Raw genomic sequence first — 144,179 nt, 5'->3', positions numbered from 1 at the left:
GATTACCCTCGGTACTTCTACATTTTTCGTTACCAGTTTAAATTTGTTACTTTGGTACGTCGGGTAATCTCTCCGGCTTCGATCAAATCTCAAATTGGGATGCAACAGCTCTTCATGAATCGTTGGGTGTTCTATTATTGGATGAATCATAAATTGTACGTAGGCATTAACATATTCTTGTTGCGGATAATAATATGGTATGTGTTGATCATTATGATATTGTTATTCTTGTTGTTGTTCCTGTTCAGGTTCTGATTCATATTGTGGCTCATATTGCATTTCTGGCTGTGGTTCGTTTTTAGGTTGTTTGGATGATGATTCACCGCTAGATTCGGTATATTTCTGCAAAACACATTAAACACAAAATTTGTGCATCCAAATATACATTAGTGTTAGCAAAATAACAACTTGAAACAATTACAATGACATGTTTAATCCATATTAAACTCATGCTCATTTTAATATTTTTATCAATTCTAAACTTTTTCAAATAAGCATATATGAAGATGTTTACAAAGTTTATAAGCATTCTACTCAAATAACATGTCAAAATAATCATTACTAGCAATTGAACAAGTTTCAAATGGCATATATATCAAATTAATCAAGTTCATGAATTTTAGACTTGAAAAGTCCACTTTAATTCTCAAAAATCATGTTTAGGGTCAAAGTTAGGATCATTTAGCTACCTAAACATGTTACACTACTTAATTTAGCAATAATTCATGACAAAAATCGGTCATAACTTGTTTATATCAAAAAGCCCCAAATTGCTCAAGAACACAAATCCTTGATTTCCCAAATTTTGAAGTTTTTGGCTTCAAATCGTGTTAAATAGCATCAATCTAGGTTATACATGCATAATATACTAATAATTAACTCTAATTACACTAGAAATTAACAAAATCAAATTAGGTAAAATTTAGCTCAAGAACACTAAAATTCAAGTTTAAAGAGTTTTAGGGGTGAAATCTTTACCTTTTTGCTTCTCCATCTGAAGAAAGACATGATTATAGCGGATTATTGTGAGACATTTGGTTGATTTTGGTTGAAAAATGAAGATTTTTGGTGATTATGTGTGTGTATGCTCGTGTATGTGTGTATGAATTGTGGGAGAAACAGAGCAGTCGACTGGGTTATGTTTATGTCCAGGATTTTAGGGTCATGCGACCGCATGATTTTGAAGAGGAAACCCCATGCGATCGCATGGGGTCTGATTCCTTTTTTTTTTTTTTTTTAAAAACCTTTAACTAATAAAACATAAATTAATAAATTTTAAAAAATTTGTTTCTTTTAAGAATGAGGGCGTTTCAGATCGTTGTCCTAGTCCGTCTCTCGACAAAATTTTAAAATTTGTCACTTTTTAAGCGTCCTTTTAAAAGCAAAGATTTTGGTTTTTTTTTTTAATGTTTTTGGCGTACTTTAGATCAATAAGATTAAAAATAATGATAACAAAATTTCTCATCCCGCCCTCGGGTAAAGCAATTTCGGTTCAACGACCTAATCTTCAACTCACGACGAATTTTAAATATCAAATTTTTAACTTAATGAAATAAAGTAAATTTTTGTTTTTAAATTCACACCAAACTTAAATTTAAAATGCATAAAATTAAAAATTCATATTAATATTATTAATATTTTTATATATTAATTTTACAAACTTATATTAAAAATATTAATTTTTAAAATATTTAAAAACTTAAATATATTGGTTTTAGAAATTTACAAAAATAATTTACTATTAATTTAAAATCAAGGTAAAAATTAAAATTAAAAATCTTTTTTATCTTTTATCCCACTTTAATCAATCGAATATTATCAAAAATATACGCCCCTCTTTTGGGTAAAGTAATTTCTGCTATTTTACCTAGTTTTACTCCTGACGAATTTCTAAAATATTTTTGGATTGATTGATTAGAGATATTTATACCTTAAGAATAAACGGAAAATTTCGCAGTGATATAATAAATTTTTGTATGATATCAATAATTTCGGTTTCGCATACCTAATTTTATTGAATACCAATTTAATACTTTATAGCGAACGATTCAGCGTTTATTATCAAAAGGTTAAAAGCAATAAAATAAAATAAAAAATGTACATACTTACCTGTGAGATAGAATTCTCAGAGACCTGCTTTAGCTGACTCATAGGAGAGTCGTGTGATTTGGTTTTCAATAGCTACATAAGCGTAACCTCGATTCTTCAATAACTTTTCTTCTAAACATATAAACGGTCCTTCTCTGCATAGAGTAACAAATTCGGTATTTGAATATGTTTGATTGTTTGAACATTTACCTTCGTGTGACCATTTTCCGCATTTATGACATCTTTTAAGGTGTCGTGCTCTTCTTTTTGTTGCAGATTTTGATTTTCCTTTACTAAAATGTGTCTTATGATGATCTTTCCTGAGTTCTTTCCTCACTTCGTCCATTTTTCCTCTTAAGAATGATACCAGTTCACTCGGGAGGATGTTATTATTACGTTTAGTAATCATAGCGTGTAGTAGTAGACCATGGTTCAGATCAAAGGAATTCTTCATCTCGTAAAACCTAAAAAAATAAAAATTCAGAATGGAGGGAGAAGACTAGTTCTTTAGGGTCTGCTAGGGAAAGACCATTCGGATTCCATTCTCGAAAACTACACGAAAACATAATATCTAACTCTAACAGAAATATATATTATCTTAAAAGACTTGATTCTCTCCATACTTAGTTAGCTGTGGTGTTGAAATTGTGATTAACTTCATTGTCAACTTCCATTGGACCATGTATGTAATGTTTAACTCTCTGACCATTAACTTTAAATTCAATCCCATTTAAATTTATCAATTCTATTGTTCCGTATGGGAAAACTCTTTTGACTATGAATGGTCCAGACCATCTTGATTTCAATTTTCCAGGAAATAGCTTGAATCGTGAATTGAAAAGAAGAACTCGGTCTCCTTCTTTAAATTCTTTTGAACTTCTGATTCTTTTATCATACCATTTCTTCGTTCTTTCCTTATATATTAATGAATTTTCGTATGCTTCATGTCTTAATTCTTCTAATTCGTTTAATTGACTTAACCGTAGACGTCCAGCTTCATGTAAATCAAGATTACACATCTTCAAAGCCCAAAATGCTTTGTGTTCAATTTCTACTGGAAGGTGACATGCTTTTCATAAACGAGTTTAAAAGGTGTGGTACCAATTGGAGTTTTGTAGGCTGTTCTAAAAGCCCAGAGTGCATACTCCAATTTCATAGACCATTCCTTTGGATTTGATCATACGGTTTTCTCTAGAATACGTTTTAAAGCTCGGTTGGTATTTTCAACTTGTCCACTTATTTGTGGATGATAAGCAGTGGAGATTTTATGAGTTACTCCATATCTTTTGAGAACTTTCTCAAGTTGATTATTACAAAAATGAGTACCCCGATCACTTATTAAAGCTTTCGGTATTCCGAACCTAGCAAAAAGACATTTTAAGAAGTTGACTACAACTCGTGCATCGTTAGTCGGGAGAGCTTGTGCTTCCGCCCATTTAGATACATAATCAATGGCAACGAGAATGTAGAGATTATTATAAGATTTTGGAAATGGACCCATAAAGTCAATACCCCAAACGTCAAATACTTCACATACTTGAATGACATTTTGTGGCATTTCATCACGTTGACTTATTTTTTCGGCCCTTTGACAAGCATCACAGGATTTACAAAGAAGGTGTGCGTCTTTGAAAATTGTAGGCCAATAGAATCCAGCATCGTAGACTTTTCTTGCTGTGAGTTGAGGCCCATAATGCCCTCCTGTTGGTCCTGTGTGACAATGGTTTAAGATTTGACTGGCTTCATCCCCGAATACACATCAACGTATTATTCCATCGGGACAACTTTTAAACAAATGTGGATCTTCCCAGAAATAGTGTTTTATATCACTAAAGAATTTCTTTCGTTTTTGGTACGACAACCCTTTTTCAAGGAATCCACATACTAAGTAGTTTGCATAGTCTGCAAACCATGTAATTTCATTATAATCGATTCTCAATAGATATTCATCAGGAAAGTAGTCTTGTATGGCTGATTCATTTAGAACTTCTAATTCAGGATTTTCAAGACGAGAAAGATGATCAGCGGCGAGATTTTCTGCTCCCTTTTTGTCTCAGATTTCAATATCAAACTCTTGTAAGAGTAAGATCCAACGGATTAATCGTGGTTTGGTATCTTGTTTCGAAAATAAGTATCTAAGAGCAGAATGGTCGGTATAGACCACCGTTTTAGCTAGAACTAGATATGAACAAAATTTGTCAAAAGCAAAGACAATAGCAAAGAGTTCTTTTTTCGTAGTTGTGTAATCGTTTGTGCTCCTTGTAACGTCTTACTAGCATAATAAATAGGTTGAAATCGTTTTTCAATCCTTTGTCCTAAAACGGCTCCCATTGCAAAATAACTTGCATCGCACATGAGTTCAAATGGTAGATTCCAATTTGGAGTTATCATGATCGGCGCATTAGTGAGTTTTTCTTTAATAACATTAAAAGATTTGATGCATTCATCTGAAAAGATGAATGGAGCATCCTTTTCTAGGAGTTTATTCATAGGAGTGGCAATTTTAGAAAAATCTTTTATGAAACGTCGGTAAAAACCGGCATGACCTAGAAAACTCCTAACTCCTCTAACATTGGTGGGATGTGGAAGTTTAGCAATTACATCTACTTTATCTCTATCCATTTCAATTCCTTCTTTTGAAATTTTATGACCAAGAACAATGCCTTCTCTAACCATGAAATGGCATTTCTCCCAATTAAGTACTAGATTTGATTGTTCGCATCTAATAAGCATTCGTTCAAGATTAACTAGACATGATTCAAAAGTATCACCAAAGACAGAGAAGTCATCCATGAAAACTTCCATGCATTCTTCTATCATGTCGTGAAAAATCGCCACCATGCACCTTTGAAAGGTTGCAGGGGCGTTGCAAAGTCCAAATGGCATGCGTTTGTAAGCAAAAGTACCATAAGGGCACGTGAATGTGGTTTTCTCTTGGTCCTCGGGTGCTATTGGAATTTGAAAGTATCCGGAAAAACCGTCAAGAAAACAATAGTAACTATTCCCGGCTAATCTTTCCAACATTTGATCAATGAAAGGTAAGGGAAAGTGATCTTTTCTGGTGGCGTCATTTAATTTTCTATAATCAATAAAACTCGCCATCCTTTTACAGTCCTAGTAGGAATAAGCTCATTTTTTTCATTTGTGATGACAGTCGTGCCACCCTTCTTAGTTACGCATTGAACTGGGCTTACCCATGGACTATCAGAAATTGGATAAATTAAACCTGCATCTAGTAGTTTAATAATTTCTTTCTTAACAACATCTTGCATATTTGGATTTAGTCTTCGTTGGCGTTGCACATACGTTTTATGACCTTCTTCCATAAGAATTTTATGTGTGCAATACGACAAACTTATGCCTTTAATATCATGAATCTTCCATGCAATAGCTGGTTTATGAGCTTTTAGCACATAAATGAGTTGAGATTTTTCATTTTCAGTAAGAGAAGACGATATTATTACAGGTAATTCAGATTCACCATGTAAATAAGCATATTCCAAATGGTTTGGAAGTGGCTTTAACTCTAATGTCGGTGGTTCTTCTATCGATGATTTGTATCGATATCAGTCTTCCTCTTTTAGCATTTGAAGTTCTTCTGTTGTTGGTTCGTATTCATTAGCCATAAGTGTAGCTAATATTTCAGCTTCATCAATTGGTTCAGTTCCTTCTCCTAAAGAACATTCTCCTGTTCCTTGTAATTCTGAAAATTCTTCTAACAATTCTGCATGTGAATCTATAGTTTGAATGTAATAACATGCATCATCTGCAGATTACGGTTGTTGCATGGCTCTATCAACAGAAAAGGTAACACTCTCGTCCTCTATACTTAGGGTCAGTTTCTTACCGAACACGTCTATTATTGCTTTAGCCGTGTTTAAGAATGGTCTTCCTAATATGAGAGGAACTCGAGAATCTTCTTCCATGTCCAGAATAACAAAATCTACTGGAAATACTAAAGTACCAACTTTAACTATCATGTTCTCCATTATCCCTCTAGGATATTTTACTGATCGATCAGCTAGTTGTATGCTTATTCTTGTTGGTTTCAATTCTTCAAGGTCTAATTTAGCGTATAGTGAATACGACATTAAATTTATACTAGCACCTAAGTCTGCCAGTGCTTCTATTGAACTAAGACTACCCAGAAAACATGGAGTTCTGAAAGTTCCTGGATCTGATAATTTTTCTGGTATCTTATTCAACAGCACTGCAGAACAATTAGCATTCATAGTAACAGCCGAGAGTTCTTCCATTTTCTTTCTATTTGTGATTAGATCTTTCAGAAATTTAGCATATCTAGGCATTCCTAAAATCACATCAATGAAAGGAAGATTTACATTTATTTGTTTAAACATATCCAAGAATTTGGATTGCTCGGCTTCAAGTCTTTCTTTTCTCATTTTACTCGGGTAAGGAAGCGGTGGTTGGTATGGTTTAACATAAGGTTTTACCTTAACTGTGTTCTCTTCATTAACCTTTTCAATTACCGGTTCTGTTTCCTTCTCTTGTTCAGGCTGTGGTGCCTGTGTAGTAGGAATAGAATCATCAGAAATTACAGGTATTTCAGGTGGTTTAAGTGTAATACCACTTCTTGTGGTAATGGCTTTAGCTGTTTCATTTCTAGGGTTAGCATTTGTATCACTAGGTAGACTTCTCGGTTTTCTTTCACCTATCAACCTTGCTAGGTTGCTCACTTCTTGTTCCAAATTTTGAATAGAGGCTTGTTGATTTCTAAATGTTTGAGCATTTTGTTCATTGGTTTGTTTCTGAGATGTGAAAAACTACGTTTGAGATTCAACTAGCTTCGATATCATATCTTCTAAATTTGGCTTTTTATCATCGGTTTGCGGTGGTTTATTTGGAAAAATAGGTCTTTGATGATTGTAAGTATTGTTAGATACTTTTTGATTGCTAGGACCTTGTTGGTTGTTGTATGGAATATTTCGGTTATAATTCTGATTTTGATTGTAGATTGCTCTTGGCGGTTGATAATTATTCTGATAATTATTTTCAGGCCTTTGGTTTACGTATGAAACATTCTGTCTTTGTTCCATTGTTTGTTCAATACTGAGACAATCTTTTGACGTGGTCCTCCACACTGCTCACAACTAATTCGTATAGCCTGAATATCTTTAGTCATCTTTTCCATTCGTCTCTCGACAGCATCTATCTTTGCAGAAATGGAATCAAAGTCATGGCTAGAATCGGCTCTAGCTGCTTTTAGATGATCTAACGATATCTTTTTTTTGATGCCACTCATGTGAGTGGGAAGCAGTGTTATCAATAATTTTGTAAGCTTCAGTTGCGGTTTTCTTCATAATGGAACCACCAGCTGCTATATCGATGTCTTTTCTTGTAGTATGTCGCATCCTTGGTAGAATATTTGTACTATTTGATAAGTGTCTAAACCATGTTGCGGACATCCTCTCAATAACTTTCCAAATCTTGTCCACGCCTCATATAAAGTTTCATTTGGCTTTTGCGTGAACATAACAATTTCTCCTTGAAGTCTCACTGCTTTAGATGCCGGAAAGAATTGTTTAAGAAAATTTTCAACTAAAACATCCCATGTAGGTAACGATTCTAACCAATCTTTGTCTTCTCCCTTTAAAGTCCAGGGAAATAACATGAAATATATCTGTTCATCCTCCACTTCTCGAATTTTAAATAGAGTACAGATCCTATTAAAGGTTCGAAGATGTTCATTTGGATCTTCCTTCGGTGCACCACAAAATTGGCATTGATTTGTTACCATGTGTAGTATTTGTCCTTTGATTTCATAATCTGGAGCATTAATGTCTGGTTGAGTAATTGCATGACCTTGGCCAGTGCGTTTAGCTGTCATTCGGTCTTCCATACTTAGAGGTTCCAGATTTTCCATGATTGAATTTGTTGAATCTGAATCACTAGAGGATTATGATTTAATGGTTTCTTCCTCGACAATCTCTGGATGAGTGATTTGTGGTTCAGGAGGAATGATTAGTGGTTCAGGATCTCTGAATTGTCCCTGAATATCCTCCGGATTCTCAATTGTGAGGTCGGGTTCAAAAAATGGATTATCGGAAATTTGAATTGGAGTACTTGGTCGACTAGATGACGACTCTAAAGAAAAATCAACGGCGACAATATTGGCTAGACATCTTGATCGAGTTACAGGTGGTGAACGTATGAAAGGTGGTGAACGTTTTGCTCGGTGCATTCACTGAATATCCTATTAGTTATAAAAGATAAAAAATTATATAAGTTATCAAATTAATAAACTTTTCTGATTTTTCCCACGTTTCGAATAGCCAATAGATGCAGCAGGTAGCCAGGACTCTTTAAATCGGAAGCCGACAACTCGCCACTAACAAATCCAACTATTACTACGAACCAGAAAATTTTGGATGTCTATCAATTTAACCGCTTAAAATAATTTTTTGTTTTGAAATTTTAGAGATAAAAATCTATGTCTTAAAAACTATAGTGTCGAGAAATAAGAAAGAAAAAGAGTGCGTCGAAAAATGTCGAAAAATAAATGGTCGAAAAATAATCGTCGAAAAATAAGAAAATTGCAGCGTCGAAACTTAAAAGTCTAAAAACTAAAAATTAAAACTTACGTCTAAAGGTATTAAAGCTTAAAAGGAATTCTATATCCAAAAAGGCAATAACTTAAAAAGTACCAAAATTTTAAATACTAAAGCAATAAGTGACGTCGTAAAATTCTAAAACGCCTAAGTCTTAATCTAAAGAAAAAGCACTTAAGGGATTTTACGGCAAAGCCTAAAAATTTAGAAATAAAAATAACTACGGCAAATACTAAATTTCGAACGAAAAATATACAAATTACGAATTAAACGATAAAAATTCAAATTATAACTAAAATGATAAAAAATACAAATTTTATAAAAATATTATTTTTATAAAAGTATTAATTTTTAAAACTAATTAAAACTAATTAAAACTTAAAAATACAAAAGTAAATAAACTAAAACTAATTAATATAAAATAAACCATAATCTTAATTAATTAATAATAATAATTAATAACCTAACCCTAATCGTGAGTCTAAGGTTTCAGACCTGTCACCTCACTCCATGCGATCGCATGGATTGCAGGTTAAATAATCATGCGATCGCATGACTCCGGATACCAGGCCTGAATAGTTGGGCTGCTACAGTGTCGGCCCAGATTATGTTTTACTTTATCTTTTTTTTAATTAATATAAAATATTTATATAAAATAAATAAAAACTTATACTTTAAAAACTAAAATAAAAAAATAGAAATACTTTATAATTTTATATATTTTAAACAAACTCTTAAAAATATAATTATTTTGTTTTTTCTTTTTATATTTTTTTATTTTTAAAATTTAAAACGTATTTTTACCAAAAAGAAATTAAAACTTAATAAAAATATTTTTTTATATAGCGTTTCGCTTCGGTGTTTAAGAGTCCCCGGCAGCGGTGCCAAAAATACTTGATGTTATGCGAGGCGTCTACAAAATAGTTATATTTTATTGCGAAATACTATTAAATACGATACAATTTTACGCAAGTTATTTATTTATTTATTGAGTGGATATACCTAAACCTTGCTACAACACTTATAGGCAGTGTACCTAATCGTACAGTAGTGTAGTTTTTACTATGTCCGGTTCATTCCACAGGGAGCTAGCCAAGTTAACGCTATATTTTTAAGACTATATTTGTATGTATGTATGTATGTGTGTGTGTGTGTGTGTATATATATATATATATATATATATATATATATATATATATATATATATATATATATATATATATAAAAGTAGTAGTATTATTATTATAAAAGGGGGGTTTTTACCGTTTAATGACCGGTTTGTCGATTTTATGTCTTAAGTCGCAGTTACAACCTAATGTAAAATATTAAAAAAATAAATATAACTTAATTTAAAGCGTAAAGTAAATAACGATAATAAAAGTGCATTAATTTAAAGTGCGATAAATAAAATTACGATAAATAAAATTGTGGTAATTAAAAATTACGATAATTAAAAATGCAATAAGATATAAAATAAAGGAATTATGCTTATTTAAACTTCCGTAATCATGATGTTCGGCGTGTTGATTTTAGTTTATTACCATGGGTTAATTGTTCTTTGTCCTGGATTATTCGATATTTCCATACGGTTTTGTCCATAATAGTCCATCAGTCATAAATATAAAGTGCGAGAGTCTTCGTCAAATTATCCTTATACCCGAAGTCAAATATTCCAACTAATTGGGGATTCGAACTGTAACAAGGTCTTAATACTTTGTTTACAATTATGCTAAGTGTCCTTGTACATAATCCACCCCTGTCTTAATGAGTCTATTTACTATTAATCCATTCCCGTGTCCAGTAAAATGAACGATAATTCGTATTTATAGATATCCCGCCCACCGTACCCGATTAAGCGTATGTGGTTATATATAGATACGTCAAATTGTAATCTTTATATTAATTAACGAGGTATCGTTTAGTTAATATAAAGCCCATTAATAGCCCATAGTCCAATTTTCACAAGTGTCGTTCTTTTGTCCAAACTCCAATTATGGTACAAAGCCCAATTACCCCGTCTTTAATATTTAGCCCAACATCACGATTATTTCGGCTTAAATAAGCATAATAATAACTTAGATACGAGACATTAATTTAAAAAGGTTGAACATAACTTAAAATGATTAATAATAGCGTAGCGTTACACGGACAGAATTTCGACTTACACACTTACAACATTCGCCACTATAACTTTATTATTATTAAACTTAAATTAAAATTAAAATTATAAAATATAAATATAAATATATCGTAGAGAGTGAGAGATTGAATATTGTGTATATTTTTCGTCGAGCAAATTGGCTATTTATAGGACCTGGCCCAACTTTCTGGCTCATGCGATCGCATGAGATTACTTCTTCCAGGCCATGCGATCGCATGGCCAGCTGGATCAGACCACATTCTCTTGTTTTCTAGTTTGCCTACGATTTTTAATATATAATATAATATATATATATATAATTTTAAGAATTAATTATATATTATACATGTGCATAGTTGACTTGTAATTTTTAGTCCGTTGCGTCGCGCGTTGAGAGTTGACTCTGGTCCTGGTTCCAGATTTTCGAACGTCCTTGCGTACAATTTAATATCTTGTACTTTGCATTTTGCGGTTCGTACTCTTGTAACTTTTAGACGTTTCTCATCAATAAATTGAACCACTTTGATTGTACTTTATACTTTTTAGCTTTTTGGTCATTTGCGTCTTCAAATCGTCGAATCTGTCTTTTGTCTTCACCTATTATTATTTAAATGAATATCACTTGTAAATAGAACAATTGCAACTAAAAGCTTGTCTTTCTTGAGGGATAATGCTATAAAATATATGTTCGTTTTTAGCATTATCATGGACCTTTTGAGATTATTGAGAGAGTTGGACCCGTGGCTTATCGTTTGAAATTGACACAAGAACTCAGTGCTGTTCACGATGTTTTTCATGTATCAAATTTAAAGAAGTGTTTGGCTGAAGCCGATGAGACCATTCCTCTTGAGGAGTTGCATGTTTATAAGCAACTTCATTTTATTGAGGAACCTGTTGAAATTATGGACCGAGAGGTTAAGACTCTCAAGCAGAGCAGAATTCCTATTGTTCGGGTTAGATGGAACGTCAGACCCGGTCCCGAATTCACTTGGGTGCGTGAAGATCAAATGTAGTAGAAGTACCCGCATTTGTTCCCAAATGCTGAGTCAACCCCTACACCTGCTTAAATTTTGGGATGAAATTTCTGTAACCGGAAGGTACTGTAACGACCCTACTTTTTCCGTTATCTTTTACCGTTAATTATTTAACGACCTTTAACAGTTATTCGTGCCACGTCATTTCTATGACCTATATTATTATTTTAGTAATAATATATTAATGATTATGCGTTAAATGAATATTTGTATTCATATTTTAAATCGTACGTTTCTACGTGTCGTAGATTTCTATCCGGCGAATTTTTTTGGTTTTCAGGCCAACGGTCGAGCTTTTGGGATTTTTAAATCCTAATTATTTTAAATATGATATTTTAATGTCATATCTTTATATATAGTATTTATATATATTTTTCGTCGCGTATTTGTTATCTCTCTGAATTTTCAATCGCGTAGTCGTGTTTTCGCGTTTAGGGCTTCGAGCGGGCATTCGGGCCACAAGTAAATTTTATTTAATCAAAATTGGACCATGAGGGGCCCACCCCATGACCCCATCGGCTGAACCTAGGGAGGGAGTATACTCCCGTGCTTCTCATTTTTGTTAATCTCATTTTTCACTTCACAAAACACTTAAACCTAATACTTAATATTTTGCTCACTTTTTCTCTCTTCCTCCCTCCCATTTGTCGTCGCCATACCACACCCCAACATCATCATCATCAATTAAAAATCTTGCTTGGATCATCAAATCATATACATAATAGGATTCTACACGTTCTCCTCTACGCATTCATACCATTTGATTCTTGATTAGGGTATAAATCCTAACCCTAAATTTTCAATTTTTCTTATATTTTTCTGTTTTTGAATTATATATTAGTAGTATGATGATTATATGTTGTTGTATTGTTGATTGTATGCGTAGAAATGCTCAATTATATATGTTTTCGGTTTGATTGTTTTGGGATAGCAGTTTGATTGTTGTTTTCTGGAAATATAACTGATATAAAAGTGAGATTAAAGTGTCTATATGAGTTCCTCTCATCATGACATTAATTTTAGACTCCGGATTCATGTTATTTCGATTTCCGGAACATAAGTTATGATTAAAATGGTGTTATATTGAGATTAAAATATAAAAATGAATTGAACCAGGTGTGGTCTGACTTTGTGACCATTTTTAAAGTCTTTAGGGTGTACTAGTGTGTTAGGATTGATGATGGGATGAACTTTCATGTTCGGGTCATCGAAATCCGAGCCACGGATCACCCGTTGTAACTAAAACACGTTTTTGAGCGGATTAAAGATCCAAACTGATTAAGGGCTGTAATTTACGACTTGGTGAGTGTTCTTGGGATGTTCTTGAGCACATTAAGGTGTCAGGTGGGTTGGTTAGGCGAAGATATATATAAGGCTCGCCGAAAACTGATTCCCGGGGCTCAAGTTATGACCCGATGAACTTTTAATTAAAACTTATGGTTATTAATTGTGACTTATGATATAAATAATGAATTTCATTATTAATAAATTACTTATGATATAAAAAGTAATTAATTTAATTTAAGACTTATGATATATATTTATTATATCATTTATTAATTAATTATGATTTAATTAAACATTTAATTAAACTTATGATTAATAATACTTTTATTATTAATGAAAAATACTTATGATAAGTATTAAACTTATATTATGAGATTATTATAATAAGACTTATAATAAGGATTAATTAATTATTTAATTATTATAAGGCTTAGTTATTATTTAATTATAATTTAATTATTAAATACTTATGATTTAATGATTATAATTAGAAACTTATGATATAATTAATAATTCATTATTAATTAATAATACTTATGATATGATTTAAAATTTATTGTTAATTAATAATACTTATATTATGATTAATATTTAATTAATTAATTAAATACTTATGTTATATTAATTATATCATTTAAACTTATGTTAACTTTAATAATTCAATTTAATTTAATTAAACTTCTGTTATGACATAATTATACATATATGACTTTAATTAACGTTATAACCTATATTACTATTATAACTTATACTTTTAATATTAACGTTGACTATGTTTGACCAAGGTTGACTTTTGAGTTGACTTTCAGTTGACTTTGACTTTTAGTTGACTTTTGTTGACTTTCAAATTAAGAAAACTTTCCTAACTTATATACTTTCCTAAAATAGCAACTTTCTAAATAAGGAAAATTTCTAAATTTGGAAACTTTCCAAAAATCGAAACTTTCCTAAAATAGAAACTTTCCTAAAATAGAAAGTGTGTGTCTGTACGCTGTTCCGATCAAACCGTATATATATATATATATATATATATATATATATATATATATATATATATATATATATATATATATATATATATATATATATATATATATATATATATATATATGTGACATAAGTTAGTTATTTATATCGATCTGCTTTATTTATAGGTCGGCGTTGTGATCATTCTTGATCACTTTACTTCGTTTGCTGTTCGCTTAATTGTGTGGTTACTTCGTTTGCTATTAAAGTGAGTTATAGTCCCATTTTTACATACTTTTCAAAGAATATTTTTGGGATGTGATTACATGCATTTTGTTTTACGTTTAGACACAAGTGGCAATTGAATTTAAATTATTCGTTATGAGTTGAACAAAAATATTCCCTAGTCTGGTAACTGTACTCACTGATTTCTACTGGTGTACGCGAATCCTACGGATAGATTTATCGGGTTAGACAACCCCATTTCGAGCTAGTCGCGCTAGCAATTTATAATCGGAATGTTTAGTACTTCGTATTTAGTTGAAGATACACTTGTTCAGTGTATATATTTATTGTGTTTGGCAAGGGTAAATAATGGGTTAAGTGGTTACCAGGTGGCTCATTGATAATGGAATAATGTTTTATGTTTTCTAACATTTTAAATCTTGTGGTCTAAAGTTTATTCAATTATTTAAACCTATAATTAACTCAACATTTTTGTTGACAGTTTCCTCGCATGTTTTCACAGGTACTTGAGTTATTTGGTTGCTTCCGCTTTGTTAGAAGAGTCTGCATGCATTTGGGCAGATTTTATTAAACAATTATGAAACTTTGAACTTGCATTCTATTTTTGAATAATTTAAACTTGTGGGTTTTGTTGACAATGTTTTAATGTCAACTTTGGTATTTAATATGTTGGGTTTGTTAAACTACATATTTTGTTAAATTTCCTTTTTGGGAAACTTTTTGAATAAAAGAATGCAATGTTGTTTATTTAATTCATTTAAGTCCGATCAAGCTGTGGGACTAAGTGACGGAGCCGTTAAGTGTTTTGACGGGGCCATCACAGATAGTTTGTAGTAAATATGCATAGGATGGCACTGAATAAGTACAGAGTTGATCTCGAATTCATGAACCTTAATATGCTTTTCTTAAAAAAAATGCCCAAGACGGGACTCGAACCCGTGACCTCTCGCTCACCCGTTAACACCCTCAACCATCCTTCTATTTCTGTCTTTCTGAAATTATACTAACTTAATATATATTTAACCCGTATTATTGTTATTCTCTTCTTCTTCCTCCTTCTCATCAAATCAATCGACCGAAGTAAACAATAACAGCTAGATTATTTGTTTGATGTAATATACGTATTTGAAACATAAACAATTAAATTTGGGTGTTTAAAGTATTATAACAGAAAAAATAAAAAATAAAGTTGTTGCTCGCTGTCGAGTAAAAAGAAAATAATAATAATAATTATATTAATAATAATAAGAACATTATTAATGATAAAAATAATAAAAATAATGATAATAATATTAATATGACAATATTAATAATAATAACAATGATAATTTTACTTATAATTAATAATAATGAAAATAATCATTATAACATGTTAATAATACTAATAATATCATTAAAAATAGATGATATTTTTATAGTAATACTTATTTTAATAATAATATTAATGTTAATAATAGAAATCATAATTTTATGACTAATTATAATATTGATGATAACAATAATACTAGTAATAATAACATAACAATTTAAATCTATCACATTTCATTATATTGAAAATAATAATATAACTAATACTGATATTAATATTAATATGAATATTAATAATGGTAATAATATAACAACTATATTATCTTGTATATGATTTTTCATATTTAATTATAATTAAATCGTATTTTAAATTATATTTCAATATTATATATATATATATATATATATATATATATATATATATATATATATATATATATATATATATATATATATATATATTGAATATTTATTAATTACATTATGTTAATATTTCATATATATATATATATATATATATATATATATATATATATATATATATATATATATATATTTATATTTAAGTAATTAAAATTATTTGTTCGTGAATCGTCGGAATCATATAAAAGTTAGGCTTAAATTTAGTCGGAAATTTTCGGGTTGTCATAGTACCTACCCGTTAAAAGAAATTTCGTCCCGAAATTTAGTTGTTGCCATCGGTCAGCGTTGTTCGTAAATTGATGAGGATATTTTCATTTTATTTGGTCTTCACGTTCCAAGGTATGCTTGGGGCCTTGCGTGAATTCCAACGGATAGCATATTGTTTTATTTCAAGCGTTTAAATCTTACGATCCATAAATTCTACGAAGTGCATTTTATTATTAATGCAAAGGTAATTCAAGGGAATAACACGAGTGTCATTGATTAAGTTTTCTTAGAAGAGATGATGACGCTAAACAAGCATTTCAGTACATTGGATACATGAAATGTGTTATGAATAATATTGAGTTCATTTAAACCTTGAGTGTTTATGACCTAATATTACAGCAGACAAAATACAGAGGAGTTCATGAAAATCATAGTCATGAAATTTGATAGACATCATCATTATTTACAACAAGAACCTTTTAATGATGAATATGAGTTGAAAAATAGAGTTTTATTACCTTTGAATAGTATGGATAAAACAATTCGATTATAGGATGAGTATAAACGAAGCTATTGTAAAAGATTGAAAAGAGGAAATTAAATGTTCGCCTTAACTTTTGACGTAGTCACGATTGATTTACGGAATTCAAGGAATCAAAGGAAATCTTCGTAATCTATAAGATTTGATTCTCCGATAATTTAGGAAGTTAGGATTTCTTTGATTAAATGCGGTGAATTGCCTTGATTGTCATGTCTGGAATTTCGCTATAAATTAGCTTCTTCCGTTTCATTATCTTCACCACTTCTATACTTTCTTCCTCAATTCATACTTCCAAAAGATTTGTTAATATGCTTAATCCCGTATTGATCTTTGTTATTATATTGACCATATAGACAGTCATTCTTCTTTTTCATATACCACCAGAGGAATCTGTTTACTTCTACTATTACCTTGGGGTTATAGTGTTTTTAATTCTCCCGTGTCTTTATGTTGCCATACACATTGATATACACAGTTTGTAATTTCTGTGTTGTTATCGGGCTTTATATTTTCCTTTATATTTAGGAGCTCCATGCTTTTGTTTTTCCTTCCCGAATTCAAGTCAAGCGAATAATGGTCCAGAATTCGTAGGTATGGAGTTTTGAATGGTCATAATATACAAAGCAGAAAGGAAAGGTAATAGCACGATTTGATTTGTCAAATTATCAGAATATCCGAAAAAGACCGAATCATCAAGAAAATATTTTCTTGATATGTTTAGAGGTTAAAAAGAATGAAAGAGTTATGTAACATGGTTCATGATGCGGGTATCATCTGTGAACATTTATCATGTTCCATTAGAAACTCAACATGACTTACTGTAATATAATCACAATGGCCCGACGTCATTATATTATACTAACTCATGCTTCAATTCCCAACACTACTTCAAATCATTCATAATTTAAACTTGAATGTTACCGAATATAGAAACTTAAACAGTTTCCTTTATGATGTAATTAAGATAGCGCAAAGCGATAATTAATTGCGGACAAGAATCGTTATGAAGATATTTTCAGAAATATCGAGGATATTTATAACGAAGGATACGATGATATCTTAGAATTTCTAATATCGAAGGATAATGATGGAAATTCTTCTGTAAAGATTTAGAATGCGTAAAAAGATCTTCTGTGATTTCCTTCAGAAATCGAATCATCTAGATTCTTTGGTTATAGGTTTAGTCCTTGGGATTTGTCCACAGCTTCCTTCATGTTTTGCTCAATCCGTTTCTCAATACTATATTTTCTTTTGAGCTTTTCCAACACACAATTCTTTACTATCAAGCTTATGGTCATTAAGACCATCTACAGCTTTTGCTGCTTCATCAGCATTATTAGGGTTAACGAATCTGAATCGTTGGTTATAGTTCTAAGGTGTTTTTAAGGATTTTCAATTTGATCGTTGAATGCAGGATGTAACCTGTCAACGGAGCTAACGGTTGACGAAGAAATGTTGTAAATTTCAATAGTAATGAATGATAATTTCGGTGGTTTGATGTGATAATTCATCACAGAATACGAATGAATATAATTCATGAGAATTAGAATTGAAGAATTTACAATGTAACATATTAATGTGAGATATAAATATTTCTCGGGTATTACCTACCCGTTAAAATATTTTCACAATTAACAATTTGTACAAAAGAGTTTTAATTACAGTCTTTATGAAAATATACATACATATAGATTTTCTTTAAATATAATATAGATTTAATGAGTTAATATAATATTAAACTCATTTGATTTACGGTTGGAACGAGGATAAATAATCTCCAAAAACTTTAGAGATTACATAATCATCGCGGAATATTACTTTAATGAAGTTATGAATCAATACTTCATTGTTCATTGTTATTGATATACCTCGGTATATGATGTTGATGCTCGTGGAATTCTTGTGAAATTTGCAAGGCACGAATGATATTTTCTAGAAAGTTTCGAGTACATAAAAAATGGAAGTATACAATCAAACATGTATTTGAATAATACACTTGGTTTATTATGAAATGGAGTTTATTGTGTTGAAGCAGTGATTAACGATTGTTAAGTCATTAACGAAGGATGTATATCATAGCATATTAGTGATATGAATTAACCAAGTAGTACATACTAGTTAAGATTCACATGTAATAGCTTAGTACTAAAAGATTTATTATTGTTCCAAATCATATATATATAAAGTATACATATATAATTCTTCAGGAAGAATGAGTCAATACATCTTAACTCATTATTACTAATATTCATTGATATCTATGGGGCGTATAATGTTGATGTTTGAGGTACCGAGTGTGATGTGGGATGCGGATGTTGTTGTTGGTACTGGTGCTGTTGGTGGTGATGCTGATGGTGCTTACAGTGCTTGTGGTGTTGGTGATGTTAGTAGTACTGATGGTGGTGTTGCTGCTGTTGATACTGGTGGTACTGTTGGTGCTGCTGATGCTCTTAGATTTTGCACCATATTCTCCAGAGCCACTATTCGAGCGCGAAGCTCGTTGACTTCCTTTATTACACCGGGATAATTGGCGGTTCGGACAAGGGGATGAATAAGATCTAGAATTCTAGATATTATATATTCGTGATGGGATATCCTGGAAATGAGGTTGAAAATGGTGTTCCGGATTGGTTCGCCGGTAAGTGCTTCAGGTTCTTCACTAATAGGGAAATGTGGTGGGTGAAAAGGATCACCTTCTTCACTTCTCCATTGATTAAGTCGGCTATGAACCCATCCCCAATTCATCCAGAAAATATGATGACTGATTGGTTCGTTCGTTCAGGTTACGCTGCCTGTGGAGCTCGAGGAGTTCGAGGAATTAAGTGAGAAATCCATCATATGTGATTGGAATTAGGGTTTTTGATACGAGTGGGTCTTGAATATCGAATGATATATCCGTCTCCTTGAATACATATATGTAGCAAAAAGATTTCTGTAATTTACGTAGAAAAATTTAGAAAAAGTGTTAGACAAAGTCTATTGGGATAAGATATGATAAGATATGATGTGTCTATACTCCACTTATGTAATAATGGAGGTATGACGTGTCAAGATAATAAAATGATCTGATAATCTTTTTATTAAAGACTTTCAATTCGTAATGGCCTATTCAGGTCTAGGGGCTTGAGCTATAGGATCCTTTAAATTGGTATTCCAAACCCTTCCATTCTAGAGTTTCGTAGACGCCATCCGTCAAGAAAGTTCAATGATCAAAAATAACGAGAAAGTAAAGATTTTGAAGTAATGAATATGAATAGTAGAGATTTCAAGAATCATGGATAACAGTTCATGTAATACATATGTAATACGCAAACCATGATAGATGACAAAGGAATGTCGAGAATTTCAGAAATCATGGTGTCGCATTTAAATGTGGTGGCGGAATTGGATAGTACTTAGGAGAGAGAGCAGAGTTCTTAGATTAGCTCGGCATTCTAAGGAAGATTAAAGAATTTAATAAGCATAGTTTCTAAGGTATAGTGTAGCATTTATCAATTAAAGGCAACAGTTAAAGGCACTATGGTCAAGGAAATTTGTAGTCCTACATTGCTAAGGTACCTAATTGTATAAGGCACACTTAAAATGAAATCCTGGTTCTCTACAACAAAACTGCTCTGATACCAATCTGTCACACCCTCAAATAGGGCCTGGGGTATTTGTGACTAATTATATTAAATCACAGTTGTATAAACGAGAACGACTCTATTTGAGACGTTTTATTGAGTTTTGCAGCGGAAGATAAATAGATTACATTGTATTTAGAGCATTAAATGTTTTTAAATGAATTGGTAAGTAATGCATGAAGACTCCAAGCATGGCAAGAAATCATCATCAAAGCAGCAGATATACAGCGGAAGCAATATTTAAGTACCTGAGAATAAACATGCTTAAAAAGTCAACACGAGGTTGAGTGAGGTCATAGGTTTGTCATAAATAATGATTTCAGTAATAGATATAGACCACATGATTTTTGTTTATAAAAGTAGATCTTGCAGGGATCTAAAAGTAGTGCCAAGTTTGTGATATTTAGACTAAACAGTTTCAAAGTTTGCCCCATGACAAGTTGTACTGTCCTTGTCGGTTTGAATCATTATTAAGTAATACAATGACTTGGTCAAATGTATCAGGGACGTTACTTCCGATAGGCCTACCCCCAATAATTAAGAATGCGTTATGTAAAAGCAATTAAAAATATCACAGTGGGGACTTGCAGGACATAGCCAGATATAGCACAGTTTAATAGTTGGTACTTGTGTCTAACGTGTAAAACAGTTATAAAAGTTGCGCATGTATTCTCAGCCCAAAAATATATATAAAAAGGGAGCTATGAAAACTCACGATACGATACGATAGTTTGTAGTAAATATGCATAGGATGGCACTGAACAAGTACAGAGTTGATCTCGGATTCACGAACCTTAATATGCTTTTCTTAAAAAAATGCCCAAGACGGGACTCAAACCCGTGACCTCTCGCTTACCCGCTAACACCCTCAACCATCCTTCTATTTCTGTTTTTCTGAAATTGTACTAACATAATATATATTTAACCCGTATTATTGTTATTCTCTTCTTCTTCCTCCTTCTCATCAAATCAATCGACTGGAGTAAACCATAACAGCTAGATTATTTGTTTGATGTAATACACGTATTTGAAACATAAACAATTAAATTTGGGTGTTTGAAGTATTATAACAGAAAAAAATAAAAAATAAAAAAAAAGTTGTTGCTCGCTGTCGAGTAAAAAGAAATTTTTTTTATTGATTTTGATTTTTGAGATCGTTTTAGACTAAGATCATAACACGAAATACTTTGTAATTCACTCATAGAAACTATCTCAAACATCAATTGAACCAACAACTGCAACATGATTTCAAATTTCGAGATGAACATAAAATTTGACTTTTTGTAAAATATCTTTGACTCGAAAATTAAAGCTTGATATAATGAATTGGAAGCAAAGATTTGGCAGAAAGATCGTTTAGAGGATTCCTAACAACACTGCATTTTTAGATTTTGAAAACGATTCGATATCGAGCTTTTGTAAAATTGAATTAAGAACAGAGGTATACGAGCTCTATATTTAAAAAAATCAATTTAATTCACTAAAATTTTTTTTGTTGTAATTGATAATTGATAGTGTGTGATTGCCATCGATTTATAATAGATTTAGTCAACAAGAGCAGGAACTAAAAAAATAAAAGCTCGTTCATAAAAATAAAAAATTTATCACGATGGCTAAAGAAATAAAAAAATAGCAGATCATGATCTAATATAAAAATAAAAGCAGATATGATTTAATTAAAATAATTAAAAAGCAGAAAAAAATTACATGATTAGTTCATTGTTTTTTACTTTTAATTTATTTGATATTAATAATTATTATTAATACTAATAATAATAATAATAATAATAATAATAATAATAATAATAATAATAATAATAATAATAATATTTTTAATAATAAAAATACTAATACTAATAATAATAGAATTGATAATAAAAGTAATATTAATAATAATAATAATTATTATTATTATATTAATAATAATAATAATATTATTAATGATAAAAATAATAAAAATAATGATAATAATATTAATATGACAATATTAATAATAATAATAACAAAGATAATTTTACTTATAATTAATAATAATGAAAATAATCATTATAACATGTTAATAATACTAATAATATCATTAATAATAAATGATATTTTTATAGTAATACTTATTTTAATAATAATATCAATGTTAATAATAGAAATCATAATTTTATGACTAATTATAATATTGATGATAACAATAATACTAGTAATAATAATATAACAATTTAAATGGATCACATTTCGTTATATTGCAAATAATAATATAACTAATACTGATATTAATATTAATATGAATATTAATAATAGAAATAATATAACAACTATATTATCTTGTATATGATTTTTCATATTTGATTATAATTAAATCGTATTTTAAATTATATTTCAAGTTAGTATATATATATATATATATATATATATATATATATATATATATATATATATATATATAAGTAATTAAAATTATTTGTTCGTGAATCGTCGAAATCATATAAAAGTTATGTTTAAATTTAGTCAAAAATTTTCGGGTTGTCATATAATTTTTATCTAATAATTTTTATTATTTTTACTATCACTATCGTTATAAGTATTATCATTAAGAAATGTCATTGTTATTAGTATTATATCATTATTATCATTAAAGCTATTATTAATATTATCATTATTATTATTATTATTATTATTATTATTATTATTATTATTATTATTATTATTATTATTATTATTATTATTATTATTATTATTAGTATTATCATTAATATTATTTTTATACTTATTAATATCATTATCATTAAAAACTAATATTAGTATCACCTAATTATTATGATTGCTATTATTATCATTATTATGAATGCGATATAAAAGAGGATTAAAAGCTATTAAAAAAATAGATTAGGAAATAATGAGTATAAGTATCATGATGAAATTTAAAATATCGTAAGATATTGATTTAGATAAAAATATCATTTTCATTATTTTTTTTATCATTATTATTATTAAAAGATTCACTAATGTCAAAACTATCACTTTTATTAAAATTATCATTTTTAATAGAAATATAATTGTTATTATAAAATATCATTTTTATTATCATTTTAGTATTATTATTAATAAAAATTATCATTTTGAATAGAATTATTATTTTTACAAAATATTATTATTATTACAGCTAATATTAAAAAGTATCGTTATTATTAAGATTATCATAAGTAGAATTATCATTTTATCATAATTAATATCATTTTTAATAAATATAAATATTGTTATTATTATTATAAGCAGAATAATAAGAATTATAATTACAAAATAATACCACTTTCACTCATTATTATTATTATCAATATTATTTTATCAAATAGAGATGTGATACACAGATAGTTTTACCACACGTAATATAATTACATTAATAATACATACCACTATATTTTTATGATATTATGTGAAACTTATAAATTTTATTACTTAAGATATATAAAAGTATATTTTTATTATATAAACTTAGAATTATTAATAAATGATTTATATTATTTACTTTAATAAAAACCTGTTAAATGTATTTAAATATACAAAACGACTATATTTAAGTTATATAATAATCATGTATAGATTTTAGAAATTATTTTGGATCAGGTTGACTTTTGTTGACTTTTGCATATTAGTCTCGAGCATTAGGATTGTGATACACTACGGTTTAACCTAAATTGTTAGACAGATATTGACCAACATATAAATATATATAATTAATATAGGTTCGTGAATCCGAGGCCAATATTGCACTTGTTCAATGCCGTCATATGTATTTTTACTACGAAATACAGTATTATGAGTTTCATTTGCTCCCTTTTTAAATTCTTTTGCAATATATATTTTTGGGACTGAGAATACATGCGTTGCTTTTATAAATGTTTTACGAAATAGACAAAATTAATCGAAACTACATTCTATGGTTGGATTATCGAATCGAATATGCCCCTTTTTAGCTTGGTAGCCTAAGAATTGGTGTTTATTATAATTGACACCAATTGACGCGAATACTAAAGATTGATCTATCGGGCCCAACGAGTCCCATCCGGGTTACAGATGCTTTAGTACTTCGAATTTATCATGTCCGATGAGAGTCCCGGAATGATGGGGATATTCTATATGCATCTTGTTAAGGTCGGTTACTAGGTGTTCACCATATGAATGAATTTTAATTCGCGGGTTACGCGTGTTATTATGTACTCGGGTTACGTGTACAATTAAATATCTGAAATCTTGTGGTCTATTAAAATGATGAAAATGAATGATTATGATAAACTAATGAACTCACCAACCTTTTGGTTGACACTTGAAAGCATGTTTATTCTCAGGTATTAAAGAAATCTTCCGCTGTGCATTTGCTCATTTTAAAGATATTACTTGGAGTCAGTCATGGCATATTTCAAAAGACGGTGCATTCAAGTCGTTGAATTCAATAAGGATTATTATTAAGTAAATGACAGATTAGGTCATTTATAGTTTGGATATTATGAAATGGTATGCGTACCTGTCAACTTTAGAGGAAATGAAACTTTGTCTTTTAAAACGAATGCAATGTTTGTAAAATGTATCATATAGAGGTCAAATACCTCGCAATGTAACCATATGTTATTGTATTCGTCCTTATGGATCAGTACGGGTCGTCACAGTGTAAAATCTAGTATATAATTTATCTCTGGAAAATACCAGCTTAAAAGATTACTACACACTAACGGGCAGTGTACCCGATCGTGCAATAGTATAAAGTTGGTAATTCCTAAATCGTTTCAAGGACAGTTTAAATGTGAGAATTAAGATTGCAACTAATAAAAATAAACTAAGTTAATCTATGAAAATTGAAAGTACGAGATAATTTGTTTTGTGGCTATTTAACGATTAGCCAAATCAAGGATAGATCAAAAGTAAAAGACAATATTTTTGTATTTTTAAGTTTATAGAAAATAAATGTAGACTCAACGTAAAGTAAAGATATTTGATTTCAGTAGATAAAAGAATGTTCGCCTAGATCTCCTATTCGCAGTGTCGGATGATTTGTTATTAAGCACTAGTTCTATTTATCAATACATGCAACTACAGAGTCGGTTTACCCAGAGTTCTCTTTTAGCAAACACGTCAAACTAGGATTTATTGGCTTAGGGTTCCCTTTCACCAAAGACCTCTTTTGTTTGTGACTTAGTAATTAACTAATTATAAGATTAAGATTCAATTGGTTACGCTTTCTCTCCACACAATTCACCCCTATTTTGTTCAATCTATGTTACCCGGTTTACCCCCTTGGTCCAGTAAGCACCCAATTGGTTAAGACAAATCAATTGGAAATTTATTCACTAAATTGAAACAGGGTTTCCTTTGTTCAAACAAGATCACTAATCAAGCCTAGTGACAATAATCAAATCCCATAAGAATGGTTCTTAATCAAAACTCATAATTATCATGCATTAATCAAATTAAACGTTAAAGTATCATCCAAACACATACAAATATTCAATGTAGACAAATATTAAACTGCTTAGCCAACAATCATGGCTAAAACCAAAATCACAATTAAAATAATAGAAGAATTCATTGTTTGAAACAAAGAGATAAACCTAATTAATGATTGAATATTAAACGATGAATGAATCGAAGTACGTTCCCGTAATGATTGAAGCGTTAGAATGATCTTGGGATTCCCCAAAAATCACCTTTTTCGTCCAAAAGCTGCTGCAAATTGTCTGGGAATAATATATGATAATTAGAGTAAAAATACTTGCTTTAAATAGTAAAATTATGAAGCCGACTGAAGGTGGAGCGTTGCTCCATATGTTGAGCGGCACTTCGTATAACTAAAATCTGATCTGTTAATCTGAAAAACCCTCGACCTCAATTTACTGCCTAATGGAGCGGCGCTCCACATTTCTGAGCGGCGCTTCAGGCCCATTTTGCTGATTCCAGAGCTAAAAACTCAGTAAATCCAATCAAACTCGAATCGAACCACCATCTTTCACTCGTTTACATAGAAAATCACTAAAACCATCAAATAACCTCAAATTTCATTTTCTTGGTCTTAGAACTTGAACTTTCATAACATTTATCAAAATAACACCAAATCGTATTCAAAAGGACCAAAATGTGATCAATATCGCTAAGGAAAACGCGTATTAAATATGCGATATCACCCATACGTTTGAAATTGATTGTTCAAACTTTAAAGCATCACTTGCCCATTATCACTCTCTATTTGTGCTACATTTTCCTTGTCAAATCTCGCGGTGAAGGTGCCCATTCATATGTGTTAACCGAGATGTCTTCCAATAAGATTTCGGCCGCATTTGGTGATTTATACATAAATACCTCACCGGATGAAGAATCAAGATATTGTTTCGTCAAAGCATTACAACCCCGGTAAAATGTGTTGATATACTCCTTTTTCATCAAATCGTGCGGTGGGCAAGCTCTTAACATTTTCTTGAATCGTACCCACGCATCATATAAAGATTCATCACCCCGTTGGGTGAACCCATTAATCTCCATTCGAAGTCATTCTACTTTTGATGGTGGAAAGAAGTGATTGATAAACTCATTTGTTAAATCTTGAAAAGGTCTTATGGAATCGGATGGTAAGCTCCTTAACTAAATTTTCGCTTCCCCTTGAAGTGTAAAGGAGAATGCCCTTAATTTAAATGCGTCATCGGTGACATCTTTGTACTTGTAGATATCACAAAGATCATTAAAGTGTTGGATGTGTTCGAACGGATTCTCGTCTATCATCCCTTGAAAATATGTATCGTTGATCAACGTAAAAAAGTTACCCTCAATCTTCTAATTTTCCGCTTCGATTGGTGGTTTTGTAATAGCCGGTGCTATCATTGTTGGTGCAACTAATCTAGCGTTGCACATCGGTGTGTCGTTTGGGTCATTTAATAACTCTTGATTAACCGATGGACCATGGTTTATTGGATTACCCTCTTCATTGAGAATCGGTTGATCGTTAGGATCCATGTCTTCTAAACAAAATGGCAAAGCTTCGAAATTTTTCCTTAATACTCTTTATTCTCTACGATTATAAACACGGTGCACGTGTTTTTCCGGATCAGATAATGGATGTGTGAACTCTTAATCCTTGTGAGACCTTGTTTTCATACACCAAAGGTACATATCCTTCAATCACAACACAAACAAAAGTGGTTTTCCAAACAAAAATAATATATAAAACACGAAAAGTAACTTTCGTAAGGGTAAACCCCTACGAAACGATCGAACAATCAAAAGTTTAAACCAAATACCCAACTAAGCTAATCGTTCCCCGGCAGCGGTGCCAAGAAAGTGTGGTGGTGATGTTTGTGCAACATACATCTTTTACCCTCAAAATTTATATATGATTTAAACACTACAAATAAGCACACACAACTAACGAGCACTTAGAAACCGGTTACTATAGCACTTCAATGTAAGTATTCTTATCAAGTTCGTCCCAAGGGAGCGGTGTAAGTCGAATATTTGAAACTATCAATTGTCCTAGGGTTTGTTTGATTTGGGGGGGGGGGGGGGGGGGTTGATTGATATTAACTAACAACTAAAACTTGCACAATTAAACTAAACAAGCAAACTAGTAGCAAGAAACAAGTAACGAAGTATTAAGACTTAAATAAAATTAACTAAGAAGTGTTCACTTATATAATCCTCTCTATGCTTGGCTTGCCCCATTTTTCCTATTTTGTTATCACAATAGTTGTTGAACTATTAAATGTTTAGCTCACTACTAAACCATAAATCAAATAACACTCTGTGAATTCACATAAGCAATGTATTCTAAGATCGAGTTAAGCACGATTTAGTTATTGAGATTATGCCTATGTTGAAATCACTTAAAACCCCCAATTATCAAAATTACTTAAGATAATTGGCACTACTATGTTGACTAAAAGCCAACTGAAAACCAACCTAGATCAAGAACACAATCACTTGAAATTCCTAAACTAGTTGTCTAGATCACCTAAGGTGTTGAAGCACACATTGATTCACTTCTCAAATCACTAAGAGAGCTACTCAATATATGTAATCAAAGTCAAGCCTAAAACAAACTCATAGCAATGGATCTTTAGCTAACTCAATAACACAAGATCATGTAATTCATTCAAACAACATTATTCAATTGATTTTGGGGTAAATACTAGCATTAAAGATTCATAGATAAGCAAACACAAGAGATTTAGCTAATCATGTCTAAGATCAAACTAATAATAAGCATAGAAATATAAGTAATCATCATCTTCAAGTTATTACAAGTAATTAATGCAAAGTATGTAAAGTAAAGTGAAGATTACAACCCAAAATGTAACGAAGATGAAGATCTAAGCTAAACAATGATGAATCTAGAGCTAGCCTCCTTAAATCCACCTTTAATCACCAATGGATGATGAAATTATGGTTTTATATGTGAAATTCGGACCTAAGACATCTGCTCTCTAAAGATTCATATGAAAAATGACCTAATCTCGTTCTTTTTATAGTGCTGAAAATCTGGGCTGAAACAGCGACAGGAGCACCGCTTTTGAAGAAGAAGCGGTGCTTTTGGCTTAATTGAGAAGCGGCGCTTTTGATCAGGAACACCGCTTTTGGCAACATTCTGGGACGGCGCTTTTGCTATTGGAGCGTTGCTTTTGTCTGGATAGGAGTGGCGCTCTTGACTTTAGGAACGGCACTTCTGGCCACTGGTGGAAAATGGAGCTGACATGTGCATAAGAACGTCGCTTTTCATGAGGAGCGGCGCTTTTTGAGCTGGATCCTGCACTTGCCATTTCCTTATCCAATTTTGCCCAAGATTTGGTCAATTTTACACAAAATTAAGTCCTTAGCCCTTAATTTACCGTTTAGCTCAATAGCACACAAAATAGGCTCCAAGATCATCAAAAACCGAATAAAGTGCGAGAGATATCGCGAGATAAAACATATATAAATGGAGCGATATCATTGACAAGTTGATGAAGTGAGAACTCCCCTACTTGTTTTTCCTCCATTGTCTCTTCAAACGTTCCATCAAATTTAATTACTGAGCTTTTATTCTTACTTTCTTTATCGTCTAAGCCCTATTCATCCACCTTAATATGTTCACTATCGCCCACCTTTTCAGAAACAATATCTTCTAAGTAATGATTCATCTTATCTTGATTTCTACCTTTATCTTTTTAAGAAATATCAACATCACGGAGCATTTGCTTGCACTCCAGGTGTTACGCTGGAAGAGTTTTGTGCAGTCCAGGCTAGCGCTTTCGCTCCATTTGTTACACTGGAAAGTCCCTCCGGATTCATACTCACTGGGATCGTAAAGGTTACTAGAATTAACCTAACTAGTGCCGGGGTCTCTTGGAGTAACCTCAGCAGATGGTGTGGATGACTGAAAACCGTAGTTTTAGTAGGCATTCGCAAGCTATCCGCCTCCATTGTTATAGTCACATTGGTGTTGATAGAAATCGATGAAGGATAGGAATGTAGTGACCCGAACTTTTCCATGTTTATATATATATTAAATGAAATTGTTATTTACATGATTAAGTGTTTCCAACATGTTAAGTAATCAAACTTGTTAAGACTTGATTAATTGAAATAGGTTTCATATAGACAATTGACCACCCAAGTTAACCGGTGATTCACGAACGTTAAAACTTGTAAAAACTATACGATGACATATATATGGTTATATATATATAGTTAACATGATTTTATTATAAGTATGTATCTCATTAGGTATTTTAACAATGAGTTATATACATAAAAATGAGACTATTAATTTAAGAAACTCGAAAACGATATATATAACGATTATCGTTATAACGTCTTACTAGGTACATATGAATCATATTAAGATATTGATACACTTGGTTAATTATGTTAAATGATAAGTAAATATATTATTAAGTGTATTAACAATGAAATACATATGTAAAAATAAGACTACTAACTTAATGATTTCAAAACGAGACATATATGTAACGATTATCGTTGTAACGACATTTAACTGTATATATATCATACTAAGATATATTATATATCATAATATCATGATAATATAACAATTTAATATCTCATTTGTTATAATAAACAATGGGTTAACAACATTCAACAAGATCGTTAACCTAAAGGTTTCAAAACAACATTTACATGTAACGACTAACGATGACTTAACGACTCAGTTAAAATGTATATACATGTAGTGTTTTAATATATATTCATACACTTTTGAAAGACTTCAAGACACTTATCAAAATACTTCTACTTAACAAAAATGCTTACAATTACATCCTCGTTCAGTTTCATCAACAATTCTACTCGTATGCACCCGTATTCGTACTCGTACAATACACAGCTTTTAGATGTATGTACTATTGGTATATACACTCCAATGATCAGCTCTTAGCAGCCCATGTGAGTCACCTAACACATGTGGGAACCATTATTTGGCAACTAGCATGAAATATCTCATAAAATTACAAAAATATGAGTAATCATTCATGACTTATTTACATGAAAACAAAATTACATATCCTTTATATCTAATCCATACACCAACGACCAAAAACACCTACAAAAACTTTCATTCTTCAATTTTCTTCATCTAATTGATCTCTCTCAAGTTCTATCTTCAAGTTCTAAGTGTTCTTCATAAATTCCAAAAGTTCTAGTTTCATAAAATCAAGAATACTTCCAAGATTGCAAGTTTACTTCCAAGTTTTCTAAATCCATTCCAAGTAATCATCCAAGATCAAGAAACATTTGTTACTTACAGTAGGTTATCTTTCTAATACAAGGTAATAATCATATTCAAACTTTAATTCAATTTCTATAACTATAACAATCTAATTTCGAGTGGAAATCTTACTTGAAATTGTTTTCGTGTCATGATTCTGCTTCAAGAACTTTCAAGCCATCCAAGGATCCTTTGAAGCTAGATCTATTTTTCTCATCTCCAATAGGTTTATCCAAGGAACTTGAGGTAGTAATGATGTTCATAACATCATTCGATTCATACATATAAAGCTATCTTATTCGAAGGTTTAAACTTGTAATCACTAGAACATAGTTTAGTTAATTCTAAACTTGTTCGCAAATAAAAGTTAATCCTTCTAACTTGACTTTTAAAATCAACTAAACACATGTTCTATATCTATATGACATGCTAACTTAATGATTTAAAACCTGGAAACACGAAAAACACCGTAAAACCGGATTTACGCCGTCGTAGTAACACCGCGGGCTGTTTTGGGTTAGTTAATTAAAAATTATGATAAACTTTGATTTAAAAGTTGTTATTCTGGGAAAATGATTTTTATTATGAACATGAAACTATATCCAAAAATTATGGTTAAACTCAAAGTGGAAGTATGTTTTCTGAAATGGTCATCTAGACGTCGTTCTTTCGACTGAAATGACTACCTTTACAAAAACGACTTGTAACTTATTTTCCCGACTATAAACCTATACTTTTTCTGTTTAGATTCATAAAATAGAGTTCAATATGAAACCATAGCAATTTGATTCACTCAAAATGGATTTAAAATGAAGAAGTTATGGGTAAAACAAGATTGGATAATTTTTCTCATTTTAGCTACGTGAAAATTGGTAACAAATCTTTTCCAACCATAACTTAATCAACTTGTATTGTATATTATGTAATCTTGAGATACCATAGACACGTATACAATGTTTTGACCTATTATGTCGACACATCTATATATATTTCGGAACAACCATAGACACTCTATATGTGAATGTTGGAGTTAGCTATACAGGGTTGAGGTTGATTCCAAAATATATATAGTTTGAGTTGTGATCAATACTGAGATACGTATACACTGGGTCGTGGATTGATTCAAGATAATATTTATCGATTTATTTCTGTACATCTAACTGTGGACAACTAGTTGTAGGTTACTAACGAGGACAGCTGACTTAATAAACTTAAAACATCAAAATATATTAAAAGTGTTGTAAATATATTTTGAACATACTTTGATATATATGTATATATTGTTATAGGTTCGTGAATCAACCAGTGGCCAAGTCTTACTTCCCGACGAAGTAAAAATCTGTGAAAGTGAGTTATAGTCCCACTTTTAAAATCTAATATTTTTGGGATGAGAATACATGCAGGTATTATAAATGATTTACAAAATAGACACAAGTACGTGAAACTACATTCTATGGTTGAATTATCGAAATTGAATATGCCCCTTTTTATTAAGTCTGGTAATCTAAGAATTAGGGAACATACACCCTAATTGACGCGAATCCTAAAGATAGATCTATTGGGCCTAACAAACCCCATCCAAAGTACCGGATGCTTTAGTACTTTGAAATTTATATCATATCCGAAGGGTGTCCCAGAATGATGGGGATATTCTAATATATGCATCTTGTTAATGTCGGTTACCAGGTGTTCACCATATGAATGATTTTTATCTCTATGTATGGGATGTGTTTTGAAATATGAAATCTTGTGGTCTATTGTTACGATTTGATATATATAGGTTAAACCTATAACTCACCAACATTTTTGTTGACGTTTAAAGCATGTTTATTTTCAGGTGAATACTAAGAGCTTCCGCTGTTGCATACTAAAATAAGGACAAGAGTTGGAGTCCATGTTTGTATGATATTGTGTAAAAACTGCATTCAAGAAACTGATTTCGATGTAACATATTTGTATTGTAAACCATTATGTAATGGTCGTGTGTAAACAGGATATTTTAGATTATCATTATTTGATAATCTACGTAAAGCTTTTTAAACCTTTATTTATGAAATAAAGGTTATGGTTTGTTTAAAAAATGAATGCAGTCTTTGAAAAACGTCTCATATAGAGGTCAAAACCTCGCAACGAAATCAATTAATATGGAACGTTTTTAATCAATAAGAACGAGACATTTCAGTTGGTATCCGAGCGTTGGTCTTAGAGAACCAGAAATTTGCATTAGTGTGTCTTATCGAGTTTGTTAGGATGTATTAGTGAGTCTGGACTTGTTTTCTTTAAAAATGATTGCTTAATATTTTTGTTGGAAACTATATATTATTAACATGTATATATTATGTGATATATTAATCTCTTAACATGTTTGATATTGTGTGATAGATGTCTACCTCTAGCACAAATCCCATTGACTCACCTAATAATAACGAAGAGTCGAATATATATTGGACTGATTCACAAGTTCCCGAAGAAGAACCTGAAGAAGAATCAGAACCGGAAGAAGAATCAGAACCGGAAGAGGAGGAATCGGAGGAGGAAATAGAACCGGTGGGGGAAACAATAAAACGGTTAAGTAAAAGAAAATCCTCAACCAACCGACCAAGGTTAATTATGGTCAATGGTGTTTCCGCCAAGGAAGCAAAATATTGGGAGGATTACCAATTCTCCGATGAATCGGATTCCGACTAGAATTCCGATGATGTTATAGAAATTACCCCAACTGAATTTAAAAAGGCAAAAGAAAATAATAAGGGAAAGGGCATAAAAATAGAGAAATCTAATTCCAACCCCGATGAACTTTATATGTATTGTCAACCCCCGAAGCCCTTAAGTTGTAACAATGACCCGGGAACCTCTAAACCACCAGGTTTTTCTAAACCGTTGTGGAAAACGATAGCTCGTATTAGGGGAACATCATATATCCCTAAAAACTTGGCAAAACGAACCAAAACCGAAGAAGAAGAAACGAGCGAGTCGGAATAAGATAGTTGTATTCGTGTGGTGTAATATATGTAATATAGTGTGCTTATGCTTTATGATATATGTAAAAATTGCTTGTATTAATAAGTATTTTTTTATGAATCTAACTCTTGTCTGTTTTACAGTATAAAAACACAAAATGGATAGACAACCCAATATTTTAAAAGACCTACCCGGAGACATGATTGATGAAATCTTGTCTAGAGTCGGTCAGAATTCTTCGGCACAACTATTTACGGCGAAATCAGTTTGTAAGACATTCGAAGAACGTTCCAAGAATGTCTTGGTTTATAAGAGACTTTCGTTTGAAAGATGGGGGATATCACATTGGGAAACCCATAAGTTACGATGTGTTTACTTTGACGCTTATATTGCGGGGAACCCAAATGCTATTTTACGCAACGGGTTAAGAAATTATTTTGACTCAATGTATCCGAATATAGGACTTCATGATTTAGAAAAAGCGGCTAACATGCAACATAAAGAAGCATGCTATGCTTACGGGTTAGTAATGTTCGCTTCTCACCAAAGTGAGAAAAAGAACATCGGGCTACAACTATTAAAGAAAACGTTCCCACAAGTGACGGAGTCGGTAATTGGGGTAAGAAATGAGGTTTTTAGGTTATTACGACACTGTTGGTCATTACGTAACCCTCGTCCCTTTGACGACGTTACAACACGCTGTCTTATCAACGACCATAACGGTTATGTTCCACAAGACCAAGGATGGGAAGTAGCCCTAGTAAAACGAGAATGCATGACTTGTTTCTGGACGTATGAATTACGTGTCTTTATTGCCTTTGCTGAACGACTTGTGTACTAGCTAGAATTATCTTCACAACTATCTTGTGTCAAAGTTATTGTGTGCTATATTTCATGCTTTATGTAAAATAAGCGGTATTGTAAGTTTGTAAAATATTGTATAAATGTTTGAACGCGAAATATTATTATAATCATTTTTTCATATAGAATTGTACTAGTTGAATTGTATATTAGCTACTAAGTATGAACTTAACAGGTAGGTACTACCCGAATTTAAACTTATAAAACGCTAATATGAAGAAAAAGCTTTTATAAATGAGTTCATATTATGCTACGAAATACTATTAACTACTCTTAATATTCTGTATGATTAACTTGTTCCATTTGACTATTTTGAAGGAAATGGCACCGACTACTCGACACACCGTGAATATGAATGAAGAGGAATTCCGTACTTTTCTAACTTCAAACATAGCCGCAGTACAGGTTGCGCTACATACCAACAATAACCTTGGATATAGCAGTACAGGAAATCGTGTAGGATGCACCTACAAAGAATTCACTGCCTGCAAACCTTTGGAATTTGATGGAACCGAAGGACCGATCGGATTGAAACGGTGGACCGAGAAGGTCGAATCGGTGTTTGCCATAAGTAAGTGTACTGAAGAGGACAAAGTGAAGTACGCTACACATACCTTCACAGGTTCTGCGTTAACATGGTAGAATACCTATCTAGAGCAAGTGGGACAAGATGATGCGTACACACTACCGTGGTCAGCATTCAAGCACTTGATGAACGAGAAGTACCGTCCCAGAACCGAGGTCAATAAGCTCAAGACAGAACTTAGAGGGTTACGAACCAAAGGATTTGATATTACCACGTACGAAAGACGATTCACAGAATTGTGCCTATCGTGTCCGGGAGCGTTCGAAGATGAGGAAGAGAAGATCGACGCGTTTGTGAAAGGATTACCGGAAAGAATCCAAGAAGATATAAGTTCACACGAGCCCGCCTCCATACAACAGGCATGTAGAATGGCTCACAAACTAGTGAACCAGATTGAGGAAAGAATTAAAGAACAGACGGCTAAAGATGCCAATGTGAAGCAAGTTAAAAGAAAGTGGGAGGAAAACGGTGATAAGAATCACCAATACAACAACAACAGCAATTACAATAATAATCGCAACAATTATCCCAACAATCGCAACATCAATCGCAACTACAACAAACGGCCCAACAATAACAACAACAACAACAACAACAACAACAACAACAACAACAACTACAACAATCATCCCAACAATAATAATAACCGCAACAACAACAACAATCAGAAGCAGCTATGCCAAAGGTGTGAAAAGTATCACTCGGGGTTCTGCACCAAATTTTGCAACAAGTGTAAAAGAAATGGTCATAGCGCGGCGAAGTGTGAGGTCTACGGACTAGGGGTTAACAGAACGAAAGGAACAAATGGTGTCGGAACGAGTAATGGTGGAGCAAGTAGTGTCGGAGCAAGTTATGCCAATGTAGTTTGTTATAAATGTGGAAAACCGGGCCACATTATTAGAAATTGCCCGAACCAGGAGAACACGAATGGACAAGGCCGCGGAAGAGTTTTCAATATTAATGCGGCAGAGGCACAGGAAGACCCGGAGCTTGTTACGGGTACGTTTCTTATTGACAATAAATCTGCTTACGTTTTATTTGATTCGGGTGCGGATAGAAGCTATATGAGTAGAGATTTTTGTGCTAAATTAAGTTGTCCATCGACGCCATTGGATAGTAAATTTTTACTCGAATTAGCAAACGGTAAATTAATTTCAGCAGATAATATATGCCGGAATCGAGAAATTAAACTGGGTAGCGAAATATTTAAGATTGACTTGATACCATTAGAGTTAGGGAGTTTTGATGTAATAGTTGGCATGGACTGGCTGAAGAAGGTGAAAGCAGAGATCGTATGTTATAAAAAATGAAATTCGCATTGTACGAGAAGAAGGAGAACCCTTAATGGTGTACGGATAAAAGGGCAACATGAAGCTACATCTTATTAGTAATTTGAAGGCACAAAAACTAATAAGAAAAGGTTGCTATGCTGTTCTAGCACACGTCGAGAAAGTACAAACTGAAGAAAAGAGCATCAATGATGTTCCCGTCGCAAAAGAATTTCCCGATGTATTTCTGAAAGAATTACCGAGACTACCTCCACATCGATCTGTTGAATTACAAATAGATCTTATACCAGGAGCTGCACCAATAGCTCGTGCTCCTTATAGACTCGCACCCAGCGAGATGAAAGAACTGCAAAGCCAACTGCAAGAACTATTAGAACGTGGTTTCATTCGACCAAGCACATCACCATGGGGAGCTCCGGTTTTGTTTGTCAAGAAGAAGGATGGTACATTTAGGTTGTGTATTGACTACAGAGAGTTGAACAAACTTACCATCAAAAACCGTTATCCACTGCCGAGAATTGATGACTTATTTGATCAACTACAAGGTTCGTCGGTTTATTCAAAGATCGATTTATGTTCTGGATATCATCAAATGCGAGTAAAGGAGGATGATATTTCAAAAACTGCTTTTAGGACGCGTTATGGTCATTACGAGTTTATGGTTATGCCGTTTGGATTGACTAACGCACCAGCTGTGTTCATGGACCTTATGAATAGAGTGTGTGGGCCATATCTTGAAAAGTTTGTCATTGTTTTCATCGATGACATACTTATTTACTCAAAGAATGATCAAGAGCACGAAGAACATTTGAGAAAAGTGCTAGAAGTATTGAGGAAAGAAAAACTGTATCTAAGTTTTCAAAGTGTGCATTTTGGTTGGAAGAAGTTCAATTCCTCGGTCACATAGTGAACAAAGAAGGTATCCAGGTGGACCCGGCAAAGATCGAAACTGTTGAAAAGTGGGAACCCCAAAAACTCCGAAGCATATACGTCAATTTTTAGGATTGGCTGGTTACTACAGAAGATTCATCCAAGATTTCTCCAAAATAGCAAAACCCTTGACTGCATTAACACATAAAGGGAAGAAATTTGAATGGAAGGATGAACAAAAGAAGGTGATTTTGTGATTTATTGTGACGCATCAAAGCAAGGTCTCGGTTATGTATTAATGCAACGGACGAAGGTGATTGCTTATGCGTCTAGACATTTGAAGATTCGCGAGCAAAATTATACGACGCATGATTTGGAATTAGGTGCGGTTGTTTTTGCATTAAAGACTTGGAGGCACTACTTATATGGGGTCAAAAGTATTATATATACCGACCACAAAAGTCTTCAACACATATTTAATCAGAAACAACTGAATATGAGGCAGCGTAGGTGGATTGAATTGTTGAATGATTACGACTTTGAGATTCGTTACCACCCGGAAAAGGCAAATGTGGTAGCCGACGCCTTGAGGAGAAAGGACAGAGAACCCATTCGAGTAAAATCTATGAATATAATGATTCACACTAACTTTACTACTCAAATAAAGGAGGCGCAACAAGGAGTTTTAAAAGAGGGAAATTTAAAGGATGAAATACCCAAAGGATCGGAGAAGCATCTTAATATTCGGGAAGACGGAACCCGGTATAGGGCTGAAAGAATTTGGGTACCAAAATTTGGAGATATGAGAGAAATGGTACTTAGAGAAGCTCATAAAACCAGATACTCAATACATCCTGGAACGGGGAAGATGTACAAGGATCTTAAGAAACATTTTTGGTGGCCAGGTATGAAAGCCGATATTGCTAAATATGTAGGAGAATGTTTGACGTGTTCTAAGGTCAAAGCTGAACATCAGAAACCATCAGGTCTACTACAAAAACCTGAAATCCCGGAATGGAAATGGGAAAACATTACCATGGATTTCATTACTAAATTACCAAGGATTGCAAGTGGTTATGATACTATTTGGGTAATAGTTGATCGTCTCACCAAGTCAGCACACTTCCTGCCAATAAGAGTATATGACAAGATGGAGAAGTTAGCACGACTGTATTTGAAGGAAGTCATCTCCAGACATGGAATACCAATCTCTATTATCTCTGATAGGGATGGCAGATTTATTTCAAGATTCTGGCAGACATTACAGCAAGCATTGGGAACTCGTCTAGACATGAGTACTGCCTATCATCCACAAACTGATGGGCAGAGCGAAAGGACGATACAAACGCTTGAAGACATGCTACGAGCTTGTGTTATTGATTTCGGAAATAGTTGGGATCGACATCTACCGTTAGCAGAATTTTCCTACAACAACGGCTACCATTCAAGCATTGAGATGGCGCCGTTTGAAGCACTTTATGGTAGAAAGTGCAGGTCTCCGATTTGTTGGAGTGAAGTGGGGGATAGACAGATTACGGGTCCGGAGATAATACAAGAAACTACCGAGAAAATCATTCAAATTCAACAAAGATTGAAAACCGCCCAGAGTCGACAAAAGAGCTACGCGGACAGTAAAAGAAAAGATATAGAGTTTGAAATTGGAGAAATGGTCATGCTTAAGGTTTCACCTTGGAAAGGCGTTGTTCGATTTGTTAAACGGGGGAAACTAAATCCAAGGTACATTGGACCATTCAAGATTATAGATCGTGTCGGACCTTAGCTTAACAACTGGAGCTACCTCAACAACTCGCGGCTGTACATAACACTTTTCACGTCTCAAATTTGAAGAAATGTTTTGCTAAAGAAGATCTCACTATTCCGTTGGACGAAATCCAAATCAATGAAAAACTTCAATTCATTGAAGAACCCGTCGAAATAATGGATCGTGAGGTTAAGAGACTTAAACAAAACAAGATACCGATTGTTAAGGTTCGATGGAATGCTCGTAGAGGACCCGAGTTCACCTGGGAACGTGAAGATCAGATGAAGAAGAAATACCCGCATTTATTTCCAGAAGATACGTCAACACCTCCAACTGCTTAAAATTTCGGGACGAAATTTATTTAACGGGTAGGTAATGTAGTGACCCGAACTTTTCCATGTTTATATATATATTAAATGAAATTGTTATTTACATGATTAAGTGTTTTCAACATGTTAAGCAATCAAACTTGTTAAGACTTGATTAATTGAAATAGGTTTCATATAGACAATTGACCACCCAAGTTGACCGGTGATTCACGAACGTTAAAACTTGTAAAAACTATACGATGACATATATATGGTTATATATATAGTTAACATGATTTTATTATAAGTATGTATCTCATTAGATATTTTAACAATGAGTTATATACATAAAAATGAGACTATTAATTTAAGAAACTCGAAAACGATATATATAACGATTATCGTTATAACAACGTCTTACTAGGTACATATGAATCATATTAAGATATTGATACACTTGGTTAATTATGTTAAATGATAAGTAAATATATTATTAAGTGTATTAACAATGAAATACATATGTAAAAATAAGACTACTAACTTAATGATTTCAAAACGAGACATATATGTAACGATTATCGTTGTAACGACATTTAACTGTATATATATCATACTAAGATATATTATATATCATAATATCATGATAATATAACAATTTAACATCTCATTTGTTATAATAAACAATGGGTTAACAACATTCAACAAGATCGTTAACCTAAAGGTTTCAAAACAACATTTACATGTAACGACTAACGATGACTTAACGACTCAGTTAAAATGTATATACATGTAGTGTTTTAATATGTATTCATACACTTTTGAAAGACTTTAAGACACTTATCAAAATACTTCTACTTAACAAAAATGCTTACAATTATATCCTCGTTCAGTTTCATCAACAATTCTACTCGTATGCACCCGTATTCGTACTCGTACAATACACAGGTTTTAGATGTATGTACTATTGGTATATACACTCCAATGATCAGCTCTTAGCAGCCCATGTGAGTCACCTAACACATGTGAGAACCATCATTTGGCAACTAGCATGAAATATCTCATAAAATTACAAAAATATGAGTAATCATTCATGACTTATTTACATGAAAACAAAATTACATATCCTTTATATCTAATCCATACACCAACGACCAAAAACACCTACAAACACTTTCATTCTTCAATTTTCTTCATCTAATTGATCTCTCTCAAGTTCTATCTTCAAGTTCTAAGTGTTCTTCATAAATTCCAAAAGTTCTAGTTTCATAAAATCAAGAATACTTCCAAGATTGCAAGTTTACTTCCAAGTTTTCTAAATCCATTCCAAGTAATCATCCAAGATCAAGAAACATTTGTTACTTACAGTAGGTTATATTTCTAATACAAGGTAATAATCATATTCAAACTTTAATTCAATTTCTATAACTATAACAATCTAATTTCGAGTGGAAATCTTACTTGAAATTGTTTTCGTGTCATGATTCTGCTTCAAGAACTTTCAAGCCATCCCAGGATCCTTTGAAGCTAGATCTATTTTTCTCATCTCTAGTAGGTTTATCCAAGAAACTTGAGGTAGTAATGATGTTCATAACATCATTCGATTCATACATATAAAGCTATCTTATTCGAAGGTTTAAACTTGTAATCACTAGAACATAGTTTAGTTAATTCTAAACTTGTTCGCAAATAAAAGTTAATCCTTCTAACTTGACTTTTAAAATCAAATAAACACATATTCTATATCTATATGACATGCTAACTTAATGATTTAAAGCCTGGAAACACGAAAAACACCGTAAAACCGTATTTACGCCGTCGTAGTAACACCGCGGGCTGTTTTGGGTTAGTTAATTAAAAACTATGATAAACTTTGATTTAAAAGTTGTTATTCTGGGAAAATGATTTTTATTATGAACATGAAACTATATCCAAAAATTATGGTTAAACTCAAAGTGGAAGTATGTTTTCTAAAATGGTCATATAGACGTCGTTCTTTCGACTGAAATGACTACCTTTACAAAAATGACTTGTAACTTATTTTTCCGACTATAAACCTATAATTTTTCTGTTTAGATTCATAAAATAGAGTTCAATATGAAACCATAGCAATTTGATTCACTCAAAACGGATTTAAAATGAAGAAGTTATGGGTAAAACAAGATTGGATAATTTTTCTCATTTTAGCTACGTGAAAATTGGTAACAAATCTATTCCAACCATAACTTAATCAACTTGTATTGTATATTATGTAATCTTGAGATACCATAGACACGTATACAATGTTTCGACCTATCATGTCGACACATCTATATATATTTCGGAACAACCATAGACACTCTATATGTGAATGTTGGAGTTAGCTATACAGGGTTGAGGTTGATTCCAAAATATATATAGTTTGAGTTGTGATCAATACTGAGATACGTATACACTGGGTCGTGGATTGATTCAAGATAATATTTATCGATTTATTTTTGTACATCTAACTGTGGACAACTAGTTGTAGGTTACTAACGAGGACAGCTGACTTAATAAACTTAAAACATCAAAATATATTAAAAGTGTTGTAAATATATTTTGAATATACTTTGATATATATGTATATATTGTTATAGGTTCGTGAATCAACCAGTGGCCAAGTCTTACTTCCCGACGAAGTAAAAATTTGTGAAAATGAGTTATAGTCCCACTTTTAAAATCTAATATTTTTGGGATGAGAATACATGCAAGTTTTATAAATGATTTACAAAATAGACACAAGTACGTGAAACTACATTCTATGGTTGAATTATCGAAATTGAATATGCCCCTTTTTATTAAGTCTGGTAATCTAAGAATTAGGGAACAGACACCCTAATTGACGCGAATCCTAAAGATAGATCTATTGGGCCTAACAGACCCCATCCAAAGTACCGGATGCTTTAGTACTTCGAAATTTATATCATATCCGAAGGGTGTCCCGGAATGATGGGGATATTCTTATATATGCATCTTGTTAATGTCGGTTACCAGGTGTTCACCATATGAATGATTTTTATCTCTATGTATGGGATGTGTATTGAAATATGAAATCTTGTGGTCTATTGTTACGATTTGATATATATAGGTTAAACCTATAACTCTCCAACATTTTTGTTGACGTTTAAAGCATGTTTATTCTCAGGTGAATACTAAGAGCTTCCGCTGTTGCATACTAAAATAAGGACAAGATTTGGAGTCCATGTTTGTATGATATTGTGTAAAAACTGCATTCAAGAAACTGATTTCGATGTAACATATTTGTATTGTAAACCATTATGTAATGGTCGTGTGTAAACAGGATATTTTAGATTATCATTATTTGATAATCTACGTAAAGCTTTTTAAACCTTTATTTATGAAATAAAGGTTATGGTTTGTTTTAAAAATGAATGCAGTCTTTGAAAAACGTCTCATATAGAGGTCAAAACCTCGCAATGAAATCAATTAATATGGAACGTTTTTAATCAATAAGAACGGGACATTTCAAGGAAGATACTTGACCGAGTCCAGATGACATTGACATGTCATGAGATGTCACATCTCTATATGTTAAGTCAATCTCAAAGGATTGAGTATCATCAGGCTGAGACACTGATTAATCATTTAGGAGATCATCCTGCTGGGGATCTGAGTAATCACGTTGTGTATCATAGTGACCCTCATTGTTTTATAGTTCTCCTTCATCGAGATAAGTCTGACCTCCAAGCCCTATTTGACGTTGAGGCGCAAGAGGTTTTCGACTGATATGCAAGGTTATTTATCAATATTTTTCGGATACTCTTCTCCTGATCTAATTCAGGACGAAGCGTCTTATCGAAAGACGTAACTTTCATTCTGGATGGAGTTGAGTCATCCTTGGCAGACTTTACTAGCCGGAGATTTTTCTCTAATTCGAACACCCTGGCCAGTTTTAGCAACCTTTGTACTGCTAAAGGAGTTCTTCCTTTACTTGTTATTTGTTCAACAGATTTTTCTTTTGGTGTTCCTTTTTGTTCTTCCTTCAGAATAGATATTGGTTCCGGTGACCTACTCGATTCTAGTTCATAATCTGAATCGATTATAGTGTAGGCTAGGTTCAATGGATTAGGCGTCAGAGTCTTAGACCTAGTTTTCATTACCTTAGGAGTTTGAATCATCTCCCCCAGTTTATATCTTTTGAAAGCTGGTTCCGAAGACGATTCTTGTGTAGTTTCAACACTAGGGACAGACAGGGTGACCAGTGTTTGAGTTGGTTCAGTTATTGTAACTGTACGTCTAAGTAACAGTCTATGTCTTTTCAGGGTTGGGATGGTCTAGGCTGTGTTTGAGGTGTCCTAACTTTTTTTAGGGCAGCCTCTTGGTTTGGTTCAGCTAGTTGTGGTTGTACCAGAGGCGAAAGAGGAATACCCACTTCTACAAGGTATCTACGAACCCGTTCATCATTTGAAGGAACTGCCCTAACCATCTGTTCAGGAATCCTAGTAGTAGCATTTGAGTTACTCAGCTTTGGATTTTTCATTTTGAATTCACCGAATTCAACAATCGGCAATCCAGTCATGTCAGGAACTGGTACGTTGTTTACCCTACAAGAGTTTAGCACATAATCTATCAATAAACAAAAGAAAAGTTCATAGGGAATATACATATCATTCATGGGCTTCTCCACGTGTTCTTGAAAAAGATCCCAGAGCAGATGACACTAATCCATGTGAAGTTCTGTTATAAATGCATTGAATATCCTCAGCATAGGGAATGCCACATAATCTGTTCCCTTGGGAGTCATCAAAAAGCATCTGTTGAAGATAGAATAAAGAATATTCCACCTAAAATGTAAATGTTTATCGTTAAAGTCCCTGACTATCCCAGATCTCCTCCCATTGCAACCCAAGTCATGAATGGCCACAAGCATGGTAGATGTATCCAAAAGAGGTTGAGGGTTATTAACTTCATGAAGTGTGAAAATGCTCCTAAAGTCATCTAATGTGATAGTTGTACTTTTTAAACTACCATTCAGTTTAAATGTAAAGCAAGCAGGCCTTCCATTAGGAAAAGCTTCAAAGGTTGGTGTTTCATCTACAAACAAGATTGTGTAGTATATAGACTCCAATTAGGTAAATGGAACTGGAAATCATCCTGAAAGCTCCCCATAGAAAATGAGGTTCTAAATCGGATATCTAGTTGTCATAAGGAATAACAATTTCAGTGAAAATGTAGTGATTGTTCGTCATTTGTTGTGGATAAGAATAACAAGACAATAAGAAATGTTATTATAAAAATATTCTTATCTTTCTCATTTACATTTCTAAGTCTATGTATTCTTTAACACAAAAATCACGTACACCTTGTTTTTAACTTTAAAGATTTTAAATTTTTTTAGGATTTTTTAAGTGTAAAAATAATTATTCCATTTGAAAAGATATATACAATTTTTTTTAAACAAGTGAAAGCATCTAATAAAATTCAGACAAATAACTAATTCCATTTTTTGACTTGTAATTACTTTGATTTTCATGCAATCACTTAAGTATCATTTTCAGTTAAAGCTGGTTTCGGTCAAAGTTGGTTTTCAGTCAAACTCAGTTTTCGGTCAACTTTGATTTACTGTCAATCCTTAGATAGATACTACGGAGTAAGTCACTAAGTCATGATGTTTCATATCCGATCTTTTTAAATTCAGAAAGACATTAACTAAGTTCAATTAATCTTAGAAAAATATCTACGTGTCATTTTCGGTCATACAATGTCAGAAAATCACTTAGAACATTTTCTTTCAACCTTATCCGACTTTGAATCATGCATAGAATATTTTTGGAAAATGTCTCACTTTAATTATTTTCGGATTAATCATTCAAGTGTAGCATGCACAATAAATGTTCAGTTGGATATGAGTTATATGTAATCCGGACAATTAAATCAATTGAGAATCGAACCCAAATTAGATTGTTCATATTCGATTTGTGTTCAAAAATCATTCAGCCTTTTCAAATCGAGCAAAATCTAAGTCATAAACCATTCAATACATGTTAAAAACAGAAATTAACGCATGATATATATATATATATATATATATATATATATATATATATATATATATATATATATATATATATATATATATATATATATATATATATATATATATATATATGTATGTATCGTTTCTATCACTGATTAGCTTTTTAAACATCAATTTCATCAAACAACAAACAAAAACAAAGCATATTTGATTTGTTTATCTTTTTCGGACAAATCGTTCAATCTCTTATTTTTAATTAAAATCAATCTTTTGTTGTTTTTATGACGAAAATGATGTAGGATTTACATTTTCTAGTGTTCATACAACACAGATCTAGTGATTTTGAAACTCTAACAACCCTGCTATTTCCGTTAAGCTTCGTTAACCGTCCGTTAAGTTATTTAACGGTACTTACTTGCGTTTTATGTATTTAATGTAATTAAATGCATACTTAGTTCTTTGAGGACTACTATAATTAATATGGGAATCTATTAATCAGGAAGCTTATTTCGGATTTTGAAATACGAAGAAAATGATATGGTGTTAAGAACTGCAAAGGATGTCTTTCGAGACTGCGAAACACTCGGTTTTCAATTAAATAATTATTTTTAATAATTATAAAATTTGAGAAAAACTTATTTAATTTATTATTTATTTAATGAGTTAAACTTGGTGGGATGCGTTTTAACGATCGGTTAACGTTCCGGGAACTCGGTACGGTTAAGGGCAACTAGAAACGAACCATACTTAGTGAACAAGCAATTCAAAACGTAATATAATTCACTTTTAATAATTATTTTATATAATTATTATGTTTTAAAAATACTTTTAATTTTTTACAATTTTTATTGATTAAAAACCCGAGAAATTAACGTTTAGCGATTCCGTTCGCGTTTTCAGTTGGCGACACATATTGAGCTACACATAGAATGAACCAACTAGTCAATTTAGCCCATTGAACACCCATAGTGGATCAATCGGCCGTGTTCATCAATGGGGAGCTTTGTTTTATGTTGGGCCATTACTTGTTGCTAACTAGTTTAATTAGGCCCTAAAGCTAACCCTTAAAACCCATACTTAGAAAAACACACTCATTCACTCCATCATACCCTAAAGCCACGATAATGGCAGCCTCCCATCATATCATAACCCAATCAATTTTGCTCAATTGCTTAAACCTTCAACACGAAAGTGATTGCCTTGATCGTTCTCTATGCGTTGGTATTAATTAATTGTGATCTAGAGGTATAAATCACTAAACCTAAATTTTAAAATCTGATTTTTATGAGTTTTCATAGTGTATGTTAGTCTATTTCTCGATTCGTTATGTGTACATACAATATTAGTCGTTAATTTGCTCAGCTTGTATGTTTTGGTGAAACCCGAATTTAAAAAGCATCTACTGATATGATGAACTTGTTTTCTGTAAATTATATGTATCTAGATGGAAATCCATCGAAAAACTAATAACTTTGCTCGTAATAATCGTTTGATTTCGTTATGTTATGCTTATGTTATGACTATTTGAATTATCGACGGGTTTTTATGAACTAATCAGAAAACTGCATGTATTGTGTTATGAATAGGACTATGAACTAAATACCATTGGAAAGATAATTGAAAAACACTCACTTTGAACTAGGATATCATGTTTTTTGGATTTGTGAAACTATTTATATGCTTAAATGATCGTTCTTGGTAAAACATGTTAAATGGTAACTTAAAACATACTAAAACGACTATTTAACTTGATTTTTGGAAAACAAGCTTTTGAAATTTGGAAATTTCATATGTAGTACTTCACTTTTCATATAGACCATGTGTGCTAATTGTTCCTATACATCTGTATAGTCCGAAAATGGCTACCCCGAATAGAGACTAAACTGTCCCGTGTGCAGAATATATGGTATACCATGAAATATAAATTATATGAAAACTTGATCTTCTAATATGTTGGTAATTAAATGTTAAAACAGATATCTAATTTGTTTACCTACCTCTGAAAGCCTTATTTGTCATGTGCTATAAGTGACCTAAAATGGTATACCTGATTTGCAAAACTGTACGAATTGGCTACATGAAAATCTTTGAAAATTTGATAGATTAAATTTTGGGATGTTTGTGACCTTCTCCAACTGGTCCGATGTGATTTTCATTTTTCTAGAATAGATAGTAGAATTTAAGATTCTGATGTGCGTGTAGAAACTAAATTGTTGTAAATTACATGCAACGTGAGTTCTAGAAATCGTATGATAGCGTGCTAGGTCTTGCTAGAAAGCTAATAACATATACTTATGATCTGGAGTGAATCATATTACCATGACTTATTTTTTGTGAATAATGCTTGTTTGTTTGCATGAACACTTACGACAACCGAACTAGAAAATGTTAAATTGTTGAACATATGTTTGAAACTCATGAAAGGACTTTTGTTTGACTTTGTGACATCATTTACATGACCTACTGATGTAATTGACCTACTGATGTAGTTGACCTACTGACGTAGTTGTCTAACAAACATTTTAAACTAGACATGGTATTGTCTAACAAACACTTGAAACTAGACATGATATTGTCTATAAACATTTGAAACAGGACATGGTATTGTCTACAAACATTTGATACGAAACATTTGTGGTCTAATACTGATAATTGTTTACAGATTTTTGAATACTGATTTTTGGATACCTATTACTGATAAACGATTCTGATAACTGATTTTCGATAAACGATTTCTGGAAACTGTTTTCTGAAACATATGATAAACTATTTACTTAAACCTGTAGATTCACTCAACTTTATGGTGACCCATTTTGAATGTTTTATCTTAGGTATTAATTGGTTCCGCTGTATAACTTTGCTGTTACGTGGAAGTCAAGCCATGCACTGGGACCAGAGTTAATATCACCGTTAATGGATTTTGACGGGGTGTTACAGAAACAAAATCATATCAAAAATTAAAAATCGGGTAAAATCATGTAAAAGTTAAAAGGAGAAGACTGTAGAAGGTATTCGGGAAAGAAATTATAAAGTGATTAGGGTTTTGACTTGTTGACCTATTTGTAATGTCCGAAAATTGTAACCCTAATTCTTGTCCGATAATTAATGGGCTTTTTCAAATTCGAAAATCTGCCATTTTCAGCCAATTTATCTTATAAAAGTTAAATTTTGTTCTTGTTCAATTTTCTTCGAGTCCAAATAAGTATAAATTTTCCGATTTCCATTCCGAAAATGAGACAAAAGTCATTTCCGAAAGTCAACTGGTCACCAAATTCGGACATTGTTCCTAAATTTATGTTAAATCAGAATTTGAAAAAAAAATTGGAAATTAGTTTTAACATTTTTATGGACTTTTCAAAGATAAAATTTCAAAAAACATAGTTTGTACTTAGAATTATGAAAGTTTTGTACAAACTTGTGTGATACCAATTGTTAAAATCGGGTTACATACTGAAGTGTATACAAGCCATAGTGTAATTATGATAACAAAAACATATCTTTTTAAACTTTTTCACTATTTAAATAAAATTGTATCTTTTCAGTATTTTTCTCCCCCTCAAACTGTGATTAATTTTCAATTAAGAATCAGGTTGACTTTTTTTTTTCCGCATTTATATACAACAATAAAAAGTAAGCTCCCCATCGAATATGGACATATAAAATATGATGGTTACCTCACCCCAATATGACCAATCAAAAGATGCAAAGGGTAGCTTTTATCATGCAAAATATCTAAACATGCATATGCAAAGCAAGAAAAATTTAAGTAAGTATAAGATAGCTGTGGGATAAAATTCTCAAAAATGCTTGCTTCCCCTAAATATATACCAACTTATAATTTCTCTTAGCGGGCTTAGAATTAGCTCCTCATAGAAAGATAAAATAGTTAGATCCCCCTACAAAGATATTCTACCCTCAAAAAGTAGCTATCAATCTAAAGAAACAACATAGCTAAGAACTAGGGACTATACTCTATCATGCATAGTTTTGCTACCAAGAACTCAGAACGAGATTCATCTAAAGGCTTAGTAAATAGGTCTGCTAGTTGAATTTCAGTTGGCACAAAGTAAAGTTCTATGTCACCTTTTTCTATGTGATACTTAAAGAAATGATACCTAATATCAATATGCTTTGTCTTTGAATGTTGTGCTGGGTTGATAGTTATCGCAATCGCACTTTGGGAATCACAATAATTTGGAGTTTTAGTGACACGATATCCGTAGTCTAGAAGTTGAGTTTGCATCTACAAAACTTGTGAGCGACGGTGAGTAGCAGCAATATACTCTGACTTAGCTGTTGACAAAGGTAAACCATTTTGCTTTTTGGATGACCAACATACTAACCTATTTCCCAACACGCTTCCAGATCTGCTCTTACGATTAACATGACAACCTCTATGATCTACATCAGTATATGCACTCAGGTTGAAAATTGTACCATGATGATACCAAATTCCAAGATTCAGGGTACCATTTAGGTATTGAAAGATCTTAACGACAAATTTTGATAACGCAGGGTACCATTCAGGGTACAAATTTTGGTATCAAATAAACCAACATATTATAATACGAGAACAATTCTATATGATAAAAATAAACTTTATTGATAACGCAGTGGAAGAAAATAGAATGTCGTTACAAGAATTTAAATTACAATGATGTAAATGTTTCAAATGCAAGCATAATAAATGCGATAGTTCTTGAGATCCTATGTCCAAGTAGCATCACATAAGTAGTAAGCTTGATCAATCATCACCTGAGACAAACATGCTAAAGTGTCAATAAAAAAGGTTGAGTGAAATCATAGGTTTAACAAAAGTAGTTATCGTTGTTTTTAGACCACAAGATTTTGTTTTCAAAAGTAGATCACACGGATCTTTAGTTGTCAAAGAAGATCACAAAGATCTTAAAAGTTGATCTCGCAGGGATCAAAAAGTTATGCCAGTTCGTGATATTTAGACTAAACGTTCAAGTTTGCCCCAATGACAAGTTATTCTGTCCTTGTCGGTTTAATTTCATTATTAAGTAATACAATGACTTGGTCAAATGTATCGGGGACGTTACTCCCAATAGGCCTACCCTCAATAATTAAGAATGCATTTAACGAGCAATTAAAAATATCACTGTAGGGACTTAGTTGGACATAGCCAGGTATAGCATAGTTTAACAGTTGGTATATATATATATATATATATATATATATATATATATATATATATATATATATAGGTCTAATTTGTAAATAGTAAAAGCAGCATGCGTCTCACCCCAATAAGGTTAATAAGTTGCATGCAATAAAGAGTGGGGCTATGAGTTCACCTTAATAGGAGAAGAGTTCGTTATTCCTTGGGAGAGAAAGATAAATGAGTTGGATGATCGTGAGCCGAATGTCAACCTAATGACATTAAGAGTAGTTTAGATGTTTTGCCCGAATTAAAGATAAGTTTAAGTATGTATGTACTTTAGTATAGTTCGTTTTGCTAAGTTTCTATTCTTAGTAAGTTTTTACTTTTAGTAGATTTCCATTTTTAGAAAGTTTCCATATTTAGAAAGTTGCCATGTTTAGAAAGTTTCCATTTTTTTGTAAGTTTCCTCTTTTAGTAAGTTTCCATATTTAGATAGTTTCCACGTTTAGAAAGTTTCCATTTATAGTAAGTTAGTGTTGAACACTAGTGAGTTGTCCTTAATAATTCTACCACCTATTAAGTGTGAAAGTAACTAAGTGTATGATTACTATAGTCGGGTTAATATTGTGGACCATACCCAAACATCTATGCCACCGTCGAGTCACTAAAATGACCAATTGTTACCGGTTGGCCCAGGATTTCTCGACCAAAATCTAAGTTTGGCATTCGAAATCCACAAGCGTCCCATAGTGGTACCAAGGATCACCCTAGGCCTTAAGCAGCGTCGACGTTCAAGTAATTTTACGCTATCGTGAATGAGTATTGTAAATCTTATAATATACGTAGTATAGTATATGTTTTAGTAATAGTATAAGTGTATAATTGTTAGATAGTAGTATACGTAGTATTAGGGTTTAAGTAATAAATGTTTAATAGTAGTATTAATGATTAGGGTTATATAAATAGATGTTTAGGGTTTAGTAATGTAAATTAGGGTTTAATAACTAGGGTTAGGTTTAATTAAGTATTTAATATATATATATATATATATATATATATTGTGTATATGTATATATATATATATATAGTTTTTTTATATATCTAACCGTATATATATATATATATATATATATATATATTTACAAAAAAAAAATTTATTTTATATATATATATATATATATATATATATATATATAAAATCGTATATGTATATATATTAATATATTTATTTGTTTCTTTTTTTAACTATTAACAAATCTTGATCAAATCTTTAGGGTTTAGAAGATCAAACAATTTTTTTTTTTTTTTTTTAAATCGTAGGTGTATATGCATGTATAGGTTTATATTTTTTTTACATGAACCATATAAATGTTAAGATCATGCATGAATACGATTATGAATATAAACATGAATTGAAAGTAAGATTTAAGAGTTTTGGATCTAGGGTTTTTACCTTGAAGAACGACGATTAAGATTAACAAGAAAAGATGAAGATGACTTGAAGATGAAGATCAAACACTTGAAGATCGAAGAACACACTTGAAGATCGAAGAACACACTTGAAGATCTTGATGAACACGAAGAACGCGATGAAGATCCTTTGAAAATTAATTGAAGATCACTTGAAGACCTTGAAGATGATGGTGGTGGGTTTCAGTTTTTCTTGACCGAAAATAGGAGAGGGAGAGAGAGATTTGAGAGTGTTTTTGAGAGACGATATTTGAATGATTTGGTACAAAATTTGCTCTAGCCTAGGTCTCTATTTATAGGTGCATATGGAATGATCTAGAATTAGGTTTAGGTTAAGTTTTGCTTAGGGAACAAGTTAGGTTAAATGAGGAGGTGGAGGAGGCTAAGTGGGCCGATTTTGGGAGGGGTATTTTGGGCATTTCATTTTTTTGTTTAAAATTTCGGCTAGGGTTTAGCAAGTAAGAGTTTGGAGATTTTTTATTTTAGTCCTTGTACTTTAGATTAGCTTAAATGGCTCATTAAAGGTTCTAATTTAATTGTTTAAAGGCTACAAGTTTTAGAGTGAAAGGACCTGTCCTAATCCATCTGGACGAATACATTACATTTGGTTACATCGCGAGGTACTTGACCTCTATATGATACATTTTACAAACATTGCATTCGTTTTTAAAAAGAAAAACTTTCATTACATCGAAAGTTGACGGCATGCATACCATTTCATAATATATCCAAACTATAAATAACTTGATAATAATCTTGATGAACTTAACGACTCGAATGCAACGTCTTTTGAAATATGTCATGAATGATTCCAAGTAATATCCTTAAAATGAGTAAATGCACAGCGGAAGATTTCTTTCATACCTGAGAATAAACATGCTTTAAAGTGTCAACCAGAAGGTTGGTGAGTTCATTAGCTTATCATAAACGATCATTTTCATCATTTTAATAGACCACAAGAATTTCATTTCCAGTTCTCATAAATATACGTCCCATGCATAGAGACAAAAATCATTCATATGGATTGAACACCTGGCAACCGACATTAACAAGATGCATATAAGAATATCCCCTATCATTCCGGGACATCCATCGGACATGATAAAACAACATCGAAGTACTAAAGCATCCGCTACAACGGATGGGGTTTGTTAGGCCCAATAGATCTATCTTTAGGATTCGCGTCAATTAGTAGACTGGTTTACTAATTCTTAGGTTACCAAGCAAAAGGGGCATATTCGGCTTCGATCATTCAACCATATAATGTAGTTTTGATTACTTGTGTCTATTTCGTAAAACATTTATAAAAGCAGCGCATGTATTCTCAGTCCCAAAAATATATATTGCAAAAGCATTTAAAAAGGGAGTAAATGAAACTCAATCTACTGTATTTTGTAGTAAAAATACATATGACGACATTGAACAAGTGCAGGGTTGGCCTCGGATTCACGAACCTATATCAATTGTATTTCTATTAAAACATATAATAGAAATATCACAATTTCATTTATTAATATGTATATGTTATTTATATATATTTTGTAGTTATATAATGTTTATACTAGATTCCATATACTTTATTTTATATCTTTAATTATAGATTAGATGTATTTATTTTGTATATATATCTAAAGTGATTAATATAGTTATATTAATACCTATATATTTAGTATTATGTAAAAAAAAATATATCTAATTTGTTGTATGTAACTTTTTATATAAGAAATGTTAATATGATTTATATATAGTTATATGGAATATTAATATAATTGTAGTATATGTAATAAATACGTTTTATGTACAAAATATTTATTTGTTTAAAAATGGTATTTTGATATTAATGATTTACTAATAATAATAATAATAACTTATGTTCATAATAATGATACTAATATTAGTAATACTTATATTATCATAATCTCATTCATAACATTATAATTTCACTTAATCAATTCATAATAGAATTATTATCATTTTATAATATCAAGTCTGTATCAGAATAAAAATTTTGTTATTATCTCCATCCCTAATCCTACTTACATATTTATATTTATATTCATACTCATATCATACTTATATTCTTTATCATCAAAACATATCAATTTTTATCTTTTTCATAATAACACTAATATGTATAATACTTAATAATCATGATATTAATAATGATAATAATAATATTAATAAATATAATAATAATAATAATAATAATAATAATAATAATAATAATAATAATAATAATAATAATAATAATAATAATAATAATAATAATAATAATAATAATAATAATAATAATAATAATAATGTTAATTTTTAATAAAAATGATAAAAATGTTAGTTTTACTAGAGGTTTCAATAAGTATATAATAATACTTTTAATATTAATGATAAATATAACATCAATGATAATTAATGATAATATATTAACAATAACAATAATCTTAGTAATAATACTTATTCTAATATTAATAGTAATAACAGTTAGAATAATAATGATAATGGTAACAATAATAATAAAAATAATAATAATAACAATAACAATAATAATAATAATACTAATAATAATCAACTAAAAAAAATGAAAACTACCTCCAATATTAGGAATAAAAAGAAACGCCTCAGCCGGGTCTCGAACCCGAGACCTCCCGTTCATCCAACACTTCCCTAACCATCTGCACTAACCTGTTTTTCTGTTATACTATCACTTCCCTATTTATTTACCCCGTAATCTGTTTACTCATCTTCTTCCTCCCTTTTTAATCGACCAAAAGTTACTGCTAACCATTCTAACCAATTCAGGGTTTCAATTATAATTTAGAATCAAAACAGAACACTCAGTTGTAAACAGGTTGAATTAACAGAAAGAGAAAAGAGGGAAAAAATTTAAACCTTCACAGTACCACGATGACCCGTTCTAACTCCAAACTTGATTTGAAAAATTCAAACTTGTTAGCTTCTGATTACAACATAAAATATGTTGTAAATCATTCATAAAATCTTTATGAATCATCAATTGAACTTAAAATATATCAGAGAACCCGAATTAAATCGATAAACAATCGTTTGACTTTTATAATTGAATCTTTGACTTTTAAAATTAGACTTCGATATTAGGATTTGGAAGATGAAAATTTGCATATAGTTTCATTAGAGGATTACTAACATAATGACATTATTATATTTTGAATATTGTTTTGAATTCAAAGTTTTGGTTAAAAGGTGTAAGAACAGGGGATACCGCTGGGTTTTTCTTGGTATTTTCTGATAAAATTCACAAATTGCAGTAAGTGTTAGATATACAGTAATGTGGAACGTGTACTACAGCATTATGATTCGTTGTTAATTTGTTTTATACCAGAGTGGTTCGACATAATTGTACTAATTGAAACATAATATGAAGAAGATAACACGGGTGTAATTCTTTAGTCTAATTCGTACAATCCAGTGACATAATCATCTGATAAATAATTTAGCTGTGATTAGGACAATTAATAGAATACGTAATTTATATATATATATATATATATATATATATATATATATATATATATATATATATATATATATATATATATATATATATATATATATATATATATATATATATATATACAGTATTATATATAAATAATTGTATATATATAATCGTATATTATGTATATAATATAAATATATATATGTATTTAGGTATAACTGATTTTATATATCTATATATATATGACTGTTTATATATTTTTATTTATATAACTGAAATTTATATATGTATTTGTATTTATATATATATCTATTTTTGTATAACTATATATATCGACTATATCTGTATATGTATATTAAATATATAAGGAAACTTAATATCATTTATTATAAAAACATTAAATATTAATTTTAATAATAATGAACTAATAACATTAATAATAATAGGAATAATAATGATAATCATATTAATAATATCAATAATACTTATACATATCACTTTTATATATATATATATATATATATATATATATATATATATATATATATATATATATATATATATATATATAATACAAATATTAACATCATCATTTATAATGAATGTATTATTTAATACTATTAATCAATTATATTCAAACTTGTAATTTAAATTTAATTATTAATGTTATATGATAACATATATTAAATATCTAATATCTATACATTATATATATATTATTATTTATTATTACTTAAGTATCATTTAATATTTATATCTCCATATAATATTTATACTTTTTATATATAATCGTATATGTATATAATAATTATTTATAGAAATCATACATAGTTATATATATATATATATATATATATATATATATATATATATATATATATATATATATATATATATATATATATATATATATATATATATGTATGTATGTATTTATAAATACATTTTAATAGCCACTTAATTATTTATTACTTTACATCTTTAATTCAAATGTTTATTTTATAATTTCAAATTATTATATATACTTATATTTATATACATATTTATTTACAAATAATGGTTCGTGAATCGTCGGGAATAGTCAAAGGTCAATTGAATATATGAACACAGGTCAAAGTTTTTGAAACATCAAAATTAAAGACTTTGCTTATCGTGACGGAATCATATAAAGATTAAGTTTAAATTTGGTCAGAAATTTCCGGGACGTCACATAGAGTATTACATTTCGTTCACGAAAGTTTATTAGCTCATTATTTTTTTTTATCTTTTATCAACTTGTCGTTTATTACACAAAGTTAATTAATATGTTTTATAATTCTTAACAATTGTCGATTAAAGTTTAATTGTTAAGTATTGTTTGGGCATTTAAGAATGGAAAATTGAGGGTCGTTATAGTACCTCCCCGTTATTAGAAACTTCGTCCCGAAGTTTTAAGTAGATTTCTCGTTTGCCTCAGCAGTTGAGAAGAGATGGGGGTATTTCCGTATCATTTGGTCTTCGCGTTCCCATGTATGTTAGGGGCTTCTACGAGAATCCCAACGGACTTGAACGATAGAGTTTTTTTTTACGTTCCCTGGTATAATCAGGGCTCTTACGTGAATTCCAATGAGTGTTAACAATATGGATATTATTTTGTTTACACGTTTGATCTCATGATCCTTAACCTTAATAGGTCATTTACAAGTGCATTAATGCGGGGATCGTCCAAGGAATAACAAGAGTGTCGTTTGACTAGCTTTCCTTTAAAAGGAAAAATGATGCTATATCAGCACGAAATGTATTATTGAGCTTGTTAAGATCTTGAGTGTTTCAGTTACGTAGTTTGATGTATGGCTGGTGTTTGTTAGAGATAGTACCAGCTTCAAGTTTCGAAAGGTAACCATAATACCTTTAGTTTTCAAGAGATGTCTAATAGACAAATGAGATGTTAGTTGAGGATTCATTGACCTCAGGATAATATGAGCGATTAAATGAAAGACATCGCTCAGTATACATGAGAACTTATCTTTGATGATTTCAATTTCATGTCGAATCATAGATTAAAACTTAGCTAGAATAACATCTAGTTGCAATTCATGAAGAAAGAAATGTTTAGAGTATCTTCATAAAGGTAACTCCTTCAGAGTAAGAAAGTCGTTTTCGCACAAATGGCGGGTCAGTCTATTATTTACTTATGAGTTTAAATGTGGATGAGAATAAATGTGAATCATTGTCTATAAGGTATTGTTTCTACCATGAAGGAACCTTTGCTTCCTTGTTCGAAAGATCATAGATTTAACGTTTACGAGAGCGTTGTGGTTTAGCCGTGAAATACCGGAAGTAGAAACTTCTTAATGACTAACATAGAAAGGAAGAGATGATATTTGTAGGGAGATATGTTTCGTTCTTGTATGGAGAAAGAAAATAAAGGTGATCCAAACATATTGCAGAGCAATACGAAAGTTTTAATAATAAGCCAAAGTAATTTTTGAAAAGTTGTGACGTTTGATGTGTCAATATAAATGAAGCGAAGCTATTAGTAAGACTTGAGTTATGTACAACACGTATTATTTTACGTGAAATAATTTGAACAATACGAAAAAGAGTCGATTAAAAGAATGTTTAATTTGATAAAACAAAGGTAAATTGATAAAAATGCGAAAGTGTTTAGATAATTAGTGAAAGTAATTTTAAAGGAGGTGACAAAATGATGTTCATAGTAAAACTAGGGTTATGTAAAATTTGTAAAGTAATCTCGATTTAATCAAAGTGGAGATTTGTAGAAGCGAAAGTATAATTTGATATGTACTAGTCAAAATATGTATAGGTAAATTTATTTATAAGATTTTATAGATCGCATAAGTGAAAAATCATTTTCTCTGTAAATTCTGGGATAATTTGAAAATAAAGACACGTGTAAGAAATATTTGGAAAACAAGATATTTGTATTTAAGAGTTTATTTGTTTGAGAAAAATTGATTGAAGATTTAAAATTTCGGAGGATAATTGTGTAATAATTGTTTCGAGGTAGTGAAAACTAATGAATTGACTTTTATCAGGGCATGAGTCCTTGGACTCAAAATGTTAACATTAAAGTTAGAAGGATGATAATGTGATTATCATCAAATGAGTAAATACCTTGGATTTAGAGTTACGTATGAAAGAACTTCAAATAAGATTGTAACTTTGAATCGTTCGAGTGATAGTGAGAGTTCGAGAACTCGGCTTGAATAATCTGGCAGTCGCATAGACAAGTATAAATAAATGCTAAAACAGTGACTTTCAACTATGTAATGTTCATTTGAATTCAGCCTTAGTTGGTCTGAGAGGAGGATTGAAGGTTTTTCGTATGCCCGAGAGACATATTTAATTAATGTGGATAATATGTTATGATCCAAGTCGGGTCATACCCAATAACAAGCTTACCGACACCTTAAACGTATTTAAGCTTAACGATTAAATCATTAAGTAAATACGCGACACTTGGATTTAGAAAATCGGTTTTCTAAAATATTATCACTTGAGATAAATTATTTGGATAATTTATATATAATTGTTTATAAGTTTTAAATGATTATATTGTGTTATATTTTATAAAAGGTTTATAAAATGTGAAAGTAACATAACAAATACATGTTATATATATATATATATATATATATATATATATATATATATATATATATATATATATATATATATATATATATATATATATATATATATATATATATATATATATATATATATATATATAACATGTTTATATATATGTTAAAACATTGTTATATAATATATATAGTGGGCAGATTTTGGGACTCCTAGACACTCCCATGCTTGTCTTGTTTTGTTACTTTTAAGACTACACAAGTCCTTATGTGCATGGGCAACTCTTGGACCAAATTTTGAATCATTCTCTCAAGTAAAACTACATATTTAAGCTTGTAAAAAACTGCATAACAGATTCTGTTGTGTGCTGTTGGCCGTGACCCTTTTAGACTCAAAGGTAGGTCCTTAATTTGTTTTTGCAAGATCAATTCAAGTGTCAATCAATTCCTAACTAAAGGCACGGGTGTTGGGGTTATTGCTTGGGGTATTACTTGCTTAAGGCTTTAAGTTAGAAGCTCACTTTCCATCATCTTCATCATTATCTTGCTCATTTGTAAATAACCCTCAACTTGCTTGAGGAGGTATGAATCTTCTCTTCTTGTTCTTATATGTAAGCATATGTTTCAAGACTTGATAACAATATGGAATTCATAGAAAATGGTTTAACATATAAACTTGTTTTATAAACAATCTTGCTTCCTCTTTCTTTAAACTATCATAAAGTACTTTGTGATTATGTTGACATTTAGAACTTGTTGTTATGTTGAATTCCATCAATGGTATCTAGAGCCAAAGTCTATGAAATATGCTTCTTATATATGGTCTTTAAACCCACTATATTTGCATTCTAAGTACATGCATGATAATGGAATGCGAAAATTTTCGGGTTTGGGAGGGTTGCATGGTTTGGCCGAAATATTGGTAACCCAAAATGGGTTTTGGGTTGTTCCATTTTGGTCAATTTTGTTGTATGTTGTTGTTCACAATCAAGCCTTGACCTCGTGTTTGAATGATTGAATGTTTGGTTGATTTAATTCATTCATTTGGTATGTAATACTAATTCATTCATTTGGTTGTAATATTCATTCAATTAGTTTGTAATATTTATTCATTTGGTTATGTAATTTATTTTATATTTGGTATGTAAAATAGATTAGGTTGTATTTTCATTTTTTCGAAAAATGTATTAGGATATATTTTTTGTAAAAATGAAGATGCGAGATGAAGACAAGGAAGATGCAAGATTAAGTGGGAGATTTGAAATCTCCTACTTTGTGTTATAACCCTTAACTGGTGGCATTTGTTTTCGGCTAAACAAATGTCTACCAAATTGGCTTGATTGTGAATATATTTGTTTTGCATGCATGGTTGTTTATTGTGTTTGTATGTTTGGTTACTACAAGTAAATCACAAGATAACAACAAGCAAAATGACAATTTAATTGGTTAAATTTGACATTATTAACGACATGCAAAATGACAATTTAATTGGTTAAATTAAAAGTGGCAAAAAGGACATTGATAAACGGTTATTAAGCTCACGAAAAGGATCACATATATAAAATGGTTTATATCAAGTAATTGGCTTAATTTCATAAGTACCATACACTAAATGCATGTTGGTGTATGGCATAAAAGTTTTCTTAAACTAGAAATAATGAAAACTTAAAATCCCTTATTTACAAGGCAAACAAGTTAAACGCCATCCTTTTGTGTGACACTTAGGCATATAAGGGAACTCATAATGGGATAAAGGTCACCTAACCGTTATGAGCAAACTAATATGATTAAGGTGAATTTCGCATGTTTGTGGGATAAAGGTCACCTAACCACTTGTATGTTAAATTCACACGTTTACACAAGTAGGACGACTTAATTTGGGAATCATGAACTTAGGGTCACCGAAGCATGAGGAACAAATAGGCGTTGATGGGATAAATATGCCATGCAAAAGGATTGCATGATCCCATAACTTAGAAGTTGCAAAAGGATTGCAATTGTCATATAATGACTACCTAGCTAAATCAAATGACGGGATAAAGGTCACCTAACCGAAATTTGATTTACCGTTGGATTCTAAAATTTAATAAATATCAATTGGATTTAAAGGGTATTGATTGTTAAATTAAAATTGATACTTAAACAACTTTGTTAAATTTTGTAGATGGCCGCCAATAACAACAATATTCCAAATGCACCAATCAACTTTAACAACCTATCGTTGAGGTCAATCCTCGAAAAGGAAAAACTCAACCATACGAACTTCATGGATTGGCTTCGCAATATAAGAATTGTCCTCAAACTAGAGGATAGGGCGTATGTGTTGGAAGACCTCATTCCTGATAAACCAGACGAGGATGACACGGAAGGCATGGCTTATTGGGTTAAGTATTGCACCGATTCGGTGCAAGTCGCTTGCCTTATGCATGGGACTATGATACCAGAACTCCAAAAGGATTTCGAGCATCATAGTGCGTATGACATGATCACACAATTAAAGGAGATGTTCCTTCAACAAGCTCGTGTCGAGCGCTTCGAAACGGTTCGAGCGCTTCATGCATGTCGGATGGACGACTCCCAATTCGTTTCATCTTATGTCCTTAAGATGAAAAGCCTAATTGATCGAGCAAACCGTCTAAACTGCAACATGTCAAATGAATTAGCCACGGACCTTATCCTTAATTCTTTGTCAAAGCGGTTTGACACATTTGTAACGAATTACAACATGAATGGTTGGGATAAAAGCATTGACGAATTACATGCCATGCTTAAGACGGCCGAGGCAAGCATGGGTAAAAGGGCTTCACCCGTGCTTATGATCAATGAAGGTGGGTCCAAAAATAATAACACTTCTAAGCCAAAAGGGGCTAAAAGGAAAGGACCCGCCTATCAAGGCAAGGGCAAGGGAAAGGGGAAGATGGTTACCCCAACCAACAATAACAAGAAGCAAAAGGTTGCCGGTAAAGCTAACCCCAAGGAAGATCCGTGCTTTGGTTGTGGTGAAATGGGTCACTGGAAATGCAACTGCTCGGTCTACGTAAAGGAGTTGAAAGAAAAGAGGGATGCAGGGCAAACCTCAGGTAATGTATATATGGTATACATTGAGCTTAGTATTACTTCTTCTAATACATGGGTATTAGACACAGGATGTGGAACTCATATTTGTAATTCTTTGCAGGGGTTCAAAAGAAGTAAACAAGGAGCGGGAACAACAAGTCTCTTCATGGGAAATGGTGCAAAGGTGCACGTAGAAGCTCAAGGAGACTTTGTTTTAAAGCTACAAACTGGGTTGGAGCTTGTTTTGAAAAATGTTTTGTATGCTCCTGATTTGACTCGAAACATTATTTCTATTTCCCGTTTAAGACAATGTGGTTTTGATTTCCATTTCATTGATGATGATATCCATGTTTCTGTAGATAACGTGTTCTATTTTAAGGCTTCACCTTCGAATGGTATTTATGAATTGGTTCATGATGACACATCATACAATAGCTCAATGTTCCATGCAAACACCAAGAAACTCAAAAGGGATTTGAGTGATTCCTACTTATGGCATTGTCGCCTTAGTCACATAAACAAGAATCAAATGCATACACTTCAAAAGAATGGACTTTTGAAATCAAATGAACTAGACTCGTTTGATGTATGTGAATCTTGTTTACAAGGCAAAATGACAAAAGCACCTTTCAAAGGGACCTATGAAAGGGCTAAAGACTTATTGGGATTAATACATTCGGATGTATGTGGACCCTTTAAGCCTATAACTAGGAATGGTGAAAGATACTTCGTTACTTTCATTGATGACTTCAGTCATTTCGGATATGTCTACTTGTTAAGACATAAGGACGAAACTTTTGAGGCATTCAAAGAGTATTAAAACGAAGTACAAAATCAACTCAACAAGACAATCAAGGTACTTCGTACCAATAGAGGAGGTGAATACCTAAGTGATGCTTTCCAAGATCATCTTAAAAGTTGTGGGATTATCTCACAACTTACTCCTCCCGGAACACCCCAACTTAATGGAGTTTCTGAAAGGAGGAACCGAACCCTAATGGATATGGTTCGATCAATGATGGCTAGATGCTCGTTACCTCTATTATTTTGGGGTTATTGTCTATTCTCCGTGGCTCGTATTTTAAATATGGCCCCAACTAAGAAAGTGGAACGAACTCCTCATGAGATGAGGTTTGGAAAACCTCCATCTCTATCATACTTAAAGGTATAGGGATGTGAAGCTTATCCTAAGCATTACGTCCCTAATAAGTTAAATACTCGATCCACGAAGTGTATCTTCATAGGATATCCCAAGGATGATATGGGATACTATTTCTATGACCCAACCGAGCAAAATGTATTTGTTACTCGAAAGGCTGAATTCCTTGAAACTAAGTTCCTAATGGAAGGTAATAGTGAAAGAAAGATAGATCTTGAAGAGGTTCAAGATCAAGTAGATGATACACAATTGGTTGACACTAGCACTCAACATGAAAATGTTGAGAATGATCAAATGGATGATCAAGGTATACAAGACGTTCGCAGATCTGGAAGGATTAGTAATCCCCCTGAGAGATATGAGTTTCTCATGGATGGTTGCTATGTGTTTGATTTGGATGAACCAACAAACTACCAAGATGCTTTATCAAGGATTGATAAAGATAAATGGCAGGAAGCCATGAACGCTGAGATGCAATCCATGTATGACAACCAAGTTTGGGAACTTGTTGCACAACCTACTGGCTCAAGGCTAGTTGATTGTAAATGGCTTTTCAAAATGAAAACCGACATACATGGAAACTTGGATACATATAAAGCTAGACTTGTAGCAAAAGGTTTCACTCAAACTCAAGGGGTTGACTATGATGAAACTTTTTCACCTGTGGTGAAAGGACCCGTTCATATACATTATAAACGATTCACAATAGTTGATTACATCGCGAGGTATTTGACCTCTATATGATACGTTTTACAAACATTGCATTCGTTTTTAAAAGACAAACTTTCTTTACATCAAAAATTGACGGCATGCATACCATTTCATATTACATCCAACTATAATTGACTTAATATTAATCTTGATGAACTCAACGACTCGAATGCAACGTATTTCAAAGTATGTCTTGAATGACTCCAAGTAATATCCTTAAAATGAGCTAATGCACAGCGGAAGAATTCTTTAATACCTGAGAATAAACATGCTTTAAAGTGTCAACCAAAAGGTTGGTGAGTTCATTAGTTTATCATAATCCATTATTTCCGTAATAGTAATAGACCACAAGATTTCAGTTTCTATAAATATCCGTACACTCGCAAGTGTATAAAAGTATTCTATAAGTTGTAGGCACCCGGTAACAAGCCTTAACGTTCATGTTTTACCCTCTGAAGTACACCCGATCAGGTGTGTTTAAATTAACCTCGAAGTACTAAAGCATCCCATAGTCAGGATGGGGTTTGTCAGGCCCAATAGATCTATCTTTAGGATTCGCGCCTACCGTACATAGACAAGTAGTTTAATGTTACCAAGCTAAGGGTATATTTCTGGTTTAAACCCACATAGAATTAGTTTTAGTACTTGTGCCTATTTCGTAAAACATTTATAAATCAGCGCATGTATTCTCAGCCCAAAAATATATATAAAAAGGGAGCAAATGAAACTCACAATACTGTATTTCGTAGCAATTATGTATATGACGGCACTGAACAAGTGCAGTGTTTGTCTCGGATTCACGAACCTTTATTAAGTATATATATTTATATGTTGGTCAATATCTGTCTAACAATTTAGGTCAAGTCGTAGTGTATCACAATCATAATGCTCGAGACCGACATGCAAAAGTCAACAAAAGTCAACTTGACCCAAAATGACTTCCAAAATCTATACATGTTTATTATATAACTTATATATAGTAGTTTTATATATTTAAATATATTTAACAGATCTTATTATACTAAATAATACAAGTCATTTATTAATAAATAAAAATTTATATTAAAATTCATATATGATAAAAATATACTTTTATATATCTCAAATAATAAAATTTATAAAATTCACTTAATATCATAAAAATATAGTGGTATGTATTATTAATGTAATTACATTACATGTGGTAAAAATATCTTTGTACGCATATTTATTTGATAAAATAATATTGATAATAATAATAATGATAAAAATAATAAAATGATAGTTTCAATAAAAATATTAATTTTTAGTAATAAAGATAATTTTAGTAATAACATCAACTGATAACAGTTATAATAATCGTTTTAATAATAATATTAAAATTAATGATAATTCAGTTGACCATATCTTTTAATCCGTTCATCGAAACCACACGATTTCTAAATGAAAAGTTATTAATTTTTTCTTCAGATTTTCAACGACATGCATATCATATAACTTATCTCAGTAGCATATGTATCAAATTCGTGATTTATCATAAACTATTTAACGACAAAACTAAGCATACAAACATGCAAATCATATATACTCGAGCACTAGTCAGGGATACACTATTAATATATAAAAGATAAGATATGAATGCTCACGTATCAATATTGTGATTCAATATTGCAGGAAAGTACGTAGACGCAACGAAAATAATAAACGTTAGGTTGACCTCACGAGCAATACCCTCGATCAATACCCATAACCTTCATAGCTATAACCCATAATTTCCTTAGCTCTATCCCATTTGAAAACTTATTTTGAAATCGTCTGAATATAACTCCGTCGTAGTATTTTATGTATACTAATAATATCTTGAAATAATACTAAGTAAATATATATATATATATATATATATATATATATATATATATATATATATGTATATATATATATATATATATATGTATATATATATATATATATATATATATATATATATATATATATATATATGTAATTCGATTGAGAGAGTTTAGAGAAATATATTTTCAAGTTTCTATGAAATAATGATACCTATTGAATTCTATTTATAATAGATTTTTGAATTATTAAAGTGAATTATTAAAGTATGAATTATTAAAGTGAATTATTAAAGTATGAATTATTAAAGTGAATTATTAAAATATAAATTATTAAAGTGAATTATTAAAGTATGAATTATTAAAGTGAATTATTAAAGTATGAATTATTAAAGTGAATTATTAAAGTATGAATTATTAAAGTGAATTATTAAAGTATGAATTATTAAAGTGAATTATTAAAGTATGAATTATTAAAGTGAATTTATTAAAGTATGAATTATTAAAGTTAAAGTAAAGTAAAAGTAAAGTAAAGGTAAAGTTAAAGTATAGTAAAAGTATAAAACTATGTACATATAATACGCGTATAAAAATATATATAATATTAATTTAAATCGTTATATATATATATATATATATATATATATATATATATATATATATATATATATATATATATATATATATATATCTAATAAAATAAAATATAAATATCGTTATCTTTATCATACTGGTTAAGTAATGAGTTGTCAAAAAAAATAGATTTCTTAAATCACAGTGGACCTCATAACATAGGCCCGTAATCATATCATAATGTATCTGATAATTCAATCACTTGATATTATCTCTTAATTCTGTCGATAAATATATCAAAACAAATATGTTTATGTAAAGTATCATATATCTAATTCTTTGTTAATGTTTTCAGTTAATATTATATATTATATATACATATCTATATACACATAATTGTTCGTGAATCGTCGAACACGGTCAACGGGTAATTGATTACATGAATGTAGTTCCAAATTTTTTGAGATTCAACATTACAAATTCTGCTTATTGTGTCAGAAACATATAAAGGTTAAGTTTAAATTTGGTCGGAAATTTTCGGGTCGTCACAGTACCTACCCGTTAAAGAAATTTCGTCCCGAAATTTGATCGAGGTCGTCATGGCTAACTATAAAAATGTTTTCATGACGAATATGAGTTGATAAATAGAGTTTTATCATCATTGAGTAATATAGATAAAACAATTTGATTACGCGAAGAGTATAAGTGAAGCTATCGCAAGAGAGTGAAATGAGTAAACGTATATTCGTTTTAACCGATGACGTAGTTATGATTGATTTCCGGAATTCATGGGATTTAAAGAAAATCTTTGCAATAAGATTTGGTTCTTCGGCGATTAAGGAAATCAGGATCTTCTTTGATTAAATGCGATAATCTGTCTCAATTTCTCTGTCTGATATTTTACTATAGTTCCACCCCCTTCGTTTCTTTATTTCCACAGCTCACACCTTCTAGTCTTTCTCCTCAATTCATACTTTAAAGCATTCGTTAATATGCTTCATCCAGTATTGATTCTTGATATACTTTTAACTTTCATATCTGTCATTCTTCTTTTTCATCTACCACCGGAGGAAGTTATTTTCTTCTACCATTACCTTGGGGTTATTGTGTTTTTCATTCTCCCGTGTCTTTATATTGCTATACGCATTGATATACACGGTTTGTAATTTCGGGGTTGTTATCGGGCTTTATATTCTCCATTATATTTCGGAGCTTCATGCTTTCGTTTTCTCTTCCCGATCTTAAGTCAAGCTGATAATAGTCCAGAATTCGTAGATATGAATTTTTGGATGAACATAGTTAATGTTCCAAGAAGAAAATCGTAATGGCACGATCTTGATTTGGAAAATTACCAGAATATCCGAAAATATAGAGCTATCAAGATGATATGTTCTTAATATGTTTGAAAATTGGGTAGAATGTAAGAGTCGTGTAAACAGTACATGATGACGGTATCTTCTGTGAATCATCACGTTCCATTAGAAACTCAGCATGACTTACTGTAATATAATCACGTTGATCAAGTGTCATTATATTATACTAACTCATGTTTCAGTTCCCAACACTACTTCAAAAACATTCCTATTTTAAATTCAAATTTTTTTTTTAAATTTAGAAACTAACACAGTTTCTTTTTATGTTGTAATGCAGATATTGCGAAGAGATAAAAGATATCGGATAAGAATAGTTGTGAAAATATCTTCAGGAATATCGAAGATATTATAATAAAAGATACGATAATATGGATGATGAAGAAGATTTGTGTGTGAAGGTTTAAAATAAGAAGTAAGGTGTTTGCTAACGATTTCAGTAGACACTGAATTATTTGGATCCTTTGAAGGCAGGTTTAATCTTTGTGATTTGTCCACAGCCTCCTTCATGGTCTGCTCAATCCGTTTTTCAGTTTCAAACCTTCTCTTTTTCTCAGCTTTACCACCATACTATTCTTTATCATCAAACTTTTGACTGTTAAAGTCGTTTACAGTTTTTGCTGCTTCATCAGCATTTTTTCAATTTTGGAGAACTAGTTCATAGTTTGGGATGTTTTTCAGAAAATTCACATTCGAAGTATGTAAGTCTAGGAGATAGACGTTATATGTATACATATAACTTTTGACGTAAAATTGTCGCGAAATTCAAAATACTGATTGCTAATTCCCAGTAGTTGGTGTGACAATTATTGTTACAGGATGTAGGTGAGTACATGATGGGGTTTTAATGAATAAGTATAGTGGCTTTTCGGAGAGGCTTAAGTCGAAGGTTAATGAAGTTGTTGATAAGTTTACTGCTAATGTGGCGAGATATGAAAGGTTCCCCGGTAACCATGATGAAGGGGTAATTGTTATAATAAGGTTTATTCGTATAAACAAATGAAGGTGATTTGCTGGAGCTGTGACAAAACTGTCTATTTTGGAAAGAGATTGAAAAATTATATTTGGTAATAAATATCAAAGGATCTGACTTGGATACGTGTTAAACTATAACTTTGGTTTCGAGAGCTTTTCAGATGCATGACAGTGGGTAATATGTGGTTGGATCATCATCTCGCATGTCTTTAGGAATTTTGAAGTGTTTGAACACATATTGTAATTGTTAATATACATATGATGTTCTAAGATTTTGAATGATACAAATATTTTTGTGAGTTCCATGAATAGAAATGAGGTTCTAGGACAGTTTTGAAGTCAAAGTATAGTTTTGAAAGATGTAGGAATCTAAGAGTGATGATTTCGGTTATATCTTGAATCGAATTCTGAGATTTCAAAATCAGAATATGTAATTAGATTTTGAATGAGTATGGTTGTTTTGATTTCTATAAAAGAATGTATATTGTTGTGAGAGTAGGGAGTATAATGGATGATTTGCTGAATCAGATTCGAAGAATGTAACATATTAATTGTGAATTTATATATCTCTCGGGTATTACCTACCCGTTAAAAAAAATTTCACAATTAATATTTTGTACAAAAGAATTTTATTACAGTCTTTATGGAAATATATATGTGTATCTTTCTTCAAATGTAATATTGATTTAATGAGTTAATATTAAATTAAACTCATTTGATTTATGGTTAAGGCTAGGATAGATAATTTCTAAACTTTAGAAATTACATAATCGCCGTAGAATGTTTCCCCAATGAAGTTATGAATCAATACTTCGTCGTTGTGGTTTTCCTTGGTATCTACATGGCGTCGATGCTCGTGGGACAGATTGTGAAGTTGAGGTTTGCGATGCGGTTGTTGTTGGTGGTGGTAATGGTACTGTTGATGTTGTTGATGGTGGTACTGGTTATGCTGTTGGTGCTGCTGCTGGTGTTTGTAACCTTTGCACCATATTCTCCAAAGCCACTACCCGAGCGCGAAGCTCGTTGACTTCTTCTATTACACCGGGGTGATTGTCGGTTCGAACGAGCGGATAAATAAGATCTAGAATTTGGTGTAGTATATAATCATGACGAGATACTCTGGAAATGAGAGAGAAAATGGTGTTTCGGACAGGTTCGCCGGTAAGTGCTTCAGGTTCATTGCCAAGAGGGCAATGTGGTGGATGAAAGGGATCACCTTCTTCTTGTCTCCAATGGTTAAGTAGATTACGAACCAATCCCCAATTCATCCAGAATAGATGATGGCTAATTGGTTGATCCATTCCGGTCACGCTGCTTTCAGAGCTCATGTGGAAATCCATATCGGCATAGCTGTCGGAATCCGAGGAACTCGAACTGGTTGAGGGATCCATCTTGTATGATCAGGGAAAGAATTTTTTTTTGGTATGAAATAGATTGTAGAATTTAGATTTGGTATTCTTCAATATATAATTTACATATGTATATATAATACCAAAATCCCATAAATTACGGAGGAATCTTTGAAAGATGTCAGTCAAAGTTCACAGTAACAGATATGCTAAGATAAGAACTCGTCTATACACTATTATGCAATAAATGTAGGAAAACGCGTCTAGACTTAAGAATGATAAGCAGGTAATTTCCTAAGGATGGTAAGTAGATGATTTCTGACTAAAAATGATAAGCAAAACTTTTGACATGCAGACACGGTCGAAGTCCAGACTCACTAATGCATCTTAACAACTATCAGTTAGACACACTAATGCAAGACCTGGTTCGCTAAGACCATCGCTCTGATACCAACTGAAAGGACCCGTTCATATACATTATAAACGATTCACAATAGTTGATTACATCGCAAGGTATTTGACCTCTATATGATACGTTTTACAAACATTGCATTCATTTTTAAAAGACAAACTTTCTTTACATCAAAAATTGACGGCATGCATACCATTTCATATTACATCAAACTATAATTGACTTAATATTAATCTTGATGAACTCAACGACTCGAATGCAACGTCTTTCAAAGTATGTCTTGAATGACTCCAAGTAATATCCTTAAAATGAGCTAATGCACAGCGGAAGAATTCTTTAATACCTGAGAATAAACATGCTTTAAAGTGTCAACCAAAAGGTTGGTGAGTTCATTAGTTTATCATAATCCATTATTTCCGTAATAGTAATAGACCACAAGATTTCAGTTTCTATAAATATCCGTACACTCGCAAGTGTATAAAAGTATTCTATAAGTTGTAGGCTCCCGGTAACAAGCCTTAACGTTCATGTTTTACCCTCTGAAGTACACCCGATCAGGTGTGTTTAAATTAACCTCGAAGTACTAAAGCATCCCATAGTCAGGATGGGGTTTGTCAGGCCCAATAGATCTATCTTTAGGATTCGCGCCTACCGTACATAGACAAGTAGTTTAATGTTACCATGCTAAGGGTATATTTCTGGTTTAAACCCACATAGAATTAGTTTTAGTACTTGTGCCTATTTCGTAAAACATTTATAAATCAGCGCATGTATTCTCAGCCCAAAAATATATATAAAAAGGGAGCAAATGAAACTCACAATACTGTATTTCGTAGCAATTATGTATATGATGGCACTGAACAAGTGCAGTGTTTGTCTCGGATTCATGAACCTATATTAAGTATATATATTTATATGTTGGTCAATATCTGTCTAACAATTTAGGTCAAGTCGTAGTGTATCACAATCCTAATGCTCGAGACCGACATGCAAAAGTCAACAAAAGTCAACTTGACCCAAAATGACTTCCAAAATCTATACATGTTTATTATATAACTTATATATAGTAGTTTTATATATTTAAATATATTTATCGGATCTTATTATACTAAATAATACAAGTCATTTATTAATAAATAAAAATTTATATTAAAATTCATATATGATAAAAATATACTTTTATATATCTCAAATAATAAAATTTATAAAATTCACTTAATATCATAAAAATATAGTGGTATGTATTATTAATGTAATTACATTACGTGTGGTAAAAATATCTTTGTACGCATATTTATTTGATAAAATAATATTGATAATAATAATAATGATAAAAATAATAAAATGATAGTTTCAATAAAAATATTAATTTTTAGTAATAAAGATAATTTTAGTAATAACATCAACTGATAACAGTTATAATAATCGTTTTAATAATAATATTAAAATTAATGATAATTCAGTTGACCATATCTTTTAATCCGTTCATCGAAACCACACGATTTCTAAATGAAAAGTTATTAATTTTTTCTTCAGATTTTCAACGACATGCATATCATATAACTTATCTCAGTAGCATATGTATCAAATTCGTGATTTATCATAAACTATTTAATGACGAAACTAAGCATACAAACATGCATAATCATATATACTCGAGCACTAGTCAGGGATACACTATTAATATATAAAAGATAAGATATGAATGCTCACGTATCAATATTGTGATTCAATATTGCAGGAAAGTACGTAGACGCAACGAAAATGATAAACGTTAGGTTGACCTCACGAGCAATACCCTCGATCAATACCCATAACCTTCATAGCTATAACCCATAATTTCCTTAGCTCTATCCCATTTGAAAACTTATTTTGAAATCGTCTGAATATAACTCCGTCGTAGTATTTTATGTATACTAATAATATCTTGAAATAATACTAAGTAAATATATATATATATATATATATATATATATATATATATATATATATATATATATATATATATATATATATATATATATATATATATATATATATATATATATATGTAATTCGATTGAGAGAGTTTAGAGAAATATATTTTCAAGTTTCTATGAAATAATGATACCTATTGAATTCTATTTATAATAGATTTTTGAATTATTAAAGTGAATTATTAAAGTATGAATTATTAAAGTGAATTATTAAAGTATGAATTATTAAAGTGAATTATTAAAATATGAATTATTAAAGTGAATTATTAAAGTATGAATTATTAAAGTGAATTATTAAAGTATGAATTATTAAAGTGAATTATTAAAGTATGAATTATTAAAGTATGAATTATTAAAGTGAATTTATTAAAGTATGAATTATTAAAGTTAAAGTAAAGTAAAAGTAAAGTAAAGGTAAAGTTAAAGTATAGTAAAAGTATAAAACTATGTACATATAATACGCGTATAAAAATATATATAATATTAATTTAAATCGTTATATATATATATATATTTAATAAAATAAAATATAAATATCGTTATCTTTATCATACTGGTTAAGTAATGAGTTGTCAAAAAAAATAGATTTCTTAAATCACAGTGGACCTCATAACATAGGCCCGTAATCATATCATAATGTATCTGATAATTCAATCATTTGATATTATCTCTTAATTCTGTCGATAAATATATAGAAACAAATATGTTTATGTAAAGTATCATATATCTAATACTTTGTTAATGTTTTCAGTTAATATTATATATTATATATACATATCTATATACACATAATTGTTCGTGAATCGTCGAACACGGTCAACGGGTAATTGATTACATGAATGTAGTTCCAAACTTTTTGAGATTCAACATTACAAATTCTGCTTATCGTGTCAGAAACATATAAAGGTTAAGTTTAAATTTGGTCGGAAATTTTCGGGTCATCACATGTGGCAATGCTAAAGTCTATTAGGATATTACTTGCCATTGCTGCTCATTATGATTATGAAATATGGCAAATGGATGTCATGACCGCTTTCCTAAATGGACATCTTGAGGAAGACGTCTATATGGTTCAGCCTGAAGGTTTTGTTGATTCAAAATATCCTAAAAAGGTATGCAAGTTAAAGAAGTCAATCTACGGATTGAAACAAGCATCTAGAATGTGGAATCATCGGTTTAATGAGGAGGCCAAAAAATTTGGCTTCATTAAAAATGGTGATGAAGCTTGTGTATACTAGAAAGCTAGTGGGAGCACTATCATGTTCCTTGTACTATATGTGGATGATATATTGTTATTTGGAAATGCAAGGTGTTAAACTTGGCTAAGTAAATGCTTCTCCATTAAGGATCTTGGAGAAGCACAATACGTTGAAAAGATCTTGAAAAGGTTCAAGATGGAAAACTCTAAGAAAGGTTTGGTACCTATTCAAAGAGGAACGCTTCTCAGTTCATCTCAGTGCCCTACCACGAAAGATGAACAGGAGAGAATGAAGAAAGTCCCATATGTGTCTGCCATTGGGTCTGATAATGCTAAAAATGAACATATATTTCATAGCATTATCCCTCAAGAAAGACAAGCTTTTAGTTGCAATTGTTCTATTTACAAGTGATATTCGTTTAAATAATAAAAGGTGAAGACAAAAGACAGATTCGACGAATTGAAGATGCAAATGACCAAAAAACTCAAAAGTACAAAATACAATCAAAGAGGTTCCAATTATTGATAAGAAACGTCTCAAAATTACAAGAGTACAAGAAGCGAAACGCAAAATACAAGATATTAAATTGTACGCAAGGACGTTCGAAAATCCGGAACCGGGACCAAAGTCAACTCTCAACGCTCGACGCAACGGACTAAAAATTACAAGTTAACTATACACATAAATAAAATATAATATTTAAATAATTCTTATAATTATTTATATATTATATTATTATTTATAAACGTCGGCAAGAAAGAAAACAAAGATATGTGACTTCTCCCAGCTGGCCATGCGATCGCATGGCCTGGAGGCACAAAAGCCATGCGATCGCATGGCTCTGAAATCCAGCCCAGGTCCTATAAATTCAACGTGTTTTGGCCAAAATAAACACATCTTCTTCTTTCTCTCTATCATATGATATATATATATATATATATATATATATATATATATATATATATATATATATATATATATATATATATATATATATATATATATATATATATATATATATATTAATTTTAATTTTAATTTTAATTTCTAATAATAAGGGTATGTTAGCGAATGTTGTAAGGGTGTAAGTCGAAATTCTGTCCGTGTAACGCTACGCTATTTTTAATCATTGTAAGTTATGTTCAACCTTTTTAATTTAATGTCTCGTAGCTAAGTTATTATTATGCTTATTTAATACCGAACTAATCATGATGTTGGGCTAAAAATATTAAAATTGGGTAATTGGGCTTTGTACCATAATTAGGGTTTGGACAAAAGAACGACACTTGTGAAATTTAGACTATGGGCTGTTAATGGGCTTTATATTTGTTTAACTAAATGATAGTTTGTTAATTTTAATATAAAGATTTACAATTGAACGTACCTAGAAATAACTATATACACTCGATCGGACACGATGGGCGGGATATTTATATGTACGAATAATCGTTCATTTAACCGGACACGGGAATGGATTAATAGTTAATAGACTTATTAAAACAAAGGTGAAATTATGTACAAGGACACTTGGCATAATTGATAACAAAGTATTAAAACCTTTAGTTACACGCAGTTAATAACCTGGTGTAATTATTAAACAAAGTATTAAAACCTTGTTACAGTTTAAGTCCCCAACTAGTTGGAATATTTGACTTCGGATATAAGGATAATTTGACGAGGATACTCGCACTTTATATTTATGACTGATGGACTGTTATGGACAAAACCAGACGGACATATTAAATAATCTAGGACAAAGGACAATTAACCCATGGGAATAAATTAAAAAATCAACACGTCAACCATCATGATTACGGAAGTTTAAATAAGCATAAGTCCTTTATTTTCATATTTAATTGCACTTCTAATTATTGCACTTTTATTTATTGTCATTGTATTTAATTGCACTTTTAAATATCGTACTTTTTAATTATCGCAATTTTATTTTATCGCAATTTCATTATCGTTATTTACTTTACGTTTAAAATTAAGTTGTATTTATTTTTAATATTTTACATTAGGTTTTAACTGCGACTAAAGTTTTAAAAATCGACAAACTGGTCATTAAACGGTAAAAACCCCCTTTTATAATAATAATATTACTTATATATATATTTGTATTTTTATAAGTTAAACTAATATAGCATTAAGCTTGTTTAAGTGTATCCCTGTGGAACGAACCGGACTTACTAAAAACTACACTACTGTACGATTAGGTACACTGCCTATAAGTGTTGTAGCAAGGTTTAGGTATATCCATTCTATAAATAAATAAATATCTTGTGTAAAATTGTATCGTATTTAATAGTATTTCATTGTAAAAATAATACTATTTCCTAGTACACCTCGCACACATCAAGTATTTTTGGCGCCGCTTTCTTTCTTATTTCTCGACATTCTAGTTTTAGGACTTAGAATTTTTTTTTTTCTATTTCTTCTCTAAAATTTCTTTAAATTACGAAAAATTATTTTAAGCGGTTAAATTGATAGACATCAAAATTTTCTGGTTCGTAGTAATAGTTGGATTTGTACGTGGACCGGGTTATTGGAGCCAAACAGTACTCAATTATATTGACACCAAACGAATCCTGCCCCTCTGCTGCATCTTTTGGCTATTCGAAACGTGGGCAATCAGAAAAGTCTATTAATTTGATAACTTATATAATTTTTCTTATTTTTATAACTAATAGGATATTCAGTGAATGCACCGAACAAAACGTTCACCACCTTTTGTACGTTCACCACCTTTAACTCGATCAAGACATCTAGCAAATATTGTCACCGTTGATTTTTCTTTAGAATCGTCATCCAGTCGACCAAGTACTCCAATTCAAATTTTCGATAATCCATTTTTTGAACCCGACCTCACAATTGAGAATCCGGAGAATATTCAGGGACAATTCATAGATCCTGAACCATTAATCTTTCTTCCGGAACCACCAATCATTCAAACGGAGATTGTCGAGGAACTAACCATTAAATCAGAATCCTCTAGTGATTCAGATTCAACAAATTCAATTATGGAGAATCTGGAACCTCTAAGTATGGAAGACCGAATGACAGCTAAACGCACTGGCCAAGGTCACGCAATTACTCAACCTGACATTAATGCGCCAGATTATGAAATCAAGGGACAAATTCTACACATGGTAAATAATCAATGCCAATTTAGTGGTGCGCCGAAAGAAGATCCAAATGAACATCTTCGTACCTTTAATAGGATCTGCACACTATTTAAAATAAGAGTAGTGGAGGATGAACAGATATATCTCATGTTATTTCCCTGGACTTTAAAGGGAGAAGCCAAAGATTGTTTGGAATCGTTACCTGAAGGGGCGATTGATACATGGGATGTTTTAGTTGAAAAATTTCTTAAACAATTCTTTCCGGCATCTAAAGCCGTAAGACTTCAAGGAGAAATTGTTACGTTCACACAGAAGCCAAACGAAACTCTATATGAGGCATGGACAAGATTTGGAAAGTTATTAAGAGGATGCCCGCAACATGGTTTAGACACCTGTCAAATAGTACAAATATTCTACCAAGGATGCGACATCACTACAAGGAAAGACATCGATATAGCAGCTGGTGGTTCCATTATGAAGAAAACAGCAACTGATGCTTACAAAATTATTGATAACACTGCTTCCCACTCACATGAGTGGCACCAAGAAAAAGATATCGTTAGATCATCTAAAGCAGCTAGAGCCGATTCTAGCCATGACTTAGATTCCATTTCTGCAAAGATAGATGCTGTTGAGAGACGAATGGAAAAGATGACTAAAGATATTCACTCAATACGAATTAGTTGTGAGCAGTGTGGAGGACCACATTTGACAAAAGATTGTCTCAGTATTGAACTAACAATGGAACAAAGAGAGAATGTTTCATACATAAACCAAAGGCTTGGAAATAATTATCAGAATAATTATCAACTGTCAAGACCAATCTACAATCAAAACCAGAACTATAACCGAAATGTTCCATACAACAACCAACAAGGTCCTAGCAATCAACAAGTATCCAATAATACTTACAATCAGCAAAGACCTAATTTTCAAAACAAACCACCACAAACCGATGATAAAAAGCCAAATTTAGAAGATATGATGTCGAAGCTAGTTGATTCTCAAACTCAATTTTTCACATCTCAGAAACAAACGAATGAACAAAATGCTCAAGCATTTAGAAATCAACAAGCTTCTATTCAAAATCTGGAACAAGAAGTAAGTAACCTAGCAAGGTTAATAGGTGAAAGAAAACTGGGAAGTCTACCTAGTGATACAAATGCTAACCCCCGGAATGAAACAGCTAAAGCCATTACCACAAGAAGTGGTATTACACTTAAACCACCTGAAATACCTGTAATTTCGGATGAAACTACTCCTACTCCACAAGAACCACAACCTGAGCAAGATAAGGAAAAAGAACCGGTAGTTGAAATGGTTAATGAAGATAACACAGTTAAGGCTAAACCTTATGTTAAACCATACCAACCACCACTTCCTTACCCGAGTAAAATGAGAAAAGAGAGACTTGAAGCCGAGCAATCCAAATTCTTGGATATGTTTAAACAAATAAATGTAAATCTTCCTTTCATTGATGTGATTTAAGGAATGCCTAGATATGCTAAATTCTTGAAAGATCTGATCACAAATAAAAAGAAAATGGAAGAACTCTCTGCTGTTACTATGAATGCTAATTGTTCTGCAGTGTTGTTGAATAAGATACCAGAAAAACTTTCAGATCCACGAATTTTCACAATTCCATATTTTCTGGGTAGTCTTAGTTCAATAGAAGCATTGGCAGACTTAGGTGCTAGTATAAATTTAATGCCGTATTCACTATACGCTAAACTAGGCCTTGGAGAATTGAAACCAACACGAATAGGTATACAACTAGCCGATAGATCAGTAAAATATCCTAGAGGGATAATGGAGAACATGCTAGTTAAAGTTGTTACTTTAGTATTTCCAGTAGATTTTGTTATTCTGGACATGGAAGAAGATTCTCAAGTTCCTCTCATATTAGGAAGACCATTCTTAAACACGGCTAAAGCAATGATAGACGTGTTTGGTAAGAAACTGACCCTAAGTATAGAGGACGAGAGTTTTACTTTTTCTGTGGATAGAGCTATGCAACAACCGCAATCTGCAGATGATACATGTTATTATATTCAAACTATAGAATCACATGCAGAATTGTTAAAAGAATTTCCAGAATTACAAGGAATAGGAGAATGTTCTTTAGGAGAAGGAACTGAACCAATTGATGAAATTGAAATGTTAGCTACACTTATGGCTAATGGATATGAACCAACAACAGAAGAAATTCAAATGCTAAAAGAGGAAGACAGATATCGATATAAATCATTGATAGAAGAACCACTGACACTAGAGTTAAAGCCACTTCCAAACCATTTGAAATATGCTTATTTACATGGTGAATCTGAATTACCTGTAAATAAAATCGTCTTCTCTTACTAAAAATGAAAAATCTCAACTCATTTCTGTGTTAAAAGCTCATAAACCAGCCATTGCATGGAAGATTCATGATATTAAAGGAATAAGTCCTTTGTATTGCACACATAAAATCCTTATGGAAGAAGGTCATAAAATGTATGTGCAACGCCAACGAAGACTAAATCCTAATATGCAAGATGTTGTTAAGAAAGAAATAATTAAACTGCTTGATGCAGGTTTAATTTATCCAATCTCTGATAGTCTATGGGTAAGCCCAGTTCAATGCGTACCTAAGAAGGGTGGCATGACTGTCATCACAAATGAGAAAAATGAGCATATTCCTACTAGGACTGTAACAGGATGGCGTATTTGTATTGATTATAGAAAATTGAATGACGCCACTAGAAAAGATCACTTTTCCTTACCTTTCATTGATCAAATGTTGGAAAGATTAGCTGGAAATAGTTACTATTGTTTTCTTGATGGTTTTTCCGGATATTTTCAAATTCCAATAGCACCCAAGTATCAAGAGAAAACCACATTCACGTGCCCTTATGGTACTTTTGCTTACAAACGCATGCCATTTGGACTTTGCAACGCCCCTCTGACCTTTCAAGGTGCATGATGGCGATCTTTCACGACATGATAGAAGAATGCATGGAAGTTTTCATGGATGACTTTTCAGTCTTCGGTGATACTTTTGAAACATGTCTAGTTAATCTTGAACGAATGCTTATTAGATGCTAACAATCAAATCTAGTACTTAATTGGGAGAAATGCCATTTCATGGTTAAAGAAGGCATCGTTCTTGGTCATAAAATCTCAAAGGAAAGAATTGAAGTGGATAGAGCTAAAGTAGATGTAATTGCTAAACTTCCACATCCCACCAATGTTAGAGGAGTTAGGAGTTTTCTAGGGCATGCTGGTTTTTACCGACGTTTCATAAAATATTTTTCTAAAATTGCCACTCCTATGAATAAACTCCTAGAAAAGGATGCTCCATTCATCTTTTCAGATGAATGCATCAAATCTTTTAATATACTTAAAGAGAAACTCACTAATGCGCCGATCATGATAACTCCAAATTGGAATCTACCATTTGAACTAATGTGCTATGCAAGTGATTTTGCAATGGGAGCCGTTTTAGGACAAAGGATTGAAAAATGATTTCAACCTATTTATTATGCTATTAAGACGTTACAAGGAGCACAAACGAATTATAAAACTACTGAAAAAGAACTCCTTGCTATTGTCTTTGCTTTTGACAAATTTCTATCATATCTCGTTCTAGCTAAAACGGTGGTCTATACCGACCATTCTGCTCTTAGATACCTATTTTCAAAACAAGATACCAAACCACGATTAATCCGTTGGATCTTACTCTTACAAGAGTTCGATATTGAAATTCGAGACAAAAAGGGAGCAGAAAATCTCGCCGCTGATCATCTTTCTTGTCTTGAAAATCTCGAATTAGAAGTTCTAAATGAATCGGCCATACAAGACAACTTTCCTGATGAATATCTATTGAAGATAGATTATAGTGAAATTCCATGTTTTGCAGACTATGCAAACTACTTAGTATGTGGATTCCTTGAAAGAGGATTATCGTACTAAAAATGAAAGAAATTTTTTAGTGATATAAAACACTATTTCTGGGAAGATCCACATTTGTTTAAAAGTTGTCCCGATGGAATAATACGCCGATGTGTATTCGGAGACGAAGCTAGTCAAATCTTAAACCATTGTCACACAGGACCAACAGGAAGGCATTATGGGCCTCAACTTACAGCAAGAAAAGTTTACGATGCTGGATTCTATTGGCCTACAATTTTCAAAGACGCACACCTTCTTTGCAAATCCTGCAATGCTTGTCAAAGGGCCGGAAAAATAAACCAACGTGTTAAAATGCCACAAAATGTCATTCAAGTATGTGAAGTATTTGACATTTGGGGTATTGACTTTATGGGTCCATTTCCAAAATCTCATAATAATCTATACATTCTCGTTGCCATCGATTATGTATCTAAATGGGCAGAAGCACAAGCTCTCCCGACTAACGATGCACGAGTTGTAGTCAACTTTTTAAAACGTCTTTTTGCTAGGTTTGGAACACCGAAAGCTTTAATAAGTGATCGGGGTACTCATTTTTGTAATAATCAACTTGAGAAAGTTCTCAAAAGATATGGAGTAACTCATAAAATCTCCACCGCTTATCATCCACAAACAAGTGGACAAGTTGAAAATACCAACCAAGCTTTAAAACATATTCTAGAGAAAATCGTAGGATCAAATCCGAAGGAATGGTCCATTAAATTGGAGGATGCACTCTGGGCTTTTAGAACAACCTACAAAACTCCAATTGGAACCATACCTTTTAAACTCATTTACGGAAAAGCATGTCATCTTCCAGTAGAAATTGAACACAAAGCATTTTGGGCTTTGAAGACATGTAATCTTGATTTACATGAAGCCGGACGTCTACGGTTAAGTCAATTAAACGAATTAGAAGAATTAAGACATGAAGCATACGAAAATTCGTTAATCTATAAAGAAAGAACGAAGAAATGGCATGATAAAAGAATCAGAAGTTTAAAAGAATTTAAAGAATGAGACAGAGTTCTTCTTTTCAATTCACGATTCAAGCTATTTCCTGAAAAATTGTAATCAAGATGGTCTGGACCATTTATAGTCAAAAGAGTTTTCCCATACGGAACAGTAGAATTAATAAATTCAAATGGGATTGAATTTAAGGTTAATGGTCACAGAGTTAAACATTACATAGATATTCCAATTGAAGTTGACAACGAAGTTAATCACAATTTCAACACCACAGCTAACTAAATGTGGGGAGAATCAAGTCTTTAAAGGATAATATGTATTTCTGTTAGAGTTAGATGTTCTGTTTTCGTGTAGTTCTCGAAAATGGAATCCGAATGGTCTTTCCCTAGCAGACCCTAAAGAACTAATCTTCTCCCCCATTCTGAATTTTTATTTTTTTTTAGGTTTTACGAGATGAAGACTTCCTGTGAACTAAACCATGGTCTAATACTACACGCTTTTATCACTAAACGTAATAATGACACCCTTCCAAGTGAAATAGTATCATTAATCAGAGGTAAATTGGACGGAGTAAGAAAAGAATCCAGGAACGAAAATAATAAGTTACAATTTGGTAAAGGAAAATCAAAATCCGCAGCGAAAAGGAGAGCTCGACACCTTGAAAGATGTCACAAATGCGGAAAATAGTCACACGAAGGAAAATGCTCGACGAATCAGACATATTCCAATACCGAATTTGTTACTTTATGCAGAGACGGACCGTTCATATGTTTAGAAAAAAAAACATTAAATGCTCGAGGTTACGCCTATGTAGCTATGGAAAACCAATTAGTCCGACTATCTTATGAGTGGGCTAGAGCATATCACTAAGAAATCTATCTCACAGGTAAGTATGTACAGTTATCATTTTTATTTTTATTTTTAACCTTTTGATAATAAACGCTAATTTGTTCACTATAAAGTATTAAATTGGTATTCGATAAAATTAGGTATGCGTGACCAAAATTATTGATATCATACAAAAATTTATTACATCACTGCGAAATTTACCGTTTATTCTTAAGGTATAAATATCTTTAATCAATCAACCCAAAATATTTCAAAAATTCGTCATGAGTTAAACTAGGTTATGAAACCGAAATTACTTTACCGAAAAGAGGGGCGTATGTTTTTGATAATATTTTATTGATTAAAGTGGGATAAAAGACCAAAACGATTTTTAATTTTATTTTTACTTTGTTTTTAAAATTAATATTAAAATAATATTGTAAACTTTTTAAATCAATATATTTAAAATTGTAAATATTTAAAAAAAATTAATATTTTTAATATAAGTTTGTATGTATAAAAACAAAAATATAAATTTAAGTTTGGAGTGAATTTTTAATATGAATTTTTAATTTTAAATTTAAGTTTGGTGTGAATTTAAAAACAAAAATTTACTTTATTTCGCTAAGTTAAAAATATGATTTTTAAAATTCGTCGTAAGTTGAAAACTAGGTCGTTGAACCGAAATTGCTTTACCCAAGGGAGGGACGAGAACTTTTATTATCATTATTTTTAATCTTATTGAACTAAAGTATGCCAAAAACATTTAAAAAACCCAAAAATCTTTACTTTTAAAACCGCGCTTAAAAATTGACAAATTTTAAAATTTTGTCGAGGGATGGACTAGGACATCGATCCGAAACGCCCTCATCCTAAAAAGAAACAAATTTTTAAAATTTTATTAATTATATGTTTTATAAGTCATAAGGTTTTCATAAAAAAAAAATAACAAAATCACTGTACCCGGATCTCCATGCGATCGCATGGAGTTTGGCTTTTGCAGCCATGCGATCGCATGGCCCTGGAAATCAGGTCAGGAACTTAAGCAGTCGACTGGTCTGTCTTTCTCCACAATACACACACACATACACGAAATTCTCTCAAAATCTCACCAAATTTCACCAAATTTTCACCGTAATTCGTCAAATTTTTCGCTCTAATCATGAAATTGTTCAGAAGCTTTTCAAAGAAGGTAAAAATTACACCCCTAAACTCATAAATTTTATAGTTTTTGTGATAATTACCAATATTTTACCTAATGCAATTTTGTTAATTTCTAGTGTAATTAGTGTTAAATTGTTTGTATTTTATGCATGTAAAACCTAGATTGATGCTAATTAACATGATTTGAAGCCAAAAACTTCAAAATTTTTAGAAATCTAGGGTTTGTGTTCTTGAGCAATTTGGGGATTTTTGATATAAACATGTTATGGCCGATTTTTGTCATGAATTATTGCTAAATTGAGTAGTGTAACATGTTTAGGTAGTTAAATGATCCAAACATTGATCCTAAACAAGATTTTTGGAGATTAAAGTTGACTTTTTAGGTGCAAAATTCATGAACTTGATTAATTTGATATAATTTCCATTTGAGACTTGTTTAATTGTTAGTAATGACTATTTTGACATGTTATTTGAGTTAAATGCTTATGAACTTTGTCTACATTTTCATATGTGCTTATTTGAAAAAGTATAAAATTGTAAAAATTATGAAAATGCATATAAGTTTAAGTTTGATTTAAAATGTTATTGTGATTGTTTTAAGTTGTTATTTTGCTAACACTAATGCATAATTGGATGCACAAATTTTGTGTTTAATGTGTTTTTCAGAGAGCCGATACTGGAGGTTCATCATCATCATCATCTAGACGACCAGCTCCAGCTCCAGAACCAGAACCAAAAATGCAATATGAACCTGAACCAGAACAACAACAGGAACCACAACATCAGCCCGATCAACATGTACCTTATTATGATCCGCTACAGTTTGTTAATGAATTCATAGTATTTCCGATGCATCCGCCTGTAGAATACCCAACGATTCCTGAACACACGTTGCATCCTAATCTGAGATTCGATAGACGATGGAGAGATTACCCGGCATATCAAAGTAATCAATTCAAATTAGTAACAAAAGAGGTAGAGGTGCCTAGGGTAATTGATTGGGGTCCTTTGGAAAGGGTCCAACTTGCTGACCGTGTTAGGGAGCATTTGATACAAATGTATGGCAGTTCTTCCTTTACAGATTAGGAACGATTATTCACCATTCGTAGACCTGTATATAAGGAATGCTGTGTAGAACTTATGAGTACTATAGCGTTAAATGTAGATGTAGATAGATTAGATGATAGAAGTTTTCTTAGGTTTATACTTGGCGGTAGGATGTACATGATGTCCATGCTGAACATGGCCAGGGCATTACAGATATATACGCCCTCTGAATTACTACTACCCGATTGTATGAATTTGATTTATCGTTTGGAGGCGTATGTCTGATTATAATGTTTTTGGGCAGGGAGGAACACATACCTACTTACATATTAACCGAGCCGAGCTTCGTATAATTCATAGATTTTTGGCTAACTCGATTACACAGAGAGGTCACAACAAGGAAAAATTGACCTTACATGATTTATTTTACCTAAAGTGTATTCGAGACCCAAGAGGCTTTGTTAATATCCCCTACTGTGTTGGTTTTTATTTATCTAAGATGGTTGAAGGAATACAGGAAGGGGGGATTATTGGAGGAGGTATTTTTGTAACTCTCATTGGAGAGTATTTAGGTGTAGATAAGAACCAAGGGGGTCCACTTTTGGAATGTAGGGAACAGGTTGAACTTTTAGGATTGAGGGTTTATGCGGGTGCTAAGGTATTGAAGAGTAGACGCAACAAGGCAATACCCTATGTAGGTAGTCATCCACAGGTAGAGAGTGGCTCAGATGAGGAGATGGAGGAAGCGGATGACATTAGGGATGTCATTCGGGAGGCTATGACCGATGTCTACCAGCGTGTAGATGAGGTAGACATGACAAACGCGGAGAGATTTCGTCGGATGGAGCAGTGGCAAGCCCGGAATGATTACGAGCATTCCAGGCAACGACAGCATGATAGATGGGACTATCATCAGTGTCAGATTATGAGCCGGCTGTCACCTCAGGATCACTATGTCCCGACCCGAACCGCTTACTATCCTCAACACCAACCCGAGATGAGACCACCTTATACACTCTACAACCATAACCAGGCATACCAGTACACCTATCACCAACCATGGAACCCGGATGACGACATGAACTGGAACCCCTATCCAGATTGATTTAGTTCCGGTTGGTAATTTATATGATTTTTAATTTTTATTATTTCTGTTTATTTATGTTTAAACACATTATATTATGATACTTTTATTGTAGTGTTTAATATTTTTATTATGTTGTACTAATGTTTCATTTTTGATTTGAAAGTGGGATTTTAAGTCCCATTTCAAATTGTCATGCATGTTTATATTTGTATGTATGTATATTGTCGATTGTACAAAACAGGTTAAAACAGCGCATTTTCAAAGACTGACATTAAGTTCAGTAAAAGCTAGTACTTTTGACGATAAAATGAAAAACAAATGTGATCTAACAATAAGACGGAATGAACAAATGATATGCACCATTTATCATTCAGCAAACAAACGCCAATATGTTTGGAAACTTTGGTAAAATTTAATCATTTTTCTACGCTAATCACCCTCAATAATTTAAATTGTTACTGATTTCTTGCAAATGAGGGCATTGCAAGATCTTAAGTGTGGGAAGGGGTTAAATTCTTTCGGATTTTTAAAATTTTTGACTTAAACACTTGGTTACCATTAAAAATACTAGTAACGCAGTAGTTGTATTAGAATCTAGTGCTCTCTGATAATAAAGAACAGCCCTAGTCTTATATACTGACTACCCAATTCTAGTAAAATTTTTCAAAATTTTCAATTAAATGAACTCAAAATCATGTTTATACATATTTATGAACAATAAAACTAGGTGTTAACACCAAAATTATTGTTACCTCGGAAAGGACATAAATTGAGAAACAACCCAAAACGCTTGAATTCATTTAAGAATGGAATAGAGGAGAATAAAAAGGCAAAGAAAATATAACTAAAAGCTAAGTGTGGGAAGAATTTACCAAGTTTTTTAAAACATATATCACATATCTGTACAAGCTTATTGTAGGTACTTTTGCTTTGGACAATACTAATAGGTTTTACCCGATTTATTATAATATACTTGAAAGAAAAGATGGATCTACACGATGAATCAATTCCATCATTAAAAGGAAGTAAAGTCTTCCAAAAAAGAAACGCACTTCTTGATTTAGGTTATGAAGTTGTCGTCCAGACCAGCTGTAGGTTGACAAAAAATCTAGAAAAGTACTCACTAAAATCAGCAGGAAATCCACAGACCTCAGCATCAAACAGGGTCGCCAAGTGGTCAGACTTATCCTAACCATGAGAGGATCTGTCTTGTAAAATGTGGAGGACGCCGTGAAAATTAGCTTGATAAGACTAATGAATCAGACCCCAGTAAGGATAATCTCCTTAAAGATAAAAAATCAGCTTTTAAGCCTGATATTACTCAATCCTAGAGATTGACCTTAAAGATTGAGAATTACAAACTCATGGAATTCGATGATATCTAAACTCGAGCTTGAAGGATAAAATATTTTGATCAAATTAAAACCGATTTGTTTTCTGAAAACCCATTTTCAATGCGTTCATTACCATTGAACGTAAAATCCTAGGAATTCACCTGGAATTCATTAGGTCACCTGAACCAAATCGGGTGTCAACCGTAAGAACGGTGGTTGCATAGTATGGTCAAAGACAGGACCTTGTGCCAAACCGAAAAACTATAGGGTGAGCTTTACTATTGCTCCTACCAAGGATAGTAATTGCATCCGACACGTTATAGACCATAATTAAATGCATGTCAGGGGACATTGCCTTGACAGTTGCTTGTTCAACGCTTTCCTTTACAACCGGACAGTAGTTTACCGAAAGGTAATATACGGAGCAAGTATACTGGACGTGTTGCTTTCCCAATACAAGGTTAGCAAGTAGGTGACACAAAACCGCAAATTTTGAGCGAAAATTTTCAAATATGAAACCCACCAAACCCACAAAAACAATTTGCAAACACCGGTGAAGGGTTATTCCGGAAAACTTATCTAGGGTAAAAGCTAGATTTAATTTTCAAAAGATCAAATGTTTTCATAAAGATCCAATTTCCTTAAGGATCTAAATTTTTATAGTCATGTGGGACTGTAAACCACATCGTTACTACCATTGTTCATACCGCCATATAGAAATCACTGATGTACAAAGTGTGAAGAATAAAGAAGTGATTCTAGTATTTTTATTTCAAGAATATATTGCTTGAGGACAAGCAATGCTCAAGTGTGGAAATATTTGATAATGCTAAAAACGAACATATATTTCATAGCATTATCCCTCAAGAAAGACAAGCTTTTAGTTGCAATTGTTCTATTTACAAGTGATATTCGTTTAAATAATAAAAGGTGAAGACAAAAGACAGATTCGACGAATTGAAGACGCAAACGACCAAAAAGCTCAAAAGTACAAAATACAATCAAAGAGGTTTCAATTATTGATAAGAAACGTCTCAAAATTATAAGAGTACAAGAAGCGAAACGCAAAATACAAGATATTAAATTGTACGCAAGGATGTTCGAAAATTTGGAACCGGGACCAAAGTCAACTCTCAACGTTCGACGCAACGGACTAAAAATTACAAGTTAACTATGCACATAAATAAAATATAACATTTAAATAATTCGTATAATTATTTATATATTATATTATTATTTATAAACGTCGGCAAGAAAGAAAACAAAGATATGTGACTTCTCCCAGCTGTCCATGCGATCGCATGACCTGGAGGCACAAAAGCCATGCGATCGCATGGCTCTGAAATCCAGCCCAGGTCCTATAAATTCAACGCGTTTTGGCCAAAATAAACACATCTTTTTCTTTCTCTCTATCATACGATATATATATATATATATATATATATATATATATATATATATATATATATATATATATATATATATATATATATATATATATATATATATATATATATATATATATATTAATTTTAATTTTAATTTTAATTTCTAATAATAAGGGTATGTTAGCGAATGTTGAAAGGGTGTAAGTCGAAATTCTGTCCGTGTAACGCTAGGCTATTTTTAATCATTGTAAGTTATGTTCAACCTTTTTAATTTAATGTCTCGTAGCTAAGTTATTATTATGCTTATTTAATACCGAAGTAATCATGATGTTGGGCTAAAAATATTAAAATTGGGTAATTGGGCTTTGTACCATAATTGGGGTTTGGACAAAAGAACGACACTTGTGGAAATTAGACTATGGGCTATTAATGGGCTTTATATTTGTTTAACTAAATGATAGTTTGTTAATTTTTATATAAAGATTTACAATTGGACGTACCTAGAAATAACTATATACACTCGATCGGACACGATGGGCCGGATATTTATATGTACGAATAATCGTTCATTTAACCGGACATGGGAATGGATTAATAGTTAATAGACTTATTAAAACAAGGGAAAAATTATGTACAAGGAAACTTGGCATAATTGATAACAAAGTATTAAAACCTTGGGTTACATGCAGTCGATAACCTGGTGTAATTATTAAACAAAGTATTAAAACCTTGTTACAGTTTAAGTCCCCAATTAGTTGGAATATTTGACTTCGGATATAAGGATAATTTGACGAGAACACTCGCACTTTATATTTATGACTGATGGAATGTTATGGACAAAAACCAGACGGACATATTAAATAATCCAGGACAAAGGACAATTAACCCATGGGAATAAATTAAAAAATCAACACGTCAACCATCATGATTACAGAAGTTTAAATAAGCATAAGTCCTTTATTTTCATATTTAATTGCACTTCTAATTATTGTACTTTTATTTATTGTCATTGTATTTAATTGCACTTTTAATTATCGTACTTTTTAATTATCGCAATTTTATTTTATCGCAATTTCATTATCGTTATTTACTTTACACTTAAAATTAAGTTGTATTTATTTTTAATATTTTACATTAGGTTTTAACTGCGACTAAAGTTTTAAAAATTGACAAACCGGTCATTAAACGGTAAAAACCCCCTTTTTATAATAATAATATTACTTATATATATATATTTGTATTTTTATAAGTGAAACTAATATAGTGTTAAGCTTGTTTAAGTGTATCCCTGTGGAACGAACCGGACTTACTAAAAACTACACTACTGTACGATTAGGTACACTGCCTATAAGTGTTGTAGCAAGGTTTAGGTATATCCATTCTATAAATAAATAAATATCTTGTGTAAAATTGTATCGTATTTAATAGTATTTCGTTGTAAAAATAATACTATTTCCTAGTACACCTCGCACACATCAGGGTCAATCATGTATGCAATGATATGCACTAGACGGATGTGTCATGCGCTCTTAGCCTGACAAGTAGATACCAGAATAACCCAGGAAGCAGTCATTGGATTGCTGTCAAAAGTATATTGAAATACCTTAGGAGGACTAAGGATATGTTTCTAATATATGGGTCTGGTGAGGAGGAACTCGCAGTAAAAGGTTACGTGGATGCAAGTTTCCAAACTGATCGAGATGATTCTCGATCACAATCCGGTTATGTCTTCACGTTAAATGGAGGTGCGGTCTCTTGGAAGAGTTCAAAACAGGATGTTGTTTCTTTATCTACTACAGAGTCGGAGTACATCGCCGCCTCATTGGCAGCTCAGGAAGCTACATGGATGAAGAAATTCATCGACGAGTTAGGAGTAGTCCCTTCCATTCAGGACCCTCTTGAGATCTTTTGTGAAAACGAGGGTGCGATTGCTCAAATCAAAGAACCTCGTGCTCACCAAAAGACCCATCACATTGAGCGGAGATTCAACTACATAAGGGATGAAGTTGAAAAGGGAAAGATATGTATTCGCAAAGTTCACACAGATCTTAATATAGCGGATCCACTCACGAAACTCTTACATGGTGCAAAACATCAAGGGAATGTTAGTGCATTAGGGTTTCGATATTCTAGTGATTGGTTGTGATCTATTTTATGTATTGTAACAGAACGAAGTGGTTCAAACTCATTAATATAATTATGGTGTTAATTTATTAATCTTGAGTCAGGTTCCTATTTTGCATATTTATCCAAGAATAAGTAATTATTCTAAATTCCGTAGTCGATCACATTTGTGGGAGCAAGTGTGAGGTTTAGACTATTATGAACTTAGATTGGTATACATTCACGGGATGAATATGGTGCAAGGTTGCAACCAAGGTTCATAGATATTTGTGGGATACAAATATTGGAAGACCCGTCCTCAAGACTTACTAAATGGAGCCTTTGTGGTTGATCACATGTAATCTTGAGTAAAGGCAAATATCATTGTATCCTCTGACCTGAGATACATATTGGGTTCGGATATTTACCAAGTATCGTGCCTTGATTCTTTCCTTCACTATTCTGAAATATGGTAGTTCATAAGGAAGAGCTCAGGTATAATGCAAGGTATATATTTAGGACGTATGTAGTCAAGAAGGAATTTGTCCCTCTTATTCGTTGAGAGTCAGATGTCTAAGGCCTGATAAAGTTAAATCTATAAGAGAGTGATCACTCTGTATCTCTTGGATTTAACATAACATCTAGGATGAAAGGATAAATGAAAAGATTCACCTATTCATATTCGAGATGGGAACTCGAAAGGGATGATGTTATTGAATGGCACATAGTCATAACATATTGGGGGTGATGGACGATCGTTAGGTGGTATCCGTCACTTGCATTAATTTCTTATGTTTCTCGTGCAAGTGGGAGATTGAAGGTTTTTCGTATGCCCGAGAGACATATTTAATTAATGTGGCTAATATGTTATGATCCAAGTCGGGTCATACCCAATAACAAGCTTACCGACACCTTAAACGTATTTAAGCTTAACGATTAAATCATTAAGTAAATACGCGACACTTGGATTTAGAAAATCGGTTTTCTAAAATATTATCACTTGAGATAAATTATTTGGATAATTTATATATAATTGTTTATAAGTTTTAAATGATTATATTGTATTATATTTTATAAAAGGTTTATAAAATGTGAAAGTAACATAACAAATACATGTTATATATATATATATATATATATATATATATATATATATATATATATATATATATATATATATATATATATAACAAGTTTATATATATGTTAAAACATTGTTATATAATATATATAGTGGGCAGATTTTAGGACTCCTAGACACTCCCATGCTTGTCTTGTTTTATTACTTTTAAGACTACACAAGTCCTTATGTGCATGGGCAACTCTTGGACCAAAGTTTGAATCATTCTCTTAAGTAAAACTACACATTTAAGCTTGTAAAAAACTGCATAACAGATTCTGTGGGTGATGTTGGTCGTGACCCTTTTAGACTCAAAGGTGGGTTCTTAATTTGTTTTTGCAAGCTCAATTCAAGTGTCAATCAAATCTTAATTAAAGGCAAGGGTGTTGGGATTATTGCTTGGGGTATTACTTGCTTGAGGCTTCTAGTTAGAAGCTCACTTTCCATCATCTTCTTCATCATCTTGCTCATTTGTAAACAACCCTCAACTTGCTTGAGGAGGTATGAATCTTCTCTTCTTGTTCTTATATGTAAGCATATATTTCAAGACTTGATAACAATATGGAATTTATAGAAAATGGTTTAACATATAAACTTATTTTATAAACAATCTTGCTTCTGCTTTCTTTAAACTATCATAAAGTACTTTGTGATTATGTTGACATTAAAACTTGTTGTTATGTTGAATTCCATCAAGGATACGTTAAAGTATGATGGAATCATTTCAATTGTTACAGCAGTTTTTCAGATGTGATGAGTTTAGCTCAAGCCACAACTTGAGATAGTGTATTTCGAGTTGACAATGATTGATTATTGTTTGAGTATGACACCATTACTTGCATGGTGCCAAGTAGTCTATTATAAGTAGATGTACGAGTACAGAAGTTTCTTGACTATGATAGTCAAAATGATACACGTATGGAGGTTCCATTCTTCAAAAGATTATGCATATGAGATATTTATCATCTCGACATAGAAAATGTAATATTGGACATGGTGTTCGTAATATCGACTTTTGAGGGTTCAAATGACATTGTTTTTTTTTAAAGTTATATGAAAATTTACACCGAAAGTGTAATAACAGAGAGGATTTGGATATAACAAGTGATGATTAAGTATCAATGATTAGGAGATATCCATTTAGGGTAAATGAATGTAAAATTTCAAGATTCGATTGTTTACAACTTTTATGGTATATGAAAGTTTGTTAAATGAGTATGAGATAGATATATAGTTTTATAAGAATGAGTTCTTAGTATCTACTAATATCAAGATGATCATTTTTCTCCTTTCATGCCCTTTCATTTGGGTTTTTAAACAGATAGCTTGAGAGTTTTCTTTGATTCACTTTCTATTCCATACGTCATGATATTGAAATATTTCTATGAATTACCATAATATAATCACGTTGGCCACCGTCATTATATTTCACTAATTCATATTTCCATTTCAATATCACCCCATGAGGTCAGGATATGTGATCAATGGTGATTTCTAATATAGTGTTTTAAAGATAGCAGTAATCTTAGCTGGATCGACAACATGTCGGTTTTAAGCCAAGACTTGCACTTGGAAAAGTTTGTGTTGTTTTTCTTAAGAGTTCAAGAATGAATTTTCAAATGTTGTTCACGTCCTTTCTCACTCTTGGAGAAGATCGAAATGTCATCCTTGAAAACAGTTACGAACTTGTCGAGTTATGGTTGACTAGTTTTTAGTTGCAGTCTTTATTGACTTGGTCAACTTTCATATCTTTGAAAGTTATGGAAATTGTGAAAGTTATGAAATGGACATGGTCAAACGAGAAAGTTATGTAACATCGTGGTAAGAGTTGGTGCGGTTGGACGAACCATGATTCTTCACTACATAAGGGTGTATAGAAGTTTGATAAATCTGATAGGTCGTAAGTTTGAAAATTTTTAAGTGGGATAAAGATAAACGAAACACTTTATATTATTAAGAACGAGGCATTAAATAAGCCTTTATTACACGAGTTGGAAATATGAATAGTTTAGGCAAAGCCTTTACATAGATGGGAAATTGAAAAAAAAATAACTAGGAAATATTAAGATTGAAGTAGTCTTCATATTCCTTCTTCTCGTCCTCAACCTTCTTCATAAACTTCTCAACTTTCTCATTCTTCGCCTTTTGTTTCTCATGCAGGAACTCGATATTATCATAAAGATTAGAAACACCATCGTTGATTACATGGTACTTGTAGTCCCTCATAGAAAGTTGATTATTCACGAGGTTTTCCTTCATCTTCAATCTAAGGTCAACATCTTCTCTTAGGTAGGAGAGAGATTGCTTCCCCCATCGGGCATTTCTATCACTTTCATATTTCACCAACTTTATCTCTTTCTTTAGTTCAGCATTTTCCTCCATGAGCTTCTTGATTTCTAGATCGTTTTCCTTCATTTGAACATCGATCCTCGCAATACGGCGAATTAGGCCATCGGTAATTTTCCGCAAATTCATGATCTCGTACTTGGAATCAACTTCGTCGTAGGAAGGAGATGGGGATATTTTCTTTGACGGGCCAGTTTCTTCAAGACATTTCCTCTTGTCCTTATTTCTCGGGGTTGGATAGTATTCAGGAGACCCATGTGAATTTAGAATAGTATATGGGCTATAATTTGGTGAGGGAGGACCACCAAAGCCATAAGGTGGGCTTTGGATTGGTCTTTCAATGGAAGACCTTTCAGTATCTTTTTCGGTTGGCTCGAAAAGAGTCATTTTGTTCACTTGATGAAAATTAGACATCCTAACATTAGGAAAGAGATTTCGATCAGTTTTAAGATAAGATTGTAAAGCATATGTTTTAAGATTACAAGGCAATCCTAAGTGCTTTAAAGTCTAAGGCAGGAAAGGTTATAGTTTCCTAGATTGCTAAGGCACCCTAGCTAACAAGTAAGACACACATAAAGATGCAATCCTGGTTCTCTATAATAGCCTGGTTATGCTCTGATACCACTCTATGACGTCCTCCAGATAGGGTCTGGAAGAAAACGTCACTAATATCAAATAAACCAACATATTATAATACGAGAACAATTCTATATGATAAAAATAAACTTTATTGATAACGCAGCGGAAGAAAATAGAATGTCGTTACAAGAATTTAAATTACAATGATGTAAATGTTTCAAATGCAAGAATAATAAATGCGATAGTTCTTGAGATCCTATGTCCAAGTAGCATCACATAAGTAGTAAGCTTAATCAATCATCACCTGAGACAAACATGCTAAAGTGTCAACCAAAAAGGTTGAGTGAAATCATAGGTTTAACAAAAGTAGTTATCGTTGTTTTTACACCACAAGATTTTGTTCTCAAAAGTAGATCACACAGATCTTTAGTTGTCAAAGAAGATCACAAAGATCTTAAAAGTTGATCTCGCAGGGATCAAAAAGTTATGCCAGTTCGTGATATTTAGACTAAACGTTCAAGTTTACCCCAATCACAAGTTGTTCTGTCCTTGTCGGTTTAATTTCATTATTAAGTAATACAATGACTTGGTCAAATGTATCGGGGACGTTATTCACGATAGCCTACCCCCAATAATTAAGAATGCATTTAACGAGCAATTAAAAATATCACTGTAGGGACTTAGTTGGACATAGCCAGGTATAGCATAGTTTAAGAGTTGGTACTTGTGTCTAATTTGTAAATAGTAAAAGTAGAATGTGTCTCACCCCAATAAGTTTAATAAGTTGCATGCAATAAAGAGTGGGGCTATGAGTTCACCTTAATAGGAGAAGAGTTTGTTATTCCTTAGGAGAGAAAGATAAATTAGTTGGATGATCGTGAGCCGAATGTCAACCTAATGACACTAAGAGTAGTTTAGATGTTTTTCCCGAATTAAAGATAAGTTTAAGTATGTATGTACTTTAGTATAGTTCGTTTTGCTAAGTTTCTATTTTTAGTAAGTTTTTGCTTTTAGTCCATTTTTAGAAAGTTTTCATATTTAGAAAGTTGCCATGTTTAGAAAGTTTCCATTTTTTTGTAAGTTTCCTCTTTTAGTAAGTTTCCATATTTAGATAGTTTCCACGTTTAGAAAGTTTCCATTTATAGTAAGTTAGTGTTGAACACTAGTGAGGTGTCCTTAATAAGTCTACCACCTATTAAGTGTGAAAGTAACTAAGTGTATGATTACTATAGTCGGGTTGATATTGTGGACCATACCCAAACATATATGCCACCGCCTAGTCACTAGAATGACCAATTGTTACCGGTTGGCCCAGGATTTCTCGACCAAACTCTAAGTTTCGCATCCGAAATCCACAAGCGTCCCATAGTGGTACCAAGGATCACCCTAGGCCTTAAGCAGCGTCGACGTTCAAGTAATTTCACGCTATCGTGAATGACTATTGTAAATCTTATAATATAAGTAGTATAGTATATGTGTTAGTAATAGTATAAGTGTATAAGTGTTAGATAGTAGTATACGTAGTATTAGGGTTTAAGTAATAAATGTTTAATAGTAGTATTAATGATTAGGGTTATATAAATAGATGTTTAGGGTTTAGTAATGTAAATTAGGGTTTAATAATTAGGGTTAGGTTTAATTAAGTATTTAATATATATATATATATATATATATATATATATATATATATATATATATATATATGTATGTATGTATCGTGTATATGTGTATATATATAGTTTTTTTTATATATATATCTAACTGTATATATATATATATATATATATATATGTATATACTAAAAAAAATTATTTTATATATATATATATATATATATATATATATATATATATATATATATATATATATATATATATAATCGTATATGTATATATATTAGGTATATATTTATTTGTTTCTTTTTTTTAACTATTTACAAATCTTGATCAAATCTTAAGAGTTTAGAAGGTCAAACAATTTTTTTTTCTTTTTTTTTATAAAACCATAGGTGTATATGTATGTATAGGTTTATATATTTTTTTTACATGAACCATATAAATGTTAAGAACGTGCATGAATACGATTATGAATATAAACATGAATTGAAAGTAAGATTTAAGAGTTTTGGATCTAGGGTTTTTACCTTGATGAACGATGATGAAGATTAACAAGAAAAGATGAAGATGACTTGAAGATGAAGATCAAATACTTGAAGATCGAAGAACACAGTTGAAGATGTTGATGAACACGAAGAATGCGATGAAGATCCTTTGTAGATTACTTGAAGATCACTTGAAAACCTTGAAGATTATGGTGGTGGGTTTCAATTTTTCTTGGCCGAAAATAGGAGAGGGAGAGAAAGATTTGAGAGTGTTTTTGAGAGAGGATATTAGAATGATTTGGTATAAAATTTGCTCTAGCATAGGTCCCTATTTATAGGTGCATATGGAATGATCTAGAATTAGGTTTAGGTTAAGTTTTGCTTAGGGAACAAGTTAGGTTAAATGAGGAGGTGGAGGAGGCTAAGTGGGCCAATTTTAGGAGGGGTATTTTGGGCATTTCATTTATTTTTTTTAAATTTCGGCTAGGGTTTAGAAAGTAAGATTTTGGAGATTTTCATTTTAGTCCTTGTACCTTAGATTAGCTTAAATGGCTCATTAAAGGTTCTAATTTCATTGTTTAAAGGCTACAAGTTTTAGAGTATTACATTTCGTTCACGAAAGTTTATTAGCTCATTATTTTTTTTTATCTTTTATCAACTTGTCATTTATTACACAAAGTTAATTAATATGTTTCATAATTCTTAACAATTGTTGATTAAAGTTTAATTGTTAAGTATTGTTTGGGCATTTAAGAATGGAAAATTGAGGGTCGTTATACTTACAGTGAAGTGCGAAACTCTTAAGAAATTTCTAGAAACCATTGAGAAGATGCCTGGGCCACTCAAGTAGAATCTACTTATGCTTTTAAACATAGTGAAATCTTAGTTTCCAGTGAAGATTTATGCTTAGAAATTAAGGATTTAAAAAAGTACATAGATCTACTTGAGAAAGAGAATGTTAAAATGGCTGATGATCTTAATGAACATAAGAAAAAAGACTTAGAAAACACAATTCCTAAATCTAAAATTGCATGTGATAAGTCAGTTATTGCTTCTTCGTGTACACATGTCGGCGAGAAAGTTTGCGATTCCAACTTAACAAATGGTTCTCTTAAATTTTATGTACAAACGTTACCTGTTAGTGTGCTTCACCTATTAAGAAACCAAACTATCTTGAAAAATCCATCTAGGTTATAGAAATCTAGTAAAGTTGATATGTCAAAACCTTAGGAGTCTTTTGTTAAGGGTGTGAACAGTGTTAAGTAAGTGTTTAAGATGCCTAAGCATGATTAAACAAGTAAATTTGACTATGAAACGTACATAGGATCATTCAACATCAAACTTGCATTATTAGGCTATCTTAACTGAAATGTTCCCTGATAAACAAAGGATTCAACGAGAAATTCATATAAACATGTCAAAGAAGCAAACATCTTATAGAAAATGTTCAAACAAACTAACAAAAACATGGATTCCTAACTTCAAAAACCAAACAACCAAAGTCTTCAACAACTAGTAACAAGAGTATTTTTTATTCTACATGTTTTATACATAATTTAAAAATGAAACATGTATGGACACATAAGTCGTGCTTTGTCCAAGCATCATAGAATCTACATATGGACTTATGTGGACCAATACGTGTTTCAACCCTTGGTGGGAAGAAATATGTGCTTGTCATAGTGGATGACTACTCTAGGTATACTTGGGTTTCCATTCTTAGATCCAAATCTATAACCCCGACCGTCATTAAGGACTTTATCAAGAAAGTCCAACGATCTTTGAATCTTCAAGCTCAAACCATTCGAAAAGATAACAACACGGAGTTCAAAAACTCCCAAGTAGATACTTTCTTGGTTGAACTAGGCATTGAACATCAATTCTCCACAGCGCACACTCATCAAGAGAATGGTGTTGTTGAAAGAAGCAATCGAGCTTTAGTTGAAGCTGCTCGCATAATGATAGCTTACTCTAAGCTACATCCAAAAAATTGGGGAAAAGCCATTTTTACTATGTGCTTCACTCAAATCGCTCGATCATTAATAATCATTTTGATTAGACCCCATAAAAAATTCTTTATGATAGACATCCAAATGTCAAATTCTTTCATATCTTTGGTTGTAAGTGCTATGTCTTGAATGACTATGACAACCTTGGAAAATTCGATATTCATGGTCAACCTGGAATATTCATTGGTTACTCATCCAAAAAAATAGATTATCAGGTGTATCTCAAAAGACCCGATCCTAACCAACTGTCTTCTTCTGGTACTAATTCTGATATTCTGAAGAAGACAACTCCAATTGCAACGATAACTTATTTGAATGATATGTTTGATACTATGTATCAACAAGGATCTAATGCTATTAACAATGCTACAGCATCAGTTCGTGCTTAATCTATGTCTTTAGACACTCCCTTAAGTCTAATCGAAGAAGATTCGTCAACTCCCAATGGAACAATTCATGTTTCAAAACCTGAATCTTTTGATGAATCTCATTCATCTCATTCATCTCTCCTAGACTCACAATTACATTTTCGCTGAAAGTCATCCTGAGTCATCTTATTCTGTCAAAGAAGAACATGATTCCTCATCATCATATATTGATTATTCTCTACAATATGAAATGAAAGAACCACATCCATATGAAACCAAATGGATGACATATCATCTGATTTCTTAAAACAATGGTGATCCTGATGCTGCTGCTCAAACAAGAAGAGCATCAAGAAATGAATGCTTATTCAGCGCTTTTCTAAGCATGATCGAACCGACAATGGTGGAGATTAGTTTAAGAGACCATGATTGGGTAACATCAATGCAAGAGGTTTAGATCCTGATTACATGTTTAGAAGCAGATGTCAAAGGATTGATAAGTATGGAGCAAACACGGACAGGTAAAATGGACAGAAGCAAGTAAACGGATAGAGAGAAAGCAAATAAATTCTAAAGCTTCATAAACTCGTTTGAAGTACAATGGCTACTTGACTAGGACACTTAGGTGGTATCTATAACTCTCATCTTTACCCCTTTACATTTAGATCAACTCACAATTTACACTACAAAACTAGAACTTAGGGTTCTAATAATCTCCCCCTTAGTAATAGTTGTGAAAGAAAAATACTTCTAATCATTAATATCTTTAGAACTTTGTTCCATTGAAACTAATCTTTTATGAAATGTTTTTCAAATTTTTGTATTTTCTCATGTTCTGACGCATACTCAGTCTGCTGCTAATTTTGTGTATTAGAGACTTGGTTATCTCTTTATCTTCATCAAGATTACACCAGTTATCCAACTTGTTCTTCAAGAACCTAAGTGCAAACCAAAGAACCATTAGAGAATCTATTTGAGTTTGAAGTTCTCACAACTATCTATACATACTTGGAGTTGGTGAATACGAATCCTTCTGATTCTGCAACCACATGTAGCATTAGCCATAGTTTAAGGTCTTCGACATATTGATTTGATACTGATATCTTAATATTCCTTTGCATAGATTCAAGGACTAACTAAAAACCATCAATGATGATCCATATCATGGAATCCTTTATAAACCTCTAAACAACCCTTATTGCTATTGAATGTTGAAATTGAGTTTCTTCTAGATTCACCAAGTAGTTATACATAAATATGATATCCTTCATCCTTGATTGTTTAAAATCAGCTTCAAAGAATTTGTATTGCTCTCCATCTACACGAAGCACAAAGAATAGAGGCATTCTGACATATCTTTGATCAAGAATTACTATCTTGTTGATTTGTGTTAGTTCTTGTTGTCTTTGCTTCCTAATGTCATACAGATCTCTGATTCGGTATATATTTCTGATTTTCAATCACTGAGGAATTTCTCTTTCTTTTAGAAAGAACACGCTCCAAGTACTTTCATAGATTCAGGTTTCTTGATGTCTTTAGTACTGAATATCTGATACACGTGTTCTTCACGAAACTGTGATTTGATCAGCTGAATTTTAGTTGTTTGGAATGATATATCTGCATTCAGTGGTGTAGATGTATCATCTTGATTGTAGAGATCATTCACAAAGTTTTGATAGAACTCCACTGAAGGTATTTGAATATTCACAAATTGATGTGTAGAGAATAAATCCTCTTGTCACTTAAGCTGATTCTCAAATTCCTCATCATTCATTGTCTTTGAGCTATATTGATTTATACCTTCATCATCAACACGTAATTCATTTAGCCTTATCACTTCATGTTCTCCCGTTGTATCATCTAAAAATTTCTTTTAAGTCATCATGATTTCCAGTATGTATACCCTTTGAAGTTCTCACACCCTCATATCTTTGTTTAGAAGAAGTACCCATCTCAAATGTCGATCCACCTATAATGTTCTCCCCTTCAAGATGATTCTTAGGATTAGAATCATCATGCTCATTCGTTGGTAAAATACCAGGTGATTGGCATGAAATTATAGGAAGTGCTTGCCATGCTTGTTGTAGAAAAATAAAACAAGCCTCTCTAAGTTCATCAAGAGCAGGTTGATTCTAAGCACGTGAAATGTACAAAATTTCTAACTCATCGTATGTCAAAGAATATAGATATGAGATGGGGTCAACTTGAGTATGTGAGGATGATGTTGTGGGAAGTGATGTTGTTGGTGTTTCTGATGTCGATGTAGTTATGTGAGTTGTCGTGAGGATCTGTTTTGGGATATTTGAAATTAATGGAGGTGGTATGTAGTTGATTGCCGGTGTGGTGTGAAAAATTTGATCTCTAGGAAAAGTACGCCTTCAGGAAATATTTGAGATTTTGAAAAATTCAAGCAAGTTGTTACGTTAGACATGTTAAAATCCTCATGCTAGTTGTTACACTAAACAAGTTTTCTTAAGTTAAATCAATTTGCGAAATTAACCTCACCGGTATCAGGTTCTCCGAGAGTAACCTAGGTGGATGTTGAGGTTGACTGAAAACCGTAGTTTCAGTAAGAGGTAGTGAGCTAGCCGCCACCATGATTGAAGTATCATGGATCTTTTGTACGGGTTTCCTGCTCCCGGTTATACCGAGCTTTCCAACAATACCAAAAACAGAATTGTTAGTCGAAATTGGTGTATGATGTCGCCCGATTGTCAAGTCTTTTTCTCCATAGAATGGATGGATGGATGGTTGGTGGATGGTGGGGTAAACTAGACGGTCTCCTGGTTTTTACTCGTGACGGTCGGTCCCGGATGCCTCTCTCTGGTCATTTGAAGAGCTGAGCCTTTCAGATTTTCAGAGAGCGAGACCTGTCGCACGAGTACATCAGAGGTATCGACTCCGTTTTCCATTGAATTCGTTCTTCCCACTTATAATTAACAAACGCCTCAATTTGAACCTCACTGAGTTTCTCAAGAAAATCATTTGAAATGACTGTTCGTAACGACTTCACTTGCAAACTCGAAACTTGGTTCTTCCAACTGAATGCATCCGCAATCACATTAGCCTTACCTGGATGGTAAAGTATCTCGCAATCATAATCTTTCAACAAATCCTAGCATCGTCGCTGACGGTTGTTTAAATCACATTGGTCAAAGAAGTACTTTAAATTCTTATGATCCGAATAAATCGTACATTTAATACCATAAAGGTAATGGCGCCAAATTTTTAACGCATGAACCACCTCCGCCAACTCAAGATCTTGAGTCGATAGTTCTTCTCATGCTCTTTTAGTTATCTTGAGGGATAAGCGATCAGTTTACCCCATTTTATAAGAACACATCAGAGCCCACTAATCGAGGCATCACAATACATCACCATATCTTCCACCCCTTCCGATAACACTAACACGGAGCTTGACACAATTTACTTTTGAATAATTGAAAAGCAATTTCTTGCTCATCACCCCATTCGTACTTCACGTTTTTCCCAGTTAGCTTCGGTAAGGATGAAGTAATCTTGGAAAAATCTAGAATAAATCGACAGTAATAACCGGCTAATCCAAGAAAACTTCAGACTTCCGTAGGTGTAGTCGGTCACTCCCAACTCTTAACCGCATCAATCTTCCCCAAATCCACTTTAATGCCTTCTTGATTTACAATATGGCCAAGGAATTGCACTTTACTTAGCCAAAATTCACATTTGGAGAATTTTGCATACAACTTCTCCTTTCTCAAAGTCTTCAACAACTCATGCAAATGATGTTCATGTTCCTTCATACTCTTAGAATAAACGAGTATGTCCTCAATGACCACAATTATCGACTTGTCTAACATAGGTTGGCACTCTCGGTTCATAAGGTCCATGAATACTGCGGGCACATTCATAAAACCAAAAGGCATCACAACATACTCAAAATGCCCGAATCGCGTCCGAAATGCCGTTTTCTCGATATCTTCTTCTCGGATCCACATTTGATGATAATGGGACTGCAAATCTAGAAAAATAACACGCACCTTGAAGTTGATCAGATAAATCATTAATCCTAGGCAATGGATAACAATTTTTTATCGTCACTTTATTAAGCTTACGGTAATCCACGCACATATGTACAATACCATCCTTCTTCTTCACAAATAAGACCGGAGCCCCCATGGGGAGCTACTCGGTCGGATAAAACCCTTTTCTAATAATTCTTGGGTTTGATTCAACAACTCTCGCATTTCGGTTGGCACCAAATGATAAGATGCTTTAGCAATGGGGTTAGCCCCCAGAACCAAATTAATGTGAAACTCCACTTGCCTTACCGTCGGAACACCTGGCAAATCTTCAGGAAAAACATCTTGGAATTCATTAACAACTGGAATAGTTTTAATGGAAGGTGGCTCATCACAAGTATCAACCACATGGGCAAGATAAGCCATACCTGCACTAGATACGAGTCGACGCGCCTGAGCATACGTACAAATTGGCACGGGTCGTCTTCGAGCATTATCGTACACGATTAGCTCTCCCCCACTTAGGGTCTTACCATTACGAATTTCTCGTGGCATGTAACATTAGCTCTATAAAAATCAAGCCAATCCATACTAATAACGACATCAAATTCACCCAAGGTAATAGGAACCAAGTCAATATCAAATTTCCCAGTCCCGATATCAATAACACAATTTCTATACACCCCATTAGCAACCGAGAACCTAGTATCGGAGATCTTAACTTATAATGGAGAGTCTAGATCACAAGGACAATTTAACGTAGTCGCATATTTTAAAGACACATACAAAAAATTGACACCACTAACAAATAGTACCTTTGCGGGTTTAGAATTAACCACGAAAGTACCTGGAACAACTTCGTTGGATTTTTTGGCATCATCGGTTGTCATCAAATAAATTTGGCACCTCGCAGGCCCCGCCGCTTTCTCCAAGTGTTTGGTGTTGTCATAACACTTTCTCCAAGCGTTTGAATCGTATTCTCCTACGAGGGTTGGTAATACTTCGGATGAGAGAAGGGGTAATTTGTATAGCGCTCTGAGCAAGAAGGCTAGAAGTTCTATTGATAGCACGGGTAGCGAAAGGAAAGGAGTGTCGGATAATAGTGCCTCTAGATGTTACAATTATGGAGAAAGAGGGCACGAGTGCTGGGATTGCCCGGTATCAAAAGGTAACGGCATTGTGTGTCTTCAATTGCTGTAAAGGAGGACATCGCAAGGTGGAGTGTCCCAAGCTAGCGATGGCGGGCGTCGCGAGAGTGAGTTCTTTAGAGTATTGAGGGTTTGTACGTGCGAGAAGTGACAAGATCATCCTTAATGGACGATCGAAATGATGTTCACATGGTAATGGTGGCCGATTTGTGAGTCCTGCAAGGTTGCGTGTCGGTTAAAGTAACCGAAGAGCTTGCGGGAAATTCCATCACCATGTGCGTGCTATGGATGACTCAAATTAGTTGACGATTGGCGAGGATACTCTAAGTCGTAAATTAGAGTATGCCAAGGAATCATTGGGGATCATTGTGTGGGTAGAACGTTATGTTCCAAAGAAGTGGGACTTATAGGATGCAATGGTGGCATCGAAGGGTCCAGGGTTGTGTGAGAACTCGAAAAGTTGAGGAAGGTGTGCTTTCCTTGTTCGCGATGAGGTTTAGATCGCGAAGACGCGATCGAGTTCAAGTGGGGAGAGTTATAACACCCCCTTTTTCGTAGCGTGAATGTTTCGAGAAGTGTTTAAATGATGAAGTATATTATTTTATTAATAATATAATGTTTGAGGTGTCAGGTGCTGGAAACGTGGAGAATGGAGCGTGTAAAGAGAGGTTATGCGCACTTTCACCAATTTGGTCATAACTTTCTCATACGAACTCGTATTGAAGCGAATCAAAAGCCCCGACGACCATAATTCGAGTTTGGACCTTTTTAATTTCTAGCATGAGCTGAAAGGCTCTAGGAGCACTGTTTTTTGGATAGGAGCACCGCTTTTAGTCCTGATTGGGTGCTGTTTGTAATTTGAAGAGTTAAATGAGGGGCACTTGAGTCATTTAACATATTTCCGGATTTTGAGCATCCAAACTGATACCAACCTCAACCTTATCCTCATTTTATCCCATCTCATCCACTCAAACACTCTCTTCTCATCTTATAAGGAGAAACCCACTTTTAGAGAAAGGAAGCTCGATTTGGAGAAGAATAAGCTTGATTCGGTTGAAAGCTCAAGTGTTAAAGTTTTTAATCTCGTTCCTAGCCACATTTTGGTAGTGGTGGTAAGTCCTAACTCTGAACTTCAATTGTTTGATTTGATGTTCATGTTAGGGTTTGAACTTGTAAGTTCTTGAGAAAACCCATTTAACTCTTTAATGGAAGTTTGGAGCTAGTAATTAGTGTTGTTGACCCTTGTTGGTGGATTTTGGGTTGGTTGATGATTTAATCACTCAGTTTAGTGATTATGGAAGTATTGAAACCCATTTTGGTGTATTTGGTTAACTAATTTTGAAATGGGTCAAAATTAGGGTTTATGTGTCAAATTGGGTAAGATAAGTCTTTAACACTTATGATTTGGTTTAATTGGTATATTAGGACCATTTTTACTTATGTTAGTGATTATTGGTTAGTTTGGGCACGGTTTGTGCTTGGAAGTGCAATTGGGTCGGAATTGCACAAAGTGTCAATTTGGGTTGGTTTGTAATCCACCCTAATTGTGTTGTTTGTTTTGTGATAATGGAATAGGTACTTTCCATTGACGTGTTGCGGATTGTTCGGTTGTATTCATCGAGGCGCTAAGGTGAGTGTAAACATATTATATGCGTATATATGCATAGGATGGGTGCGCGTGGGGTAGAGTGATCCTTTGGCATTCGGGTTCACTTTACCTGAGTGAGAGATGATGGACTCTATGAGTTTTGGGTCCACGTGGCACATTTTTGCGTTTTGGGTTACCACCCTTGAGGTAGTGAATCTCGGACGATACAGATTTACATTGACAAGTAGGTCAACCCCGTTGTTGTTGTTGCTGAGATGAATTGGGTAGTGATTCGCGTGTAGTTTTGGCTTCACTAGTGAATCGCCTGTGGTTTCTAATTCACGATGTCGTGTATGGTTTCGGACATTCCCATTATTGTTGACTTAGGGTAGTGAATAGCATGTAGTTTCAGATTCACTAGGGCGCGTGTAGTTTCGGCCACCCTATTGTCGTTGAGGTGAAGGTGGTGAATGTCGTGTGGTTTCGATTCACTAGGCGCGTGTGGTTCCGGCCGGCCTTCATGTGTTTGAGGTTAAGGTGTTAACCTTGGGATTTTTGGGTAGACGCATATATCTATATAAATATATATCGTTGTGTTGTAGCTAATCTTGCAGATTTGGCTTGGTGGTACGTTATGTATAACTTTGTTTAGTTATACTTGGATTGTGGTATGTGTTTAATATTTGTGTTGGTGATACGTATTCATTTTATGCATATGTATGTATATACTATGTTTATCCTCACTAAGCTTTATAGCTTACCCTCTCGTTGATATTATTTTTATAGGTTCGCAAGGTGGCGGCTCGGGTAAGCGTGGGAACTAGTAGACTTCTGTAGGTTGCTTTAGAACACTTTGCTTTTGGATCGATTTAGGATTGGGTAGTGTTTTCCCAATCACCATGCTCTAGTTTGTGTCAAAAACCTAAGGGTTGAGTCGTTAATTGGAATTTGTGGATTGTAATTGACTTCGGGTCAAAACTAGTGTAACGGGTCATTTGTTTACAAACTAATGAATCATTATGGTCACGGGGTACTTAAATTGTGAACGAGTGTATTTTGAGTCATATTAAACTTGTATTTGGGTCACTAAATTGTTAGACTTGGAATTGGGTTTAATGGGTTGGTTTAACTCTTACAAAATTTGAAACTGCGCATGTTCAGGTTCAAGAGCGCCGCTTTTGGGGGTAAAAGCGCCGCTTTTCGTCAGTGAGTTGTAGTCTTTTTGGTCAGTCGACAGGAATGCTGCTTTTAGAAATAGGAGCGTCGTTTTTATGTCACAAAAGCGGCGCACCTGTGGTTGGTGCGCCGCTCTGGCAAAAAAAAGTTTTTTCATTTTTCGTTAAAATGGTTTGTGGTCATTTCAAGTGGTATCAGAGCATGGTATAAGGGATTTAGGCGACTTGAGATAGGTGCCTAGACTTAGACTTTTGTGTGTGCTTATTTGTTGCGGGACTTGTAGGAGTACGAGTCGGACGGGGATTCGGTTAGTGCCTTAGTGCGTAGGTGAACTAACTAGGATTGTAATTGTCTTGTGATGTTATACTTGGGTGTGTTTATATCGCGTAGAGTTTGTGTTTTTGTTTATGTATATCATCGAGCAAGATAGTCGTTGTACTAATGAGTTGAGACGATGTGCGTGCGTAATAATGACTAGCTACCATTGTTACGAGTGCAAATCGTGTTTAACAAGTGATGTACAACGGGTGTTAAGCAATATGGGGTGGTGTTATGTGTGGTTTATTTGCGTTTCATTGTTTAAACGTTTTGCTTTTTTTAGAATGATGACGAGAAGCGGGAATTCAAATGGAGAACGAAATGATGAGGAAGAGATGACGCCTAGGATTGAAGGCGCGGTTAAGGAGCGGATGAGTGCGCTCCGAGAAGAGTTCGAACGGGGGTTTCTCACGAGGTGATGGTGAAATGGAGTTTAGTTACAAGAACTTTTGAGTGACTGAACCTCCCATGTACTACGGAGATCCCGATCCGTTAGTGAGTACTGGTTGGATCTCGGATGTTGAAGGGTGTTTTCGTACAAGTGAATGTCCTCCGAACAAGAAAACAAGACTCGGTACTAGTTTGTTGCGGGGTAATGCGAAGAATTGGTTGGATGGTAAGATTGATATCGTTGTTGAAGAACCATTCATGAGGTTGTCGTGGCACGATTTTAAGAAGGAATTCTTTGACGAGTTCCGGACACAAGCCGATTTGACTCGGATGCGTGATGAGTTACGAAGTTTGCGACAAGGGTCTATGAGCCTAAATACTCTTAGGCTACCTTTTTGTCTAAGGCTCGATTTTCCCCAAGTATAATAATAATGATAGGTTGTTGATGGAGGATTTTCGTAATACTTTGAATGATGATATGCGTGGGAAGATTATCATTGGGCAAGTGGACTCTTTTGCTCAGTTATTTTCCGTGGATAAGGGTTTTAAATCGTATGCTCCTACGATGGTTAGTAATACTTCGGATGAGAGAAGGGGTAATTTGTATAGCGCTCCGAGCAAGAAGGCTAGAAGTGATATTGATAGCACGGGTAGCGGAAGGAAAGGAGTGTCGGATACTAGTGCCTCTAGATGTTTCAATTGTGAAGAAAGTGGGCACTGGTGCTGGGAGTGCCCGTTATCGAAAGGTAACGACATTGTGTATTTTAATTGCCGTAAAGGAGGACATCACAATGTGGAGTGTCCCGAGCTAGCGATGGCGGGCGTCGCGAGAAGACGTTCATGTACTTTTAGTGCGGTATTTGTATGTGTACATTTTCCTATAGCATGTGGTGTGTATGTAAGCCTTGGCTAAACTTTATTCTCTGTTGGAGATAATCTGTAGCGAGCGGTTGGCTTACGGTTGTGGTTTTGTGTTGCACTCGGTTGAGTGTGTCATTAATTAGTGGTGCCTTGACTCTATTGTGTGAGTCTTTTGTTAATAGGCACTTGGGGGCATTCGGGTCGTTAAGCTCGCTCGAGTGAGACCCGTAGGACATTGGTTGTGATAGTGTCCTAGTGAGTAGAATGATTATGCGTATATGTATAAGATTTATTTGTTCGCAGCGGTATTGTTAGTGTTATCCGTTAGGAGTCACTATATGTAGCACGACGCGATATTGCACTACTCGTTGCGATCGAGGCCAAAAGAGCGTGTGTAGGTTAGTGTTATCCGTCAAGGTTCACTATAGTGTAGCAGAGCGCGATGTTACACTACTCGTTGAGTAATCGAGGCCGAAAGAGCGTGGATGCGATGTGGGTTTAAAGTTCGCGTGTTCGATAACACATCGTGTTGGCATGTGATATGGGTTTAAAGTTCGGGCGTTCGATACCATATCATCATGCGTGCATGGGCATGTTAGGAGGGTTTAAGTTCGCGAGTTCGATACCACCTTGTTACAAGGAGTATGTACACTTTCAGTCATTGTGCGAGTACCATCAGTCATTGCGCGAGTACCGTTCCCTTGTGTACGTGTGTTATTGGGTTAGTGTGTACTGGGTGTTGCATCACCATGTGTAATACCCCATCAGAATCCACTAACGGAATATTAACTCCTGGTCCCATAGTTTAGCGGTCACCCCCTCTATATGAGATGTTTCCGAAAAGTATTCGCATTAATCATTAAGACAAAGTCATTTATTAAAGAAAATGTAACTGGAAACATTTGACGTCAATGACTAATATAAATGAACCCAAACATCTTAAAAGAAAACTTGTTTAAATGCGAATATTTGTTCTTGAAATGAAAATGATAAACATGCTGGACGCCGTCCAGTTCTAGCAACAAACAGCATATAACTTCAATTAAGCGAAAGCACTAGCTCTATGTACTTGAGATGAAACATGCAAAACGTCAACGAAAAACGTTGAATGAAACTACAGGTTTAGTAAATCATTTATGAAGTTAGGCCACAAGATTTTTCTCATAAAACATCGTAGGAAAAGTATACATTATCATGAGCACTTGATTATAAAGCTTTAACATTGTCGTGAGCCGAGCACACGTCTTAGTTTACCCTATCCTGGTGATACACCGATCAAGTGTACGAGTAACAACTACATAAGCACCTGTTTATGTTGCGGTGAGGTTTGTCAAACCTAATGGTACCGTCCCTATAAGTCGAGCTTACAAAGTAATTAATATAATCAAGCTAAGGGCTTTTTGATCTGAACTCATATGTATATTCTTAATAAGGTACTTGTGCCAAACACGTAAAACATTTGTAAAAAGCATGCCTCTCATCCCTGTAAAAACATAGTAGGGACTGTAGACTCAGCTTAGCAAAAGCACTCGTAAAGATCTTAGCAAATCGTACTGTTATCGAAACTCTCGACTAAATAATGCAACCTAATCAAGTAAATCATCTTAAGTATACACTAATAGGTCAAACTTTGTCAACCCATAGTGTACGCAAAGTCCTAGTGCTCAGACTGACTCAACGAACAAGTAAAAGTCAACTAATCCAAGCAAGTCAACAAAAGTCAACCAAAGTCAAACCAAAAATCAACTCGGTCAAAGTGGTCAACTAAATTCAAACATCTCAGTAGGACATGCAAACATGGTCAACAAGTTAAACCTAGGTCATATAACATGTTATAGCTCGTAGTTTAGCAAATCGCATTTTTCGCTTCTTAGCGCATACCTTAGAAATTCGTACGTCGTAAAGAGATACGTCTATAGCACATAGCACATAATTCATAAAATTATGATCAACTCCAAATCATAACTATACTAAAAATAGATTCCAAAAAGTCTGGTCAAAGCCTCATACGATAATTAAAAGTCAGAAGTCAGAAGGGATCAAGTCTGAGTTCATTACAGAAATTTCTGCTCGCGTATCAGTTTTTAAACATTTTTCAAAAAATATAGAAAATAAATTTTGACTAACGTCCAATTGATGTCATCTCAAAACATCTCAAAGTGTTAGTGATAAAATAATTAGAAGCATTGCTTCAGCCAATTTGTACAGTTTCGCAAAAAATTACAGACCTGCCAGTTTTTGACCAACAATCGGACGTATCATTTTAGACGAGCATATATCTCATGGCAAATCATGTTCTCGCAAGTTCTCATACAATGAAACATGTCAAGTAACATATAAAATAATATATTCCAGAAGATCAAAGTCTAAATCAATTCCTAGTTCATTCTAGAAATTTTTATGTGAACTTAAAAACTGATTCAGCATACTTTACAAATCAAATCTTCGTTTTATCATATCGGGAGCATTACATAACATTTCAAACCAAATCTTTAGTCCAAATTGCATAAATTTTCACAAAGAATACAGTAGCATACTTTTCATAAGCTATAACATAAAGCATGCAACTCAGAAAATTCGGATATCATGTGAAACCCTAACGAAACTTCGATTAATCATATCTTGAGCATACGATAACGAAATCAAGCAAAATCGGAGTCTTAAATTAATAACTTTTCGATATCTTTCTATTTAAACACATTAAAAGATCAGATCTCATACCGATTTAATCAGATCAACAAGAAACAAATCCATTTTTCGAACATACAACGTTAATTACGCAATCAATCAACAATTAACAACATCAATCACCATTAATTGAGCACTAGACTTGATTACACTATGTAATTGAACAAAAAACTGAATTAATGAAATTAGAGTTACTAGTTATACCTCAAACGATTAAATTGAGCACACTAACGCATAGAAAATGACACAAGGAACAACGTTCGTGTTTAAGACTTGATCTAATTTTGAGTTTTAGTGATGATGGTGGTGTGGTGGTGATCGATGGCGAAAGAGAGGGAGAGGGGAGGGAGATGTCGACTAAACAAGGGAGAAGAATGAGCGTTTCTAATTCTATTTTTCCTTTTATAGTCCCCTTAGGCCCTAATCTCACCACTAATGACCAAATTAGCAACTTAAGGTCCAACATGGGGTCCCATAGGGGGGTTCAGCCGATGGCCCTTCTAGGGGGGTCATTAGGCTCGTTTTGTCTACTAGCTCATACGCGCGTGGTCCGTTTCGAATGCCGTTAACCATACCGGGTCTCCGGAACGTTAACTAGTCTTTGAAACGCAATCACCGAGTTTAATTCATTAAATAAATAATAAATTAAAAATAATTTTCTTAAAGTCAATAATTATCGAAAATAATTATTGTGTAGTTTATCTGAGTTCCGTAAACTGAAAAGCTTTCTAGACGATAAACTTAATCGTAACGTTTTCTAGTTATTTCGCTAACCGAAATAAGTTCGTAAATTAATAAAGCATATTAATTCCAACATCTCTCTAATAAGTATGTATTTAATTCTATTAAACACATAAATCTAAGTAACCACCGTTAAATACTTAACGAATAATTAATGATAGTAAACAGAAAAACTCGGGTTGTTACATTACCCAACTGTTATGAAAAGTTTCGTCCCGAAATTTTAGTGGTCATACGCCGTAGTAGTCTCCTTGGAAAATAGTTGCGGATACTTAAGTCTCATCTGATCTTCACACTCCCACATGAATTCTGGTCTTCTACGGGCATTCCATCTAACCTTAACTAGTGGAATTCTTCTTTGCTTTAGTTGCTTAACTTCGTGACCCATAATCTCACCAGGCTCTTCAATGAAATTAAGCTTAGGATCAACTTGCACTTCGTCTAAAGGAATCACCAAACTTTCATCTGACAAGCACCTCTTCAAATTGGAAACATGAAAAGTATCGTGAATCTCGCTAAGTTCCTGTGGTAGTTTCAATCTATACGCTACCGGTCCAATTCGTTCGGTAATCTCAAATTGTCCAATATACCTCGGACTTAACTTTCATCTCTTACCAAAGCGCACTACACCCTTCCAGGGTGACACTTTGAGCATAACCTTGTCTCCAACCTGAAATGCCAAATCTTTCCTTTTAAGATCTGCAAAGCTCTTTTGACGATCTCGTGCTATTTTCATTCTTTCTCGAATCTGCACGATTTTCTCAGTCGTTTCATGTACAATCTCAGGACCAGTTAACTAACTATCTCCTAACTCAGTCCAACATATAGGTGATCTGCACTTTCTGCCATACAGTGCTTCAAAAGGCGCTGCCTTTATACTCGCGTGGTAACTATTGTTATAGGAAAACTCTACTAATGGCAGATGTCTATCCCATCCAATTCCAAAATCAATCACATACGCTCTTAACATATCTTCTAGTATCTGAATCGTCCTCTCACTTTGCCCATCAGTCTGCGGATGGTAGGCTGTACTCATGTCTAAACGAGTTCCCATGGCATTTTGTAAAGCTTTCCAAAATCTAGATGTAAATCTACTATCTCTGTCAAAAATAATGGATAGCATCACTCCATATTGTGAAACTACTTCCTTTATGTAGATCTGTGCCAACCTCTCCATCTTATCCATTTCCTTAATCGGTAGAAAATGAGCAGACTTCGTAAGATGATCAACGATAACCCAAATCGTATCATAACCTCCTACCATTTTAGGCAACTTAGTGATAAAATCCATTGTAATATTCTCCCACTTCCATTGGGGAATCTCTGGTTATGTCAACAAACCTGACGGTTTCTGATGCTTTTCCTTAACGTTAGCACAAGTCAAGCACTTTCCAACATAGGTAGCGATTTCGGCTTTCATATTAGGCCACCAATACAGTGCCTTAAGATCTTGGTACATCTTGTCGGATCCAGAGTGAATATAATATCTTGTCTTGTGTGCCTCTTCTAGCACTAGTTCCCTTAATCCGCCAAACTTCGGTACCCATATTCTGTTGATAAAATACGGGGTTTCATCGTCTTGAGTAACAAACTTCTTATCAATTCCTCGAAGTGATTTGGTAGCAACGTTCTCTTCTTTCAACGCCTCTAGCTGTGCGTCACGTATCTGAGAAGTAAGGTTCCTTCGAATAGTCAAGTTCAATGCTCTAACTCGAATAGGCTTAGCTCTCTCCTTCCTACTCAAAGCATCTGCCACTACATTAGCCTTACCGGGATGATAGCTAATTTCGCAATCGTAATCGTTTAACAATTCGATCCAACGTCTCTGTCTCATATTAAGCTGTTTCTGATCAAAAATATGCTGCAGACTCTTGTGATCAGTGAATACAGTGAACTTAGTACCATACAAATAGTGTCTACACATCTTCAGTGCAAAAACTACAGCACCAAGTTCTAGATCGTGAGTTGTATAGTTCAACTCATGTATCTTCAATTGTCAGGATGCATATGCAATCACTTTCTTACATTTCATCAACACGCAACCAAAACCTTGCCGTGAAGCATCGTAGTAAACTATGAAATCCTCGGTTCCTTCGGGTAAAGAAAAATCGGTGCAGTCGTTAACTTCTCTTTTAACAACTGAAATGCAGCTCCATGCAACTCTGTCCATTCATACTTCTTACCCTTGTGAGTCAATGCTGTTAACGGTCGGGCAATAGTAGAAAATTGCTCAATGAATCTTCTATAGTAACCAGCAAGACCTAAAAATTGTGGTATCTGCATTGGCGACTTAGGAGTCTCCCATTTCTTTACTGTCTCTATCTTTGCAGAATCAACTTGGATACCTTTGACTCCTACGATATGACCCAAAAATTGCACTTCTCGCAACCAAAAGTCACATTTCAAAAACTTCGCGTACAACTACTCCTTCTTGAGCATCTCTAGTAACAAACGGAGATGTTGCTCATGTTCTTTATCATTTTTAGAATATACCAATATATCATCGATAAACACTATAACAAACTTGTCTAGATATGGCTTACACACACGGTTCATGAGATCCATAAACACAGCCGGTGCGTTCGTCAATCCAAATGGCATTACAGTAAATTCATGATGACCATGGCATGTCCTAAACGCTGTCTTCGGTATATCTGCTTCCTTCACTCTCATTTGATGATAACCTGACCTTAGATCGATCTTAGAATAACATGCTGATCCTTGCAATTGATCAAACAAGTCATCAATCCTCGGCAACGGATATCTATTCTTGATAGTCAACTTATTCAACTCCCTATAATCAATACAGAGTCTCATAGATCCATCCTTCTTCTTCACAAACAGTACTGGAGCTCCCTATGGTGAAGATCTCGGTCGAATGAATCCTTTATCTAAAAGCTCTTGCAGTTGACTAGATAACTCTTGCAATTAGGGTAGTGCAAGTCTATACGGTGCACGCGCTACTGGTGCCGCTGCAGGAACTAAATCAATCTGGAACTCTACATATCTAGGCGGTGGTAATCTGGGTAACTCATCTGGAAAAACATCGGGAAATTCTCTAACAATGGGCACATCTTCGAGTTTCTTGCCTTCAGATTCAGTTTTGCTTACGTGAACCAAAATAGCAAGATAACCCTTTCTCATATGTTTCTGCACCTTCAAACAGTTGATGAAATGTAATGGCGTATTGCTTCGCTCTCCATACACCATTAAAGGTTCATCATTCAATAACAAGAATACGAATCGCTTTCTGCTGACAAACAATGTCGGCTCTATTCTCGGCTAACCAGTTCATTCCAACCACAAGGTCAAAACTTCCTAGTTTAATCGGTATCACATCTATCTTAAACGACATTTCAGCCAAAGTCAAAGTACAATCACGGTAAACCTTATCAGCACTCATTAGATTACCATTTCCTATCTCTATAGAATATAAGTTTTCTAATGACGATACAACATTTTTAATATTATGGCAAAAATCTCTAGACACAAAGCTTCTATCAGCTCCGAAATCAAAAAGCACATAAACATGTTGATTATCGAGAAGAAACGTACCCGTGACTAGCTTAGGATCATCACGAGCTTCGCTGGAGTTAATGTTGAAAGCCCTTCCTCTTGTAGGTTCGTTAGTCTTACTAGCAGTTGGGCAATCCTTCTGGAAATGACCTTCTTTTCCGCACCCATAGCACACATTCGTACCAGCTTTACACTCGGCAGCCAAATGTCCACTCTTCTTGCACTTATCACACCTTTTCAAACAATCCCCCGGATGATGCCTATTACACTTAGCACATAACTGGAATTTTCCCTTATAACCAAAATTAGCATTCGGAGTTGCAGCATTACTCTTGGCAGTATCTTGTTTCTTAAAGGGCTGCTGAATGTAATTCTTCCCTGAGTTATTGTTATTGTTCCATTTCCTCTTATTATCATGAGTTTTAGTCTCGGTCAAGGCAAGAGTCTTTCCTTGGTGTTCAACTTGGTCTATCAACTCACTAGCCATCTCAACAGCCTCTTGTATAATTCTCGGCTTCGAAGTAGTTACACCACTTTGAATCTTCTCGGTCAAACCTTTCGCATAAAGAGTGATCTTGAGACGTTTGGGAGTAACCATATGCGGACACATGAGAGCCAACTCAAAGAATCTCTTGTTGTAACTGGCCAGATCAGTACCTACTAGCTTCAAGTTTTGGAGTTCCCGCTCTATCTTAACAGTTTCTGTGTAGGGACAATACTCTTCGATCATCCGTCATTTCAAATCCTCCCATGGAGTCTCAAAAGCCTGATCCATACCTATGGAATTTGCATAAGTATTCCACCATTTCAAGGCGCCATCTGATAACTTAGAAGTTTCAAACATCATTCTATCCGCATCTCTACAACCACTGATACGGAAAACTGACTCAAGCTTCTCAAACCAACGAGTCAAACCAGCTGGACCTTCGGTGCCATTAAATGAGTGTGGTTCACAACTCATGAAAGTCTTGTACGTACACCCTACTTGTCCATTATTTTGAGTATTAGTCGTGTGACGACCCGAAAAATTTCGACTTATTTTGAACCAAAACTATAAATGTTTCCGGCATGATAAGTAATGAATTATGACAAGTTTTAAAACTTTTGAAAATGAGTTTTTATATAACGGTTGACCACCCTGTTTGTCCGACGATTTACGAATGCCGTAACTTATGAAAATTATATAATTGTGTGTATATATAAATACGGAAACATGCGAATAATATTTATATACGAAATGATAAAAATTTACTATAGAATGATGCAGTTTCGAATAAAAAGTTTACGTATTTAATCGTTTTATTTTTATGATGTATTTTTTTTTAGTTTTTAAGAAGAAACGAAGTTAAATCAAATATGTACAAGTTGTAAAGCACAACGTACAACAATGTAACTTAAATAGTTGAATCGAAATTAATTCATTTACTATTCATATGAATAGTAAACAAAACGGAATTAATTAATTTACTATTCAAATGAAAGCGACATGATAGAAATTATTAATTATAAGTTACATAAAATACCCCTGAAGTATTTAATAAATACGACTTTTAAAAATATTAAAATTCGTTAATTCGTTTGAATTCAACGAATTCAATAATTCACGGTGGCACAGAATGATCAACAGACTAGTTCGTACACTCTAAATCGAACTTATATAGTAATTTTATAAATAAATGAACCTTTTTACAACTAGTTTTATAAAGCTTAAGACCAAAATAAATATATGTATTCAATTATAAAAAGTGGAATATTTTTTATTTATACTTTTACCCATCAATTATTAGCAACAGAGTACGAAATACCGGTTCGCGAAAACTGTCGGCAGATATTATTGAATGTTAATTGTCACGTTTGATTCTATATTATTATTATATTATTATATTTATTCTATATATATCGAACGAATTCTGGTTCGATTTCACAAAACTTTCAATATCTCTATCTCACATTACTCCGTATATTATTTATTTATATTTATTATTATTATTATTATTATTATTATTATTATTATTATTATTATTATTATTATTATTATTATTATTATAATTAAGATTAATATTATTATTATTATTATTATTATTATCATTAGTAGTATTATTATTATTATTATTATATACATAAAATACTACGACGGAGTGATGTTCGAGTGTTTTCAAAATGGGTTAAAGCTAAGGACATTATGAGTTATAACTATGGAGGTTATGGGTATTACTTGGGGGTTATGATCATGAGTCAAAGGTCAACCTAGCGTTTATCATCTCCGTTGCGTCTACATACTTTCTTGCAATATTGAGTCACAATATTGATACGTGAGCATTCATATCTTATCTTTTATATATTAATATGTATCCATGTCTAGTGCTCAAGTATATATGTTTATACATGCTTGTATGCTAAATTTCATCGTTAGATAGTTTTATGATGAATCACGAATTTAATACATATACTACTGATATAAGGTATATGATATGCATGTTATTCGAAAGCTGACGAAAAATCAATAACTTTTCATTTAGAAATCGCGTGATTTCGATGAACGGATTAATAAATATGGTCAACTGAATTATGTTTGACGTTAATTGAAATTGTGTTGGAAACTGTAAATTAATATTTAAATAACTTGTTTATAAGATTAATAAATTGGATTTTTGGATACTACTAGTCGAGTAAATGAACTCATATATAAGACACGTCTCGTTTTGTTGAACAATTGTCAAAGTTGACTGTCTTATCATGTTTTAAAGCTTTATAAACACTATAATCTGATTTTACAAGTATTGGAAAACTATGTGAAATAATAAAACATTTTTGATTGCCATGATAATTCAAATATAATATAACACCTGAAATAAATAATATTTTGAGTTTGATAAACTATAAATTCGTTCAATTATGAAGACTTATACTATGTTAATATAATAAATATGTATAGATTTAAAGATCATATTGGGTCAGATTGACTTTTGAGATGACTTTTGCTAACTTTTGCATGTCGGTCTCGAGCATTAAGATTGTGATACACTATGACCTGACCTAGATTGTTAGACATGTACTGACCAACATATGTTCTCTAGGTTAAGATCTATGGTTATTTTGCATTCCGAGTTTCGGTCACATTTCGGTGAATGACCTTATGTGCTGCTAAGGTGAGTTTCATTTGCTCCCTTTTTAATTGCTTTGCAATTTACATTTTTGGGCTGAGAATAAATGCACTTTATTTTAAACGCAATGGATACAAGTACATACTTAATTCTACACCGAGTTTGAACCTAAAATCCCTTAGCTTTGGTAACTAGTAGCTGCCGGTTATAAGAACCGGTGGGCGCGAATAGTTGTATATGGATCCATAGGGCTTGACATCCCCGTATGTTCTAGGTATAGAAACCCTAGCCTGAACTATAAAACAAACGTATGCTATTTGAGTTTAGTACACGTTGAATTGCGTGTATTGTACATGTTGGTTGCATGTATGTTAAAACAAGGGTACTTATTATAACGTTAAAGCTTAGTTACCAGGGTGCTCAATCTTGTAGAATAATTTGATAAACGTTTCTGAATGAAACAACTGAAATCTTGTGATCCACCTTTATATACGGATTATGCGCAACATTAAAACTATGAACTCACCAACCTTTGTGTTGACACTTGAAAGCATGTTTATTCTCAGGTTCCTAGAAGTCTTCCGCTGTTTGCTTATAGGTGATACAAGCTATGTGCATGGAGTCATACATGCTTTATTCGAGAAAACGTTGCATTCAAAAAATCATCACCATGTATTTTATTTTGACTGCATTATCAACGGATGTAGTATTGTAAACTATTAATTACGGTAATTATCTATATGTAGAAATTATCAAACGTCAAAAACCTTAGAATTTGATATTCAATTATGGTGTGCCTTTTCAAAAGAATGCAATATTTACAAAACGTATCATGTAGAGGTCAGTACCTCACTGTGAAATCGATGAATGATGTGTTCATCCAAATGGATTTGGACGGGTCATCACAGTTGGTGTGTTTAACTGGTAATTGTTAGGATGCATTAGTGAGTCTGGACTATGACCGTATCTATTTTTATCGATTTTTTCTTATCATTTTTTGTCAGAAATTACTTGCTTATCATTCTTAAGTCTAGACGCGTTTTTCTAAATTTATTGCACAGATAGTGTATAGACGAATTCATATCTTAGCATATCTGTTACTGTAAACTTTGCCTGAAATCATCCAAAAATTCCTCCGTAATTTATGGGATTTTGGTATTATATATACATATGTAAAATATGTATTGAAGAATACCAAATCTAAGTCCTATAATCTATTTCACATCAAAAATCATTTCCCTGATTATACAACATGGATCCCGTATCTAGTTCAAATTCCTTAGATTCCGACAGCTATTCCGATCTGGAGTTTCGCTCGAGCTCCGAAAACAATGTGACCGGAATGGATCAACCAATTAGCCATCATCTATTCTGGATGAATTGGGGATATGTTCATAATCTACTTAATCATTGGAGACAAGAAGAAGGTGATCCCTTCCATCCACCACATTCCCCTCTTGGTGAAGAACCTGAAGCACTTACCGGCGAACCTGTTCGTAATACCATTTTTTCTCTCATTTCCAGAGTATCTCGTCATGATTATATACTATCTCAAATTCTAGATCTTATTCATCCGCTTGTCCGAACCAACAATTACCCTGGTGTAATAGAAGAAGTCAACGAGCTTCGCGCTCGAGTAGTGGCTTTGTAGAATATGGTGCAAAGGTTACAAGCGCCAACAGCATCACCGGCATCAACAATACCACCATCATCAACACCAACAGTACCATTACCACCATCAACAACATCCACATCCCATGATTCAACATCACAAGATGTTCCACGAGCATCAACGTCATAGGCACCATAGATACCAAGGAGTACCAACAATAATAACCGATGAAGTATTGATTCATAACTTCATTGGAGAAACATTCTGCGGCGATTATGTAATCTCTAAAGTCTTAGAGATTATCTATTCCAGCCTTAACCATAAATCAAATGAGTGGACCGAAATGATAGAAGGAAGAGTAGAAACCCTGACAAGAATGGTGCATGATTTACAAGTTAGACTTGTTATACAAGCGCCACTGGTAGTACCACCAGCATCACCATCAGTATCACCAACACCAGCAACACCTGTAGCACCACAAGCTACACCAGCTCCAAAACCATCAACGATATCGACACCACAATCATCAAAGGATACATTGCATCAACGAGTTATGAAGTATTAACTCATTTCCTCTGAAGAATTTATATGTATATTATATATATATATATATATATATATATATATATATATATATATATATATATATATATATATATATATATATATATATATATATATATATATATATATATATAATATATATATATATATATGAGTTTTGAAACCACAATAGTGAATCTTTTCGTACTAAGCTATTACGTGTGAATTTTAACTGGTAGGTACTACTTGATTAATTCATATCACTAATATGCTATGATGTACATCCTTCGTTAATGACTTAACAATCGTTAACCATAATCTCTATTTCAACTCAATAAGTTCCATTCCATAATAAAGCAAGTGTATTATTCAAATACATGTTTAATTGTAAACTTTCATTTTCGATGTACTTGACACTTTCTAGAAAACATCATTCGTACCTTGCGTAATTCACAAGAATTCCACGAGCACCAACATCCTTCACCAAGGAATATCAATATCAATAAATAATGAAGTATTGATTAAATTAGTGAAATACTCCGCGAAGATTATGTAATCTCTAATGGTTTAGAGATTATTCATTTCTAGTTCCAGCCGAAAATCAAACGAGTTTAATAGAATATTAACTCATTAAATCTGTATTACATATGAAGAAAATATACATTCATATATTTTCATAAAGATTGTAATAAAGATTCTTTTTGTACAAACTATTAATTTTGAAAATATTTTAACGGGTAGGTAATACTCGAGAAATATTTAGATTTCACCTTAATATGTTACACTAAACATTCTTAAATTACTCGATAATCATTAACCATACTCACTACTTTCACAATGATATACATTCTTTCATAGAAATCAGAACAACCTTTCTCACTCAAATTCAATTACATATTCTAATTTTAAACAAATCAGAATCCAGATTCCAAGTCAAGATATAATAGATAGCATCACTCTTAGATCCCTACATCTTTCAAAACTATACTTTGACTTCAAAACTGTGCTAGAACATCACTTCTATTCATAAAACCCAAAAAAAATATTTGTATCATTCAAAATTCTAGAACATCATATGTATATTGACGATTACAATCTGCATTCAAACCCTTCATAATTCTTGAGAATACCTCAATTAAGAAACAATCGAGAGGATGATCCAACCACACTTTAGCTACGAAAATAAAGATTTATGCATATAGTCATGCACCTGGAAAACTCCTGGAACCTAAGTAAAAATTTAACATGAATCTGTGATCCATTGGCATTGTTATTACCGAAAATAACCTTGCAATCCCTTTTCAAAGTATCCAGTTTTATCACACTTCCAACCAGTCAACTTCGACTTTTTAGATTAGCCTTATAACCTTGATATATATGTTTTTGTTACCGGGGAACCTTTTATATTCCACCACATTAACAGTAAATGTTACAGCAACTTCATTACCCTTTGACTTAAGCCTCTCCAAAAAGTCACTATACTTATTCATTGAAACCCTATCATGTACTCATCTGCATCTTGTAACGATAGTTGCCATACCAAAAAGCTTGAAACATTATTCTCGAATTTCGCAGCAATTCTATGCCAAAAATTATATATATATATATATATATATATATATATATATATATATATATATATATATATATATATATATATATATATCTATACACACACATATAACGTCTATCTCCTACACTTACATACTTCGAATGTGAAGTTTCTGAAAAACACCCCAAACTGCGAACTAGTTCTCCGAATTTTGGAAAAATGCTGATGAAGCAGCAAAAACTGTAAACGACTTTAACAATCGAAAGTTTGATGATAAAGAGTAGTGTGTTGAAAAAAGCTCAGAAAATAAGAAAATTTGGTACTGAAAAATGGATTGAGAAAACCATGAAGGAGGCTGTGGACAAATCATAAAGACGAAATCTACCTTCAAAGAATCCAAATGATTCAGTGTCTATTGAAATCATTAGCGAACACCTTACTCCTTATTCTAAACCTTCGCAGACAAATTTTCTGCATCATCCTTTAATTCCAGATATTTTAAAATTCTAAAACATCATCGAATCTTTCAGTATAAATATCCTCGATACATCTGAAGATACCATCATAACTATCATTGTTCGAGATTATTTATCTCTTTGCACTATCTGTGTTACATCATAAAAGAAACTGTTTTAGTTTCTAAACTTATGGAACCGTCGAGTTTAAATTATGAATGCATTCTGGAAAAGTGTTGGGAATTGAAGCATGAGTTAGTATAATATAATGACACTTGATCAATGTGAGTATATTACAGTAAGTCATGCTGAGTTTCTAATGGAACGTGATGATTCACAGACCATAACGTCATCATGCGCAATGTTACACGACTCTTATATTCTATCTAATCTTCGAACATATCAAGAACATATCTTCTTGATAGTTCTATCTTTTCCCGTGACTTCTGGTAATTTAACAAATCAAGATCGTGATATTACAATTTATCTCTCAGGACATTAGTTATGTTCATTCCAAATTTCATACCTACAAATTCTGGACCATTACCTGCTGTGCTTAATAGCAAGAAGAGAAAATAAAAGCATGAGGCTCCGAAATAGAAATGGGAGTGTAAATAGCTACAAATAGGAGAGAGCATTAACTAAGGATGTCAATGATTATAGAAGGACAGAAGCAGAGACTCCGAAATATAAGGGAAGATATAAAGCCCAACAACAACACAGAAATTACAAACCGTGTATATCGATGCGTATAGCAATATAAAGACACAGAAGAACTAAAAACACTATAAACCTAAGAGCATAATAGAAGTAAACAGATTCCTCCGGTGGTAGATGAAAAAGAAGAATGACAGATGTGATAGTCAAGAATATATCAAGAATCAGAACTGGATAGAGCATGTTGACGAATGTTTTAGAAGTATGAATTAAGGAAGAAATTATAAAAGGTGGGAGTTGTGGAAATAAGGAAACAAATGGAGTGGATTTATAGTGAAATTTTAGATAGAGCAATCGAGACAGATTATCGCATTTAACCAAAGAGGATTCTAATTTCCTTAATTATCGAAGAATCAAATCTTAATAGGAAGATTTTCTCTAAATCCCTTGAATTCCAGAAATCAAACGTGACTACGTCAAAAGTTAATACGAATCTTTAATTTCGTCATTTCATATATATTTTTTTTGTGATAGCTTCACTCGTACTCTTCGAGTAATCGAATTATTTTATCCATATTAATCTATGGTAATAACACTCTATCTATTAACTCCTATTCGTCATGAAAACATTTTTATTGTTAACCATGACGATCTCTATCAAATTTCGGGACGAAATTTCTTTAACGGGTAGGTACTGTGACGACCCGGAAAATTTTGACTTATTTTGAACCAAAACTATAAATGTTTTCGACATGATAAGTAATGAATTATGACAAGTTTTAAAACTTTTGAAAATGAGTTTTTATATAACGGTTGACCACCCTGTTTGTCCGACGATTTACGAACGTCGTAACTTATGATAATTATATAATTGTGTGTATATATATACAGAAACATGCGAATAATATTTATATACGAAATGATAAAAATTTACTATGGAATGATGCAGTTTCGAATTAAAAAGTTTACGTATTTAATCATTTTATTTTTATGATGTATTTTTTTAGTTTTTAAGAAGACACGAAGTTAAATCAAAGATGTACAAGTTGTAAAGCACAACGTACAACAATGTAATTTAAATAGTTGAAACGAAATTAATTTATTTACTATTCATATAAATAGTAAATGAAACGAAATTAATTAATTTACTATTCACATGAAAGCGACATGATAGAAATTATTAATTATAAGTTACATAAAATACCCCTGAAGTATTAATAAATACGACTTTTAAAAATATTAAATTTCGTTAATTCGTTTGAATTAAACAAATTCAATAATTCACGGTGGCACAGAATGATCAACAGACTAGTTCGTACACTCTACATCGAACTTATATAGTAATTTTATAAATAAATGAACCTTTTTACAACTAGTTTTATAAAGCTTAAGACCAAAATAAATATATGTATTCAATTATAAAAGTTGGAATATTTTTATTTATACTTTTTCCCGTCAATTATTAGCAACAGAGTACGAAATACCGGTCCGCAAAAACTGTCAGCAGATATTATTGAATGTTAGTTGTCACGTTTGATTCAATATTATTATTATATTATATTTATATTATTATATTATTATATTTATTCTATATATATCGAACGAATTCTGGTTCAATTTCACAAAACTTTTAATCTCTCTATCTCACATTACTCCGCATATTATTTATTTATATTTATTATTATTATTATTATTATTATTATTATTATTATTATTATTATTATTATTATTATTAAGATTAATATTATTATTATTAATCTTATTATTATCATTAGTAGTAGTATTATTATTATTATTAGTATATACATAAAATACTACGACGGAGTGATGTTCGAGTGTTTTCAAAGCGGGTTAAAGGTAAGGACATTATGGGTTATAACTATGGAGGTTAGGTGTATTGCTTGGGGGTTATGATAATGAGTCAAAGGTAAACCTAGCGTTTATCATCTCCGTAGCGTCTACATACTTTCCTGCAATATTGAGTCACAATATTGATACGTGATCATTCATATCTTATCTTTTATATATTAATAGTGTATCCATGTCTAGTGCTCGAGTATATATGTTTATACATGCTTGTATGCTAAATTTCGTCGTTAGATAGTTTTATGATGAATCACGAATTTAATACATATACTACTGATATAAGGTATATGATATGCATGTTATTAGAAAGCTGGCGAAAAATTAATAACTTTTCATTTAGAAATCACGTGATTTCGATGAACGGATTAAAAGATATGGTCAACTGAATTATGTTTGACGTTAATTGAAATTGTGTTGGAAATTGTAAATTAATATTTAAATAACTTGTTTATAAGATTAATAAATTGGATTTTTGGATACTACTAGTCGAGTAAATGAACTCTTATATAAGACACGTCTCGTTTTGTTGAACAGTTGTCAAAGTTGACTGTCTTATCATGTTTTAAAGCTTTATAAACACTATAATCTGATTTTATAAGTATTGGAAAACTATGTGAAATAATAAAACATTTTCGATTGCCATGATAATTCAAATATAATATAACTCCTGAAATAAATAATATTTTGAGTTTGATAAACTATAAATTCGTTCAATAATCAAGACTTATACTATGTTAATATAATAAACATGTATAGATTTAAAGATCATATTGGGTCAGATTGACTTTTGAGATGACTTTTGTTAACTTTTGCATGTCGGTCTCGAGCATTAGGATTGTGATACACTATGACCTGACCTAGATTGTTAGACATGTATTGACCAACATATGTTCTCTAGGTTGAGATCTACGGTTATTTTGCATTCCGAGTTTCGGTCACATTTCGGAGAATGAACTTATGTGCTGCTAAGGTGAGTTTCATTTGCTCCCTTTTTAATTGCTTTGCAATTTACATTTTTAGGCTGAGAATACATGCACTTTATTTTAAACGCAATGGATACAAGTACATACTTAATTCTACACTGAGTTTGAACCTACAATCCCTTAGCTTTGGTAACTAGTAGTTATAAGAACCGGTGGGCGCGAATAGTTGTATATGGATCCATAGGGCTTGACATCCCCGTATGTTCCAGGTATAGAAACCCTAGCCTGAATGATAAAACAGACGTATGCTATTTGAGTTTAGTACACGTTTGATTGCGTGTATTGTACATGTTGGTTGCATGTATATTAAAACAGGGGTACTTATTATACCGTTAAAGCTTAGTTACCAGGGTGCTCAATCTTGCAGAATAATTTGATAAACATTTCTGGATGAAACAACTGAAATCTTGTGATCCACCTTTATATACGGATTATGCGCAACATTAAAACTATGAACTCACCAACCTTTGTGTTGACACTTGAAAGCATGTTTATTCTCAGTTTCCTAGAAGTCTTCCGCTGTTTGCTTATATGTGATACAAGCTATGTGCATGGAGTCATACATGCTTTATTCGAGAAAACGTTGCATTTAAAAAATCATCACCATGTATTTTATTTTGACTGCATTATCAACGGATGTAGTATTGTAAACTATTAATTACGGTGATTATCTATATGTAGAAATCATCAAACTTCAAAAACCTTGGAATTTGATATTCAATTATGGTGTGCCTTTTCAAAAGAATGCAATGCTCACAAAACGTATCATGTAGAGGTCAGTACCTCACTGTGAAATCGATGAATGATGTGTTCGTTCAAATGGATTTGGACGGGTCATCACAAGTCACATCTTGGTTTCGCTGATTCGTAGCTTTCACATTGTTACTATTGTTTCCATTACGGAGTTCTGCCACAGCCTCGGTTAATCCTTCGAAAATCCACCGACGAACAGCAGCTTGGGAAACTTGCTTGGGCGGAATTATCTTTCTGGTCAAGATAACACATTCAGTTAGCGTCAATGAAATCGACATATAAAATATACTTGCAACGGAACGATGCATAGTAACTAATATTAAATCATAGCGATTTTAGTTGCACTAGTGATATGTAGTAGCATACATAGCGTTTAGTAGTAGCAGTAGTAAGAACAATGTACACTAGTAACATTATCACTAATTAGCAATAGTAGTAGCAACACTAAGCATAAATCGTCATTAATAAACCAATACTTAAAGAAATAAACTTTTCATTCAATAATCATGCATAACCAACGATAGTAACATATTCCACATGTCATAAGTAAAACCACATAAGTAACGCCACATCTAACAATGTATGTGCAAACATTATATAATAAACAATAATAATCAAATAATGTTTAATAGCGTGGAACAAGTCTAGTCGAGCGATCTCTATTTGCGTTTCTGGAGTTCCTTCAACATGTACTCGACCATTTTCTCCAAATTTTCGACTCGCAACATGAGGTCACTAGGGTTGTTGTCATTAGCAGCAGAAGTGGAGGTACTAGGTTTAAAAGTAGATGTAGAAGTGTCATAGGGATGAAAACGGCAAAACATCTCAAGTGACTGGTTATCATAGCGAAAAATCTTACAAAAGGGGTTATTGAGTCGAGCAGGTCCTTTCGGTATCCTACGGTGGCCTCTCGGTCCGTAGGAGTTAACATAATTAGGTTTAACAAAAGGCGATTGGAGTGAATCGGGTACATCAGGTTTGGATTCGAATTCGGGTTCCGATTCTTCCTCGGAATCCTCTGTCGGTTCCTTTCCTTTAGGCTCATTCTCATGCTTGGTTTCTATCTCGGGCTCTGATTCGGTATCATCCACAAACTCGAGTATCGTATTTCCTTGCGCTTGCACGGTTTCCTCGGATTCTGTGTCGGAGTCGGTAAGAATGATAGGATTAGAAGAAGTCATCTAGCACTCAAAGAAAAACACAGAGTTAGTCACTTAGTAATCATGCCATAATAGATACCAAGTAACATAGTAATTTATTAACTAGGTTTCATTTAACTTAACAAGTCTAAGGTTACAGTCTAGACGCACTACTTGTCCTAACGTTCGACTCTCTAATGCAGCCTAGTCCTAGATAACCGATCTGCTCTGATAATAAATGTAATACCCCGTCAGAATCCACTAATAGAATATTAACTCCTGGTCCCATAGTTTAGCGGTCACGCCCTCTATATAAGACCTTTCTGAAAAGTATTCGCATTAATCATTAAAACAAAGTCATTTATTAAAGAAAATGTAACTTGAAACATTTGACATCAATGACTAATGTAAATGAACCCAAACATCTTAAAAGAAAACTTGTTTAAATGCGAATATTTGTTCATGAAATGAAAATGATAAACATGCTGGACGCCGTCCAGTTCTAGCAGCAAACAGCATATAACTTCAATTAAGCGGAAGCACTAGCTCTATGTACCTGAGATGAAACATGCAAAACTTTAACGAAAAATGTTGAGTGAAACTACAGGTTTAGTAAATCATTTTTGAAGTTAGGCCACAAGATTTTTCTTAGAAAACATCGTAGGAAAAGTATGCATTATCATGAGCACTTGATTATAAAGCTTTAACCTTTGCGTGAGCCGAGCACATGCCTTAGTTTACCCTATCCTGGCGATACACTGATCTAGTATAGGAGTAACAACTACATAAGCACTTGTTTATGTTGCGGTGAGGTTTGTCAAACCTAACGGTACCGTCCCTATAAGTCGAGCTTACAAAGTAATTAATATAATCAAGCTAAGGGATTTTTGATCTGAACTCATATGTATATTCTTAGTAAGTTTCTTGTGCCAAACACGTAAAACATTTGTAATAAGCATGCATCTCATCCCTGTAAAAACATAGTAGGGACTGTAGACTCACCTTAGCAAAAGCACTCGTAAAGATCTTAGCAAATCGTACTGTTGTCGAAACTCTCGACTGAACAATGCAACCTAATCAAGTAAATCATCTTAAGTATACACTAATAGGTCAAACTTCATCAACCCATAGTGTACGCAAAGTCCTAGTGCTCAAACTGACTCAACGAACAAGTAAAAGTCAACTAATCCAAGCAAGTCAACCAAAGTCAAACCAAAAATCAACTCGGTCAAAGTGGTCAACTAAAGTCAAACATCTCAGTAGGTCATGCAAACATGGTCAACAAGTTAAACCTAGGTCATATAACATGTTATAGCTCGTAGTTTAGCAAATCGCATTTTTCGTTTCTTAGCGCATACCTTAGAAATTCGTACGTCGTAAAGAGATACGTCTATAGAACATAGCACATAATTCATAAAATTATGATCAACTCCAGATCATATCTATACTAAAAATAGATTCCAAAATTTCCAGCCAAAGCCTCATACGATAATTAAAAGTCAGAAGTCAGAAGGGATCAAGTCTGAGTTCATTACAGAAATTTCTGCTCGCGTGTCAGTTTTTAAACATTTTTCAAAAAATATAGAAAATAGATTTTAACGAACGTCCTATTGATGTCATCTCAAAACATATCATAGTGTTAGTGATAAAATAATCAGAAGCATTGTTTTAGCCAATTTGTAAAGTTTCGCAAAACATTAGACCTGCCAGTTTTTGACCAACAATCGGACATATCATTTAGACGAGCATATATCTCATGGCAAATCATGTTCTCGCAAGTTTGCAAACAAATGAAACATTTCAAGTAACATATAAATTAACATATTCCAGAAGATTAAAGTCTAAATCAATTCCTAGTTCATTCTAGAAATTTTTATGGGAACTTAAAAACGGATTCAGCATACTTTACAAATCAAATCTTCATTTTATCATATCGGGAGCATTACATAACCTTTCGACGCAAATCATTAGTCTAAATTGCATAAATTTTCACAAAGAATACAGTAGCATACTTTTTATAAGCTTTAACACAAAGCATGCAACTCAGAAAATTCGGATATCATGTGAAACCCTAACGAAACTTCGATTAATCATATCTTGAGCATACCAAAACGTAATCAAGTAAAATCGGAGTCTAAAATTAATAACTTTTCGATATATTTCTATTTAAACACATTACAAGATCAGATCTCATACCAATTTAATCATATCAACAAGAAACAAATTCGTTTTTCGAACATACAACGTTAATTACGCAATCAATCAACAATTAACAACATCAATCACCATTAATTGAGCACTAGACTTGATTACACTATGTAATTGAATAAAAAACTGAATTAATGAAATTAAGGTTACTAGTTATACCTCAAACGATTAAATTGAGCACACTAACGCGTAGAGAACGACACAAGGAACAACGTTCGTGTTTAAGACTTGATCTAATTTTGAGTTTTAGTGATGATGGTGGTGTGATGGTGATCGACGGCCAAAGAGAGGGAGAGGGGAGGGAGATGACGACTAAACAAGGGAGAAGAATGAGGGTTTCTAATTCTATTTTTCCTTTTATAGTCCCCTGTAGCCCTAATCTCACCACTAATGACCCAATTAGCAACTTAAGGTCCAACATGGGGTCCCATGGGGGGGTTCGGCCGATAGCCCTTCTAGGGGGGTCATTGGGCTCGTTTTGTCTACTAGCTCGTACGCGCGTGGTCTGTTTCGAATGCCGTTAACCGTACCGGGTCTCCGGAACGTTAACTAGTCGTTGAAACGCAATCACCGAGTTTAATTCATTAAATAAATAATAAATTAAAAATAATTTTCTTAAAGTCAATAATTATCGAAAATAATTATTGTGTCGTTTATCTGAGTTCCGTAAACTGAAAAGCTTTCTAGACGATAAACTTAATCGTAACGTTTTCTAGTTATTTCGCTAACCGAAATAAGTTCGTAAATTAATATAGCATATTAATTCCAACATCTCTCTAATAAGTATGTATTTAATTCTATTAAACACACAAATCTAAGTAACCACCGTTAAATACTTAACGAACAATTAACGATAGTAAACGGAAAAAAGTTGGGTTGTTACACCATGTGAGGGTACGTGACGTGTGTTCGTCTTATCTATAGTAGTATGTTTTGATGCTCGCTGTGAATAAGGTGGCAAGTGACATCCTGGAGTAAGGATTCGCTCTTCTTTGGCCATTTGATGTAGTGTGGTGAGTGATCCCGTGAGGTTTCACTCTTCGTTGACCACGATTGTGGTTTGATGTGTGTGGAGAGTGTTGTTCACTCTTCGTCGTCCACTTGTGTGTGTGAGTCATGTGGTGAGTGTTGTTCACTCTTTGTCGACCACTTTTAGTGTGTATGCATGGTAGTGCCATCTTGGGAGGCGCTTTCGTCGGCCACGTATGTGTGTGAGTAGAGTCATAGTTGTTGACTATCCTGGATGTGTGTAGGTAACCGTGTTAATGGTTAAGATGAAGTTGGAAGGGTGTAAGTCTTTATGTTTCCAAGCATCCCCTTAATGATGAGCTAAAGGGTTAATAGGCTAGTTGTGCAGCCTAGGTGGATGGTGACTAGCAGGTGTCGCTAGAAAGTTGTGGGTATTGATCCGTAAGGTTCGTTAGACTTGTGTGAGTTCGAGTAGTCAAGTGACGTGTGACACTGAGAGGAGACCCCGTAAGGGTCGAGCTCTTGAGACTCGGTGGTAGTAGTGGGAGATTACATAACAATGCATCAGGTGTCTCCTTATACCTGCGCATGTAATGTTTGACTCCGATGGTGTGATTACATTGTACTTGGGTGCCGGTGAGAAACCCGAAGATACAACTGTGATTGGTTGTTGTGTTTAGCGGGCGTTAGAATTTTGGCTAATTTGAAATGTCGAGGTTTGAGTACCTTGTTGTGAGTCCATGGAGGATTGGTGCGTATGACCAACGTTGAGATCGGTCATGTGTATTGAGGAATGTTAAAATTCCGTGGGATGTTATCATGTTGATGGTGAAAGTATGGGGTTAAGACCCTAAGTGGGGGAGTATGTACCCGGAGGTTACGGTGTTCCCTCGGTTTGGTAGGCGTGTTTGAGCAGTTTGTTGGAAGTCGTCCTATTTAGTTAGCGAACTAGGGATGTAGAGTGTTGATTTTTACTGTCTTGTGTAGAGATATGTTAGTGTAGAGCACGTTCGAGAGTGAGTTCTTTAGAGTATTTAGGACTTGTACTTGTGAGAAGTGACAAGATCATCCTTAATGGACAATCAAAACGATGTTCACAGGGTAATGGTGGACGAGTTGTGAGTCGTACAAGGTTGCGTGTTGGTTGGAGTTACCGAAGAGCTTGCGGGAAATTCCATCACCATGTGCGTGGTGTGGATGACTCAAATTAGTTGACGATTGGAGAGGATACTCTATGTCATAAATTAGAGTATGCCAAAGAATCATGGAGGATCGTTGTGTGGGTAGAAAGTTACATTCCAAAGAAGTGGGACTTATAGGATGCAATTGTAGCATCGAATGGTCAAAGGTTGTGTGAGAACTCAAAAGGTTGAGGAAGGTGTACTTTCCTTGTTCGCAATGAGGTTTAGATCGACAGGATGCGATAGAGTTCAAGTGGGGGAGAGTTGTAACACCCCATTTTTTGTAGCGCGAATGTTCAGAGAGGTGTTTAAACGATGAAGTATATTATTTTATTAATAATATCATGTTTAAGGTGTCAGGTGTTGGAAACGTGGAGAATGGAGCGTGTAAAGAGAGGTTATGCGCACTTTCACCAATTTGGTCATAACTTCCTCATACGAACTCGGATTGAGGCGAATCAAAAGCCCAGACGACCGTAATTCGAGCCTGGAAGTTTTTAATTTCCAGTGTGAGCTAAAAGGCTCTAGGAGCACTGCTTTTAGGCTAGGAGCGATGCTTTTAGTCCTGATTGGGTGTTGTTTGTAATTTTGAAGAGTTAAATAAGGGGCACATGAGTAATTTAATATATGGCTGAATTTTGAGCCTCAAAACTGATACCAACCTTATCCTCATTTTTTCCCATCTCATCCACTCAAACGCTCTCTTCTCATCTAATTAATTTTTATTTTCAGTGAATTTGTGTTCAGCAAAAATGAAGTGGAAGTAAGTGCTGTTCTAATGGAAAGTATGATGTCAAACTCAAATGTTCACGTAAGCGTAATTCATACATGGGTGAAAGCTCAAGTGTTAAACTTGTTCATCTCGTTCCTAGCTACATTTTGGTAGTGGTGGTAAGTCCTAACTCTGAACTTCAATTGTCTGATTTGATGTTCATGTTAGGGTTTGAACTTGTAAGTTCTTGAGAAAACCCATTTAGCTCTTTAATGGAAGTTTAGAGCTAGTAATTAGTGTTGTTGACCCTTGTTGGTGGATATTGGCTTGGTTAATGATTTAACCATGTTTAAGACTTGCAATTTGGGTTTAATCACTCGGTTTAGTGATTATGGAAGTATTGAAACCCATTTTGGTGTATTTGGTTGACTAATTTTGAAATGGGTCAAAATTTGGGTTTATGTGTCAAATTGGGTAAGATAAGTGTTTAACACTTATGATTTGGTTTAATTGGTGTATTAGGACCATTTTCACTTGTGTTAGTGATTATTGGTTAGTTTGGGCACAGTTTGCACTTGGAAGTGCAATTGGGTCCGAATTGCACTCAGTGTCAATTTGGATTGGTTTGTAATCCACCCTAATTGTGTTGTTTATTATGTGATAATGGAATATGTACTTTCCATTGACGTGTTGTGGATTGTTCAGTTGCATTATTGGAGGCTCTAAGGTGAGTGTAAATATATTATATGCGTATTTATGCATAGGATGGATGCAGGTAGGGTAGAGTGATCCTTGGGCGTTCGGGTTCACTTTACATGTGTGTGAGATGATGGACTCTATGAGTTTTGGGTCCACGTGGCACATTTGTGCATTTTGGGTTACCACCCTTGGGGTAGTGAATCTCGGGCGATACAGATTGACATTGACAAGTATGTCAACCCCGTTGTTGTTGTTGAGATGAATTGGGTAGTGATTCGCGTGTAGTTTCAGCTTCACTAGTGAATCGCGTGTGGTTACGGATTCACGATGTCGCATGTGGTTTCGGACATTCCCATTATTGTTGACTTAGGGTAGTGAATCGCGTGTAGTTTCGGATTCACTAGGGCGTGTGTAGTTTCGGCCAACCCTATTGTCGTTGAGGTGAAGGTGGTGAATCGCTTGTTGTTTCAGATTCACTGGGCGCGTGTGGTTTCGGCCGGCCTTCATGTGTTTGAGGTTAAGGGGTTAATCTTGGGATTTTTTGGTATGTATATATATATATATATATATATATATATATATATATATATATATATATATATATATATATATATATATATATATATATATTCATTTTATGCATATGTATGTATATAGTATGTTTATCCTCACTAAGCTCTATAGCTTACCCTCTCGGTGATATTATTTTTATAGGTTCGCAAGGTGGTGGCTCGGGTAACCGTGGGAACTAGTGGACTTTTGTAGGTTGCTTTAGAAGACTTTGCTTTTCGATCGATTTAGGATTTGGTAGTGTTTTCCAAATCACCATGCTCTAGTTTGTGTCAAAAACCTAAGGGTTGAGTCGTTAATCGGAATTTGTGGATTGTAATTGACTTCGGGTCAAAACTAATGTAACGGGTCATTTTGTTACAAACTAATGAATCGTTATGGTTATGGGGTACTTAAATTGTGAACGAGTGTATTTTGAGTCATATTAAACTTGTATTTGGGTCACTAAATTGTTATTCTTGGAATTGGGTTTAATGGTTTGGTTTAACTCTTACAAATTTTGAAACTGCACATGTTCAGGTTCAAGAGCGCTCCTTTTAGGGGTAAAAGTGACGCTTTTCGTTAGTGAATTGTAGTCTTTTAGGTCAGTCGACAGGAACGCCGCTTTTCGAAATAGGAGCGTCGTTCTGGTGTCACAAAAGCGGCGCACCTGTGGTTGGTGCGCTGCTTTGGCAAAAAAAAAAGTTTTGTCGTTTTTCATTAAAATTGTGGTCGTTTCATTCTCATTCTAAAGAATAAAGTAGATTAGATTGCAATACGAAAATAAACCACGTACTTAATAACCCCATCTTTCTTGACACTCGTCGTTCTAAATTTTTTGTTTGACACGACGTGCGACCGTAGTAATGGTGACCAATCATTAATACACCCTCGCATCCAATCAAACTCCTTGATATAACGACTATCTAAGTTGATGAATTCAACTATGCATAAAAAATCATATACACTAAAGTATCCACGATAGCCCCGTAGTCCCGTAACCCAACAAGTCATGAACAAATACAAACAATTCAACCTAAGTCTAGGCACCCATCCCATGGTAACCTAGATCCCTTAGGTCATGCACTTATGCCACTTGAAATGACTCCAACCCGATTACCGAAAAGACTCGCATATTTTTTTTTTATAGTGACCCCTCGCATCGCGGACCAATATGGTCGCGGTGCGAGGCCAGTACAATTTCAATGTCGAGGGTTTTTACCAGACCAGATCACCCGATACAATACATAGTCGCGTTGCGACCCGGAGCGGTTGCGTCGTGACCTGCAACATTACTAGTTACCCAAGTCCCTTGTAAAAGCTCGGCATTCAAAATCCAATACTGGTCGCTTCGCGATTTGAGTGTGTGATTTGTAACACAACCAATTTTCCACAAACATAAGTCTTGACATTACATTAGCCTGCCCAAAAGTCAATTACAATTCATAATATCATGAGTATAAGTTTACAACACCGGGAACTTAAGTCACATCAATTAACTAAATGTTTAACATGACCCATAGTACCAAAATGACCTAAAAAGATGCATGACCATCGGGAACGTTACCAAAGGAGTTCCTCCTAGAAACCACCAACGCGAGAGCTAAGCGAAGCCTTTACTTTGTCCTTCGAAGTGTAAGAATCTATAAAAATATAAACAACGAGGGAGTAAGCTACAAAGCTTAGTGAGTGCAATACTTATATGCATACATACATAAACCACTTATGTTGATGCATTTTATGTAAGTCCCTAGACATCTACTGCATATTTATGATTAGTACTTCAGTTTGTGGGTTACCATGATCGCTCGTTATCCTATATGTGTTTATATGTGGTTACAGGTACTGCATGAACGCGATATGGAAGTTTGACTATCTTAGACTCAGTCAGACTTACGAGTGAAGCCTCACTCGTATGGCTGACAAGCTCATACACACGAGTGTGCTGAGCTGAGTCACAAACCTAATCCGTTTACACATACACGAGTGAGTGATTAACTGTACGGCTGAGCCAGTCCACTCGTAGGAGTGAGACCAGACTCGCGCGGTTGACTCAATAGCAGGGGTATATAAGTGTTTATGTTCTTCATTTTAGGTTAAGCCTCTCATTACACACACATCACTCAGATCTAGGTGTTAATCTAATCACACAATCATTGTTGTGGTTTGACTTAATTAATCCCAAAAAGCATTTTCATATTCACTAGAGGGTTTGATTCACTAATTCTGCCTTTGTGTGAGTTAAACCTGTTGATTTTGAAGTTCCTAGTCAAGTTTCATCATTGGTATCAGAGCTTAGGTTATGATTTCAACATCTTCCTAGTGATTTTTGGTGATTAAAGAGTTTATTATTTGGGTTTTTGAGTTTAGAGTGATTTTGATAAAAAAAATGAATCATCTTTACGTGTGTAATTATAATTAGATAGTGTGTTTATGTTAGTTTAGTGCTAATCCAGCTTGTGGATGAAGAAATTGAGGTTTAACATCATTTTTTAGGGTTTTAGAGTGATTTAAGGTAAACAGCAGGTCACACGAGTGGGTCACCTGAAATTTCCTCACTCGCACGGCTGAGCTTCACTCGTGAACTCATCCGCACGGTTTAGCATAACCTTAGTTAGGTTAAGTGACTACAGTCTGATCACACAAGTTATCATACGGTTGACTGTGACACGTACGAGTGATCACACGATTGATCCTTACTCGCACGCTTGAGGTTTAGTGTTAGTTCTTTTGACTGTTAAGGTCATACGTATGACTGAGGTAGTGACACGTACGTTTGAGGTTGTGACACATACAACTGAGGTAGTGACACGTACGTTTGAGGTTGTGACACGTACGTTTGAGGTTGTGACACGTACGGTTTACCTGTTTGGTAAGATTGTCAAGATGTTTAATTCGAACGATTATGCGTTAGCTGCACCGTTAGTTCAGAGTATCACGAATATGACTCAACGATTACTCCTTGCTGAAAGTGAATCCGGAAGTGGTATGAAATGTCCAAGATTAATGAATACGGATAACTACTCCACTTGGAAGTCATGACTTAAAATTTGGTCTGATGGTCAGGACACGATGAAAGGACCCGTTCATATACATTATAAACGATTCACAATAGTTGATTACATTGCGAGGTATTTGACCTCTATATGATACATTTTACAAACATTGCATTTGTTTTTAAAAGACAAACTTTCTTTACATCGAAAATTGACAGGCATGCATACCATTTCATAATATCCACTATCCAACTATAAATTGATTAATAATAATCTTTGATGAACTCAATGACTCGAATGCAACGTTCTTCGAAATATGCTATGAAAGACTCCAAGTAATATCTTTAAAATGAGCAAATGCACAGCGGAAGATTTCTTTAACACCTGAGAATAAACATGCTTTAAAGTGTCAACCAAAAGGTTGGTGAGTTCATTAGTTTATCATAATCATTTATTTCCATCATTTTAATAGACCACAAGAATTTCATTTCCAGTTCTCATAAATATACGTCCCATGCATAGAGACAAAAATAATCATTCATATGGTGAACACCTGGTAACCGACATTCACAATATACATATAAGAATATCCCCATCATTCCGGGATCCTCCTTCGGACATGATATAAATTTCGAAGTACTAAAGCATCCGGTACTTTGGATGGGGCTAGTTGGGCCCGATAGATCTATCTTTAGGATTCGCGTCAATTAGGGTGTCTGTTCCCTAATTCTTAGATTACCAGACTTTAATAAAAAGGGGCATATTCGATTTTGATAATTCAACCATATAATGTAGTTTCAATTACTTGTGTCTATTTCGTCAAACATTTATAAAAGCGCATGTATTCTCAGTCCCAAAAATATAAAGGGTAAAAAGGCAAATGAAACTCACGCATATAATTATTGTAAAACAGTTAAATAAGCATTTGCATGTATTCTCAGCCCCAAAAATGTAAAGAGTAAAAAGGGAGCAAATGAACTCACCATACTGTATTTTGTAGTAAAAATACATATAACATCATTGAACAAGTGTAAGGTTGGCTTCGGATTCACGAACGTATCAATATTGAGGTTCAATATTGTAGGAAAGGTACGTAAACGCAACGGAGATGATAAACACTTAATTTGACCTCACGAGCATACCCCCGAACATTACCCATAACCTCCATAGCTATAACCCATAATTTCCTTAGCTCTATCCCACTCTTGAAAAAAAATCCATTTTGGAAATAATTCACTCATGACCTCGTCGTAGTATTTTATGTGTATTACTAATAATAATACTAATACTCCTAATAATAATAATAATAATAATAATAAAAATAATAATAATAATAATAATTATATATACAGAGTAATTTGCGAATTGTGTGTGTGTTTTCATCCAAAATGAGATCGTGCAATTTATAATGATTTGGCCAAACTATTCATCTCATGCGATGTGTATGTTTATTACATGCGTTCACATGAAAAGTTAATATAGCTGGTATCCAATCTCATTCCCTTACCGACACCACGTTTCCAATTATATCACACAATTTACGTGACACACTATAAACTTATAGATTATTTTAATTATAATATATTTAATCTTTAGAATTAATTAAATATTATATTATATTTACGCTCATGGTAAAAATATAATTTTTACAAAAATGACACGGTCATGGTCTCACAACTCATGTACCACTTTCGGTTTTTCGGGCGCACTTTCGTACGTTTAGAAAACTAGCCTTTTACGTTACGTGACGTGTACCTTTTACAAAAATTAGGCTTACTCAACAATAAATTACCTTATAAAAAATGTAATTTATAAAATTGAGCGTTGTGGTCATTTACTTTTATAAATCAGTGACTCGTTGTTTGTCAAAATATTTTATTTTAAATTAAACGTTTTGTGACATGTACCTTTATTAATAATTAGACTTAATTTAATTAAAAACTAACCCACTCAAAGTGTAACTTAATCTTTTGAGTGTTTTGATCATTTCCTTTTATAAATCCTAGTCTCATTGTTTATCAAAACATATATAATAATATTAATTTAAATCAAAACGTTTTATGACTAGTTTGATATTGTAATTCATCTTTTTGTAACATATAAATATATTTTTATTTAAAATATATAAACTTGTACATATTGTATATCATGGAAGTATTAATAAAATAGTATAATAATTAGTTTTTGAAAACTAATAATAGTTCAAAGTTTATTTTAAATTCGTTTAGGAAATCTTATAACACGTAACATTTACACTCTAAACCTATAATTCCTTTATATGCTAACGTTTATTTTAGTTTCCTTAACCTTTCTAAATAAAATAACTTAGTACCGATCGAATCAAATAACAAGGGTTATGAAATTCAATCCTCCACCAACTTTTGTCTAATCCCCAATAATTAACACTAAGAACGCTAACGTTTATTTTAGTTTCCTTAACCTTTCTAAATAAAATAACTTAGTACCGATCGAATCAAATAACAAGGGTTATGAAATTCAATCCTCCACCAACTTTTGTCTAATCCCCAATAATTAACACTTTTGTTCTTATATACAATCACTTTTCCAAATATTCCGAATACCGTTAAAAGTAAGGGTTTTCTAATTCAAAGTGGACCTCATAACAGAGACTCTTCATCCTAATTCAATGTATCTTATGAATCAATCATTTGATATTTTCATCTAAACATCGATAAGCATAATAAATTTATTTTGAAACAAAATACGTTCTTGTAAAATATTATATATCTAATACCTTGTTAACGCCTTCACTTATTAAGTATTTATTATATACACATAGATGTTCGTGAATCGTTAGGCATGGTCAAATGGTAACTTGATTACATGAATATAGTTTCAAAGCTTTCGAGACTCAACAATACATATTTTGCTTATCGCGTCGGATATATATAAAGATTAAAGTTTAAATTTGATCGGAAATTTCCGGGTCATCACAGTACCTACCCGTTAAAAGAAATTTCGTCCCGAAATTTGATAGAGGTCGTCATGGCTAACAGTAAGAGTGTTTTCATGACGTATATGAACTGATAATTAGGGTTTTATCATCATTGATTAATATAGATAAAATGATTTGTTTTGTGAAGAGCACGAATGAAGCTATCACCTAAGAGTGAAAATGAATAAAAATAAGTTTGACTAAACCGGTGTCGTAGTCAAGATTGATTTCCAGAATTTAAGGAATTTAGAAGAAATCTTTATATTAAGATTTGATTCTTCGGTAACTAAGGAGATTCAGATCTTCTTTGATTAAACGCGATAATCTGCTTCGATTGCTCTGTCGAAAATTTTTCCTATAAATCCACCCTCTCCATTTCCTTACAACTCACACCTTCTATTCTTTCTTCCTCAATTCCTACTTTAAAGTATTCGTTAATATGCTCCATCCCATCCTGATCCTTGATATCCTCTTAACTTGCATATCTGTCATTCTTCTTTTTATTCTGCCACTAGAAGAATCTATTTACTTCTACTATACTCTTGGGTTTATAGTGTTTCTAGTTCTCCCATGTCTTTACATTGCTATATGCATCGATATATATGGGTTGTAATTTCCGAGTTGATGTTAGATTTTACACCTTCCCTTATATTTCGATGTCCCTGCTTCTGTCTTCTATAGTCATCGTCATCCATAGTTAATGCTCTCTTCTATTTGCTGCGGTTTATACCCCGAATTTCTATTTCGAAGCTTTGTCCTTTCGCTTCTTCTTCTTGCGATTAAATAGCTCTCGTAATGGTCCGGAATTCGTATGTATGGATTTCAGAAGGAATATAGTAATTGTTCTAAGAAGGAAAGGGCAATGGTAAATCCTGATTTGTTAAATTACCAGCATACCCTGAAAAAGACCGAATCATCAAGAAATAGTTCCTTGATATGTTTAGAGATTAAGTAGAATGTAAGAGTCGTGTAAATGGTACATGATGACGGTATATTCTGTGAATCATCGCGTCCATTAGAAACTCAGCATGAATTACTGTAATATAATGACGTTGATCAAGTGTCATTATATTATACTAACCCATGCATCAGTTCCCAACACCACTTCAAAAGCATTCATATTTGAATTTTTCAGAATTTAGAAACTAACACAGTTTCTTTTATGTTGCAGATATTACGGAGAGATAAATTATCTCAGATAAGAATAATTGTGATAATATCTCCAGAAATATGGAGAATATGTATAATGAAAGATACGAAGATATCTTATAATATTTAAGGTGAGATGATGATGAAGAATATCTGTCTGTGAAGGTTTAGAATAAGAAGTAAGGTGTTTGCTAACGAGTTCAGCAGGCACTGATTTATTTGGATCCTTTGAAGGCAGATTCAGTCTCTGTGATTTGTCCACGGCTTCCTTCATACTTTGCTCAATCCGTTTTTCAGTACCAAATCCTTTCTTTTTCTGAGCTTTACCAACTCACTATCTTTTATCATCAAACTTTTGACCGTTTAGATCATCTACCATTTTTATGTTTCCTCTGCATTTAATGCTATAATATCTGAATCACTGGTTATCAATCCGAGGTGGGTTCAGAAGAATCGTGTTTTAGATGATTAAACGCTGGTGGTAATATGGTGGAATATGAAAGGTTCCCCTATTAACAATGACGAATGGGCAACATATCTATCGAGGTTAGAATAAGACTAGTTCGACTGAGAAGTCGAAATTGACTTGCTGGAGCTGTGACAAAATTGACTATTTTGAAAGGAATCGTAAAGTTGTTTTTGCTAATAAATGATAAAGAATTCGAGGCGGGTACGTGTCGAACTACGACCTTAATTTTGAGAACTTTTCAGGTACAAGACTTCGGGTAATGTGTGGTTGGATCATCATCTCGATTGTTCAATGTTTGAAGTGTCTTCCGGAATTTCGAAGGGTTTTAAATGCAAATTGTCATAGTCAATATCCAAATGATGAAATCTTCCTGAATTTCGAATGATTTTCATATACTTCTGAGTGTTACAAATAAAAGTGGTGTTCTATCACAGTTTTGAAGTCAAAGTATAGTTTTGAAAAATGTAAGAATCTAAGAGTGATAATTTCGGTTATATCTCGAATTGTATTTTGAGATTTCAAAATCAGAATATGTACGTAGATTCGAATGAGTATGGTTGTTTTGATTTCTATAGAAGAATGTATATTGGTATAGTTGATGATTGTCGAATCAGAATTGAAGAACGTAACATATTAATTGTGATTTTATATATCTCTCGGGTATTACCTACCCGTTAAAAAATTTCACAAATAATATTTTGAACAAGAATTTTCATTACAATCTTTATGAAAATATATATAGGTATATTTTCCTCGGATGTAATACTGAGTTAATATCATATTGAACTCATTTGATTTTTGGCTTAAATTAGAAAGGGATAATCTCTAAAACATTAGAGATTACATTATCCTCGCGGAGTATGGACCTAATACTTTAGTACTTATTCTTATAGATATTTCCTTAATGAATCATGCTGATGCTCATAGAACTCTTGCTAACTTCACAAGATACGAATGTTGTTTTCCCAGTAAGTTTCGAATATACCAAGAATGAAAGTGAAAAATAAAACATGTTATTGAATGATACACTTGATTTATTATGAACCGGAGTTCATTAAATTGAAACAGAGATTGTGGTTAACGATGATTAAGTTGTTAATGAAGGATGTACATCATAAGATATTAGTAATATGAATTTAAACGAGTAGTATCTACTCTTTTTCAATTCATACTTAATAGCTTAGTACAAAAGATTTATTATAATTCCAGAATTCATATATATAAAATATATAATAATTCTTCAGAAGGAATGAGTTAATACTATATAACTCGTTGATACAACATATTCGTTGTTGATTGGTAATGATTTCCACAGTGATTCTTGAACTGATGGGATTTGTGATGTCATAGGTGTTGCTGATTCTGACGATGCTGACGTTAGTGACTATACTGGTGATGCTAACGGTACTGTTGCTGCTGATAATACTTCCGGTAACTGCTAGTGATGCTTGTATAACAAGTAAATCGCGCACCATCCTTGTTAGGGTTTCGATTCTTCCTTGACTCATTTTGGTTCACTCATCTGATTTAGGGTTAGGGTGGAATTAGATAATCTCTAAGACTTTAGAGATTACATAATCGCCGTAGATTATTCCTCCGATGAAGTTATGAATCAATACTTCATCGTTTG

At 32.9% G+C, this 144,179-nt stretch overlaps 1 non-coding gene across 1 annotated transcript; it reads left to right on the top strand.

Annotated features, from left to right (window-relative positions):
• The first annotated feature begins 26,853 nt into the window (after positions 1 to 26,853).
• LOC139887233 (small nucleolar RNA R71) lies at positions 26,854 to 26,959 on the top strand. Its single transcript, XR_011773072.1, has one exon. It is a non-coding gene; the product is annotated as a small nucleolar RNA R71 (small nucleolar RNA).
• The last annotated feature ends 117,220 nt before the right edge of the window (positions 26,960 to 144,179 follow it).

Source organism: Rutidosis leptorrhynchoides, chromosome 1 (assembly GCF_046630445.1).
Source record: "Rutidosis leptorrhynchoides isolate AG116_Rl617_1_P2 chromosome 1, CSIRO_AGI_Rlap_v1, whole genome shotgun sequence".
In the NCBI taxonomy this organism is placed as follows: domain Eukaryota; kingdom Viridiplantae; phylum Streptophyta; class Magnoliopsida; order Asterales; family Asteraceae; genus Rutidosis; species Rutidosis leptorrhynchoides.
This window is presented reverse-complemented; position numbering and strand designations above follow the sequence as displayed.